The sequence below is a fragment of the Typha latifolia genome, chromosome 1, assembly GCF_019914945.1.
Source record: "Typha latifolia isolate L0001 chromosome 1, TyphaL0001v2, whole genome shotgun sequence".
Lineage (NCBI taxonomy): Eukaryota > Viridiplantae > Streptophyta > Magnoliopsida > Poales > Typhaceae > Typha > Typha latifolia.
The window spans coordinates 16522392-16662529 of NC_133086.1; the positions used below are offsets into that span (position 1 = coordinate 16522392).

The following is a 140138-nucleotide window of genomic DNA, read 5'->3' on the forward strand; positions in this document are numbered from 1 at the left end:
ATACTTTTTCTTCTTAGCTCTCAATGTTTGGTATAGGTCCGAGGTAGCTGCCTTGCTTACTAGTTTTTTGGTTTGCATAAGGACAGCGCCATTTTTCTGGCACCTTCGTACGCACACAATGTTCCCTAGGGGACTTCCTTCTATTGTGGGCATGCCACTAGCTAGTGGGAAGCCTTGCTCACTCAGCCGCACTATCTCTCTAGCTCCCTTTTTGAAAGCCAGACAACCTATTTTAGTGGCTTGCTAAGGTCAATCTCCACGCAAATACGTGCACACCAGTTGTGTGAGTGATCCGTGATCGCTTCATCTATCCTCAAGGGCCTTCCAAAGTATGTCGTCATCGAGATCAATGACGCCAACTCCCAGTACTCCTTAGGCAAGTTCGATAATTGAATCTACACCGGCACCAAGGTGAAGGCTAAAAATTATTCATCAACTTGATAAGGTTTAGTAACCTTCCACTTAGAGTCCACAAACCATTGGTAAGCACATATAACAAGTCGTCATTTTCAAATTAAAATATGTAAAAACCTTCCACCACATCCGACACTTAAAACCTATGATGTTATTCCAAAGTTAAGGTAATATGACTTTGAGGCGAGGTAATGGGATGTTGTACCCTCAAAATTAGATAAATAAGGTCAATTGCCATCTCTCTCGGCGTGTTAGGGTTTACAATAACGTAGTCATTTCTTTGCTCCTTAGGTTTGCTTAAAATCTCCTCTGGGATCCTTCCCTCAAACCGTTTGTGATTGTTCTTCCTAGTTGCAACAGAAGCTTAGGATTTGCTCATTCCCCCTGCTAACGTGGCCGCTTCTTTCTTGTTCTAATTACTCCCTCCCTACCTCTGGCTTTGCCACCTTTAATGAAGACGCTCTTTACTAGACATCCGTGCCCTCGGTTGAGGCCGGGAGAGTCTTGCTCTAGGCTATTTCTCACTTCATGAAAGCATTTTACTGAATCTAATCAGACATACTAGTCCAGGGATCAACTTTTCTTTTTATCATTTAAAAGTACGAAGACTAGATATGGGTTTAAACAATGAATCAACGCTCCCTAGATATAAAGGCACTAAGGTCTTATCAATTTTTAGCCAATATATAAAACCGCTCAGTTTAAACTTTAAATAATATGCCACGTCGAACTATTACTTCGAACTAAAATTCCGTGTCAACACATAAAGTTCCAATATGAGGTGATTTCTATTGCCCGAAGATCGCCTGCAGCTCTTGACTGCATGAATTTGCTGCATTGTGACATTGGCTGACCTTTTATCTCTGTATCTTGGAAAGCCAATTACGACAGAAAAATACTAGGCGTAGTGAATTGCTGCACCGAGATTGCATACGATCTTCTCTCTTCTAGTTTCGTTATTGAGCACAAGTAATACGGCTACCCGAGCGATCGTCGCATCTCTCCTCTAAACTTGGGATTTATTCTTCGTCTCGAAGGTAAGCAAAATCTTCCTCGCAGATCGTTCGATTTTATCGATAATTATTACAAATTTTCGTAGATTAACTCTCGTTATTCTCGTTTGATGTAGCAAATTGCCCATTCGAATCCATTTCCTACCCTTTTGGATCCACGCACCGCCGGAATCGGAAACCCTCATCCTTTCTTCGCGTTGCTGCGCCAGATCTTGGGTCTGAATTGCTTCACCTTCGATTTGACCCGAGCGAGTTCGTCCGGTTTCAGATCTAGAATCTGCTAGGGAACCCTAGCTCGAGACGATCGGAGGTGTTGCCGGCTGGTTTCTCACCCTTTGGAGGTGGATCTGAGGGAGACCAGGGTTTCGTTGGAAATGCATTCGAGAGCAACGCAGTCGTCGTTTCGGGATCGGACGCAGGAGTTCCGATCCGTCGTCGAGAGCACGAGGAAGCGGGTCTCGTCCGCATCGGATGTGCCAAGCAGTAGCGCCGGATCGAAACTAGACGGCTCGAGATCTGCGGTTTCGATTCAGTCGGAGTTCAACAAGAGAGCTTCGAAAATTGGGCTTGGGATCCATCAAACTTCGCAGAAGCTTGCGAGACTAGCGAAATGTGAGTCTTAGCAATGGCATGGATTTCTTTGCTCGTGCTAGATTCTGTTATGTTTTGAATTAGACCCAAGTATGAGGATTTTGCCCAGTAATTGCACGGCAAATGGGAAATTGTAATTTGTAGCTTTCCGGTTTTTTCATTGATAGTTTGGTTGATACTCTCCTGAATTTGCAAGCTTTAGATGTTAATTATTTATTAAAGAATGGAAGTTAAAGTGTTCATTTAAGATAGTTCTGCATTAGCTAGGTGAACATGAAACAACATTTTCTGCCGAGCCGACTATTTCCTAATTGGTAGAGACGCTCCCTTTGTTTCCCTGCCCTGGTAGGGATGCAAATGAGACAGAAAAAACTATTAGTCCACAGGGGACATAGAATGTAGAAATAACATACACTTACATGGAAAATTCGGGAATAGAAGTAATAAAGTTTAATGTTATCTTGATGTATAATTGCTATCATAGAGTTCACTGCCAAAATACTCAGTGCCCAAGCAACCTAAGCAGGTATTTGGAGATTCTATATTCTGTATTAGGGTTTAGTTGTCTACGGTATCTTAATTTGTGGATGACCTTTACTATGGTTGACTTAGAGAGCATTCCCATGCTTTCATTATCAAAGGGGTAGTATAACATGATTACAGTAGAAATAGACAATTTATTGAGCAGCTTATGCATATGTTCTTTTGGTTCAAACTATCAAATATGGTGTTATGTTTTTTGTCTCTTTGCTTGGATCTGTCTCAAATATGAAGTTCCTATATCATATTGTCCTTGAAATATGGAGTCACAAAATTATTATCTGGTTCTTCATATAGAGTTAGACTCTTTCCTTTACCTAAAGGAAACTTTTGATGGTTGCTTCTAAGTTGGATGAGCCTAACGCATGACAAATAAGGAATATATGTGTATGTTTCCAATACAATGGAAGGTTCGGGTGTGAATTTTTACTTGCTAGAATGCCTATATTATCACGCTTCAATGTTATGCTGCATCGCTAGCTTTGATTCTTTTCTTGTCAGAAGATAGTATTGGCCAAGTAGTTTAGATATATGGTCAGCGGGCATTCTTTTTTTGATAGGGAGGTTAGGTGCTATTAAGTTTTACTTGTGTTTGCAGTGGCGAAGAGGACATCAGTTTTTGATGATCCAACTGTAGAGATACAAGAGTTGACAGCAGTTATCAAGAAGGATATTACTGCTTTGAATTCTGCTGTTGTAGACCTTCAACTGCTATGCAATTCGCAAAATGAGAGTGGCAGTATTTCCAAAGATACTACTAATCATTCAACCACAGTGGTTGATAATTTGAAGAACCGTCTCATGAGCGCAACAAAGGAGTTCAAAGAAGTTTTAACCATGAGGACAGAGGTAAACCTACTTTCTCGTCTTAAATTGGCTCACTTTATGTTTCCCACTTCTTTTTGGTAGTTACGGTATCCCATTTTTGTATTGGGAATTAATTTCGTTTTTGTACATTTGAATATGTAGAATTTGAAGGTTCATGAGAATAGAAGGCAGTTGTTCTCTTCATCAGCTACAAAGGAGGCCACTAACCCTTTCATTCGACAGCGCCCTCTGGTTTCCAGGGGAACTGCAGACTCCTCTGCACCCCCTGCACCATGGGCAAATGACTCAACATCTTCATCTCCATTGTTCCCTAGGTGTGTAATCTAATCAAATGGGCAAATTTTATTATGGTGATACACAACCTGTTGAGAGATTTAACATTTCTGTTTATTGTAAGTGGTTTATTTATTCTTAAACAAAAAAAAAGCAAAGAGGGTGTTTAGTAGATTTCTCTTGCTGAAGCCTAAATGACTCCATAACTTGTCTTATTGATGGCCAATGTTAGAGAAAGCGCTCACTTGGCACATGGACTACTAAGCTTCTGACACTTAGTAGATGGCGAGTGTCATCTCTGGCTGCCTTGAGCCTAAGACAATTTACTTCGGTAAATTTAAGTACCACTTTAGCGCAAACCATATTTTGTGGAGGTTGAATATCTAAATATGCGTTATGCACATGATATATTCAAGCATATGATGACTAGACATTTTAACATGAAGCAACCAGTTTATCGGAGAGAAAATTGACATAACGGAGAGTTGTTAATGCTTAATAATTTGATAAAGAGTATCATGCATAGAAGCACCATCATCGAGAAAATTAAGGGAAAGGAATTACATATTAAATAAGGTCCACAAATCTACTAGCTGCTTAGTCTAGTGGTGGCACCAATCCGTCATAGTCTAAAATGGTAGAAATTACTTGATATGAGCTCGGGAATTATTTGATGTGGCTGAATCACATAGCATGGTGTAGAGGATCTAAGACTAATTTCTGTCATCGCAGTTGCCATCACTTTTTCTTCAGAACAATGTTGATGATTTATCATTAATCTTTTGTAGAATCTTATTAATTCTTGGTTCCCTGACGACCTGCCATTTCAGAAGTTTATTGTTTGTGCTATAATTCATATAGACTGTGGCCAATTTTTCTATGCTGATAGCAAATGTTACTAGTTGCACCCTAACATTTAAAATATTGTTTGTATTATCAGTGTTTAAGGAATTTTTAGTTCTGCTATTATCAGGAAAAAGATGAATGGGGACCCATCCTCATCAACTCAGCCATTGATTCCACAGCAGCAACAGCAACAATTAGCAGTACAGGACAGCTACATGCAGAGCAGGGCAGAGGCTCTTCAAAATGTTGAATCAACTATTCATGAGCTGAGCAACATCTTTACGCAACTGGCTACCATGGTTTCTCAGCAGGGGGAGCTTGCCATCAGGTTTGGCTTTCTTTCTTATCTGGGCTACTTTATTTAGTTCAGAACTTTTATCTTATTCTCAGAATTGTAATCTTCATCTCATCTATGGCTTTCGAAGTTACAGTTATAAGCTTCTTGACCTCAGATCCTGTCAAGAATGTCCTGTTTGCTTATATGTTACATAATTCGTAACATGCACTCAGCCACGCACAATGATTGAATGTAGAAAACTGATGAACATCATATATCTTTATGTATACTGTTAGTTTTGTGAACCTACCAGATTGTGTGGACTCAGACCAGTCATTTATTTGCTCATGTAACTTAGTTGAGTATAATAAAAGGAACACTGTTAGAATTGGTTGACCAAAGATTTAGATGTATATCATTAGTAAATTTTACTCTTCGCGGATTTTGGAACAATTATGTGTCTACAGTACACACTTGTTAGATTCCTTAGGCAACAATCTTTTTCGGTGCTAAACTGCTATGTTGATCTTTAGTTCTTCGCCATGCTATAAGAAGTCCTAGCGCTTAGATTGATAATCTATTCCAATGTTTGAAAAGCGGTATAGCGGATGCCTTACCGGGCGAAGCACCGGCTGCCTCACAAAAGGTATAGGCGGCCGAGATTTGGCAGTAGGTCCACCTTGCAGGGCGCTTGGCGGGCTGGGTGGCCCTATTTAGTGCGATGGCAGGTCGGCCCACCTTAGAGTTGGAGCGCGTCGGATAAGTTAAATGGGTTTTAGAACTGACCTTTTTAAAAGAGCCAAATCATTTTGTCTCCTCTCTCCTCCCAATCATCCTCCCCGATCTTCCACACTCTTGGATGATGCATGGCCAGTAGCGAGCGGCGCAAGGCGGGTATTGGTGTGCTCATCTTTCTCTTCAACTCAATTCGTCTCTCTTCCTCCTGAGCAACACGACCAACAACCCAATGACAGGGTTGTCAGGCGATAAGGATGACGGCACCGATGTTTCTCTCTGAGAGCTCTCATAATGCCCTTGGTTGCTTCATTTACCTACAAATATGGAGATGGATTGGATGGCAATATGGAGCCGCAAGTGTTTATGGCGATCTTGAGGTTACTTTCGGAATTTTAGGGACAGTGGTAATGGAGCCCCAAGTATATATTGTTTATGCCCTTAGGTACTTTTCTCTCTGTCTCTTTCTCTCTCCATCTCACTCTAACATAGTATTAATTTCCACTAGAAGTTATCTGAAATAACTATATATTATAACTAGAATTAAGAAATAATATGTTAATGCACTAACCATCTTAGTGTCTGCATATAGCCTAGGTGCTCTGCAGTGGGGTAACTGCCCTTGAACAGTGTCCACCTGTCAAAATATTGATCTTTCCTCTTTATTTGTTTTTCTTGCTGTTGAGTAATTTGGTTCCTATTACGAGATAGAAAATAGAATGCTGAACTACTATGTTTAGGTTGCTTTTAGATTCCATTGTAAAAGATGACCAAGGATGGGCATAGTTGAGCATTATATATGAAGCTTTAAGCTTACTATTAATTGCTTACTTTCTAGTGTTATTCATTTGAATTAATTAGGATAATTATCATTACAGGATTGATGAGAACATGGAGGACACATTGGCTAATGTTGAGGGAGCACAGGGCCAACTGCTAAAGTATCTAAATAGCATATCCTCCAACAGATGGCTGATGATCAAGATATTCTTCGTCTTGATGGTCTTCCTCTTGATTTTCCTATTTTTTGTTGCATAATTTCATGGTAATATTGACTTCAGTACTGCACAATCTTTTTGCCTATGTATAATGTCTTCTATTTTTTTTTCATATATGTGTACCAATTTCATCTAATGAAGCTGCTTTGCCATATATAATGACCTTATCTGTCTATACTCTATATTGGAGAGGGTTATTGATGTTAGACTTGTTATTACACAGGTTTACTTTATGGTTTTGTTTGATCTCATGTTTTGAATCATTAGAACAAGCTGGATACCTGTTTGCAGTTTCACGAAGTTTTGCGAAATTTTAATGCTACAAAGTCATTGTCGACTTGTGGCTAGGTTGCATATTTGTCCTTTGTATGATACATCTGTGAATGTATTTCAAATAAACCTGCATCAAGGATGAAAAGGGAGAGTAACCTGAGATGGTAATATACCCTCATCCAAGAATGTGAGTGTATAATTAGTTGTATATTTCTCTAATGAATCTAATTTCATGGCTCATGGATCACAATTTCTAGGTAAAATTTTCAAGTTTCTATTTTCCTTCAGAAATCATACTGTTCCCTACCTAAGTAGGCCCATGAGAATGGTATCTGGTGCTCTCCATATTCTAATCAATCGAACGGTACAATGTCTGTGAGTTACTAAACAGTCCATCAGGAATCATTTTTTATAGTATTTGGGCAATTCTTTTTTTTTTAATTTTGTTTTGTTGTTCTGAGAAAAATGGGCAAAGCGCAGCTATATTTATTCAGGGAGAGAAGAATTGGGTTTTGCTTAGTTATGCAAAAATGAAACGAAATGACAATTAGATTCAAAAGGAAACGAAAAGTAGATGATTTTTTCTAATATATTTCACAGGAATGACACCCAAATTACTAAGTTATCAAGTTTTATTTATTTATTCATTTTGCTGAAAGCGATAATTCTATTAATTTTAATCATCTTGCAAGTTTGATACATAAAAATTAGAAAGATATATATATATATATATATATATATATATATTGAAGTAAAATAATAAGCATCAAGCGGTGAAGCCCATATGGGTGTACGAAATCTAAGCGGAACAACACCCAAATTACTTAACAACAATATTTTCAGCTAACTGAAGCTTCATCATGACTGTTATGAATCTTGAAGTAGTATAACTACAAGTGTACCACATGTAAAAAACGAAACTAGAAAAACAGTCAACATGGTGGATAGCTAGAGGATTGAGACATATAAAGAGGAGAGAGGGATATGAGATCTGGAGAAACAATGAGTAGTAGATTTGGAAAATAGGGGGAGAGAGAATTACACCTCTTCTTAAGACCTTAAATCCTCGGAGAAAAATGCTTAGATTTTTTGTAATACCCTTGTAAAACTTATCAAATAAGGCGATGAATGTAACGTCTTTCGTGACAAATTTATAATTGACTAATTAGCTTGAATAATAATTGTTATTGTTTCGAGTAATATATTTTTATCTATATTAATATTCATCATTCTTTTATATATCACATCCCACTCAGGACAGGTTAATCAAAGACACAACAATAAAGGACCTATTGTACTACTCTTGGTAGAAATATAATCCTATAAGAATATCACCAATTTTATTTAGGAAGTAACATTTTACAATTATATTTGGGTAAATAACTTTGAGACTCAATTTGGTCAAAAATTTGAAATTTTCTACTAAATAGTACCTTTATTATGTAGAATATCATTTATACCCAATGGGGCCCCGTCTATGTATGTATCTTATGACCATTCCGCAGTATCGGTGATATATCTACCCTCCGATGTGCATCCAACGGTGGAAACGTATGGGATCTCTCCCATCCCCTTGCTCTTTCGTTACATCTAATCGTCTCTCTCGCTCGTTGCTTCGTATAATAAACAAATCGCCTCTCTCGCGGCTCGTCACTGACGTTATCTATCGCCCTAATCTCTCTTCTTTCCTTCTGCTCTCGAAACCCTAATCCATCTCCTTCGATTCCTCAAATTCCAATCCTATTTCCCCCAAAAGCCGAACTTTTTCTACGATTTGTCTGATCTCGAATCACGAATTCGTACGTTTATCGGGGTATTTGCTCTTGCTTTGGATTCGATTGCGGTGGCTTCTTTTGAATCTAGATAGAAATGGCCGGAGGTGGAAGCAGGAGGGACGAGGGGTCCCTCAAGATTGGTACCACGAACGTCTTCGCGGCGCTCGAAACTCTCAAGAAGAAGAAGAAGTCGGATAAGGAGTCCAGCAAGAGCAAGGGGTCGTCGAGGAGCCAAGCTAAGGAGCCGGAGCCGCAGGTTTTCTGGGCCCCGACGCCGATTACCGCGAAATCTTGGGCGGATGTTGATGATGACGACGACGACGACTACTACGCCACAACGGCTCCGCCGCAGCCTGTTTGGGGCTCGTCGGATCCCCAGGAGACCGAGCATATCTCTTCTGTTGTGGAGGTGTGTGCCCTTACTTCGTCTGGTTCATTGTTCTTCAATTCATGCAACTTTTTCATTTGAAATTACTATCGATAAAGAGAATGTTTGTATATATATTAGTGTAGCATATAGAGACAAATTTTTTTTTTAAGAAAATATAATAGATTGGTATTGTTTGGTCATGTACAAAGGGAAGGGGCAGCAAATAATGCACCATGCAAAATGGATGCTTTGATTAAGGTGCCTGGAGAGAGAGAAGGAAAATTGATGTCGGAGAAACTAATGAGAGAAGATATGGTTACACTACTTTAGCAAGCAATCTTATATTAAATATAAACAGTTGGGATTAGTATCTTGTTGCTGTATTCACTGTATTCCAGTCTCTTATATCATACTATTTTTGCCATGTATTTGTTTTGTTTTTCTATTATTGGTAGTGATGTAGTGAACAAGTTATTTTGTTGTATGCCCATTCTGAGTCTTGTTGCTCCATTTATCATTAGCTTAGGCATTTTGGCATATAAATTTATATGACATCTGAGAACTAAGTTAATTTGTGCCTTTTGATAACTTTAATCAACATTATGATGTGATAATTCTATAATTATGGTACTTTATATAATGTTAAAATTAATGGAGATTTATTAAAACTCAATTTTTATCTTTTATTATTATTTACACCCTACCTTATGTATATTTATCGTTCAACTCCTGCCTGTTGTTTTTAATGACTTAAAAGCACATTAAGTTAATTTTACATTAAAATAGATAACGGAATAGAGAATATTCTTTACTTTTGAAAATAAAAAATTTAAATACCCAAAATATCCCTTGTTTGACAATAAAATCTAGTCTCCATTTCTTTTTACCTTAGGGTATTAAGGACATTTGGCATCTATAATTACTATTCAACCCATGTATTTTGCTTAAAGAACCTTCTCATTATTTTTTTAATAGTCACTTACCATATAGATGATAGGGTGTGAATTATAATAAGCACAAAGATAGGGTGTTTTTTGATAAATTTCCCTAAAATAGTGTTATTTTATTTTTACCGATGTCTTGGTATGTGAGGCTATGGTTTGTAGTTTCATCTGAAATGGATTGGCTTTGACGGAGCAAATATGAAATTAACCACTATAGCAGAAAACCCATTGGAATTGGGTTGCAACAGTGGGTTTCAGTCGAGATGGGATCGTTTCGGCATTGTTTTGGTTGGTTTTGTCTGAAGCTGACTAAAACAACTATGTGATGGACGAGAGGTTCGACAACATGAAAAATGCGAAGAATAGAAATTGATAATGGTTACCAGGACAACGTCATTGAAGAGCTTCTCCGGCTGAGGAACTACAATGTCAAAGGTAAATATTTGCAGCACCGATGGAGAAGAGTAGCAATGGAGATAAGCAGTTGCAACTGAGATATTGACATCAGGATTTGCAACATTAGAAGATCAGTTAATTCAGAATGAATTTTAACTGCTTGATCAAAATCAGTTGGATCTTATAGAACTTAGGAGATAGACATCTTTTGGTGAGGCTAAACTCGCCCAATTCTGGTTTCTAATAAAGAAAACTACTTCAGATATCCCAAAATGTACTCCAAAATGCACTGTTAGGATGTAGTAATATGTAAAACAGCATTTAATTGTACAGATTACTGCTAGCAATGCAGTAATCAGATGCATTTAAGTTATCCGATAGTATGCCCATTCAAATTCCATATAAACAATTAATGGCAGCAGACTTTAAATCATATTTGCTAAACAACCACAGAAAATTACTTCTTATTAATGTCAATAAATTTGGTAACATCAACATTAATTTCTTCTCCTTCGTGGTTAATGGCAGCAAACTTATTTAGAACATATTTGTTACCATTACTCAGTTTATTTGGAATTATGGTAACAACAATATTAATTCCTCCTAATTATTGGAAGTACATTTTGTGACAATAACATTAGATTCTCCTCATTATTGGTCAATGGCAGCAAACTTATGTAAATCTGGTATTTTCCTGATTTTTCCTGTTTTATTTTAGAATTTTTATGCTATGTTTAAGGATTGAATAATAGTATGCCCACGAACACTTCAAACACTTTACAAACAAATGTGACATGACATCATCTTGTCCACTGGTAGTGAATCTCGTGATTGCTATGAGATAAAGAGAAAATCTATTAATAGACAAGATGATGCCACATCATCTTTGTCTGTAGAGTGTTTGTATGCATAGCATTACTCTTTAGGATTTTTTAGACATTTCTTTAATCTTTGTATTTTCTAAAAATGACCAAAACTAAAAGAACTGAAACTCCCATGTAACGCTGAAACAGATCAAAACTCCCACGAAATGCGGAAACAGATCAAAACACCAAAAATGTTTCCTTCTTTCTAGGTCCAAAACTGAAACTTCGAACCTTGGTTAAGGGCACTGCTTGTGGTTTTCAAATCCCTCAAGTAAATGAACATGTTTTCCTTGAACAGGCTTTGTTATACATTAAAAGCATATGCCCCCGAGTCATGTCTAAGATTATGGTTTGTCCTAGCAAAGATCTTAACATTTATTGGAGCAGATCATAACCACTAATGTGTATACAAGCGAGTCTCATATGTATGTTTAGTGTCTCAATGAACAAGCCCTTATGTCATGCCTACTGCCCTGCAATGACTTTCTTAGCAGATGTTAGACGACCACTTTCCTTTTGCATCCTTGTGTCTTTCTGCTATTACTACTTATGCTCCAATGTACCATAACATTAATTGAGTGCTCTCTCTCTCTCTCTCTCTCTCTCTCTCTCTCTCTCTCATATAGTTTATCATATGCTGAGCATGACATGGTGAGGAGACAAAATAATGTGCATTTAGATGTATCCTATTATTGTTATAGATAAGAGCTTCATTCGTTCTTATTTTCCAATATGTTAGGTCGATAGTTGGACAAATAAGCATGGGGAACTGGAATGACATTTTGAGCATATTAATGATTATGCATTAACAGTGATAACAGGTCTATTTGGATGACAAATCTGGATCATATATCAATCTTCTGATAACATTGTATCCTCCCTATCTCTCTCTCCTCTCTCTATCTCATGTTCAAAGTTTTGCATTTAGCTTAATGATTCTATTGGTTGTCATTTGTACAAATATGTGAATAACTTTGGATATCTTTAGCAATACAAGTGAACCACTACATCTTTTTGGTTAAAGGTGTCACTTACAGTCAAGGAAGTGGCATCTCCAGTATTAGGTTTTGGCTGCATATATCTTTCCTCTATACAATTGCATTGGCAGGAGACTTGTGTTATAACTCCTGAAGTAAGATTTTTTTTTTATCTGGTAGGAAGTTTCTATTATCTTATCATACTATGGAAGTTTTCTTGTGTAAAGATTTTTTCTAAGGTTACATTTCTTCTGCTCTGAAATATTATTTTGGTGCTCATTCTATATTCTGATGTTACTGGCTGGTACAACCAAGTATCCTTCATTTTCCTCATTATGTATGAAATTGAGCTGCTCATGGAAATGATATTTTTTATGTTGTCAATGAGAAAGCCCTTCCTGCCTTCTAGAAATGCCTAAATGTAAATGTAACCTACATGGAACAACACTAGAAACAAGAGGTAAGGAAGAGGTAATAAGAGCAGAGTGAGAGATTGTGCTAAGGTACAAATAAATGGTATTGTATCTTTGTTGATTTTGCTCTTTCAGCGTTGCATTGGATACTACTGCAGGAAAGTGAAAGCGAAGATGATATTCTTGGTATCGACGAGGGTGATGAGGAAGTGGAGGAACCTGAGAATGAACCTGAAGTTGCTATCCCAGTGGAACCTGTTGCAAAGAAGCCTCTCCCTTCTCCTGGACCAGCCAAAGATACAGAAAGACAGCTCTCTAAGAAGGAGCTTAAGAAAAAGGAGCTTGCAGAACTGGAAGCTGTTCTGGCTGAATTGGGTATTTCTGGCAAGGATAGTAATGCTACCCAAGATGATTCAAATGGTAATAGTACATCGGTTTGTGTAATTCTTTCTTTTTTTCTTTTGTGAGAAAGTTTTTTCACATAATTCTACTAGCAGCCACATAATGAACCAAACTATTAAGACTCATTCTTCCTGGCAAGTACCATAATGTTTATTGTTGATATGATGTATACCATTTGCCCGCCAAAAGCTTAGCATTTTTTGCCATTCTCTTTTGCAGTTGAGAGGAAAGCTGAGGAGCAAAATGGGGATGGAGAGAAAAAGGAGAATGCATCCGGAGCTTCAGAGAGCAAGAGTTCAAAGAAGAAGAAGGCAAAGAAGGAGAAATCTTCTAATGAGGGTAAAGAAGCCCAGGAGCAGCCTGATGTTATAGAAACCAATGGTGAACTGGAGGACACATCTGCAGTGGATGTAAAGGAGCGGATAAAGAAGATGGCCTCGTTGAAGAAGAAGAAATCAACAAAAGAGATGGATTCCGCTGCAAGAGTTGCTGCAAATGAGGCTGCCGCTAGGAGCGCGAGGCTTGCAGCTGCGAAGAAGAAAGAGAAGAACCATTACAACCAACAGCCGTTGCGGTAATCAGTTTGGACTTTTATCCAGATTGAGCTCCGCATCTTTTGTTCGTTTTGAAAAATCTGACAATAAACATTCAAGTTTCCTCTGCCCTTAGGGGTACCAGGCTTGGTTCACCTTAAAATTGATCGAGGCTTTTGCAAATCTTTGTCGGTGCTCGTAATGTCATGTGATGATGTGTTGTTGTACTAGGTATACGGAGAGAGACGTTTGCAACATCACTCAGTTAATGCGAACTATTAGCTTAGATTTATATTCACATTTTCTTTTATGTGCTTGCTGTTTTTGCGCCATGGTCTTGTTAATCTTCTGTTACTAAAGTGAGTGGCAAATGTTCTCGGTACCTGGGAATGCATTAGCTAATGCTGTTGACATGTAGCTACTAATTTTCCATGAATAAAAGCCTTGAAAAACTACTTTACAAGGATTAGACGATTGCTGTAGATGATTGTCTGGTGGAGAAAAACTATCAAGAATTAGATTTTTTTTTCTCTTTCTTTTTTTTGTTGAGAAAAGAGGTTATACCCAATTATATATGATGAAATAATGTTCAAAGGAAGGAAATTAGAGAAGAGTGGGGAATAGAAGAAGGATTCTGGTTGGCAAATAGAAGAAAAGACTTCGAAGAAGGGGCTCTTACTTGGGAAGTAAGATTCCCACTTTCTCCAAAGGTGAGATAGCTAGAGGAAGAAATCTGAGAATTTGAAGATTTGATTGTTTCTTTTCCTCCATGCCACCAGATCATCGCTAATATGCTCAGGCCTTCCCAGATATTGGAGTAAGCAAAGGTCCTTTGTACTGCCAAAAGCGTCTATGACAAAGCCCACCCGGAATGCTATGTGGGAATCATATCCCAGTGAGTCGGTTATGCTGTCGGAACTGTGAGCAATCTGGATGGGGCTCCGGTTAGTGAATAGGAGGGAGTCCAATCTAATCCTTGAGATGGACTCCTTTGAAGCGGTGGCATCATCAAAGGAGAGAGATCTTGCTCATGGAGAGAGAGAAATATCGTTACAAAGTGCATGGAATTGATTAAGGGTATTAGTAGGTTTCACGTGAAGCATGTGGCAAGAGGGGGCAACTAGGTAGCTGATTGGGTAGCTCACTGGGGTAAGAGGGGATCCGAACAATGTGTAATAGGGTCAGAAGGCCCAGTCCCTCCTGAGTTATGTACTCTGTTGTCTGTTGACTTCGACCATTGTTTATCAGGGACGGATGCAATTACCATAAGTGAATACAAGCTCTCCTTTATTAAAAAAAAAAAAAAACATAGGGCCTTTGTTTCATAGGGGTTCGCTTATGAAATAAGAATAATATTATTCTCGTATAGTAACTAAATAATATCTTAGCTTATTCTGGTATAGTAATTAAACAACATCTTAACTTATTTTGGTATAGTAATTTATCATTCTATTTCATCTTATTCTATACAACTTTTAAAAAATAATTTAACAATAACTCATAATTACTATATTGCCCACAGATTAGACATTACTTAATTATACATCACCTCATTTACAGTTGAGATTCTTTCTTTCTCTTCTCTCTCTTAAAGTCACATATGTACTCCAACGCATTATCACGCACTATCGCTACATAACCATTACATAATTATTGTTTGAGATTTTTACAAATCACACCTAAATTTTGCCTATTTTGTGATTTACAGTCTTTGGAAATTTTATAACGCAACTCCTCATTTTTTTTATAATGTTCATTTAACACTCCAATATTACTTTAACTAACTGGCATTAACCATGTTATATAGTTTATGTGACTTTAGTTCAAAGATTACTAAAATACCCTTAAAAAGTTCTGACCTAACCTAAATTTCCACAAAATTCTTCTTCCCCAAACTAAACCCTAATCCCACCAAATCTAAATCCTCTTATCTATAACTAAACCCTACCTCACAAAATTATAATATCAAAATCTACAACCCACAAGAATCCCTCAAAATTTCTACCACGTACAAGCCTTAGAAGCTTCCCCCAACTTTACATATTTTTCTTCATCTCTCTAGTTCAAACCCTTTTTTTCTCTATTTTTCCCCAAATTTTCTTCATCTCCCTCCTCATCTTTGAGGTCGCAAACAACAAAATCAGCTTAGTGTTTGGGGAGCTCTAAGATCTCTATGGCTTGGAGTTTGGAAGCTCTAAGATTAGCTTAGTATTTAGGTGATGTTCTCCATGGTTTGAAAAAAAATAACAAATATGGATGTTCATGTTATGAATAAAATTAGAGATAAGTATAAGGGTAATTTAGGAATGTTATAAATTACATAGTGAATTATAACAGAATATTCTCTTTCTGGTATCATTCAGTTTGATTATGGTTAGATTAAGTTAACTCAGGGTATTAAATAAATATTATAGGGAAAAGAAGGGGTTGTGTTAGTAAAATCTTCAAAGATAGGGTACGAATCATAAAATAGGCAAAATATAGGGTGTGATTTATAAAAATTCCTTATTGTTTGACATATTTCTATTACATAGCTATTGTATGGCCACACATTGCTATGCATTGTCATGCACTGTAATGCATTGTCAATGTATAACCATTGCATTACAATTGCATTACTACTAAATTTCTATGTATTGTCACACATTATATAATTATTGCATAGTCATACATTACCACATATTACCATGCACTGCATAATTACTACATTATTACGCACTACACACTACATAGCCTCGCATTACCACCGCACTATATTGTCATACATTGCCACACACTACTATACAATGTTATGCATTTGTAAGTTCTTAATGTGGATAAATGAAGTATTTTAAGCTCATATTTAAAAAATAATATTTTTATTATCTTATTCTGGTGTAGTAAATAAACAACAATTTAGTTTATTCTAATATACTATTTTATTATTCTATCTCATCTTATTTCATACAACTTAAAAAAAAATTTAATAATAACTTACAATTATTATTTTGCCTCTAAATTAGACATCACTTAATTACGCAACCCTTCAGCTATAATTAAGATTCCTTATTTCTCTTCTCTTGAAAAACAATCATGTTGCATAAATACACTATGATATCCATTCTATTAACATAATACAAATGATATAAGTCCGCACTACGTCGCAATACATAGCATTACATGGCTATTTATTTGCATTGCCATACACTATGATTATATGCCTACAATGTTACGCATTACATAACAATATATTCACTGTCACACTATGGCTATATATCCGCACCGCCACGTACTATATGATTATATATCCGCACTATCATACACTACATAACTATATGCCCGTACTATCACACTTTTATCATATTTTAAGTCCACATTTATAATAAAAAATATTATAATTTTTAAAAATATGTAACTTTAGAAATATATAATTTTAAGGGTATTTTTGTTATTTGATATAAAATATCACCAATTCATTATTCTCTAATATTTTTATATCAACTTTATATCACATCAAATATAATTATTTCTAAGTATTCAACTAAATAATATAATAATTCTTACTAATATTAGCTCTCTTTTCTAGTATTAAATATTAAAATACTTATTCTAGATTGGTCTTATTCCACGAGTAAACGTGATCTAATAGAATAGCTTATACTAGTATTAGTTTTTTCTAATATTAAAAATTAAAATATTTTTTCTAAAATGGCCTGATTCCGCAAGTTAACAGTGTCAAAGTAGAGCATTTGTGGGCAATCAGAAGCCTGTGGACAAGTGATACTGATCCAAGAATTGATGCGTAATGATCCTCCTCATACCTGACCCAGGAAGTAGGACCTAATAATAACTGATACTACATGCTCAAAAAGAGCTCAGATTCACCCAGTTGCATCTGTTGAGGTAGGCAGGATTCAACGCATCAAGGACGTCACACTGATTGCGAGAATTAACAAATGAGCCATCTTTGCTAATGCAAATGCGATTAAATCCTCACTATGCATCACGGGCTCAATGTGATAGAAAGCATCTGATGTTCTGTGGACCGGCCCGGATCATTTGCCACCATATCACATCAAGATAAACTTCCTCATCTTGGTTCCATCTTAGAATTTCTATGCTATTTATTAACTACAATAACTTTGGGAGAATCAGTCAAACAGAAGAAAAAACAAACCCAATGCTGCTATATACTACATTAAATATAAGCTCTTCCCGTCGAACAAATACAAAATCTTAATGAATAACTCAATGGAAATCAAAACCTCAGGAAACCGCTGTTTGTTAGATGGGAAAACAAGAAAGAATTGGATGTGGTACCAGATATCTGCAACTCTACATCTCTAGGAATGAAATGTTACAGAGGAACTTTTCATATTAGGACAATTACCAAGTAGCTGTTTGCACCAATCCTGAGATTCTGCAATCCTAGGGACCAACGTAAGACAACAAACAGGGAACTGCTATCACATGGTTTCTTCCCAGAAGCAACCTGCAACAAACACAAACATGGATGATATGAATTTACAGACCGAGTTAGAAAAGAAATTGTTTGTGCTAAAGATCGCCATTAAAATTGGCTTCAATATCTATTTCTGTCATACAAAATTGGGCCGGTGGTAGAGGATGGCTTAATATCTTACTGAGTGATGTTTAACCATCCACCACCAAAGAAACTGAAAGGTGAGTAACTTAATCTGCAAAAGAAATTTGGTTTGATATCCTCAAAGATATATACTATTTTTTACTATAACGCTCATTACAAGTCCATTTAGCAATTGAAGAATTGGCATGTGGCGGTATATGAGCATCTAAATGCAGTTGGGCAAAAGCAAATAGAAAGAGAACAAATCAAAAACAGAATATCAAGAGATGTGCCAATTAGAATGTAAAGAGCTAATCAACTCAGAGAAAGCAAATAATCAACTCCATTAAATCTTGATACGAGATAGATTTTCACCTTGAGAAGATGGCACAAGATGCAACTATTGGAGCTGGTTATTCTCTTGTTAGGTCCCTATTGATTAGGAGTTAGCACTGCAAGATTATAAAAGAAAAAACAGTCAGAAAGGAACAATAAATAAGAATATTCAATAACCATAAGTACATCCAAGAGGCCTATGTAAGACTTATTTCCACATTTAAACATCTCAGTGCACAGAAAAAGATGAAGAAAGAAAGGGGGAAATGTAAAAAACTAAGGGGAATAAAATGGAGAAATGTAAAAAAATAAGGTAGAATTGAAGTGTCAATTCGAATTAAAGCACTTGAACTAGCAACATTAAGTCTACATATTTCAACCTATGCAGTTCAGAAGATTTTATCATCATAACCTGTGACATGAGTTTGTCATCAATCAACTTAACTGAAAAAAAAATGAATCCTGCCTAGACCTTGACAATGAGAATTTGTGGAAAAGCAATAATAAGACATTGTCATATAATGATATTGACTTTTATTTCACCTGAACATAAGTGTTGCCCACTTTCGGACAAATCTAAGTTCCAATAAGAACATTTCCCTTAAATTCAGAGGAACTATCAAGGTGCTATAATAAAGTAAAGTGCAAATATAGATCAAGTGAAAATAGGTCACTGCGATGCCATTTCGAGGCATCAATTATGAACAAATATCAGAAAAAAAAAATTGAAGCATAAAATGGCGTTTACTTTTAACAGTCGGTGTCCAAAAATAGACCAGAGGAACGTATGTTCCCCAATATATAATTTGCACATAAAATTGTGATGGAAGCCTAATTCATATTTTCAGGTAGAAACACCTGCTTTTCTAACCAGGAGCACTTAAAGGGATAGCACTCTTTAGACATATGTTGGAATTTGGGGGAAAAACCAATTAATCACTAGATAAATCTGGATTTTTACACTTGCCCAACCAATTTCTTTTAGGCTGATGGAGTTCCTTCATTGTTCGTACCCCACTGTTCCTCACCCTCATGCCCATTGACAAGGATGGCACCATCAGTAGAATCATCAGCATCGACTTCAATGGCTTCCTCTTCTTCTTCTTCACCTTCTTGTGTTCCATTCTCTTCCATCATCTACAAATACTCTCTCATTAAATATATGAAGCAACAATAGAGGCACAGGTGAGAGGGAAAACATGATGGTCTATGATATGCCAGATTGTAGCTATATAAAGGAGGTGTTGGTCAGAAGTCATTTACAATGTCTAACATCTATTGCAAAACAAAACTAATACAGTGTCATAACTGCCATTTAATGTCAAAGTAATATCACTCACATATCAAGCTTGAACAAGCCTGCTGGTCTGTCAAATCATTCTTTCTCATATTATGAGTCATATGGATCATATTTTGTACTTTCTTCTCCGTGAATGATATAATTAACATTAAAGCCAGACAAACTGAACAATGTATTGTTTATTAGAGAGGAATACCAAAGACCATTTTGGGTTATTTTGGTATCTACAAAATCCAAGTGCATTATAGCAAATCGTAAAAACAGTTCTTTGCATGTTTCACAATGGCCCTGGACAGAAAAGGCAACCTAGAACAATGGAACTAAGTAATTAAGCAGTCATAACATAATACAAGGTTAATTGATACATTTTGACCAAAGAGCATCAGAATATCTTTGAGCTTTACTGTGCTTATGCACTCCCATGCAAAAACTATAAAGAACCAAAGAAGACAATTACCTCATCATCATACTCTCCATTTTCAACAGGTAAATCCTCTTCAGAAATTTGCATCACTTTGAAAGCTTCCACAAGAGTTACATTTGTCTTTTCAGCATAGCTTAAGTACTGTTCAGCAGGTAGATAATTACCCCTGCACAAGTGAGAAATTTCATTAAATTTGAACATCTTTGAATCATTTAAATTTTGAAAGAGATAAGCTTCCGAAAGTAGAACTTCAAAGCAGATCATCAAAGACAAAATCAGTCGATCAGAAATAATTGATGTCTAGTAGAAACAAAAACACTAGCACCACCATTGTAGGTTTCTGGTAGTAAAAATCAAAATTCTCTCATTGCTCCCCGCAGAACTCATTTGACCCAAATCCCATCTTTGTGAGGGAGACCTGTGAGCATTTACAGACCACCTTATGGCTAGGCTATCCCAGTGTGGGTTAGGAGGAATAAAGGCTCAAAATTCATAAACTTAGCCTTTTTCCAGCACTCTTCCAAGTGTTAACAAGGCACAATTTCCTCTTAACCTCAAACATTTATATAGTACATACAACCAATCTAATAGAAGAGTTCCCAATCAAGTGCGTGCTTATGAAGTACAGCAACTCATCTGGACTTTTGCCTACCTGTGGGTTCCCAAAAGCTGGAATATCGATCTTATCTCAAGTTATGGAAAGCATGTTATATTGATTTTCCTGGACAGTATTTTCATATTAAATGCAATAAACTTTCCCATTCTCTCAGTCGTTTTGACGGTTCTGTAGCTTTAATTTGCAAAGCTTGTGGTAGTTCTTATGTAATACGAGAATACTAGAATAGAAACTACATCATTAGAGCTACTTGTACTTTGAGTTGCTATCTGCATGCCAAAAAGTTGCATTTCAGGCCAATCAGGCAAAAGTTCTAACTTCTATCTACACCCAACATCTGCACTTAACACCCAAGAAAAGGAAAAAAAGATGAAAACCAAATTATTGATTTCTCTGTGACATCCACCAGGTTTGTGGTACAGCATAAGTGACTCTTTCTAGCAATTCTGCAAATGTGTCTTACCATATAGGGCATGAATCAACTTGTTTGAAAAGTTGACTAAAAGTACATTCATGTTATATATTGATTGAAGGTAATGTTTTCTGCTGCATTTTCCTTCCCATATATGGATTTTGATTCTGATTTTACTCAGATCCATTGAAACATTTAAGGTTTCCTTGCAGGTGCATAACCAAGTGTCGTAATTATACAGATGCCATGTTACCGGTCTGCCTGCTTTGAGATCACTCAGTTTCCAACGGAAGTTCAGGTTTTTTTTTCTTGTTATAAATAAATTTTTAAGCACCAAAATACAATGCTTTAATATCAAAACATTCAGAACAGGTCCTCTGCTACCTCTTTCCTGTTATTTTTCTTTCCTATTACTAAGTATTCCTAGTTAATTTCAATATTCAGAACAGGTCCTCTGCAGCAATTATTAACTTTTCAGAGGCACAAGCGTTGTGTCATAGGGGGCAACAAGGGATAGATGAATTGAAAGACCAAGTTTACAAACCCAAAGCCAACGCAACACCTTAGTAACTAAAAGTTAATATGTTTGCATGATCCAAACGAAACTCATCTGAAACCCTCTTGATAGGGTTTCAGATCGATTTAGACTGGGCCAGAACCCACTACTATTCTTGCTTCCTCCTCTCCTCTCCTCTCCCCTGATGAACCCAAACATAGCATCCATTTGCTATTGAAAACCACTTCTCCTGCCAACACTTTGCTGACATGAGATGTATCGGGGAGCAAAGAGAGTTTCACCTGGTAGAAATATCCTTGAATGGCAGGAAACTAAATAACATGGAGGACAAAAGAAAATTTTACAAACATAAGAAAGATAGAAAACTAATATTGCTCTGTGTATGGTATGCAAGCTAATAAGTTAGTGCTGATGTTCTTTTAAAAATAAAAAAACAATATTTATGATCAAGTAAGCTATGACACCAAAAATTGAAACAGAAATAGTTAACTAAATAGTTCATGTCCCACCATATTGAATCAGGTTTGATAAGCTATATGATAGCTACAATCTACCAAGAATCCAGGGAGAGCATGAAATTGTAACGACTGTCTAATTGTTACCGCTACCAACTTCAATTAACATGTTCTTATTTATTTTCTTCTTGGTCAATTATTAGCACTATATACAACATCATTCAAATTAATTGTCCTTAACAATATTCATAATCCTATTTGTTAATAGGAAGCCCCCAAATAACTTGGTAGAACAAACTAGAGTATCATTTTATTAGTTATTTACCAGTTAAATTAGACACTAATAGAACATCTAGAAATACTATTTACAAATTTGTAGGATCAAAAAAACATTAGCAACATCAAATTTTATAAAAATTATTATTAAATACTTAGGATTAAATTATAGATAATAAGAAGTAGATTATTGCAATGTAACAAATCATCAAAATATTTCTACATTAACATAAGACAATCAAACTAGAGCAACATGCAAATTAGAGTCATTGTTTATAATTGGAGGACTTTGGTAGTTTTTGCACATCTCTTTATTGATTGGCTATTCAAGCTACCCACCTAGGTTCCAGCATTACGTACTAGGGTTTGAAAAATAATTTGGCAGCCAACATAGTCCAGAGTCTGATTCAAACACTGTACCATTTTTTTACACCAACAAACCAGCGATCATGACATATGATAGAATAACACATAAAATATGAATTTACTTGGTACTACAGTAACATTATTTTAAGCAAAATATAACAGATACTATTGAAGTACAAAAATTGAATGCTAAAGTTGCATGCTAAAATATAACAGTCTAAAGAGGAGAAAGATCACATAGCAGGCACCTTTTGTGGGCAAGATTATTTTCAACAGCAAGAGCTATCTGCCAGTCCTCAAATAAATTAGGATACTCGCCAGGATCAGCCAAAGACTCTGCAGCTTTTGGATTGACCTTTGTAAAGAACAAATAAGAAGAACAAAACAGAAATACAATACTGTCAATTGTGGAATTGAAAATTGAAAGACCCAGAAAAATATCAGAATACAAATAGCAGCAATCAAGTCCTAAAAAGAAGTGAAAGAGTTTCTTGGCAGTCTACTACCATGAAATATGGTTAGAAGTCAAGGCATGCCAAGATAGTTAACACTAGGAAGAGAAAAAGAGAAGGGTCAAAGAGTACTTTATTGAGATCATTTTTCCAAATTTCTACAATCTCTGGAACTTTGCTTGGAAGATAAGATCGTGCCATCAATGCAGCTTCTGGAATGCGATTACTGTATGAAAAATGAATAGGGCAACACCATCATTATACTGTCAACTACCGAAAGAAGAAAAGGTATACTAATTAGTATAAATTGTGCATACAGAAGATTAGCCATATAAGTTACCTATCAACCAGCAACTGAAGGCAATCTTCCAATTTACCTAGCATAAAGAGACAAAGGAAAGCAACATTGTTCTTCCCTTGCTCTTTAGCAAGGGATGAAAGTTTTGTTATCCCTTCAGCATCTCCAAGAGCTGAGTACAAAAGTAATAAGCCACTCAAATCCATAGCATGTGATAAGCACTCCTCTGCCATCCCTAACTGCATAAAGATAATTGAAGGGCAAATAAAGACCTGTATATTAATATTCCTTATATTTTCTTAAAGAGTAGCAGCATTGCTGAGTGCTGGCTAAAGAAATAATTCGTTGATGAAAATCCCCTCCCAGACATGCTTTAACTGCCATTACATCTTAAAAGTACCTGATAGAAACACTTAAATAGAACACAAATATCTTCCTTTAAAGCCACTGTTAATTAAAACTGAAACTTAGTTACCTGGCCTGTTTCAGCATTATCTGTATACATCTAACTTTTCTTTTATCATTCATGTCATTCTTCTTTTTACTTACTGTTACAGGCAATTATCCTGTCTTGTAAAGAAATTTATACAGCTAGCATGCCACTGTGCTTGCAAAATTTTCCCTAATGCTTACTTTATCAGTGTATGATGCATCAGCATTCATTTGGTACTATTCCAAAAGAACAAAAGAATTTAATAACAAATCCAACCATACAAAGTTTTTTCGAATTTAAACTGACACCAACTGAGATTTTCTTGAAGATTACTAGTAATACCTTTCCAGTGGACATCGCCAATTCTCCCAACTGCTTCCACTTAGATTCACTTTGTACTTCAATAGCGATTGCCTGCAAATTTATGTTTCAATAGAAAGAGAGCTACTGTAAGAAACATCAGTTTGCAGGATGGAAATTAAGATGCACTTTAATACCATATATCCTCCATTAGCAACTAGAAACGTGAATCATACCTTGGCAACCTCTAATCTACCAAGCTGTACAGCTAGGTCAAATCTGTAATCAGGATCAGTAGCTATTTCAAGAGCATCCTCTAGCATACCTCGGGACTCCAAGAAATGAGCCACGCTGCCAAATAAAATTCCCAATGAGAGAAGGTGCATGATAGCTAAATAACGATGCTTATACTACCACTATACCACAAAGATGGAGAAAATTTTCAGTGAAGAAAAATGAGTTAGAATATTGTAATCAAAATAGTAAGGCAAGTAGCTGATATTTATAAAGAAAAGGGACAATAAACCATGTATCAAAAATATTTTTAGCAAATCTCATCTAAATCATACCATTACTGCAATGAGGATATCAGGAAAAAGAAGGTTCAAAAGATAGTATTCAAGTTTGAATATCAGCTAAATCTGAGAGTAAATCACCGACGATAAACATAATAAGACAAAGTTATATAGGTTTGATTTGATACTAGATCTATCCCCAAATAAACTACTAATTTTCTAGTAGTAGTGTACTATCAGTAAAATTCAGGTCTGATAAATCAGTTTAGTAAAAGCAGACATTGATCTAGCTGAATAGAGCATGAAGCCACCTATTATGATGCTCCTGTGGTATTGTCGGCAAAACATCATTTGCACGTTCCAGATCCCCACGCATTACAAGAGTTTTATACTCGATCAAACTGAGGAGTAATGTGTAACCGATAACACTGCAATGGGTAAAATTATTAGTCACAGAAATCAATGGTCAGATGACAGAATATGCACGCGGCAACTTTCAACTTCCAAGTTCACTCACTTAAACTCTTTGTCTATAAGATAAACTCGACTTTGGCTAGCAAGGTATCCTAATAAATACATAGGCCGATCCAAGTGAAACATTGTTGTGACCTACAAACACAGAATGAGTAGGTAATAACAGTTAATGTGAGAATCCATATAAATAAGTACCAATAAAAGCATCTAATGATGCACTAATAAACTACTACCTCTCCACCAACACAATAATTTAGTCTCCATGAAGAGTTATTATAAATGAAACAGTCCCCAACCCATATCCCAGTCCGAACTCGCTCATTGATCTCATGAAGCAGCTCAAAGGCATCCTCAACACCTTGCTCATCCACTGGCTTTCCCCCTTCAAGATGAGAAGAAACAACATCTCTCTGCACCAAAATTAATGTGATTCCACATATTAAGGAAACATCAAACTCATCAGAGCATGTCCCTCTGCAGAGATATAAGTCAAGCTGCATATGACATTATTGAGATGAAACATTTGCAGTCTAAAAAGTTATGTCCAAACTAACATTGTACTTTAGGATGTAGAATGATGTATCGCTTGCAATTGCCACTAAGTCACCACTATCAGCCCAATAAAGATTCTGCAAAACCAAAGTTGGAGATATTATTGGAACATAAACTTAGAGGAAATACATCATAATAATACAAACAGACAGTTTCATAGTGAAGAATAAACTCACTTTAACATTCACATCAATTCGACGTATTAATCTGCACTCAACCCAGTCATAAAAGCAAATGAAGTCATTGGAGCAGATTGCCAATAATATTCCACCAAAGATACGCTCTGCAGAAAAGGTTGGCCGGACACTTTTCTTCTCCTGAAAGCCATAACTCTTCAATCAACTTTAAAAGTTCAAAGTTTCATAAAACAATAATAACTGCAATTTGTTATAACACCATGGGAAAAACATCCATATTCTACAGATCACAGAGAAAAAATGGAGTCATTATATCGCTTCGTGCCCTTTTTCTAGTGTTTACATTTGAGACTCATTGCATGCAAACTATGACAAACATGATGCAAGTTAATAACTACTCTAACTCAACAATATTCAAAATCCAAAGAAAAGAAGCACCAAAATGTCAAGAAACAGTTGTTTAGCATATTACAAGCTGTTAATCTTAGTTAATAATGCATCTAAGCACATGTACTAAAATAAGAATTATGTGTTCTTATAATTATGAACGTGATTAACAAAAGAAAAGAAAAATACATTCAAATGCAACAGAGATGGAGATATCAGATATTTACAATTTCCACTAGGGCAAAGATATGAAGAAACAAAACCAAATATGACTTCCTTCCATGTGGGGCTTCTCAATAATTAAAAGAAAATGAATACAACTATGATATGAGATGACAGTTCAATCATCCATGTTACATATGTATTTATATTAAGCATATCAAAAGAAGGATGAAGCAGGAACATTAGAAGCCAGCCCACATAGGCACATACTATGAATACAGTATTATATATAAATAGATGACAAACCTGGAATGTTTTACTATAAATCTTTACTCTGGATGTACTTTCCCTGATTGCATACTCTCCATCGGATGACCAAACAAATTCCAATGCAGATCCAAAAGATCTATTTCGCCATGCCAAAGCAGTATATATGATGTATTCTCCATCTCCACAAACAACAACAAATCGCCCATTTGGGTTATGCTTTAAACTCTGGCCAAACGAAAGCACAGTAAGTCAGGTATTAACTGAAGCAAGACACATCTCAAGTATGGGAAACTGTTATACGAGAATATTGTTAGACCAGTAAACCATCAAAAGATCGAAATATTAATTACAACATTTATGGTGTACAAAATTTTCATAATTGCGCAAAAGAAACATTTATTGGTTATGGATGACTGATTGATACAAGCAAAGATCAGCTATTCTCTTGCTTCAACTGAGTTGGTCCAAAACCGATAATGAACTTACTTTCAGAAGAGCACTTAATTCATGAAGATGTCAACTTGTCAAGAGAAGCTGCAGTTTTGACATGTAAAACTAGTTCGAGTAGTCCACAAAATATTAAAATGATGGCCAAAACAAGACAAACCGACATTTTTAGAAGTCCAGAGGACTAGTCTCAGCCCAAACTAAGAAATCACTTAAAAGCAGTGGTTTTCTACCATCTATCATTCTTTGGAATAATAGGAGCTATCAGAACTTCAACATTCAAAACCACATGTAAGAAAACCAGAAAAAAAGAAAAGATGAAACAACACAGGACTAATTATTTGCTTACAAACATACTTGTGGGTAAAGATCACAGCTTCCCAACTCCTTCACAGCCAATGGCAATCTTTCTCCATCTGTGACCTGACAGTAAAAGTAAACTAAGAACCATCAAACAAACTCCTTTTTAACTTATGTAGTATAAAATAATTCACGAACCTCGACATCTGCACCAACTGCCTTGATATTCACAGTTTGAATCTCATTATGCTTTGCCCAAATAATTTTTCCACTGCTATCCATGCTAGCAACTGGTTCTTCACGGCCAATTTTTATCATGATGGTCCCTTCATCGTACCCGATTACCACCCTATGAAAATGAAGCCATTGGCATGATCATCAGTCTGGTATTAGCACAAATGAGGACTAGAGAAAAATTGGTTCAAAACGGCTTGGCAATTAAGAGAGCATTATATGCACCAATAAGACAGAGAGAGCCGGATCAAGTTGCAAACATCAACAGGAGGAAGACAAAGATCAAAGAGAGTTGGCTAGAAGTTATGAAGAAAGATATATTCTCACTCTAATTAGTAGAGGACAGGAGTGTGCATAGATTTGAAGGGTGAAAAGGAGAACAAAATTAGACAGATAAATATTGGTGGATTGTATAAATTAAAACAGATAAAAAAATATGATAACATCAGAATTCAGACAATCTAGATTTGGCACTAAATGCCTGCGTTGAAAACCAAAAATAGATTAGTAGAAGCAACAATCCTCAATTTACCTTCTTGAACCTTTAATGTATCCAACAGCCCAAACTCGTTCAAGGCCATAATTAAGTGTGTTCTCGAGCCTGCAAGCCAGTAAGATATTTGAAATCAAACCGAACTAATTCATTTACTTCCTCACAGAAGCTAATTAAACTAGGAAGAAGAAATGAATAGAAGTTGGAGCATCTATCCCAGCTAAATCTAGCTCTAATTTATTCATGAAAACTATTTACTCCCCACTCATCGCCTGAGCGGATATCTTCATTTGATTATCAGACCACCTATAGAAAAATAAGAATAAAAAGAAGATGATCTAAATTACAGGGAAATTGGTTGACTGTAGTTGTCTCAGCACTGGTCTACGCTTTACAATTTATGCTTTAGAGTACTAGAGTTCTAATAAAAGACACAGTAAAGATGCTCGAAGTTATGTTCAGTAACCCAAAGAAATATTACAATTTTGTATGACACCAGATGTGAAGATCTACCTATCCATAGATGCAAGGTGCAATCGACATATAAAAAAGGCAGCTAAATAGACTAGATAGTGCATGCCACACTCAAGTCACACGAGAAGTTCCATAATCTGAAACTGATTAAAGTGTCAACCACAATCTACAACAAAAGAGAGCAAGTAACTTGGTTTTTAATGGAATCTTTAAGAAAAAAAAGGCAATCCAGACTCTGCTGATTCTGGTGACAGACTGAGTGTGTCACGTCTTAGCACGTGCAAAAAAATAAAACCACCATCTAAGACAAGACTAGCATCACCACCTATCCACAATATACTTTAACACCACAATTAAGACATTAGCTAGCCTTCATCCCCTGATATAAATGTTTGCGTAAGTGGTTTAATCCATCTTTATAATCTTAACCAATTATCTCAACCACATATCTGGTACTATCTCACATATCATAATAGAAATCATGTGACTTTACAGTTGAAGTTCAATTTGGTTCATTCCAACAGTTACTGGAGTTGACCTCGAGCCTAAATCAATGTCAACGCAGTCATCCAAACCTTCACCAGAAAAGGTACAGTCATTCAAATCAAGCCCAACATCTTCCTAAAGATTAATCTAACACCATACATCAAGATCAATCTGACAGCTCCTATGGAAAAGGGAATAAGAAGGGAAATTTTTTTCCCAATGTATATATTTGTGATCATCAAGTTGTCCTTATTTCTCTCTCAAATCTGATTGTTACATCCTCTATTTGTACTTGACTAGGATGGGAAAAGTTCAACCATCATTGGACTCAACTTGATTAGTTCAGACAAAGTTAAACCCTGGGCACTTTAGTATTTTGTAGGCATGATTAACTTAACTTTAGTTCCAAGATTAAAACTTGTCACTTAGCTTAGAAGCAAAGAATTGTTTAAACATCTTTAGGGAAATGCTGGTTTTGATTCAAAAGTGTTAAAAAGTGTTAAAAATGAAATTTTCCCTTATGCATACATTTGATTATTCACATAGCATTATAGTATCAATCTATTAGGTAAGGGCTTCAACTTGATGAACAAATTTTATGTAGCCAAGTATAGATTTCTCCTCTGTGACAAATATAACTAATTCAAGAAAAATCAGTGCATTGCTCCTGAAACTTCAAGTGTTGAATCAAACAACAACAAAAAAAAAGTCCTGCAGTTGCGCCTGTTACACAAGATAAATCACCACATTGATTAATAGAAAAATCCAAAAGATAAATGACTTATCACTGTTTGAAAAAGCAGATGGAAATATGCAATAACTACAAAACTAAAGATATACTTAATTGTCTAGGCTGATGGGTTCATGCAGACCATAACAAGTTCATATTCACAAATCAAAACAATATATCAGGACCAACACCAATAATCTAGTGTAAGAGCTCAAATGACACAGGTAGAAAAGGTAAGTCTAGATCTCAAATGGATAAGACAACTATAAGCCACCAAAATGCAAACCTGTAAGTAGTTGCATGCCATATGCGAACTGTTCCATCTTCTGAACCTGTCATTATTATGGGAAGCTCAGGATGGAAACAGACAGCTGAAACATTATGTGAATGGCCTTCAAGTGTTTGGACACAGCTCTTAGTTTGGTAGTCCCAGACCTGATTCAGTGAAAATGCATTAGCGGAAAATTGTATGAGCAAATTATGTCTAGCCTAATAGGGAAAAAAGGAAACAGACCTTTGCAGTTTGATCATCAGAACCAGTAATCAAATATGGCCTATCACCACCAGTAAAATAATCAACACAATTCACTCCCTTCAAATGTGCATCTAGCGTAAAATTTGGATCCGGTGAACCAAGATTCCAGATCTGAAAAAATAAAAAGAGACAGAAATAAGATCAAAATCAGCTATAACCAGGATATAGAAAAAACAATACTAATAAAGCATATTACTACAAACCTTTATTGTGCGATCAAGTGAGGCGCTTGCAAAAGTATTGGTGTCTTTTGGATTAAAAGTAACTTGCATCACATAGTGAGAATGCCCCTCAAAAATTTGAGTACATATCCAACCCTTATCCCAGTCCCAAAGCTTTATCAACATGTCATCAGATGATGACAGAACATATGGAAGAGTTGGATGAACAGCCACACACCTGATGTAATCGGTATGGGCCTCAAAAACTTTAACTTTGTCCATTGTATTATAATTGTACACACGAATGAACATATCATCAGCACCAGCCACAACCCATTGTTTGCGTGCAATAAATTTTGCCGACCTCACTGTAAATTTAATGTACATCCATTAATTAACTTCTAACACCACGAGAAGGTTAGAGTATAAAATAACAAACCTGGTAATTCAGTGACTTCAAATGATTTCACCATAGTCTGTAGAAACATCAAGGATCTTTTTATTATAGAGGGAGAAATCAAAAGAAACTAAGATGCCAGTGCGGCACAGTTGTAAATGAAATGTTTAAGAAAAAGGTTGAAACAATGGACTTTTAGTGGTTGAAATCTTTGCCATGGTAAATTGTCTTCATATAGATATAGTTTATTTAAATAATCACATGAGTTGAGTTAGAATAAGTGAAGCTTACATTAAAGGGTAGTGTCAGTATAAGTGTCAAACAATTATGTCGATACGCATGAGGGTCAACAATGAGTATCCGAGTTTGTATTGTATACTATAGCATCATAATTTTTATGACATGCTTTGTAGATATTGTAGATCTCAACAAAAAGCAACCTTGAGAATGTGCTTGACTGCTTGCTATACAGTATTTATGATTCTAACTTTTGACAATGACCATGATAAATAAAAGTTTTGGCTATCCATTGATCTTTTAGGTGCTAATTATTTGATAGGTTCACTCTATGCAATGCTCATTTCTGAAACTTTAGAGGATGTCAGGTTTCAGCATAAGTTCGAACTTCGAAGGGAACACAGAAGATATCAAAATTTATGTCATATAGAGAAAAAGTTAAATCCTTCAATATTTGAATGCCAAAGGGAATATGAAGTTAGATCCTTCAAGATTTCACCATAGTTATGCAGTTTTAATTTTTATCACCCAACTGGTTAACTTGAAACCTAAAAGATTTCCAAGCACCAATCTACTTGCTTATACTTGAATTTGGGCATCGTAAAGTTAATAACAATCATTAATATAAATATTTTCTCTCTATAATTTTTTTCTTGTGCCATGATGTCTCAATTTGCTCATTAGAATCTAATTCCTAATTTCCTACACATTGGTATCACCCAAATAAAATAGTAGATAAAGAAAATTGGCAAAGTCCTCAATCAATCATCTGAGCTAATTCAAATGGGCAGGTTACACTGGTACAGAGAGGTTCAAGTTTTTTAAGACTGTTCCAAATTATTATTTTTTCCTTTTCTTCTCATTGGTTACATTTCTCAGTTTCTTTTCTTCGTCCAGGACACAAATAAATTAAGATGGTGAAAGATAAATATTTTGACTAACTATACAAGGAATGGACAATATGCATTTCTTTTGTGTTTCATTCAATAAGGATTAAGGAATGTGAGGGCAGTTATGCTCTTGAAAAGTAACACGAAAGGAGTTGGGGTGTATCTAACATCTATTACTCCTTCTCTTCCTCCTGTCAACTGGACCACATTTCCATCTTTTCTCCTTTCTAAAGCCCAAAACCTAGACTTAACTATCTAAACAACCAGCTCTCCTATAAATCAAACTTCTCTAGATTGGATGCGCACAATCCCTTCAAATCTCTTTCGTACTTCTTTCCACCTATAATATTCCAAAGTAAACCTTTTGCAGGGTCCCAAATGCCTTTGGATTATCCTACAATCTAGTAATTGACACCCTTTAAGACTTTCCTACATCAGAGTTGGTAGTCTTTTTGTAAGTTTACAACTCTCGTGTTCAATATTGTAGGGAAATCAGCTTTCCAAATGGATATATTTTTACAACATATAAACCAGCATGTTCACCTCCCTACCATTTATGCCCCACCTTTTGGGACACTGAAGCAATCAAAGATAGCACTACTCTGTAGTCTCTCATTTATAGAACAGTATGGTTACATTGGTTGCATTCACTCAACACCGAGTGGCATTTGTATTGTTTAGGAAGTCTCCTCCTACATGATGGCATCAGGGCTGATTCCTGGCACCCATTCCCCAGATGTTTGATGATTTACAAATTTGAACTGATTTTCAAATGGTATGTATTGTGTTTTCTATGTGACCTAATAATGCAAGGAACATAATCATCATTGAAAGATTATCGAGATTGCCCTTCCAAAAATTCTAAATAAGTTTTAAAAATCATCAATTGGTGAATGCAGCATTTATGTTTCAATCTCTAGCAACACTGTAATGTGTTACGCGGATCACATTATCTTTTTTATAATCCTATATAATCTTCACTTATTCACAACCAGATATATGCAAGGGTCATTAGCTCTGCAAAATCCTACTCTAGTTCATAGTGAATCTCTCATGCATAGGAGGCTCAAATAATATGTGCTGAATCAGTTTCATACCTGCGTTTGATAGTTCCAGATGCAGACACTTCCAGAATAAAGACTCGCCAGAATCCTGCAGCATCAGAGATGCAAGATTGAACATCATTACAAGATGAATTTCTGAAGATCTTGTATACGTAATTACTTAAAAAGAAAAGGAGATAATTTGCATAGGAAATTATTAAGGCAATAAATTCAAGTGCTCGATGAGAATCAATAGCATGCTGATTTAAGAGAGATTGAAAGAATATTGAGCATAGTATTCAATTACCATGGCTCGGTTGGATGCAGATCTACTGATTTTACTCTTTCTGATCTTTGGGCGAGTTTCCTCTGATCCAGTGATCATTGAAAGCAGATTAGATATATGAAATATGGAACATTTGAGCACAATGACCAACAAAGACATCAATAGATTAGAAGAATATATAGCATCAGCTTGAAGTACCTTGATTTCTAATCTGAGAGGCTGCAGCCACCACCGCGATTACAAAACCAACAAGAAAAGAAAAAACATTCGTCAGTCACTGCTCAAAACACCAGATCTCGAGAAAATTCAAGGCTCTACCGGATCAAAGGCTCGTGAATCAAACTAGAATCTACGAATGCAATATATTTCGAAAAGATCACCGGCTTTCCTTCGAGCGAAACCAATTCTAAGCCAGATCTGGCATCCAAACCGGTGACCGAGAGGGGATGGATCACGAAAACGTACCATTTTGCAGTCGGGAGACGATGCGGAGACGAGATCCGCAGATCGAGAAGAGCAAGACCTATAAATCTAGGGATTTGAAGAGCCGGGAAGGAGGAGGAGGAAGAGAGATCCACGGATCCGGTGAATCTTTTCTTTTCTCCTCAAAGGCGAATCGCGAGTGGCGACGATGGCAGGGATGGAAATATAGGCAGGAGAGAGAGAACGAGACTTTGGCTTGGCGGCATCGGAGTGGGTAAAGTAAAATAGAATTAGAAACGGTGGTAAGGTAATAACACCAAACAAGAGACATGGATTTTGCTTCTTTTCACGAAATTGCCCCCCGATTGGTATGACGTTGACTTATTGAGAGAGTTTCTTTTCTAAGCTTAATCATCTTTTGAAAATGCCGTGAGTTTCTTGAGCTAAAAGGTTTCGCCCCGTGGGACCTATCAGATGATGGATCAAGATCAACATCGATGGCTTCTGCAACCCTTTCTCTTCATCGGTTGATGTAGGTTTTGTCATTAGAAACCACAATGGCTCCCTATAGACTATACGAGTGACGATGCAGCAGCTTTGGCAGTTTCAACTATTCTTGATGGAGCTTAGGTTGTTTCGGATGATGCTCCAACAAACCCAGGGACGATACTGCTGCAAAATCCTAAAATTCAACCATATAATTAGTTTCAGCTATTCCTACTGAAACTTAGGTTGTTCGGATGATGCTCCAGCAAGTCTTAGGGAATATAATGCCGTAAAATTCTAAAATATGACCCTATTATCTTTTGTCACCCTCCTAAATAGAACGGTTCAAAAAGTCATTGGGCTCAGTTCAAGCTCTAAATGACCCAAGCCGTTTTTTTAGAGCTCAAATGTATTATTAAGCTTAGCCGAGCTGGAGCTAGCTCACTCGAGCTTAGCTTGCTATTGTGGCAATATACAAATCAAAGGCTCTCTCTCAAGTCTCAACCCTAGAAAATCGACACCGCTCTCGTCCAAATCATCATGACCCCTATCCATGGATTCCCTCACCAGAGCCATTCCCGTCTTACTAAGCGTCTCCTCCTCTCTCCTTCTAACCCTTTGTCAAATCTTAGCAATCGAGCCTAGCATGATACTGGGGGTATCGTTAGGGTTTTGGTAGGGACTTTTGTGGTGCTAGCAATCGAGGATGGAGGATCCTTCTCGACTCCTGACAATGTTGATGTTGGAGGCTTTGCGAAGACTCTGGCAAGATCTCCCCGCCACCGATGAGGGTCGAACTCTCTATTTCTTCACCGGCAATGGAGGAAAGGCTCAATTCTTTAGATGAGACTGAAATGAAGACGAACTCGCACGACTCTCCTCTATATTGTCTCCTCAACTCTAACCCTAAGAACACTAACGCCCTCCGGCTTTGGTCCCTCATGTACATGAAACTTGAGTTCAGGGATGACAGTGAGGTCCTCTCCCTCCTCCATTGTCTCATCGAGTTAGAGATAAGCTAAGTCAAGCTAAGCTTTTCCAGCTCGAATCAAGCTTGAGTTGGGAAAATAATCGAGCCGACCCGAGCTAGGCCCAATTCGCTCAAGCTTGGCTCATTTACACCCTTACTCCTTGTATGTCGTCTCGAGTCTCCTTAGTGCAACTATAACCTAGTACATGATAACATCCACCTACTACGTATAATGTTTTTGAGAAAAAGGTTATATAACATCTTTTTGTCGATAGTTGGTTCAAAAAATGTCACAAAATTCGAGCTAATAAAAGTAATAAAATTTATTAGAAGAACTTACTGAACACACAAAATTATACAAAGTTGAGTCTAATGCTTAACACTCTCATTAAGATCAATTTGTCACCTACCTTTTGCTTTTGAAAAAATGGGCATGTCTTACAAGATTATATTGAGTTTATATCTTAATAGACTATTTTAGCACAATTATTTTCTTTTTCAAGCATTTTGTTTAACTTATAAATAGTCTAATCAATATTGTATTCTAATAGTTGAGTCCTCTCAGTCAAATCATATTTTAGGTTCGTGACCAAGGCTTCCTCACAAATTTATTTATCCAAATAGTCTACCTCCCAAACTGATTATGTAATGAGGTTTATTTTAGATATGGCCATCGCATAGGCCAATAAAAAAATACTGAATTTATAAGTTTTTTACATAAGATACAAAACACTAATTTTTTTAGCTATTTATTCCAAATATAAAATATTAAGCTTATTAGCATTTTATATAATAATTACGTGTAAATATAAGAAATGAGAGGAGAGTGAGAAATTTTAATTTACATTTATGTTACTCAAACTTAAATGTAATATATTTTTCTAGTTTATCCGATAGTAATATAATTCTTGTTATAATACAAAATATAAAAATTATCGTTCTCTAATAGCTTAACTTAAGCTTGTAGAGTACGTCATGGTTTCAAATCTTATTGTGTTAATTTGTATCTGAAAATATAAAAACTCCACTCGTTGAAATTAGATTCACTTCTTCGTTCTCTAATAGTTTAAGCTTTTAGAGTAACGAGTGGGTTAACAATTATAACACGATAATTTCTCTAGTTATCTAATTACTGGATAAATACAAATCAATATATAATCTTTTTTTTTCTATACATGTATTTTTATAGGAATAAAATGTTATTTAAATCAGTGTCTTTTGTGGGATCACGACTTATAAGCTTTAACTTTGGGAGGATAAATAAGTTTGAGAAAGGCAAATCTTCTCTCAGTCCTAATGTTAGTTTATAAGAACAATTTGAGCTTTAAATCAAATTTCTTTTTCTTTTCTTTTTTTAAGCTAGAACGAATTAATAGGCAAAAATCTACTAATGATTGTTGATTGGCGAATAATTGAGATCCCCAAGCTAGTTTAGTTGGGGCAATAATAAGGCCCAAGTTGTTTCAAGCCCAGTACAGTCATAGTAGAAAATTTGGGCCAAATTAGTCTATAGCCTATAGGATGGTTGTCTTTTTTATCTTATACCGATCCAACACCATTTGAAAAGGAAGAGAGATTTAGTGCCAGCCTACCCGTCTTGGATCAATTGGAGCATGTTTTTAGATGTGCGTTAACATATTGATTACATATATCTAATATTCATAATCGCACCTAAAAATAAATATTTAGGAAATGTAAAAATAGAGCAAGTGTGATCGGATTTGTGAGATACATACTACTAATATACCGGTGCGCATCTAATGGTGTACTCAGATCGATCTACATGAGATTAGTCGTATTGAATATATTTCCCTTAGACTGAGTTCTATTACATCTAAACTAGTTTAGCTTTACTCATTTTTTTAAACTCTAAGAGAGGAGAGAGAGAGAGAGAGAGAAAATGATAGAAGTAAAAGTTAATTAAAGTGCTATTTTCTCAAAGGTATTAAATTTTATTGGTAAATATAAAATACAAGAGTAGAAGACATGGAAGTAGGTATTAATAAAACCTTAATCAAATGGACCAACAATCCAAGTCTTACATTAATAGTGATATTACTTATAAACTTAAAAGTAGTTGAACTCCATAGTATTTTAGTTGTGTAATAGTTGAAATTAATTCGGAACTCGGTTATATATTCTCCTCTTCAGGTTTCTTACTGTGTGGTTTTGCTTCATGTAGGCCCAAAAGTGTTCTATTTGAGTAATAGTAGAGTCATTTTTTGGCATATTTAAGCCATGGCCATGGTTGTGCCTCTCTAAATTGATTTGATTTAAAGACTCCTAAATTAATTTAGTAACCAATTATCTTCTTATCTTTTTTATATCCGATCAAATTTATTCTTAAAAAAATTAAGACTAAAAGATGAGACTACCTAATCAAGCTCAGGGCTTAGCCTCATTTCAAATAAAGCCGCCTAAATAATTTATGTTTAGCTTGATATAGTTTGAATTATATATACATTTATAGGTAATTGTATTTTAAACCATTAGATTGGGGGTGTACTTCCGTAAGTCTATTACCTCCAAACAAATTGAATGAGCTAGCAAAGAGAAGCTACAAAATAAGCTTTAGCTTAATTTATCAAGCCAAAAGAGCTGAACAGGAGTCGGTTCGAATTCCTTTTAATAAAAGCATTGTGGTTATCTCTTACAATTTAGCCTACTATTATATTGGCTAATCATGATCATGCCAGTCTTAATCGAATTCAAATAATGAAAGATATTTTGGAGACAACCCAGTAGTTACCTTTTAAAACCAAGGATTATCTCCAAACGATAAAGAAAAAAGAAAAAGATATGAGCAACAGAGTGGGTCAAAGCTGGTACCGGAAAGAGAGGCTTAGGATGGGGAGTTTTTTTTTTTTTTCTGACCAAATTATATTAGTTTTTTATTTTATTTATCGAAATAGTTAACACCTCAAACTTGATATTAAAATGAGTCTATTTCATTGTAGCCCTAAATAAAATATTAAAATTTTATTAAGTATTTTACCTAGATAAAAATAAAATACTAATCAGATCAGCAATTTTTTTAAGTAAAACGATAATACGATCAACGTTTTATTGAAATAAAAAATATTAAATAATTCAACGATTTACTAGAAAAAGAGAATATACAAAAAGCATGTGTTTTATTGTTAAATGTACAAAAAAAATGTCTGTTTCACTGTAGCCCTAAATAAAATATTAAATTATTAAGTATTTTATCTAGCTAAAAGTAAAATGTTAATTAAATCAGTATCTTTTTCAAGTAAAATAATGATATGATCAGCGTTTTTATTGGGAAAAAATGCGAGATAATTACTAGAAAAGGAGGATATAGATAAAATAAGTGTTTTATAATTAGAAGAACTAAATGAGAAAGATATATGTAAAAGTATACAGAAATTTTTTTTAACATTATAAAGTTTGAGTATCATTTTAGTCATAAAATACATAGTTGTGAAAATATATAAGAGTTATATAAATTGGAATAATATACCAAAAGAAAAAGACCACAATTCCTGTAAAAAAATCTATTTTTAAAAAAAAAAATTCTAAGAAAGAGCTCAACTCTTCGGTGTGTTTTAATATGAAATGATGATATAATTAATATTTTACTTTTAGCTTAATAAAAATGCTAACTTATTAGTATTTTATGTAGAGCTACAGCGCGGGAGACCTATTTTAATATTAAAGTTGAAATAGAGTCTATTTGGAAAATTAATTTTTCAAAAACGGTTAGTTTGATCAAAAATTCTATGATGGGAGAGAATATTTTTTTTGTTTTTAATATAAATTATAGTTTAATTAACTTTTTTAACGTTCTAGTTAATAATTAACTAATGGTTGTAATTTGATTTGAATAATAAGGTAGTTAAGCGATTAAATTTAAAATACAGAAAGTCAGTGGAAATCAAGCGAAGCTATAGGAATAAATTATAATTTCCTTATCTTTCTGATATGAATAAATTATAATATCCTTTTCTTTCTGACAACAAGGAATAAATTCCTATAAAAAAAAGGACGAATAATCTTATTTAACTTACAATATGGTTCAGGCCATGCCATTTATTCTGTTCAAACTCACATTTTTAACACATAGATGTCCAAAGAATTTCCTTGGCCTATTTGAATGGAAGAGTTGCCCAGTATTCTCAATATAACTGAAACACTAAATGAAATTTTCACTTCTCTATTAAAAAGAAAAGAAAAGAAAAGAAATTAAAGTTGCTTTCTCACAATTGAGGAAGTATATTGAGGAATATCCCTTTACCAATCAAACATACTTAGTGCACTTTGCTTAGTGGTGTTTATCCACTCATGAAAGAGAGTGCAATTAAGAGCTACATTAATGCTAGTAGATATCCTCTCTCTCTCTCTCTCTCTCTCTCTCTCTCTCTCTCTGCATGCAAAATTAGAAAAGCTTTGCTCCTTTGTCCATGAAGCTTCATCCAAAGACCAAAGCAGAAGAAAAGGCTTCTTCAACTAAAAGTAAAGTTGCAGAGCAGTCGATATCCCAGGAGGAGAAAGGAAACGAAGGGTTACGGGCAAAAGAGGAGTCCATTACCTTACTGATGATGGCAACGTTAGAAAAAATTTCGTCGTCAAAGTGCAGCAGGTCTTCCAATTTCTGCGGATATTCTACTGGAAGGATGGAATATCCCAGTAGCACTTTGGCTCAGCGTCATCATGCATGGAAACAATACATTAAAAAGAGGCTACTACTACGCGTAAGCCAATATGTGGGTCCGTCCGGGTCAACTCCACTAGTTTGGAGTCAATGGAAACTCGGCAATCCGATTTTGTTCTTAGTTATCAGACAAAAATCATTTTGGAGATCTCACAAGATTAGAACGAGCATGATCACCAATCAAAGTGGTCAACGCCATGGAGAAAGGGAGGAGAACGTAATCTCCTTCGGAAATGGATCGAAATTTCTATCGACAAAACTGACGTGGGGAAGCACCAAAGTTGCTTTCGTTTGGTGATAAAAGAGAATGTACGTAAAGTTTTTTATGGGCTTTCTTGGTTTGGTCTTAATTATTTATTGAGAATATATAATAATCTTTCAAAAATTTCTAACAGGGGAATAAGAAGTAAGGATGCAGGAATTTTAATTTGACTCCATGCAACTCCAAACAAGCTTGCCTTCTTCTTCTTCTTCTTCTTCTTCTTCTTCTTCTTCTTCTTCTTCTTCTTCTTCTTCTTCTTCTTCTTCTTCACATTTAATTTTAAAATCGAATAGTTAAAATACATAGAACATAGTTGAAATCACGCTAAATCACAGTAAATGAAATGGGTAAACTATAATTTGTCCAAATAGTTTCAAAAGAATGTAAACGACAACCATGCATTTGAAATATATTGTTTCATAAACTTGAATAGCTTTGCAATAAACTATTCGATCCAAGCCACGTCCTCTTGGGCGACAAAAATGACAACCTTCCAATGGATGGACGCCATGGGCCACATGATATGATTCCCTTGCATAATTTTAATTACGTACAGAAAACAACTGAAGCTTATACGATATATTCTTATTCCCTTTCCTGAAACCAAGAGAAGAGAGGGAGCCCAACTTAATTCCTTTCTCCTTGTAGTTTCTTGGTTACTTGTCTCCATCTCTTAGTTAGGGATCTACGGGTACGGGTGGCGATCGTTTCGTGTTATAGATGAACTTCATGCCCGTGTTAACGGTAATGCTAGCAGTAAAAACATGACCTAGTTAATAAATAGAGAAATTTGTATATAACTCTATGTCTTTTGATGAAATTATAATTTATACCATACATTTTTACTATTTATAAATTAAGCCCTATAATTTATCAAATATGTGTAGAAAATATTCTACTGTTAGATCTGTTAGTTAAACTTAAGCAAACCTCTGAGTTAAGTTAACTATACTAATAAAATTATGAAAATACTTTCAACTAAGTTATATTAAAGATATTTTAGTTATTTTAAAAATAAGAGTATTTTATTTATTTTAAAAATAAAATATTTCTATTTAATAGAATATTTTCATAGTGTTAGTTCAAATCTAACCCAGAGTATTTTCTGCACATATTTATTAAATCATACGACTTAACTCACAAATAGTGAGAACGTAGGATGTAAGCTATAATTTCGTTAATTCCGTTAGCAAAGTGCGACAATTTTTGTCTTAGAAAAATGAGTGTGATTATTGATTCTCCTACCTACCTGAAGATGCTCTAAGAATTTATACAAAAATATGTTATTTTATTAAATATATTAACAGAATGCCGGTAACAAGAATGGCTTTGCTAATAAATAAGTTCTACTTTTAACTACTTGGGTATATTTAGATGGTGATAGATGATGACACAAGGTATGAGTTTGGTTCTTTTGATTTTAATATTTAGTAAATTTTTTATTGAAATATCGTATGAGCGTGGTTATTAGAAAGGGCTAACTTTCTGTTTTGGAAAACAAAAGTCTCTTAAAGCAATTGCCAAACTATTTGCCCACTTGGCCTTACATTCCCACCTCCACCACCTCATCCATCTATAAATATAATCTCTCCACACTCCTCTCCCCAAGCTAGCCTTCACCTAACTTCAATCCCTTGAGCAACTTCCTTCATTAATTTGCTTCCCTTAGCTTCTGCTATTCTGACATGGGTGGCAGCTCTAATAGAGTAAAAAGTTTGCCAGAATACCTTGACCTTGAGTCACCTCCAACCATGCAACCTATGGAGATCCACAAGATCTCTTTGCCTCAAGAAAAGACCACTTTCCAATCCCTCAGACAAAGGCTAAGTGAGATCTTCTTCCCTGATGACCCCCTGCATCAGTTCAAAAACAAGTCATTCTTCAAGAAAGTGGTGTTAGCTTTACAATACTTCTTTCCCATCTTCCACTGGGGCTCTGAGTACAGTCTTCAGCTCCTCAAGTCTGATGCAGTCTCAGGCCTCACCATTGCAAGCTTGGCCATCCCTCAAGTGAGTAAAAGCTGCCAATCTTTTGTATAAACTGCTGAAATGATGATTAGCTTGTGGAAGTCTAATCTTTTCGCTTATGTTACACAGGGAATTAGCTATGCAAAGCTTGCAAATTTGCCTCCTATCATTGGCCTGTGTGAGTATATATTCTAAATCTTCCTGTAAACTTATTGTTTTGTTCAGTTCAACCAGTGTAGAATTTTTTTATTACTTAGATTGTATGTTTCATTAATCTTGTGTCTTTTTCTTTTTTGTTTAATTGGGGATTACAGATTCAAGCTTTGTGCCACCATTGATATATTCAGTTCTTGGGAGCTCAAGAGATCTTGCAGTTGGCCCTGTATCAATTGCATCATTGGTGATGGGAACTATGCTCAGAGAGATGGTCTCACCTGATCATGAGCCAATGCTATATCTTCAACTAGCCTTCACAGCCACCTTCTTTGCTGGTGTATTCCAAGCCTCATTGGGTTTTCTAAGGTAAGTGATCCTCTCACAAGTACTTCATTTGATTCCTGAGCCACCATCTCACCATTTAATATTTCATTTACATGCATAATTCACTTGTATTTTACTTAATTTTTATGCTTTTGGAATAACTTTGTCTAGTGATGTCAACTTTATATTCTTTTTTGACTAATATGTTCAGTTATTTTTTGGTGATATAGACTAGGTTTTATCGTCGATTTTTTATCAAAACCAACGCTAATTGGATTCACCGGTGGTGCGGCGATAATTGTATCCCTTCAACAACTAAAAGGATTGCTTGGAATAGTTCACTTCACTACTCAGATGGGCTTTATTCCTGTAATTCTATCAGTTTTTCAGCACAAATCAGAGGTAAGAAGAAACTTAGGGCAATAGCAAAAGAATTCTTTTGTCAACCAATTTGATAATTTTGTCTAATGTATATGTTAACCTTTTTATTTGTTCGTGCAGTTGGCCTGGCAAACAATCCTTATGGGTACCTTATTCCTGGTATTCCTACTAATAACAAGACATATAGTAAGTTTCTAAATATCTCTTTTTCACAATAATATCTACTTTCCTTAAGGATATTTCCTAAAAAGAAGGGTTGTGGTTTAAACCTCACATTATGGTGGGTCTTTGTTGCTTGCCACTAAAAGGAATTAAACTCCACTAAGATTTACTAGTTAGTATATCTCAATTTATAATTATAAATTTTCAAAGATAACCTAGACTTGTCTAATCCTGATTTTATTACTGTTACATTTGTATAAATAACTCATTTTTATTTCTTGTTGACCCAAATGCCTCTAGCCTTAGGATATATAACATAAAAGTATAACATTAAGATACATCAAATGAGAGGTTCACCTATATATTTTGTGTATTTGGTAGTTATGTTCTTGGACTATTCTTAGAGTGTAATGAATGAATTGCATGATGCAGAGCATGAAGAGACCCAAACTTTTCTGGATATCAGCTGCTGCTCCTCTGGCATCAGTCATTCTCTCCACCATCATTTCCATTGCCTTCAAAGCTCAGAGCCATGGCATCAGCGTAGTAAGTATTCTTCATATAGTCAATTAGTATATCCAGACCTCAAAGCTTTAATTTACAACTATATATATAACACTTCTTAATGTTTTTGTCTCAGATTGGGCATCTGCAGAAAGGGGTGAATCCTCCTTCAGTCAACATGCTTTATTTCCATGGCTCTTTCTTGGGTCTTGCCATTAAGACAGGAGTAGTCACTGGCATCTTGTCTCTCACTGTAAGCCATCTTCTCTGTAATATATAAGCTAATTTTGTAAGTTATGCAAACTAATACAGTATCAGACCCGAGGTTTCTGATGAACAAATTCCCATAATTCTTTCATTTCAGGAAGGAATTGCTGTTGGTAGAACATTTGCTTCTCTGAAAAACTATCAGATAGATGGAAACAAAGAAATGATGGCCATAGGAATCATGAACATGTCTGGCTCCTGTGCTTCATGCTATGTTACAACAGGTATCATTGACTACTTATCCAATGCTAAAATTGCTTCATATCAATAACAACATCTCTTCTGCTCGTCTCATACATTCTAATGCTGTGCTCTGAAACATGACGCAGGATCATTCTCGAGATCTGCTGTGAACTACAATGCCGGTTCGAAGACGGCAGTTTCAAACATCGTCATGGCGTCCACTGTCCTCATCACAATGCTATTTCTCATGCCACTGTTCTATCATACCCCTAATGTGATACTATCTGCGATAATAATCACGGCGGTTATCGGATTAATAGATTTCCGCACCGCTGTCAGGCTTTGGAAGGTGGACAAACTTGATTTCTTAGCTTGCATGAGTGCCTTCTTTGGTGTTCTATTCATCTCAGTGCAGATGGGTCTCTTAATATCTGTAAGCACTACTCATAATTCGTCTAACCATGTGTGTGTGTGTGTGTGTGTGTGTGTTACCTATTTACCTAGCAATGTTATGTTATGAATTTGTTAATGAGGAAGTACGCAATATAATCTTTTTCTTTATCTTTTTATGTGAATTTTGCAGGTCGGCATCTCCATACTTAAAATTTTGATACATGTGACAAGGCCTAACGCAGTTGTAAAGGGGATTATTCCAGGGACTCAGAGCTATAGAAATTTAGGACACTATAGAGAAGCCATGAGGGTGCCTAGTTTTCTCATTCTTGCCATCGAGTCCCCCATTTACTTTGCTAACTCCATTTACCTCCAAGAAAGGTGGGTCTCCCTAGTATTCTTTACTTATATATATAATATTGAGGTTTATTTTCCCCTCTCTTTTTTTTTAAAAAAAAAATTTCATCTTGCCTCTTTGGCAGAAGCTAAACGATTGTTTCCATTGATATATGCAGGATCTTGAGATGGATACGTGAGGAAGAAGAGAGGGTGATAAAAATGAGCCAGAGCTCTATCAAATGTATTGTTTTGGACATGGGTGGTAAGTACTAACCTCTGGATCAACTAAATCTACGACTGCATTATAAATTTGGCTAATGAAACATTACATGCGCACAGCCGTGACAGCCGTAGATACGAGCGGCATAGAGATACTCGTAGAGCTAAAAAAGACACTCGATAATAGATCTCTTGAGGTAATACTCGATTTATTCCTGCTTAAATGAAGAAGAAGAAGAAGAAGAAATAGAATAACATAACTCAATTCTCAATTTCTTTGATTGGTGTAGCTTGTACTGGCAAATCCAGTGGGAAATGTTGCTGAAAAGCTTTTCAAATCAGAGGCTTGGGAGCTATTTGGAGCAGAGTGTATGTACATGACTGTGGGAGAAGCCATTGCTGCAATGTCTTCTACGTACAAATGCCAGCCTTGAGTTCGAGACATTCTGATACATTAAAGCTAAAAGGACTAGAAGTTGTAGAAGAACCAAATGGTGATGAATAGTACGCCAGAGCTTTTGTGGTGAGCTCTTCGAATAAGAGTTTTTGGAGGAGTTAGGCAGCAGGACATGAGGCACTCTAGATGTGGTACAATCCTAAATCAGGGAACTGTTGAGTGATTTAGTTTTTCTCCTCTTCACTCTGTAGTTAGTGAGCAGCAATTTTGTACAAAGAAGGCAGCAATGTAATAAAAAGAGTATAAATAAGATTTATATTTCCTGTTCATTGGTATATATTTGACGCCAGATTCTCTATAAACCAAAATAAATATTATAACCAAATAGATGAATTACAAATTTATTTATTTATATAGGTGACTTTCAGAGATAATAACTAGAATTCAATAAAAATTGCTAACTTGATGAAGGATATTTACTAGCCTTAGCAAGTTATAGAATCATTACAGAAATCGCTTAATTCATTTAGCAATTTATATAATACTAATATTTTCCTATCTATGCGTATCAAAAATCCATCACTAATAAAGCAATTTATATAATGCTAATATTTTCCTATCTACTTATTTTCAAAATTATAAAATTTGTGGATAATTTTATTTTTACCCCACTAAACTATCTCCCTTTACCACAATGACTCCCTAAGTTTTTTTTTAACACATAATGACGCATAAACTATTAAAAATATCTTATTTAATCCCTTCCGGAAGAGTTTTGTTACCTACGATGAGAATACTCTTAGATAGTTCCAATGCTAGCAACTCTCCAATTGGTACTGCTGCTCCAATAAAAAGTATGGCTTCCCAACGATACGAAAGAAGGAATGTTAGTACAATGCACCAATTAGAATAGTGAGTCACTGCTGAGAGCTCATCAGATCAGAATGGAGTCGAGGATGATCTCCACATTGCTAAGGTGACCAGTGAGCACGACGAGGACCATCATGTACCGGATCTCAAGGCAAAGCATAATAACCGAAGCAAACGACAACTTAGCAAAAGGCCGAAGCTCATTGAACGCAGACCAGGATAGCCCTATCTACCCACCCTTGCACTTGCCCACGACATATACTATCTGAGACAAAACCACCAACCACGCCGAGAAGTTGAAGGCCACCGCCGTGCTAAGCAACTCCCAGTTGAAGACAAAGATGAAGAGGGCCGACGGTATGTCATGAATTATGAGCACCGCAAAGGCAATCCAAGTAATATCCATAACCTTGCTCTGTGCCCGTAGAAACTTCTGAGTAGAGAATTTGGTTACCGATGCAAATATCTAAAGAATGATGCTGATAGTGAATTTGCTGGCTTTGACGGCGATAGCTTCATCTTGGCCTAAAAGCCTCAAGAGAGGAATGGCACATACGAAGAGTGGACATAGAAGGAATCTAGAGACGATGAGGATGACCCATGAATGTTGCATGTACCTGACTGACTTCAAATACTTGCCCACATAGTAACTAGGAAAAAAGGAAGAAGACAGACAAAGAGATATAGATAGAGATAAATATGAGTCAGTGTGTATGATGAGGTGGCCGAGCTCCCTTCAATCCACCAATCCCAAACCTCCTCCACAACCGTTGCCCCCATACCAGAGTACGATAAGGTGGCCGAGCTAATGCGGGAGAACTGGCACATCTCCTTGCATAGCATGGGAGCGTCCCAGCGCTGCCTATGAGGGCACCTCGGAGGCGGTCGTGCACTAGGCCACGCCATCGCCGCTTAGGTATGGGGGACACCCTGTTTTGTGTAGGGTTGCCAAAGCATCGACCAATGGAAAGAAGAGGAGAAGGGAGGAGAAGCTGGTGTGCACGAGCTAGGGGAGTGCAGTGCCCAAGATGGGGGAGAGCTCGCTCGTCACCTTCGACATATTAGCGAGGAAGTGGGCTTCACCACTACTAGCACCAACAATTCGGCCTCCTCGTCTCCCTGGTATGACGAGGACGATGACGGAGAACATGAGTTTCAGTGTTGGCCAAGACACTATTTGCCACAATCTGCGACCCTATGAGAGAAAAGGATATGTCGAGGAGGCAGAGTGGAGTGGAACGAGAAAGGGGGATTGGGGGCACAAGGGCAACAAAAATATTTAAAAAAATAAAATATTTAATATTAGCTAAGCTACTTAACTATCCCACTATTATAAGTAGTGAAAAATTTTAGTTAATTCACCAATTACATCAATGGCGTCAAGGGGGTCAAATATTTTTGATAGTTTATGAGGGTTATAGTATACTAGGGTTGTAAACGAGCGAGCTGGGCCCAGCTCAACTTAACTCAAGAGATAGATTTTTCTACCTCAAGCTTGGCTCGACTCGCCTCCAACTCGATTAAGCTCGAACTCGACTCAACAGCTCGTAAGCAATCCACATGATGCAACTCGAGTCAAACACTGTCATCGACCCGCAGTGATCTGTATTGAAGACAATGATCAGGAATCGCTTGTAGCTATCGGAGCAGCTTCGCCGCTCCCCATCGATGGCCTCTACATCTTTACCAAGTCTGAGCTCAAGTAGGCAACTAACATCTATGATTAGCGCCTCACCTTAGGACAAGGCAGCGCCAACGAGGTCTATTTAGGGAAGCTCCCTAGCGGCCAGCATGTGGCAATCAAGCGCGTCTACTGTGAAAATAAGATCGTCGAGTTTTATAGCGAGGTGGAGATCCTTGCCAAGCTTCGACATTGGAGCCTCACAATCATTGTCGATTATTGAACCCTCACTAACGCGAATCCTCTCCACAGCGAGAAATCCTTCTAAGAAGCTTCTCACCCCGACTAGCTCCCGATTACACAACGATGACGAGAAATTCACCCTAGCTTCACATGTCACCTCCCCGATCCTAGTTATGCAGCGACAACGAGAATTTCGCCCTAAGCTTCACATGCCCATCATCACCTCCGCAGCACTATCAGGAGCAACTTAACTGCATCATCGATGAAGCTTGGAGATTCATAGCAAATGTCAGTTTTCAAGACCCAACGACGACGTCGTGCGACGCAAACTTGACATCCTAGATCGGGACAGAGTTCAGGCAAAGACAAATGGGAGCTTGAAGATAGAAATAAGTTTTGGTGGTGAAGATGGATTTTAGCTAAGAGTGTGTAGGAAGGAGTATTAAAGAGGCTAGAATTTTTATTTATATACACATCATAATATCCGTTGATCTAAGATCCAACGATTCTAAACCTATATATATATATATATATATATATATATATATATAATATGAGCCTAATCAAGAGGAACTTAAAGAAGCCGATGCTAGCTCAGCTCAGAGTGTACCTCAATACTGAAGCTCATTGTGGCTCATTGTGGCAAATGGTGTCGTTCCCAAGCTCATTTGGAGCTTAAAAAAATCAGTTTGGCTTGGCTCATTTAGAGCTCGAGCCAAGCTCTAAACGAGCTGAGCCCAAAAAATTAGGGGCTTTTCTGACAGCCCTATAGTATAAAAAAGTTTAAAGAGTCGTTACGAGAAAAAATAGATAATTCAGAAGGTGAGAAAAAGATTATTAAGACCAAAACTCAGATAAATAAATTCATAACTCAGTGGGTGTAGTTTGGTGTGCAGATTAAAACCTGTCAAAAACTTCCAAAATATATAGCAACGTGCAAATAGAAATCAAAATAATTCCGGACCAATTAACTCCTCAAGTAGTAACAATCAACCTGGAAGGCACCACATCAATCACAGTTCACTGTAATCCCCGTCCAAGCAAAAAAACCGAGGCTTTAAGAACTATGTATATTTCCTTCCCATAAAATCCCTTTCCAATCACATTCCAGAGGAACACAAGTACAAAGTAGGTATCCATAAATATTCTAAACATCCTACCATCTTTTGGAGAAAATCCTTCATAATTGATGAGGGAATTTACAACATGGTAACTATGAAACGTGAGGGTCTGCAATGTTATTACTGTGCTGTGCCTCTCCCGCTCCCTCTGACTTGTCTGTGTCCATTGGCTCACCTGCTGGTGTCTGATCACTCTGCTCGGTTGCTTGAGGTGATGGTGTTTGTGTGTCAGTCGGAGTTGGCTTCTGTGGAGGCCTTGGCTTGGTCATTATTGACCTGCAAAACCTGTTGAAGCAAATGTCGCAGCTATAATATATAGAATCCACTTCTAATTGCTTTTCTTTACACTTAGTACATTATGAATACAATTGAAAAGGCACTGTTAAGTAACAGACGTTATATATATCACTGGTGTGATTATGGCTAATTATAATCGATCATGTTGTTACCTGTCGAGTGTTTCAGCTTTCCTCTTCACATCTGCAGATGGAAGAATTGGAGTGGCACTCTTGGGCAGGGCATCTTGCTGCTGCTTTTTCTCTCCCAACCATGCTTCTGCTTCCATGCACTCACGAATGACCTGTTACATCAACAGTTCAGTAGATCAATAGGATAGGATACATTCATACAAATTTTGTTATCCAAAATCTGAACACTAGCAAATTTCATCTCAAGAAGCATATATACATAGAAACATGCATATTTCCACGCACATGTGGATGAATATCAAAGAAAAAGGTATTCTTGATTTATAGTGACAACTGGGTCCGTCTTTATCATCCAAGTATCTAACACGTTTACCTATCTGATTAAATGCACAAAGAAGGAAATCTGATGAACACAGAAAAAGGAAGAAGAGGTGCATGGTTGATATGCAGTTGAACGCAATACCTTCTGTTTTTCTGCTAGGTCTATGTGGTCAAATTTGGGATCTTTGGATGAGGCTGCATCCCTGAAACTATTAATGCAACATGAAAGACGGTCTATCAATGAACCTCTTTCCATCCAATCCGTATAGCGTTCTTCGATAGGGTCACCTTGCTGCATTCAAGCAGTCTTATCAGCCATCACCATTACATAGAGCAACACCATATGAAATAGAATATATACAAAATTCTACCTTTTTGAGCTCCTCAAGCTTGGAAACATAAACACCCTTCGTTTCATCCTCACCATCTTCATAAAGCCAATTCTCAACCTCCTGAAGCTTCCCTATGAGCTCTTCCTTCTCCGAAGGCGTTGCAAATTCCTTGTACTTGTCATAAAGCTAAATACAGGAATATGATAAATAAATCAGATAAATTTTATTACTCAAAGCTAATTACAAACATAAAGGACTAACCAAACAGCACCTTGTTTCGCATGTCATAAACATATGCCTCCACAGCATTCTTCTTGTCCTTTGTTTCTTCCATTACTCTATCTTGTAGAGCCATTTCAAACTCTTTCTCCACAGCTTTCTGCAGATCTCCAGCAACCATTCCACCATAGATCAATTCAGAAACAGGCACATTTGTTTTCTTTATCTTCCTTTTAGAAGCCTTAACCTGCAGGCAAATGTAAACTTATAAGTAGCCATGCTGATAACAAATTTACATGAGAAGACAATTGAGAAGAGAGATTAATGAAGACAAATAAATATATGCAGACATTATCCCAATAAAGCATTTGAATATATGAGTACCAAGTAGATAAAAGGTAAAAGTGCATGGATTAATACTTAAGTAGCCATTAAGTACTCCCCGGGATTCAGAAAAAAAATCACCCTCAGGAGTGGGTTATTTCTCTCCAATATGTATACATACATACATAAACACATACTATTATATATATATATATATATATATATATATATATATATATATATATGAAGCAGAATTTGGAAGGTCAAGTGGAAGCATGCAATTCAAGCCATTGCACTAACCGCAATCAGCAAGTAACAATAAAAATCTGATTCTTCTGAATTATAATAGCATTGATTAAAACCAATCCAGCTGGCAAACTCCCATTGACACAGTTTAGTTTCATAAAACCAGGAGACAGATATGCTTTAACAAGTACTGAGCATGGCACAAAGATGAAATTGAAGTGCACAAAAAACCATTCATTTGGAGATGTAAGTGAATGCTAACTGCAAACAGATGATTTGTTTAAAAGCGGCCTTTCATCACGGCAATAGTTATGTTTAGAATGGACTTAAGACTAGTGCAATTTCATGGTTCAAGACTTCAAGTGCATGCAAGTAGACAAACACCCACACAACTAGGAACAAACAAAAATAAAATTCCAATTGAGGACTCAAAATTTTCAAAATGTGCACAAAAACAGCATATGCCAGAATGATGAAACAAACCATTGACAATGGACACACCTTGGCATCAGTCTCCATCTGCACTGTCTTTTCTTCAGAATCTAGTGCACCCATTTCGCCCTCTACACCAGTATTTTCTGCTGCACCTTTAGCTTCCTGCATATTTATGTCAGTTTCAGTTGTAGATAAGCCATTTGATGCTTCATCAGTATCCATTTTTGCAGCCTCCTTTGGTAGCTCATTTGCAGCTGACACAGGAACTTCACCTTCTTCTTCCAACATCTGTAGAGCACCAAAAAGTTAAAATATCCAGAAGATAAGCATTATGGACTAATAATTTTCTCAGTAATCCTTCTTCGATGCTTACAGTTGCTGATTCAATAGAAACAATCCCATGGAGATTTAACCGGACTTTGAGTTTCAGTTTAGCCCTTTCTCTTTCGCTGGATTGAAATGGACCAATCTGTCAAATGGTATTTTGAGAAGATCATTAGCAGATCAGAGCGGCAAATTACCAACAATAGTTTAATGCCAACAATAATAAGAAATGGAATATTTTGGTTCCCTACCGTGTATGTGCTAATCTTTGCTGGAATTTGCGGGTCATCGACATCAGCATACACAATGTCGACAGTGAAAGTACTAGACCTATAGAATGTCAGAGCTTTCACACTGGGAATTGGATTTCTTTTGGGAAATACAACTGTGCTCTGCTGGTTTTCTATTGTTCCATTCTTGGAATCAGGAGCAGATCCTTTCCATGACAAGGCAATTGAAAAAGGGAAGCTCTCATGAACCTATAACATGGAGAAATATCACATTGACATGAGAAACAGGCAGCACTTTAGAGAACATGCTGTTTTTATTATCTTTAAAGTACACAAGAACAGAAAGAATATTTGTAGCTCTAAATGAAGATAGCAAGAAAAGTGTTGTATTATCTTTGTGTGGAACACACTTGAAAGACAAGTACCTATATATGTTCTTTAAATATTTAGGCCCATCTTACAAGCTTCAAATATAACATTGTTCAAGAAAAGAGCCGATCTAGAAAATGAAACAAGTACCAAAGTTGATATCTACACAGAGCAAGCCCAGCTCATATTACCTAAAACAACACACATATCCTCGCTTTATTCTTCCCACCTCTCCAACTGCACTTCCCTGTAGGGGTATTATGTCCTTTTGTGAATTTGCTAGAACTGCCAATTGAGACCTCATTAATGCTGATATCAGAAGGTCAAGTCCACCTAGATAACTGCATAACTGTCGTGTTCCTAATTTCCTAGCTAAGTCCAAATAGTAAGAGTACATTGTCGTGCTCCTAATTTCCTCATAAATCCAAATTTAAAACAAAGTGCAAAACAGATATGCCGGCCGGCAGGATACGGCACTTTGCATACCGAATTATGAATATAACAGAACATACAACCAATATTGCATTAGCATATTTATTATCGTACAACTATACAAGAAAAGCAGCTACTTGCCTACTTCATTCCCACAGCCTTGTTCGCTAATCAACTTATCCTCTTACATGCTAGAGTCATCAAAGATATCATCAGAGGCGCATTATTATTTCCAGACACTTAACAACCTCGAGCTATATCATTAAGCTGAAATGAGAACAAACAAATAGTACATAAAGGTAGAAGGTAAATGACAAAAATAGAACATTAGGTATCAGCAACCATTATATATGCATTCAACAGGGGAGACAAAAGAAAATTCACAGAATCAACTGAGATTAAAAATGCAATCGCAAGTACCTGAAACTCCCGCACTTTGAATGTTGGGCTAAGGATAGCGCACTGAAGGGCACAACCCCGGGCGACGCACTCGCTTGCATTCATTGTACGTCTGGGTTCTTTCTTGAAGAAACTTGCAAGTATCCTATTAATTGCTGGAACACGAGACCCTGATCCAACAACTTCGACAGCATGAATATTCTCCACACTCAACCCCGCATCTACAAGTGCGTTCTCCAATGGCCTCACAACACGCTTCAATATAGGTTCGCTGATCTTCTCAAACTCTTCCCTCTTAATAAACCCTTTCGCATCCTTCTCCTCCATTAAGCATTCTATATTCAACGGTGCCTCCGGATTCGCACTAAGAACCTTCTTTAGCTTCTCACATGCTGCCCGAAGTCTGAGGCAAGCCCGGGCGTTCTGATACACATCGATCTTATACTCGTCCTTGAACTTGGCTGAGAAATGCTTGAAGAGGACCTCATCGAAATCTCTCCCGCCGAGAGACCGGTCATAGGCATGGGAAAGAATTTTCAACTGACCCTTCTTGAACCCAGCAATGCTAACTTGCATGCTCGCATGGCCGACATCGACAAAAGCCACATTCAACTGACCATTCTCTGGAAGGTCAGTCTTGTAGATGCCATATGCCAGAGCTGTTGCTGTGGTCTCATGGAACAGTCTGAGAGGATGTAATCCTGCAATGGTTGCAGCATCCATGACTGCCCTCCTTTGGAGATCGGTGAAATATACCGGGACGCCAATGCAGCAATCGACGACCGCCACATTGAGATTCTTCTCGGCGATGCTTTTCAAATTCGCGAGGACCATGGCGAGGACTTGGGTGGGGGTAAAGGTCCTCTTCTCGCCAAGGTAATCCGCATGGAGCAAAGGGAATCCATCGGGCCCCTCGGTGACCTTGAACGGAAGAGATTGAAGGTCGCGCTGGAGCTCAGGATCGGAGAATTTCCGACCGAGCAATCGCTTAATCTGGGAGATGGCGTTCTTCGGGTTCATCATGGAGGACGCAGCGCCCGCGGCTCCGATGAATCGCTGCTTGTCGCCGAAGCACACCACGGCGGGTGTCTCGCGCTTGGATTCTTCGTTGAGTACCACATCGATACCCCGTTGCCGCGCCACGGCAACAATGCAATTCTCATTTCCAACATCAAATCCAACAACGCTCATCTCTCCGACTATAAATTACACGAGTCGACCTGAAACGAGAAACAAACACCCACAATCATGTCGAATTCTTGCAACAGAGAAGCAAACAAGAATCTACAACGTATCAAATAACATATATAGTTCAAATGGAAACCATAGAACATTGTCGACCTGTGGATCGATCGAAACAACTTCGTATTAGAGATGGAAAAAACAAAAAGCCGGGAATTCAACCTCGCATCACACAGGTGGGTGTGATTATATACTTACATATATATATATATATATATATATATATATATATACATATAAAATGTCTGACAGCCTTTTTCTAGAACCCTCTATAAATCCTAGAGCTTGGAAGAGTTCGCATAAAGATTGGCGAAACTTCTTTCCAGCGAATCAGAGCCGTCGATTCGATGCCGATCGCGGAAATCTTGGATTGTAGTTCACGGGCGGTGGGGATGTTGGAAAGGAAAAATATAATAAATATTATTCTTCGTGAGTAGTTGGTGGAGGAGTCTAGAGAGAACCGGGGAGTTCTCTCTCGACTCTGGAGTCTGGAGGCGGGGGCAAGGAATAATTCGAGAAGGATCTCTGGCTTTAGTATTTTATTTTTTATTTTAATAAATGGAAAGAGTTGTATTTAGTTAACGGCCTATGTATGCCTCTCTTATTATATTAGCCATTTCTCCGATTTATATTTAACCTTCAAACTCATAAACAATAATAATAATATAAAAATTTTATATTATTATATTTTTTAATATTTTTATCGAGTTATAATTATTAGATATTTCGGTCAAAAAGTCAATGGCGCTCGTGATTTTTGACTTTAGAAATTATTGCCGCTCTCGAAATTTTATTTTATATTACTAAGCCAATTTAAATATATATTTATTTAATAAAAGTAATGCTATTTAAGTTATTGTCATCTCGGCGATATAAAATAAAGGTTTAAAAATTAATTTTATTCAGAAATATAGAAAAATTAAATATATCTAACTTATAATAAAATTGCTTGGGAATGTCAAGGATTTTATAGAAATACAAAAGAATAAACTTAGAATTTAGAAAGAATAGTGACATAGCTCAAGAGGGATGACTCGTTGGGCTTTCTTTATAAGTAGGCTGTAGGCCTAGGCCTAGGCCTACTAATATAAAAATTGAATCCATATATATAGAAATATTAAATAAATATAATAGTAGTAAGGAGGTTATATTTGAAACTCGGGATTATTTATAGTATATAAAAATTAGAGTAATTAAAAGTTTCTAGTTAAACAATTTAAGTACCTGATTACATAACTATTGTCTTATATAAGATCCGAAACTAAGCAAATTGGATTCGATGGATTCATTATATGGATTGAAAAATTGAGACCTGACTTCGAATTAGTAACATTTGGAGCGGATTTAATTTCTAGATTTCGTTACACTCCTAGAAGAAGAGTTAATTATATTTTTTTATTTAATTTTTTTGTAAAAAAAAAAGAGTGAGAATTTAAAAAAAATCTAGCCGAGACAATGACTCCACCTGCTTCTATATCACTGCTTCGCTCCCAATGATACTAGGCTAATCCAATACCACAAACTCGATAGCTAAAGTAAAAGTGTTCTTAGTCTATTTCGTGCAGGTCGATTTGGGCATACCATTTGGATGCTTATATTTACTTTTTGGTCAAAATTAGAATTATATAATGCGTGCATAAAAAAAAAATGCTCGAATCTATTCAAATGGGTCAGCCACTCAGCCCGTGCAGAATCCCTGCCCCTCCTTGTTTAGAGGAGACAAGCCAAGGAGGTTGCATAAAAATTAATCATGTAGCGAGGCAAATTATTATGTATATAGAAAAAGTAGTGTTGCAAATATTCTACAGATTATATAGGCATAAATAAGATACGATTTGAACAGTCGCTAAACAAATTGGTGGTCTAAATCAGTACAAAGATGATAGGATTCGGTAAGAAAATTAGGAAAGATTAGGATGAATCAATTTCGGAATTCTAATGCCAAATGTCTATACTTACCTTATTTTATTTTATTTTATTTTTCATACAGAGATGAGACCAGAATCTATGTTGACATAATTGAGCTTGGATTTTTGAGGAGAAAAGAAAAGAAAAGAAAAGAAAAGAACTAAGTCTCGTTAGCTTTGGCGTTTTCTTGATCACATCCTACTGCCAATTGCTCTCCGTCCATCACTCACACTCCCACACGCGAAGAGACGGCGAACCGCGCCGAGAACCCTCGCGCCAAATTCTCGAGCTCGACGGACGCCGACCCGTCGTCAAAATTCTGCGCGTAGGTGTAGGGGTCGTACGGCCCGTGCTTCCTCGGCGCCGGCTTCATCATCCTCTTCTTCTCTCTTACAACCCTCTTCCAGATCCGTAACCACCGCGTCCTACTGGACGGCGCGGCCGCCGCCGACGACGACGACGTTCTCTCTAGTGGTTGGAATCCGGTGCCGTAATCTTGCACCAGCGTTCGCCTCAGCCCTGCAATGCTCCAGCGAGTACTGCACCAGATGCCGTCGCCGACTACTGCAGGCCTTGTCTGGAGACTGGAGCTGTGGTCCATGGGTTAACGCTTCTTTTGATTTCTTAGGAGGAGTTCCACTGTGTGGGAGAAGACTATATATATATATGTGTGTGTGGAGAGAGAGACATGTTCGATTCGGATTTGCAAAAAGAAAACGGGGATGTTTTTGCAAATGTTAGGTATATATGCAGGAAAGCCCATTATATTTGATTATTTGAACGAGCTCTATAAGGGCAAATGAGGTAAGTTATAGTAACAAGGGCAAAAAAAAAATATAGGTCGTTATATGGAAGGGAAAAGGGATCCAAGTTGGCGCCTAAGATTTAGCTGATTAGGGTGAGATGAGGTGGTCAACTTGGCATAAGCCCATTAATGGTGGATTTGATTGGGCCCATGGGCCAATAAGAGATGAGCTGTTAAGTGGGTCAGGCTCAGGATAATGACACCTGGAATGACGCCTCCTGTCCGACGTGGGTCAGTTGATTGGCTCGTCTTGAGATGTGGTCCTGACCAGGATCAGGCTAATTATTTTCCAGTCTTGGTTTGAAATTAGTTTGGAGCTCTTAAGCTCCAAAGCACTGTGAATAGATTTCGAGACAAGCCATTTATACACAGACTCAAAGACTAATTCAAACTGGAATCAAGCTTAGAAGTGTATCTTGAGTGGTCTACATTTTACAAAATCAAATTAAATATATAATTAAATTGAACATTATCGAGCTAAGAATAATTGAGCCTTATTGATCTGAGCTCGAGTCAGTTTGATTATTTTGACGGTCACAATAAACCTAAATCATACTCTATAGCAGTCTAGTAATGTGTGTGTGTATATATATGCAAAAGCTTGTCCCTCAAAGTGAAAAATCATTTCCTCTTATCTCCCTTTCACACATAAATTAGTTTCAAAGAAACATCTTTTAATAAAGAACTTTAGGTTTGGAAAAGAAAAAGAAATTGCTAATCAAATGGATTTCTCTCTTTGGTTTTCAAATTACAATCTTGCTCTCTTATTTCTTAATCATATCGTTAAAGATATGATATACATTATTAGTTTCTTACCTAACAGTTTTAGTTTTTAGGGTAACTAACTATCTATCGTAATACTAGAGCTAGTTTTTATTAAGGTTATGGGAGTTCATAAGACGCTTCGACTTGAACTTCATGACCTATCTTCGAAATGGTTACGGAGAAAATTACATGATATTTTGATGTTTGAGGGCTTAGCTTAATAATTTGGTTTGATAGCTTGTTGTTACGGTGACTTGAAAGAGCATCTCAATAACATTTAACTTAGAGTAATAGCTAAGCAATGGCTTAGTATGTTGACTAATATTTTTAATAAAGCATTTGGATCAAGAAAAGATTAGCCCTTTGTAAAGTTTATATTTAGCTATTTTGATAGAATTTGTTGAGTATAAAAAGAATCTCTGCTAAAAATAATTGTCATTTGCATAATATGAATGTGTGTAGTGTTATAGATACTATGACAAGAGCACCATTTTCTCATACTACAAAAATAAAACAAAAGAGTGGCTTACTGCATGAAAGATGATTCTAATCTGGCTGTCAATTCCAGCTGAAACACCCTCACCATCAGCGGCATGTCCTACCAGACAGAACGTATTACTTGCATTCACTCTTGTTTTGGAGGTTCAGATTTAGAAGAGTCCCGTTGAGAAAGTAACAGCTTTGTCCTCTCTAGTACACCGAAGAAGATGGAACCGCCGATGCCGATCCATAACACTCTTGGTCCAATACCCTACCAAGAAAACAAATAACAAGGAATTAACGGTCTCCATAACACAAGCAGAATGATATTACAGGTCAAATGTCCATTGGTTGGACAACAGACCAAGTAACACTCAGTTTATTATGTTATCTAGACTCAAGTGGACCTGGTCTCCAATTTATCGAGTATCCAATCGTTTTAGTTGCAGAAACTGAATAAGGACAATCAGAAGCCATAACAATGACACACACACACACACACACACAAAAAAAAACAAAGTGCCACAATAAGTTAATTGCTTCTACTATCTATAGCCGCAGAAATTTCATCCACCAAACTATGTTCACCATGTACATTACATTAGCTATGTATCATTCAGCAATTTATACATCAGGGACAAAAAAATTATCACAAATGAGGAAGCTACCAAGCAAGTAACCCTACTGATATTCATGGAAATGCAGAGGCCTATTTATAAGCCAGTTGAAAACATAACAATGTCTCCTTGGCAAATATATTGATTGGGGTATTTAGGGCAATGGCACTTGATAGACAACCATGCGCTTTTCATAAATCCTAATACACCCTAGTTTGCTCAAAAGCCGCAGAAAGAAGCAAGATAACATGCCCATACCTTCAAGAAAGCAGCTGGACCCTCTTCTCTAAGAATTGTCTGAGCACAATTAAGGAGCCCGGTGTATTGGTTTTGAGAGCCCTGCATTTGAAGTAAACAAATTAAAAAATCATCCAAAAGGTTCTTATCAAGGAAGAACTTGAAAAATAAGACCACTCGACCTGAACCATCAATCTCGTCTTCATTACATCGAGGGGAGTTGTTATAGCTCCAGTTACTGCACCTGAAATGGGTTTTCTTTTGTCATAAGAAGGCACATGCAAAAAGACAAAAAAAGAACATCTTATCCTTCCATGTACAAGTTACACTTTGTTGAGATGAAAACCATGTATCAGGGCAGTAGCTTCCTTAGTGATTTCAGGACAAGCAATAGCACAAGAAATAAGGACCATGACAAGTATAAGTTCTCACTTAACAGCAAAGATTAAAGAAAAATAACTTTGGCAAACGAAAACCTTTGGGTGTGAAACTTACTTTTTGAGTTATTGCAAGAAATCTGAATTGTCAAAAAAGGGGAGAAAAAGGAGAAGAAATTGATGTAGAGTTGTCTGTTAAAATACAGAAAAACGATAAAATCCAGGAACTGAGAAATTTCAATTTTTGCAGTGTATGCAAAACCAAAAGGTATAGAAACAGGAGTATGAAAAAGGATTTCCGCCTACCAGCAAAAGCACCGATGACAGCATTCTCTGGATCATTTAACTCCCTTTTCGCCTGCATGAATTATTAAAATAAAGGGACAAAAGAGGATTAATATGATCTTACAAATCCTTCCAACTGTCTATTTTCACTGTTTTTCTTAATTTTTCTGTCATTCTTATTACTGAGCAAAATTGATTGAAAAATTAATTCTTGCATAAATAACCAAGAACAAGACCAACTTTCTCTTTGTCAAAAAAAACATTCATCAGATTATCAATTCCTGCTACAAACTCTGAGACCATATGACATGATTTTCACTTTTCCATTAGAGCCTGACATTTCATGCTAGTTTTGCTAAATGACATGACCCATCAACACCCTTAAAAAATTCCTTTTTTTCTCTTCTCAACTTCAATGTCTCTTCACAAGGTACATTAATATAATTCTTTTAAACTGGAACCCTTCTACCCAACATTTCTACAGTATATCATTGCAAAAGAAGGCAATATAACAGACCTTCAAAAGTCAAAACCTAGAACACTCTACTTTTTCACCTGTGTTATGTTTGGAAAATACCCTTATCTAATCGTCTATTACCTCTACTCAATGGGCAACACACATTTTGCGTTTGAGAAGAATTTCTTCTGTCTATGCAAGATATCCCCTCTTTCAAGAAGGCAACTTACCAGGTAATCTTTCACCACAGAACATTTCACTATTTTAGAGAGACAACAAGAAGAGGAGAAAGATTTATCTGATCAGAAGAAAAACAAACTTAGCTCTTAATTCTTCACAACTTTAACTCTCTTCATCTTTTGTCAACTATTATCAAAAGAGTAGAGGACCTAATGCTAAATTGAGCACTGAACCACCAACTTGATGTTATAATTGCTACTACATTTCTGTTAGATACTAACCAGTTCTAGACCCAGCTCCCTAGGAGATTTAAATCCTAAAAGGCGAAAAACACCCAAAATAGTAAGGAATAACTTGTCTTTAACAGTGTATAGAAAATCAACCAAGCTCTCTTGGTTAATCAAGGATTTATTCATTTGGAAGGTACATGCTTCTCATCTAATTTGTGACGAGCAATATAGAAGCACAGGCAGGCTTTATACCACATATTGAGTTTCCACAAAAGGATCACAGGATGAGATCACAGAGTCCCAGTGAATTACAGTCAGGCAGACCATGCAAATCATCAGGGAATTGGATCTCTCTAAATGGTGACCTGGCTGCCCTCCACATCCTGATGTATGTCAAGTGGTCTTTCTACTAAATCAGCATCAATTGCATGAAGCTTCAAAATCATGTAAAAATTCCAGCAATGACATTAGAATATATGCTAAGATGATGGACAATCTCCATAAATTGAACACATGAGAATATACATCAATAAGAATTGGTTGAGTTACAGTAAATATACCGCAATTTTATATCCAATCCGAAGCTGCTCATATATGCAGAACTGGATGGCGTCAAATGGCAAATCACGCAACAGAAAGGAACTATATCCCTACAAACCAACATCACTAGGTTAAGAATACTCTTTAAGTATTAGGTACATGAAATGACATAAAATGCAAGACTGTCATTATTCTGATCATAATGAGCGTCGTTGTCGAAGAACCATTGATTTGTAGGAAAGCTTATGGACTTCTGTCAGATTAGATAGTACGTACAGCATAAAGACCTTTAAAGCCTTCTTTAGCAACAATTAGACGAACAGCATCAGGTGCAGATGCAAACTGCCCAGTTTGCAACCTTTGTTTGATCACCTGAAAGTGAATATATTCAAATAAAAGTAAAGGACCTGAAGATATGCCAGATATTGACTCGCTTACCTCTGTTGGAACACGAATAAGAGAAGCTGCAAGCCCTCCAACAGCCCCTGCAGTCTATAAAAGATGCATCAGACAGAAGATCATCAGTCAGACGAAAGTTTCGGAAAACTAAATAAAAAAATTAGTATACATGATCCAATATAAGGGCTTTACCTCGATGAATAATCTAGCATTAGTAGTAGCACCATAAATCCCATTAATATGAATATCTAAACTTAATAAAGAATTCCAAAATATGTGCAGTCTTTTCAAAGAAAACCCAGATATACAGGTTCCCAAATCTTTACAAGAGCATTTGGCATGCCTATAGTTTCAGTAGTCATTACTGCGGATGTCATTGATAAAACATCAGGTTCACAAATCTTTACAAGAGCATTTGGCATGCCTATAGTTTCAGTGGCCATTACTGCAGATGTCATTGACAAAACATTTAAGATCATGAAGTATATTTAAATGTGTTTTAACTTACCAAATGAGCAAATGCACTGAAATTCTCAGGAAACATCTTCAGTAACTTTTGTTTGGTGGGTTCATATACTCCCACAAATATGGCAGATGCCCTGGCAATATATAGATAATTTGAATCGTAACTCATATAAAGATAATAAAAGAGAAATAAAGCATGAACGTAATAGAGAGTGTCAAGTACAGGAAAAGAATCTATAGATAAAAATTAGAATCAAACTGAATAAAATAGGTAAAAGATAACCATCTAAAAATATCCATACAAGGACCAAAACAAGAAGCTACAATCTTCAGTAAAAATGCTGGCCAGGGTTCTAAAAAATGTCCAAACAGGATACTACTATTAGTGAGGAAGGACTGCAAATAGTGCATTAAGTACTCAACGGTAGAACTCCAGCAAGATTGCCAGCCAAACCAGAATACAAGCCTTTCCAATGAATTTTGCTTCCACCATGAGCAGCCTGGAGAAAGAGGAAATTTCCCTTATAGTGTATCAAACACATACTTTGACTGAAACATTATAATAACAAATGCAAGTGTTAAAACATGAAGAAACTCAACTACACATTTGTGCAAGTCAATTATGGAGTAAATATGCTGCAAATAAGTTTGAGCAACATCTAGTGCTTGAAGTGTAAATAAGTATAGGCCATTTGGTTTGATGTATTAAAGATGCTGTGTTTATAAATATAAATGTAAAATGAAAATCATTTTTGTTTATGGATTCCATAATGTAGTCTCTGCAAGTGCCAAACTAGATTGTATGCAGTATTTTGGTGTCCAATCAAATTGGGTGGATGTCAAAGGATATCTTAACCTTCACTGAGAAAGAAAGAGGGGTGGATCTCAAACAATTGCAGCTTTTCTGAGATATAGATACAACATCTTCAAATACATCGAACCAAACAATCGAAATGGATAAGTTGGTGATGCCAATAATCCAATAGAAAAGAAAGTAATCTGCTTTTGTTAGAAAAAGGAGTTGAATTTATCCCTTGGTTGAAGTCTAAAGATCGTCACATGCTTGCACCTGAAAGAAATTATCTGATGCTAACAGTTAATTTGCAGTTAAGGAAACATGTTTGCATATACAAACATCATGTAGATATATCAATAATTGACGCTTTTATATACCTGATTTCATCCTAAGTGATATATTCTCATAATTTTCAGTTATTCACTTAGAAAAGTTCAAAAACATACCATCTAGAAACACAAATTATCAATCAAAATTTACTGCACAAATTAAGATGGTTTATGAGAAGAAAAATGTACAGTCAAACAAGCATCACTCTATGCCCATACAAATTATTCATTTTGTCAACCAAGAGAAGGTTCTATGCCGATAAAAAAAAAAATCCAACTCCTGAGAAAGTCAGTGTTCTGCAGCATCCAAACAGGCACTATCTGGTCCTGAGACGATTCTCTGTTTTAAAAATATCTTGTCACTTAGACAGCATTGGATTTGTCTAATGTGCACAAATTAAAAATGCCCATTACTTCATCCGATTGTACCCTAGGATACAACCCAATCTTCAGTTTGAGAGTATAAAAACACAACAGTGTCCGATCTTATGATCAGATATAATTTTGAACCACAACAAAAAAATACCATAAATCTGATGATCCACTAGGTAAATAACTAGCAGAAGAAACTGCAAAGTGCAAAAGAACCACCAGGCACAGATGCTCAATGCAACCTACAAATGCAATACCTCAAGTAGCTCGACGACTCCAAATACAGTTATATATAATATGTATCATGTAGAAAAACATTGTACGAGTTAAAATATCTGCACTTAAACTAAAAAAAGTTAAATGACAAAAGGAAGCATACAAAAACAAGTGATACTTAGGTATGATCGACCCGCCTGAAGCCTTGTCTTTATTGTATCAATAGGATATAAAACAGTTTCAACGACAACACCAGCAGTACCTCCTGCTATAACGCCATCTACAGAAAGCAAAACAATTAAATCAAACACAAATAGTGACATCAAGTTGAGCAAAAGCTTAATCACGATCTGTAGGTCATTTATATACACACACAAATTAACAAAATAACTTTTCCTGTCTTCTCATGATTCCAGCTAAAGAATAACCCACAATGGATAACAACCAAAGACTTTTCTATATCTTCATCAAGAGAAAATACAGGATATGATTGAAACCGTATTACACAAAATACAATGTGCCCAAAATAATCGCACAATCTCGACCAATGCCATCAATTTATGTCACTAACAATTTCATTTCTTAAAATAGCTGCAGATGAAATTTCAATTAAAGATATTTTTTTTACCAAGAAAAAGTAAGAAAATTTCTTCATCGATCACAAACCTATTCATGCTTCCTTCTAAATTGGGAGGATTGTGGCAAGGGATGGGAAAAGAAAAAATAATCAACTTATTGATGGAGGTTCAGTGCTCAATATTATCTATTTAGTTGTAAATCTGAAAGCATCTCCTAATCTTAGATACGATCATACAAATGCATGCAAATTATTATTAAAAACCATCACCAAAGATTCTCATGCCAAAGCATTCAATTCAATGAGCTAATATTGCCTCTGAACACTTATGTTGGAACTTGAGAGCTTATTTGTGATAGTTGTTGTATGTCCAAAGAATGTCATAACAATTCCAATCCATCAAACATGACCAACTAATTGACTATGAAAGACAAACAATTTTACCACATAATACACGAAGAAAATTGAATGGCTTTTCCTCCCCCATGGAGACTGATGCAAATATCTTAGGCCGCTCCACAATCAAGTTATCCAATTTACTTGGATATGCATCTATAAAAGAAGAAATACTCCACTTAGCACAAGAATGGAGAAAGATTGCAGTAAGAATAATTGTATGTCTATGGCATAAGTTACAGTATAAAATTTACTAATTGATCCAACTCAATCATGTGCATATAATATCTGCGCAAGTCCTAAGTGCACCTTAAACTTTGCCACATGAAAAATTAATGGAAAATAAAGTATGCATGATAAGAACATTGTCCATAACGGACAGGCCATGCCAAAGGAAAATTACATATTTGGGATCATTTCCAGTTTTCCACCATTTGATGGTAATGCTGTCTTTCTTTCTTTTTGGGATATTAACAGAGCTCTTCATTTGCACATACTTTTTTGTGTTTTGGTGTGTGCAAGGTCCTCTTAGTAAGTAAGGCAGCTGGTGAAGGCATGACAAAATCTAATTTTAACAAGCTTTGTGATTCTTGAGGCAGATCACGATCATCAAAAGAGTGAAATCATAGTATAAACTATAAAGACCAAAATGCACACTAAAAGCAATCATGTCACGGAATTTAACTATGCGCCAAATATAAAGATAGGTGAAAGAATATACATCCAGGAGAAAAAAGAAGTTATATGGAAAGGTGATCAAAATAATCCATGAATGTGCCACAATACTATTACATTTCTATCCTAAGTGCAATGGACAGTAAAGAAAAAGTCTATATTCTCCCCAAAAATTGAACAATTTACCTGTTAAGGATGCAGGAGAACTTCTATTTTCGATTGCCAACAATGGAGGACCCATCAAAATGCAGTAATAACCAATACTCTGAAGGGGAGAAAAAGATAGTGGAATCATCAAAATTATAGTCAAATACCCAATTTATAATAAGAATACCAAAACTCCACATATGCATCCCTCAGTATACACTAACTCAATTTGAGATACTAACAAACTGAAACGATTATTAAACTGCATGCTTGGTGGTCGAAACTAAAAAAACGTACAACATAACTCAAAAAAAGGGAATTGATCTAAGTATTACAACATCTGCATTCAGAAGACAACAACGGAACCACTTTCGAGTTTTTCTTCCTTTTTCTTTGTGTTTTTACTCCAAAAACGATGCGTCAAGGTTTCGTTGCAGATATCACAGAAAATGAAATTTGCCCAAAAGGTTGAAGACATCGACATATCACATATGGAATCTACCTTTCCGCAAGAATCGGAAGATGAAACGAGAGAGAGGAGTGTGGATAGAAACAGTCGAGCAGGAGACAGAGCACGAAGGGGATTCGGTGGGGGTGGGGCGGGGGGGTTGCAAAAGAGGTAGAGTAAGTAAACGGGTCGGATCAGAATCCGAAAATACTGATACGGACCGCACTCGCTATAAGCCCATGTTTGAATTCCTCTTTCTTTTATTATAATATAGTCCAAAAATGTTGTTAATTAAAGGATCCAAAATTGGCTATCAAAGGCACCAGTGGTCTAGTGGTAGAATAGTACCCTGCCACGGTACAGACCCGGGTTCGATTCCCGGCTGGTGCATATAGACTTTTTGCTTTTGACTCTTTTCTTCTCCTGCGTTTCTTTCATTCTTTGTAAACTTTTTCTATTTTGGTGGATCCAAAATATTCAAGACCAAAAATATTTATTTAGTGAATTTTCCATCGTAGTCAACAAATTGCTAGATTTTTTGCAGTGAGAGACGTGTGTGTGTTGTTTTCGGACAAAAGGCAGATGCCCTAAAATCCTTTTACAGAGACAGAAGCAAACTAGTTATGAACTTTCCAAGTTCATAGCAACACCATCCTTTGAAAACACATCAATTTCTCCATTTGCTAATAGTCCTCAAAATTCTGATAAGTTCTCTGATTAGTCCAAGTCCTCCACCTCAATTGGGAGAGCCATTATCTTTGCCTTTTTTGCTGACTCATCTCCCTAACTCCCTGCCCAACAAAGGAAAAGAGATGCCACTTTATGCTAAATTTCCTTCCAGGTTTTAGTTTTATCGATAAAAAATATAGGACTCCAAATATAGGCCGTAGCTCAAATAGTCGTCCACCCATTCAGCTTTCTTTTTAGACCCGTAGAGTCAAACCAATCTTTAGGACTCCTCCTATGAACCAAAAACACATTTATTATCACCATTCTAACATCTTCTCGTAAGATTATTCCTTACTCGGATCCTAACAAGAAAGCTCTCACTTTGATAGAGATTTTTATATTGCAGATTTTTGGTAGAGAATGAAATATTATCCACAATGATTCAGAAAAATATATAACGATCTAACGGTGTATATATATATATATATATATATCATTGCTGGTGAGTCATGATTTAATTTTATCCTTCATCGGAGTAAACTACGTTCCACTAGATTGCACTTTATTCTTCATGTCTCTAATCTCTGTCTTCCTCTTATTGAAGAAGCTCAGTCAGCTGTCTACGATATTTTAAATTCCATTCCACTGACGTCCTCGCTGCACAACAAGTCTATTTTCGTACTTGAAATCAGTGTGTAGTTCACTGATTAGAGTGGACAATTAATTTACGTCAGAGATAAGATATGTAATGGTATATCTTGTTATATTAGTTAGAGATGGAATGAGTAAATTTGCCTTTCAATTTGTTTTCACTTGGTAAATGAGAGAGAGTAAGAACAGAGTATTTCTTAGTTTATACTATTTCATTTGTAAATCGTTAAGGTTTAGTTAACTTAAGATGTCATATAAAAATCTATAGGTTAGGATTAAGAGAGAAAACCAGCGGTTTTAATGTCTTAAATCATTGCCCCAAAGCAAATTTATGAAACGTACACAATGAATCCAGAGGAACTTAATTTCCGCAAGTAAACTTTGATATTGAAAAACCTACTAAAGAAATATTAAATTATGAACACAGATAGGAGCACGTAGATATGATTCGCAATGCCTCCAAAAAGAAAAAAAATTCGAAGTAGTTTAGTTGAGATACTAGCAATCGTATCATCTGTTTACTGGTGAACTATGACTGCGTTTTAAAGCATACGAAGTGACAAGCATCAAGCAGATCTCAACAAGCAAATCCTTGGTAAGATACCACATTTCCACCAACAGATCGATAAGACCAATTCAACCCGCAAGATTCACATTTCGTCTCAGGAATCGAAGGAATCTCGAGAGACATACCACAAGAACCAGTCGGATCGCTAAGGCGCCGCTGTCTTCTGGAAGATATGGTCGATCCTTCTTGTCCCTTTAGGCAGAGGCTTCTCCGCCTCCTTAGCGGCCGAACTCGGCGGCGGAGGAGGACGGGGAGCGGGATTGGGGAGGCAATCTAGGAGGAAGTCGGCGGTGGGACGGTGATCACGCGCGGCGGCGCGCACGTGCTCGAGCTTGACGGTCCGCCGCTTGCGGCGGAGGGCGGCGTCGCGTGCGCCGGAGGCGAGGGAGGAGAGGAAGAGGTCGGTGGAGAGGGAGATGAGGAGGAGCGCCTCCGAGCTCACCTTATTAATCTCCCGATCCAGCTTCACGATTCGCTTTACCTTCCCCATGGGGAGCGACGGCTTCGATCCTTCTCCATTGGTGGATTCCTCATCCTTGTTCTCCTCTTCCTCCTCTTGTAGATCTTGGTGGACTTCTTTGATGGATTCCATTGCTAGTGTTTTGTGGGAAGAGGCAAAAGAGGAGAAAGGGTTCGTGTTTTGACCGCATAAAATAAATATGCGGGCAGTTTATCTGCTGTTTGGTTTTGGAGGGAAAGATAGCTTGGTGAGGGTTTCCCGCCAAAAGATTGGAACAATAAGATTTAAAAGTTTTTTTATTTAAATAAAGAGCTTAATATATAAATCAACCAACATGAGTACAATCCCTTATTTAGAGTCTGAGATCAAAAGCTAGAACAAACTAGTAGAAAAATCTTCATCTTTTAAGTTAAATCATATCCTAAAGACATACCCAGATTTACGAGCCAATCAACAATATAATTTACTTTTTTAAACATATACGTAACTTTACAATTTTAATAATTATGAGTTAGATAAATAATATCAAGTGTGAGACTTTCTACCGACTAAGAAAAGACAGTGGTGCCATTCAAAATGTTAAGATTAGATCATTTGATTCAATTCAGATATTAACCAAATTCATGTTCTTTATACACAAGAAACACTGCCAAACTCTGACTGCCTCAGCATAAAAAGTAGAACTGAAATACTCACATCAAATACCTGCAATAATAGGAGCATAGTTAGGCTGTCAAACCACAAAATCTGCCCCCTTAAGCTTAGAATTGCTCACAAAGGAGTCATTCATGTTAACCTTAAATCATCCCGAAGGGAGTAGTTTCCATTAGCAGAGTTTAGGGGATGAACTAGGTTTTGTGTTTCCGACAGAATAAGCCTCAAAGTATGCAAATGTTAAATTCAAAGATCGAGCCCAAACTTTTTCCATAACTTCATGCTAAATATTATATAGGACATTGAGAGTAATTCTAAGTAAAGCCAACGGCCAAGCTTTATTTTTGTCAAGTAGCCCTTTGCCCTCATTGAGCCAGAGCCTATCCACCCAACAATCCAACATGGTGGTAGCCACTCTGCAGTGAAAAAATAGATGGGGGATGGATTCATCCTCAAGGGAGCACATAGAGCACTGCTTATTCTGCGCTAAACTGATATTAGCTAAGTAATCCTTGGTAGATAGTTTGCCACGACTAAGTTTCCAAAAAAAAAAAAAAAAATTGACTTTAGAAGGGACATCCAAGTCTCAAATCTGCTTCCAGCCATCCCATTGGTGATGGTAGCTCGAGGGGTTCTTTTTTAAAAAGTTGTAAACAGTTTTGGTAGTTATCAAATCAGTAGGATGAAATTTTCAGATCAAACGGTCACTCTGCAACAAAGGGATATTGAAATGAAGAATACAGTTCTTTAGAGCTTGCCCAACATATTGTCCAAAGAGTTCAAAATCCCAATTATTATCCACAATTAAATCAGATACTTTAGGTAAGATTTAAAAGTTAGAATCTGGATGCGGTTTTCTCATTACACATATACAATGAGTAATTAAGAATTTGCAAGCTTAATCCTAGGTTTTTTATGAATTCTTTTCTCATATAATATTAGAAATATTTAATTTATCATAACAAACAAAAGAATAATCCATAAAAATATTACAGTTAAATGTACAAAAATTTATTTTTTATAAAAGAAAAATTATGATTAATTGATTGGCATGGATTCCTTTATAAAACTCCTCTAAATTTTAGCCATGGAAAGTTACCAATTAACTTTCCCACAAGGTTTGGTGAGAGTTAGAAGTTACATCAGATGATGTCGATGTGCAACGCCACTCCCATGCAACCTTCATCTGGCTTCCTATAATTATCATGAAGTTTACGTGAGATATAGCAGTCCATTAATTGAGAACTCTAGAGAGAGAGAGAGAGAGATGGGTAGTATTGGCTGTTCATGGCTGCTCTCTCTTCAAACTCTCTTCTACTCCTACCCCGAGACCCTCCTCGCCCTCCTAAGCTTCCTTACCTTTTCCCTCCTCCGGCGCCGCCACACCATCCTCCCGACCAACTGGCCCGTAGTCGGCATGCTCCCCACCCTCGTGTCCGAGTTTCCCCGCCTCCACGACTATGTCACCGACGTCCTCCGCCTCTCCGGCTGCACCCTCCTCTTCCGCGGTCCCTGGCTCCTCCGCATGGACTTTCTCCTCACCTGCGATCCCTCCAACGTCAACCACGTCTTCAACCTCCACCCGGACAACTACCCCAAAGGCCACGAGTTCGCCGACATCTTTGACGTCCTCGGTGACAGCATCCTTATTGCCGACTCCGACTCGTGGCGATTCCAGCGCCGCCTCGCCCACTCTGTCCTCGGCGACCGGCTCTTCCGGTCTTTCGTGGCCAACACCGGGCTCGCCAAGGTCAGGAACGGGCTCATACCGTTCCTTGACCACATGGCCGCAAATGGACATGTGGTGGATTTGGAGGACGTGTTCTCGAGGTACTCCTTCGACACGGCTTGCACCACCGTGCTGGGCGTGGATTTCCTAGCCTTGTCGGTGGAATTTCCAACTATACCGTTTGCCGAGGCGATCCACGAGGCCGAGGCAGCGTTGCATCTCCGCCACACCATGCCGTCGGTGTGCTGGAAGCTGCTGAGGTGGCTTAACATAGGGAGAGAGAGGAAGTTAGCCATGGCAAGGGTGGTTATAGACAAGTTCATATTCCAAGAGGTGTACAAGAGAAAGAAGCAGAGACAAGATCTCAGCGCCGCCGATATGCTCACAGTGTACATGAACTGGCGTTCGGATAGCGACGACATGCGTAAGTGTAATTACGATCAGTTTCTCCGAGACACGACGCTGTCCTTCATGATCGCCGGCAAGGAAACCGTCGCTACGTCGCTCGTCTGGTTCTTCTACATGGTCTGCGTGAACCCTAACGTCGAGGCGAAGATCGTCGAGGAGTTGAGAGCTTTGCCGTCGGAGAAAGCCGGTCCGTATGTCGTGTTCGACGCCGATGTGCTTAGACGCTCCGTTTACCTGCACGCAGCATTTCTGGAGACTCTCAGGCTGTTTCCGCCGGTGCCATTCGAGGAGAAGGAAGCGGCGAATGCCGACGTCCTACCTTGCGGCGCAAAGGTTAGTAAGGGGATGAGGATCATCTTCTCTTTGTATGCGATGGGGAGAATGGAAGGAGTGTGGGGCAAGGATTGCATGCAGTTTAGGCCAGAGAGGTGGATATCAAAGGGTGGAAGGGTAAGGCACGAACCATCTTATAAGTTCCTGACCTTCAATTCTGGGCCTAGGAGTTGTCTGGGGAAGGACTTGGCTCTTACCCAGCTCAAGATGGTGGCGGCTGCTATGATCTATAACTTTCATGTGGAATTGGCGGAAGGCCATGCTGTGGTACCTGCCAACTCGATCGTACTCCAGTTGCAGAATGGGTTGATGGGTGCGGTTAAGAGGAGATCAACCATTTGATCAAACTGTTTTGGGCTTAAATGTGTGTGATGTTTGATTATTATTCTATGTTACCCCTTGTCAGAAATCTGCTGCCTACTAGTGTTTGTTTCTACTTTGACTTGGTTTATGTCTATGTGATAATCAAACATATATATTTTTTTAAAATTCACTGCATAAAGCCTATTAATTTTAAAAAAAAATTGGAGATATGTATAGTTTTTCTTCTTAATTCAATACATAAATATATATAAATATATATATATATATATATATATATATATATATGTATCTTTTTTTTGTTCACGAGATGGGAGTATTAAAAAATTTAAAGAATATAGATGAAATTATCTCTATATTTATTCTGTCATAGAACAATGTGTGTGCATTACGGAATTCATATTTCTGGATTAGTCAAAATTGAAGATATTTACCAACATTCTGCATACACATGATAAATGTTACAAATATTAAGCTTCCTTAAGAATCGAATGAAAAGATGCTTGTATTTATTAAATAACAACAACATTTCAAAAACTCGGCCACTGTACATTTAAGAGACCTTCAACAGCTCATGGAATGCTTCTTGTGGAATGTCGACAGACCCTACGCGCTTCATTCGCTTCTTTCCTTCCTTCTGCTTCTCCAAAAGTTTCTTCTTGCGGGTGACATCACCACCGTAGCATTTCGCGAGCACATTCTTTCTCATTGCAGAAAGTCTGAAAACACGAAAATTTAAAGATTAATTATTTTTGGAAACAGGAAATTTTCCTCACAAATAGGATTTCTAGCAGATCAAGGAAGACTTCAAGATGAGGAATATTTTTTGTGCCAACTAAACATGGCCAAGTTTGAACAGCATGGACGGCTCATGGAACAGTTTCAAAATCCATTTCCAGAAGATGCATAAATTCACAAAAGTAGCCAAGTAGCAATATTCACATATGAATCACAATAAGCTGATAAAATATGTGGAAATTCATGAGTATCATTTGTCCTATCCAAATCGTACAACTTTTTCATCCTTGAAACCTGTAAATTTTCTTAGCCTAGACAAACATTTCTCGTGACAACAGTTAAATCTTTTTAGATTAGTAGAAGTTGGAAAGGCATTTCAACAAGTAGAAAAGACTTTAAGACAGACATCAAGTAAATTTTCATAAATTTGTTCCACAGAAAGAGGTAAATAAGATTTCTCTATTCTTCCTTAAAGAAATTATGCACTAGTACTCCACACATTTATGAGTAAATGCATATATTTGTCACGGCAAACAAGCATCAGAAATTCCATAATTGGTCTCTGGACGCAACTCTGACAGTAATAAGTAATAAACAGGGAGCTGGAAGAAAATGACAATTATTATATAGCTGCATATAAAAATGAAAGGTGCTTGAATATCTTACGTCTCCCTGGCAATAACCTTAGAACCAATGGCTGCTTGTATGGTTATCTCAAACATTTGCCTGCATAACGACAGAAATCTAAGCATGACAAACATACCATAATTTATTGTTTATGCATTCTCTAGGAATTGAGTTTAGTAGTTTTAAACCTGTCTATGAACTTCTTTAGTTTTTCCACTAATTCGCGTCCAATCCTCTGTGCCTTCAGGTTATGAACTATAGCCGCCATAGCATCAACAGGCTGACCATTAAGGAGGATATCTAGTTTAACTAGATCAGATTTTTTATACCTGCCAAGTACATTAAGACAAAATGTTTCAGGAGCATTGACAACAGAGGTGAATAATAATCGGCAATCATAATATAGTTTTCATGATACACAGTTGCTTTTGTGGGCAGTTAAGATATGCAGACTTATATATTCTATCACAATAAATGTTAAAAGTGTTTTAAAATTTAAAAGGTCGTATGCTCACTATCATCCATTAGGGTTGCATAACTATGGGCTGACACAATATTGGTTTATATTGAAGGTAGCACTAGCTCTCAGTATAATTTGTTAAATTATTTCTAGCATCTTAGTGCTCTCAGTATAATTTGTTATTTCTAGCATCTTTATCATTCAGAACTTCCTCCTTGGACACTTCTCACATATTGTCCTTTGATACCAGATCAGGTGCTTGTGACACATCATTCTCAGTGCAAACAGATAAAGGTTTTATTGCCAAATATGGACGCCTATCTGTTAGTGTCACGTATTCATACTCATTTGCAGAAGGCTGATTATGAGCAACAAAATCTTATGCATGAAAAAATGAATCATAAGTGACGAATTCCCATGATGCATGGCTTGTAAGTTGAAAAAAAAACAGAAAGTCCTATCTATGTATTGTGTCAAGTAGGATTACTTCTTCGGTGCTATTTTATCAAAGTTTGCATATATGTCAATAATGAGTCTAAATCTTGCTTAGACCTAAATCAATCTACGTCCAATCCATCAGAATGAGATTTAAAACAATCTATTGATCCCTGCACTAATTACTGAAAAGGACAGTGTTCTAGTCTGTTAGCATGGCAGCTTAGATTGATAAGTAATGATCGTTAAAATAGTGAGACCAACTTCTGCAATAACAGTTCGTCTAAACTCTAAGGTGCAGGTATAGTTTCACTATTGCCAGCAACAAAAACATATACCGAAGGATCTCTATTTCACAAGCAGTACTGAAGCTACAGCCTTATTATCAATATAGCAGAAATGGACTTCTGACAAGGCTTTCCCATAGATAAACTCAGACAAAAGGGGAAACTAGTATGATAAATTATAAGAACTAGCTGAAGTAGATGATGATATTAATGATATTTTATCTATAAGCAGGTTGATCTAGAGTGAAAGAAATACTTACTCAGAATCTTCGTAATCAAAAGTGGCATATCCAGACGTTATACTTTTCAACTCATTATAGAAATCCACAATAATCTCCCTCAATGGTAACCGATATTTCATAAGAGCCCGCTGACTGCATAGTAATATAATCACCACTTGTAAAAAAATAGCAGAAACCCTTTGACGATATATTTATATATAAAATAAAAAATAAAATCACCTATCGATGAATGAATATTCTAGCTGCTCTCCTCTCCTTTCTGAACAAAGTGTAATAATTGGCCCAACATACCTGAGTAAATATAGAACAATAAAGCACAATGAGAAACTCACTCTCTTTTAATAACTAACAAGTAGCATGCGTGAGAAATGAGAAGGTCTCTAACAACAGAAGAACAAGGAAATGGAGCTTACTCACTAGGAATGATGATAGTCGCAATAACAGATGGCTCCCAACAAGCAACTATATGTTTCCCAGGATTTGAAGAGAGTGCAGCAGGATTCTGAACTTGTATCTTACTGAACATAGCAAAGAAGATCCATACTTCAAATGAAACAAACTAACAATACCACAATATCATACTAATACAACTTTTCATAATAAAAGCACACCTTCCATCTGCATATTCAAAAATATATGGCACAGTTGGTATTGTAGATATGATTCGAGCTCCGTATTCCTATGTAACACACTGTATGCATCAGAAAAGGCTTCATAAACCGTTCTTATATGAGATGAACAGTAAAAGGCATATCTTTTCCTCAATTCTAAAGTGTAAGGACGTCTAGATGGCGGAAGGGAAGTGCAAATGAATGTGTTCCTTTGTGTGTGTGTGTGTGTGTGTGTGTGTGTGTGTGTGTGTGAGAGAGAGAGAGAGAGAGAGAGAGAGAGAGAGAGAGAGAGAGAGAGAGAGAGAGAGAGAGAGAGAGAGAGAGAGAGAGAGAGAGAGAGAGAGAGAGAGAGAGTATAAGAAACAAAATAGAAGGTAGGCCTAGGATTAATCTTCATTTGCCTCTATAGCCTAACCTTATCCTAGAGATGAAGATAAGCCTCTAAACAGAAAGTTGTCATATTTTCCATCATCAAGAGTCAAGACTATTCTCATATATAAAGGTCTTAAGACTTTTGAAAGGAGGGTTCTCCTGTGTTGCATAAGCCAAAACTGCATTCAAGATGCTAACTAGATTTATAGCTTTATCTAGAGGGATGATGTCATGCTGACAACCGATTGCAAAATTCTGCCAATACTTTTGGAGCTTTCTCATCTTCCAATTGTGCTCAAGTTTACTGATATTGTTGGGAAAAGAGTCAAATACTTGGATGATGATGATGATGTTAGTGAAAAAACTAAAAAAGAGAAGTTAGAACAAATATGAATATTTGGAACATCAAATTGTTACACAAAGGAGACAGACAGGTTGCTAGCTTACGGCCATAATATAGTAAGTTAATAACAAGATGTGGGAAACATCGATGGATAGAAGGAAAGATAACCCTAGATCTATGCAGAATAGAAGTTGGTCCAGAAGTAATGACCTTTGCCCTTATCAATAACAAAAAAATCCTATGAAAACCATAACAGCCATGACGAAATAAATATATTAATGCATTTAAAATGAAAGGCCCAATAATTAAGTCCATACTATATAAGGCAACAGCATTCTCATCCTTGGTATCATAAGCAATAGGTATATAGCAAGTTGCACAATGACAACATATGCACCTTTTTGAATTGCAAACTGTTGGAAGCATGCTACTCAATGAAATCTAGGGATAAATATAACTTGAAGATGTCTAACCAAGAACAACATAAAGACAACCAGGAGAAGAAGATTTTACTTGCTCGAGTCGTTGATTAAATACATCCATGTGAAGCAAACCTAGGAACCCACACCTGTCCACGAGATAGAAATTCATACACAAATAGTGATAAGGAATGCATAAAGAATAACTTTTTCTGGAGAGTAATAAGAAATACTATTTTCTGTTCTATGCAATACACAGGTACCTAAATCCCATGCCCAGTGCGGTGCTAGTTTCTTTCGTGACAGATACACTAGCATCATTGCAAGTTAGTCTCTCTATTGCATGGCTAAGAGCATCAAAGTCAGAACCATCAGCTGGATAGAGACCAGAGAATACCATATGCTTTGCGGGCTTGAAACCTGAAAGACTGCTAAATAAGGACAACTATATCACAGAATCTAAAAATAATAGATAAAATGACTCAATCATTAATTGCTAGCATAGTCTCCTAAGAAATTACTAATATTTCATTTGTTACAAAATCGAATCAATATGCATGAGAAATAAATGGGGAGAGGTATTGCACCAGGAAGTGGGTTTACTATGCTCTTGGCACGGTGGAGAGTGTCGCCAACACGTGCTTCTCTTGTTGAACGCATTCCACTAACAACATATCCAACTTGTCCAGTGAAAAGCACTCCTGTTGAGGTAAGCTCAGGATGCAATATACCGACATCTAGAACTTCATAACTTTGGCCTGTCGCCGCAGACGCAATCTTATCACCTTTCCGAAGAGATCCATCAACAACAGCAACATGGCAGATTACTCCTTTATATTCATCATAATAAGAATCTAACAAAAGCATACGCAAAGGTGAATCACAGTTTCCAGGTGGGGAAGGAATGCGCTCTATAACAGCAGGCAGGACTTGGTCAAGTCCTTGGCCAGTCTTGGCAGAGGTCAACAGAGAATCTTTTGGATCAAGATCAAACAAAGACTTCAACTGAGCTTTCACACGATCAGGATCAGCAGTAGGCTGATCAATCTTGTTAATGACAGGTATAATGCTCAGGTTAGATTCAAATGCAAGATAGAAGTTAGCAACAGTCTGTGCTTGGACACCTTGGGCAGCATCAACTACTAAAAGTGCACCCTGGCAAGCTGCTAGTGATCTTGAAACCTCATAGCTGAAATCCACATGACCTGGAGTGTCGATCAGATTCAGTAGAAAACTTGGGGAATCTTGTGCATTAGAAGCATCAGTGCAACCACTGTTATACCTATGGAACATTGTTGCAGTTTGGGCTTTGACCGTAATCCCTCTCTCTCTTTCTACCTGCAAATACGAGTTAAATACCACATTACAATAATGACGAGAGAAAGTTGAGACCTTGCAGGATGCAAACTAGTATATCTGACTACTCTCTTATTCTCATTCAGTTATGTTCACTTCCATTTTCTTGACAGTTGCATAAAAATACTAGACAAAGAAATTAAGAGTTGAAAGTGAAAATGACTAGAAACCAAGTTCTCTAAAATGCTTCTTTGTTTCTAAAAGCTTAAGCTGATAGAGAACGGCAGATTTAATCTTCGACGCATAAGCTTCCCCTCATGCAGAGTTGAATATAATGCTTCAAAAGTTTAAATATTAATTGTAAATTGACATGTAGGTCTGCTGGGCTGCAAACTGGACCTCCCATTCCAATACTATAATCTTTTCTGAGAGAAGTGGAAACTGAATGGTGTCCCAGTTAAATGAGCCCCTTTAACCGAGTAGAGCATGCCCCGTTGGCTACTCTGGTGCCATATTAATGGGCTATTTTCTTTAACAACTTAGTCTGATCCAGAACGGTGGATTTAATTCTTTCTATTCTAGCAGAATTCAAACGTGTCCCGACCTGAAACATATCATGTCAATTTGGAATTACATTTGCTAATACTCGAAGCATTGCCAACAACGACTATAAATCAGATCAGATCAAATCAAAACAATAACCAAAAGATATCTCATACAGCTCAGACATAAACAGATAATAGGAAAAAGAAGAAGAAGAAGCAATCTTTCTTTCTTCCATTTTGTCCCACACCTGTAGCTTGTCGAGATACTGCGGCTGCCCGAGGCCCTTCTTGATGGTTCCCGTGAGCTCAAGAAGCCTGTCTGCAAGCGTCGACTTCCCATGATCGACGTGTGCGATGATGGAGAAATTCCGAATCCTCTCGGGCGGATACTGGCTCAAATCTACCCCGCCTTCTCTGAGATCCTGACGCGAATGGGAACATAGAGATCGGCCATGGTCACGTATGAGAGAATCGAGCTCGTACCAAGTCGAGATTGCTCGAGATACTGAGGAGAGAGGGAGGAGCTTTGACCTCGCCGCCTTCGAGGCTCGAGTCAAAGCGCCCATGAGAATCGAGAATCCTTTGCTTCCGATTACCTCGTTACCGGGAGGATGGAAGGAGGGAGAACGCTAGGGTTTAAGAGGAGCCTTCCATTTGGAGAAGGTCGGGAATTAGATCAGTTGGGTTAACTTCTACTGCAAAACGAGCTCAGTCTTAGCTTCAGCTTTGATTAGTTTTAACGAGTCAAAGTAGGAGCTGATTCGAGAGGAAATGGATACTGAGGGTTAGGTGTTAGAATATAAAACATTAAAAAAATATCGTAATCTAAATAATTTCATCCATTTAAATCAAATCTACGTCTCAGATGAGAGGTAGAATTTTAAAAATCAATGTTGGACTAAGTCGCAAATTTAAATTTTCCATCCAAAATTAATAATATCTAATATATTTTTAATTTAAGAGTTGATAATTACATTTCAACTTTCTAAACCATTATCTCTCTTTTTAAATATTTTCTCTAAATTTTTTTTGTAATATATAGATACCCTAAACTATTAAATATCTTTAACCCCGTAACATGGTACGCAAAAATTTAGAAAAACTAAAGTACCCTAGGTACTCTGGTATGGTAAATTAAAATTTATTTCTTATTTTCTTCAAAATATGAAAGTATACGTGTCATACGACGACTTTCATCATTTGCATATGACGATTTTATGGATGAAAAAAGTAATATTTTTAATAGTTTAATGAGTCTGTGTATCAAAATAATTAAGAGGATATGTGAAAAAAGATAATAGTTGGAGTAGGGAGGGTCTAATTGCACTTAATCCGAAAAAATTTATTAGCTAAAAGATTTTAAGTAAATTTCATAGCTTTACCATTATCATTTTAGCCGATTAACATATTCATTAGCAATGAATGCCTCACCATTACCTTTTACTTCATATTTTTGGAATTTGTACACTTTATTTTTTTCTCAAAAGATTTGAGTTTAGTTTGACTACCACCAGCAATTTTTATATTCTTGAAAAATCCATGTCATGATCAAACTCAGGTATTCTTTCACTTAAGATTGAAGCTAGAGTTATTCATTTCTTCAAAGTGCCGTTCATTTGTTCGAATGCACTACTCATCTTTTTTAGACAATTTTTTCCGTCCAATTTTTACTGAATATTATTCCTCAAATCATACATAATTTATTAGGAAAAGCACATTGTGAATTTGTCTGGTCTTAATGGAGACGGAGAGAGCTTATGTCGTATGGAGTGTCCTCTAATGCTAAATAGATTACTGAAGCCAAAACAATGCTTTGGTTTCCATAAACTTACAAATAGAGATTCTACTTGGAAAGGATGTCAAGATGACAATTGAGAACCCTCTGTTGAACATATAGAATATTATGAGAAAATAGTAGTATATTTTGTGTCCTTATCTGCCAGTGATCATCATCAAAGTAAGACAATTACAGGTGCCAAAATTGTTTGCAAGTTAAAACAAAACCTTGTTTCATACTAGTAAAAACCAACTGCAATAATTATTGAGGTATGAAGCAAAAGAACAAATACATATGCATATTTATCTCTCTTTCTTTCTCTCTCTCTCTCTCCCATAATTAACCTATACGTTAGATCTCCTCCCTCCCCTGTTCCTCCCTCTCCTGCAGTCATAACCACACAAACAAACATGTCTCTTTCCCGCCGTTGTTTATATCCCCTTCCAGATTCTCAGACATCATCAGCATGGCATACCCGGCCGGCAGTTGAGCGCCCCAGAGAAGCGCGTGAGCCTGGTGACAAACGTCCCCGGCTTCGCCTTGAGGAAATCGCTCTTCGAGAAGGATCTTTTGTATGGAGATCCGGATTGGACGAAGAACGCTCCGTTTTGCATCAGATCGCCCTCCGATCGCCATGTCCATGACTTCCACACATCTTGCGGCGCATAGTCCCTCTTCGTCACCTAGAATAGCATACAAAGTATTGATAAAGAGTAAGTTATATATACTACATTAATTATCGACGATCGACTAGGTATTTGTACCTCTTTGGCGGCGAGATTTGGCGGCGCGATGTATCGGTTGCCTTGGCTGATGATGGTAGGATGTTGGCTACCGCCGACGGCGTACATCAACCAATGGGTGTAGTCATTGTTGACGACATGAACAAATCCCCACCGGCACCTGCGGGGATCGAGAAGAGGATTAGAATTATATCTCTCTTGGGAAATGGCATGCGATGTGATAAAACTTTTACGTAGTGCGATCTACCTTGGCATCCTCTGAACAAGGCCTCTTCCGAAGTGGTTGAAGGCAACCGTTATCTGCATGATGGCATCGGCCGAGTTGGAATCACTTGCCCCAAATAACATCACCTGCAGTTTGTGAGCAGGATAAAAGTCATGAGAAAAAGCAAGCAAAAGGTGCGTCTTGCTATCTTTCTGTTTATTCTTAGGGTTGTTACGTCGTTATGCCGGGTGAAGTGGGAGTTGGAGATGGTAATGGCTGTCGACCCCTCTATGATGTCGATGAGTCCATCCTCGCAGTTGGACATGGAGACATGGTCGATCCAGATGTTGCTGGATCCGTAGATGGAGATGCCGTCGCCGTCGCTCCTGGTCCGGATGCCGTAGTGCGTCGGGGAGTCCCTGATCATGCCGCCGCCCCCGGACTTCTGATCATGGATGTGGAGGTTGTGGATGATGATGTTGCTCACGAACTGGATGGTGAGCTGCCCGCCGTAGGCGATGTGGACGTTGGCGCCACGGCCGTCGAGGGTCTTGTTGCTGCTGATGATGAGCTCCTCGGCGAGGGTGATGATCATGTCGTGGGCGAAGATGATCCAGAGCGGCTCGTCCTGGATCACGCCGTAGCGGAGCGTGCCGGGCTTGGGGTTGACGAGGTCGTTGTCGGAGGGGTCGGTGACGACGTAGTACTTCCCGGCCTTGCCGCCGGTGGTCTTGTGGCCGAAGCCCTTGGCGCAGCTGGCCAGCCGCTTGCGGTGGCGGATCCAGTTCTTGCGGCATCTCCAGCAGCGGTCGATCGGGTTCGTCGCCTGGCACGGACCGTCATGGCGACGGAGGCCCCTCCTCGTGCTGTTCGTCTCCAATGCTCTGGTCATGCGAACGCCAACGGAGTCATAATTAATTCTCTTCACATGGGACTTTCCGTAATAAGGATGTTCATGGGAGCCAAAGATGAATCACGTGAAGGAATTATAGTTTACATGCATAGGAGGAGCGTGGCTTACTTGTGGACCTCGTGGTTGAAGTGGTCTGTGACGGACTCGGGGTTGGGGTTGTAGGCGGCTTCGGCCTGGGCACGAGCCACCTCTGCCCTCCTCTGCCAGTGGTCGTCAAAGTCCGCGATGCCGGCGTTGGACAAGGCGATCGAGCACACGAAGAGGATGACGGAGAAGAAGAATGAGCTCGGATTCTTGAACTGGAAGCCTTCCAATTCCATGGCTCCTATCCTTCTTCTTCTTCTTCTTCTTCTTGTTTCTGAATTTCTTTTCCTTTTTTTTTTCTAATTTTTTGTTGGTCTAAAGTTGATTTGTTAAGGTTGTTGGTGTAGGGAGATGGCCCGAATAATGTTGAAGACCCGGGGGAGACCACCAAACCCAACCAGACCAACCGACCGAGCCCAGGAGATCTAGGAAGAAAGGATCATGGTCCGCTCGGCCTGCTATGGTTTTGGGAGCGGTGGTGAGGATTATATAAGCAGAGGAAGGGTGGTTTAGTATAGTGGGAAGAGGTAAGAGGAGAGGCGAGGAGAGAGGAGAACCACTGGTGCATCTCCTACCAGAGGGAAAAAATAGTGCAAGTGGTTACACTTTGGTGGTGTTCTTTCTCTGTTCTATTGTTAGCTCTGAAGTTAGTTATTTATGGAGAAGAGAATTCGATGGTACCTAATCACGAATTGCCAGTGCATGAAGTGGATATGAGGATAGACGTGAAGAATTTTCACAACAGAAACTGCTTGTTAATTAATATATCGTGGTGTGACTGACACATATTCCCTGCATGAATTAATAAAAATTCTCGCTACTCGGGTACGTTTCTGCTGTTGGACTAATAATGAAATTAAAATAAAATCTATCTAATTTTGTCATTTGAAACAATATGATTTCTTTTTCTTTTTTCTATGTTATCTATAAGCTTTAATAAGAAAATAATAAATAAACTAGTTTTGAGATTTAAAAAACTTGTTTAAGGAGCAAATAAATTCCTTCCAAATTCGACCTCCTCATCAAATTTCATTATATATATAGAAATCCATCTAGGGGAATAAAATCTTACTACTAGATAGTTTCAAACCGCAAATTTGATAAAACTAAAGTTCTAAATTATTTAATTCGGCCACCGATTTTCACAGATTTAGTGATCCAAAACCGGGTGTCAAACAGGTCACAGCAGTGATCGAAATGGACTATGAAACGACTAATGATTTTACATCAGCGAATAACTCAAAACACGATGATCAAAGATAGAGAGCACATAATTCTCATATGTTAGTCCACCTTAAAGTTCCAGAAAGAGGAAGACAACATCCCAGTGAAACTAAACCAAACAGACTATCACCCCAGGGAATCTGAACACTTGCATTGGATGCTACTGTCCCAATCTAGGGAATTTTTTTATTCAAACTACGTTGCCTTTTACGGCCTGAGCACCAAGGAGAGGCCAACCTTGGAGCTCTTCTCGATGGCTTTTGTGTCGATCTCACTGGACAGGGTGATGAACGATTTCGGCCTCCATTCATGTTGGATTGCAAAGCTTGCTTTACCGTAATTATTGAGGCGAGCCTTGACCAAGGTCAGCGGGTCGAGCAAGTGCTGCGTGCCGAAGGTGAGCGTGTTCTCATTGCTTGAGAAGCTGTGAGTGAGCTCTGCCCCAACCGCGGTGCTCGTCAATGGGCTGACCAGGTGGTAGTATGAAGCACTCAGGCTATCTCCCTTGTCATTCCTACAAGCATATTTTAATTTCGTACCGATGAATTTGCATCACATTGTTCTACATTTACCATGCCCTAAGTTACTGATAGACAAATAGTTGTGAAGAAACTTACAGAATAAGGGAGGCAATGAGATCATAGTTGATAACACTAAGTCCAGCATTGTACTTGGTAAAATTGCCTGTTGCAGTATCAAATGATAAATCAGCACCAACAGCAAGAGCACTAGTTCCGACTACACCCGCCAGGTTAACAATGGGATTGGCAGTCAACCCAACACTAGCATTAACCCCTGCGTAATCATGCAGGTATTGCAATTCAACCTGCGACAAAGTGTACTAAGCCAAATTTCCTTGCACACATAAATAAATAACCAAGAACATGGAAAAAGAAGATCTGACATATATACAAATATGCAAACACACAAGCCCTGAGTGCAACATATATGGGGAAGTGATATTACCTTCCCAGACCTCTGATCCGGCACAATGAAACTGAAAATTGTCTTCAATCCAGGAGTACCAAGCTCATCAACAGTTACTGTAGTAAAAAACTATGAAAGGATTGCAACAAATATAAACATTAGCATCCAAACCTTTCTTAAGTTTCATAGCACAAAAGAATATTTATTAACTAAAAATTTAGATGTTCCTTGCAAAAATTTATCTAGAGCCGTGAATGGTTGCAAGTTGAAGGCAATCCAGATACAACAATGCACAATCTTTTCTAATTAGAAACAAAAGAGGGAGACAGAGACATAGACGGGGAAAAGAAAAGAGCTAACAAACAAATTAAAAGGATGACCCACATTAGACTCGGAATTCGCTTTTACATCAAAACCTATATTCTTGTTCTTCATCTGATACTGAACTTCGCCAAATATTAGCTCATCTTTTCTTGTACCCGACGCTGTTATGGCCTGCAATTTGAAAACGTAGGAAGTTGGAAAAGACAGAGAAATACTGACATGCTGGAAACACAGAATAATACACGAATTATCCTAAATATTATTCAATCAAAGAAATACTGTACGCTATGAAGCAAATGACTTCTAGCACTCAGAGAATTCCATGAAATGAGCATAATTCATAAAAGCCAGCAACTAAATGCTAATTAATAATTATATCATTATACTACGTATGTTGGTTTCTGGAACACCCAATTCAGCAGAAAACAAAAATTATAAGTTCTGTGTTAATTTACAAGTTCTTACAGCAATTTCCCTCTTATAATTTTTTTTTTTTTAAAAAGGACAAAATCTGAATTCCTTCCCAGCTCTCATGAAACTAATATCAAAAGCATTAGTTCGTAACCTATGGCGACTAACCAGCAACTATAGGCAAAAATTAAAACAAAAAGGATAAAAAACTTTCCAAATAATGAAATAGTAGGGGAGAGAGAGAGAGAGAGGAAACTGACGACTCCATCGGCGGTGTAAGTAGTGACGACAAATTTCTGGTCCGTCTGGTAGTCCCTATAGAGAAGATCTGCAACCGCCCCCCCGCCCCCCCAAAGAAAAACATTAATAAACACATAAATCGAGCTAAAAAATCGATCAATGATGCGGAAGAGAACGAGAGATGAAAGAATACCTCGAGCTTTCTTGCCGATATCGGAGTAGAGACCGGGACCCATCCTTCCCTTCGTTACTTGGAGCTCTCAGCCTCTCACTACTGCAGTGGAGGGAGTGGAGTGGAGCGGAGCAGAGCAGAGAGAGGAGGATTTGAGTTTCTAGAATCCGCGAATTGGACGGCGGTGATCGTTTGGCCGAGTTTTCTAGCGGCCGAAGGAGAGGGGTTTCTCTGTCGAAGACCGTTGGATCGCATTCGGGCGGCCGCGATGCTTCGGGACATTATTGACAGGAGAAAGCGGTTGCGCACGCGTGGCACGCAATGCGGAGGCTTCGAGATAGTTCGTCCACGTTTCGTCTGTTTGGGAGGGAGGAACGGTCATCACTTGCCTCCGAATTACTTTATATATTTTTAGGGCGTTTCTTTCGCGTGGTAGAGTTAATTATTTATTAATCAGTTAAATAAAAATTTAAAATTATAATTGTTAAATTAAAATTATAATTTTTTTAATTGTATTAAAGTATTTGCCATATATTTTTAACATCAATTGGATTAAAAGTTTATTAGTTAACTTTCATAAGCATCCATATAAAAATAAAAATTTTATGAGATATTTACATACAAACTAAGTATTTTAAGATGTAAATATATAAATATTAATTTTAGAGGGACATACACATGAATATAGGATTTATAAGGGCATACCTACCAAAAGAAACCCAAATAGTATATATGTTTGTACGTGCTATAATGCTAATCTGAGTAGTTAGAAATTTTGACCAATGTGGTTGTGCCGTAAAAAATTATTAACGATCTATTCGTATTTTTAAACAGTTTATCAAAGCATTTCAATTGCCAAGTAAGCACTCTTATAGAACGTGGTTTCCCTCTCCTTTAACTTAATATTAATTTAGGATTTAGTCTCAATCGTTCATTAGTTTGTCCTTCACGAATAAATTGTATAATTTACGGCAGTAAAATGCTTTCATCAAAATCAATTGTTTTTAAAGCTATATTATTATATAAACTATTGATTCGTGTAGGCATTTACACAATAGTAATTATAATACTTTGATAGATAATTTTAAAATTATAACCTACCTATGAGGAAAAGGTAGCCCATTATATATATATGAAAGAAGAACACTTTGCTATTCAATAACTCACCATGTACGAACTAGTCATTGCTATGAATTGGTTGTTATGAGCCTGGCGATCTTGAGATCTCCTTCTTCTCTTCCTAATTCCCAGTCAATTTGACAAGGAGATGTTTGCTTCTTAAACCTTTTCACGGGTCAGACTTTAATGAATTATCTCCATCATTGCCTTGCCATTTTTCTTTTTTAAGCCGGCATTTTGTCTAATAGACACAAAAGCAAGCAATCCAAGCCGGCAAGGTCAATAGATTCTTAGATCAAAATAATGAGCTGACTTTCTCTGTCATCCTATATAGCCCAATAATTATTTCAGACGAAACCCAAATAATTGAGGGTCAAAATTAATAGATCTTCTCACTATCTCCAGATTTCATCTAAGGAATTCCAGCCTTCCAGGGTGCAAATACGCAGGAGAGTCTAGTTCTAAAGTACAAATCCTTGTTTTTATCAAGAAAGCCAGGTTAAGGCTATGTCAAAAGTGCGGCCAAGCTCTTTCACATAGAAATTTTTTTCTAATATATTTTCAAATTTGGGAAGATTTTTTTTTCCATACTTATGCCCAAAGCTATTCACAGAGAGACGTTTGTTTGTTTTAATTTCTTCCGTTGGTCAAACCGAGGGAAGATCGATACTTGCTAATAACTCACACTACCAACCAATCAAGACGGCATGCAATTCTCTATTTCTTGACTGAACTCTCTCGCTCTCTCATCAAACTCCCATGGAGCTTCTTCAAATGCCTCTTGAAAGACTATTTCCACTTCTCCTCCATGCCATCCTTCTCCCTTGTATACTAAGTTCGTCACCTTCACAACAACCAGGCAATACCACTCATCGCCATGCTCTCCTCTCCTTCAAGACTTCCATCACCGGCGATCCCCGCGGCGCATTGAGCTCATGGAGCAACCATTCTCTCCAATTCTGCCAATGGCGAGGCGTGACTTGCGGCGATCCCCGCCGGCGTTCGTCGAGAGTAACATCCTTGGACCTTGATCACTCAACTTGGTTGGCTCTATATCTCCCTCCTTGGCCAACCTCACCTTCTTGCAAGACCTCCACCTTTCCAACAACCAACTCCAAGGACACATCCCACAAGAGCTCACCAGACTTGTTCACCTCCAATATTTCAATCTAAGCCACAATTCTCTTGACGGTGAAATCCCTGCCAATCTCAGTGGTTGCAAGCACCTTCAAGTGATCAGTCTGAGTAATAATATGCTCGTCGGAGAGATCCCCGTCGACCTCGGCTCACTTTCAGATCTTGTTCATCTGAGTCTTAGTGTTAACAATCTAACAGGAAATATACCAACCTCCTTAGGCAATCTCTCCTTTCTCACCCTGCTTAGTTTAGCAGGTAATAACTTGGACGGGAGCATCCCTAAGAGCTTAGGCTCGATTCACAGCTTGAGATATTTCCAAGTGGGTCTTAATGAGTTATCTGGTAAAATTCCTACCTCTCTCTATAACATTTCCAATCTTTATGAGTTCAGTGTGGGTGGCAACCAGCTCTTTGGAACAATTCCACCAGATATAGGAATAACCCTTCCCAACCTCAATGTTTAGCAACCAGTTTGATGGCTCCATCCCCATGTCTCTCTCTAATGCTTCTGGCCTTGAAAAAATTGGTCTAGATGATAACATGTTCATTGGTACTATACCCACCAATCTTGGAAAGTTAGAGAATATATCATGGGTTATTCTTAGTAGAAACAAGCTTGAATCTGGTGATTGGAGCTTCCTTACTTCCTTAACCAACTGCAGCAAACTAGTGTGTCTCGAACTTTACCGCAACGAGTTGCGCGGTGTTCTTCCGAGGTCGATAACCAACTTCTCAACAAATCTTAATTGGTTCACCATAGGAGATAACCACATATCGGGAAGTGTTCCGACGGAGATCGACAACCTTGTCGACCTAAATGCCCTTTTCATGGAAGAAAATCTTCTCACTGGAGTCATTCCTTCCAGCATTGGCAAGCTCAAGGGGTTACAGAGCTTATGGTTGTTTGATAATAGACTATCATGGGAGATACCTACCTCTCTTGGAAATCTGACTAAATTGAATGAGCTATATTTAGAAGTAAATCAGTTGCATGGAAGCATACCCAAGAGCTTTGGAGGCTTGAGTGTTTTGATCACATTGAACATTTCCTACAATAATCTTAGTGGTGAAATACCCAGAGAACTTGTTAGCCTCTCCTCCATCTCAAGATACCTTGACTTAGCTTACAATTCTCTTACTGGTTCCTTGCCTGCAGAAGTTGGTAGCCTCAGAAACCTCCTGGAATTTAATGTCTCAAACAACAACTTGTCAGGTGAAATCCCTACAACTCTTGGGGAGTGTGAAGTCTTAGAGTATCTATACATGGATAGCAATCAATTTGAAGGCAGCATTCCTCTATCATTGAGCAACTTAAAAGGTATTCAGAAAATGAACTTTTCGCATAACAACTTATCAGGGAGAATTCCAGAATATTTTGAGACATTTCAGTTGTTGCAATATCTGAATTTATCCTTCAACAACTTTGAGGGACAAGTTCCAATGACAGGAATTTTTGCAAATCTGAGTGCTACTTCTATCATGGGAAACAATGAGCTCTGTGGGGGCATTCAAGAATTACACCTACCTGTGTGTTCTCAGACATATTCAAGAGGAAAAGGTGCATCTGTAGTAAAAATTGTGCTGCCTATAGTTGGTGGAATTCTATTTGCCAATATTGTGATATGTCTACTGTTCTTCAGACTACGACGAAGAAAAATGTCTAGAAAGATAATATCACCATCCACCGGCGTTATTGATGATAAGTTCATGAGAGTCTCTTATTCAGAGTTGCTCAAAGCAACTGATGGATTCTCTTCTTCAAATTTGATCGCACGGGAAGTTTTGGGAGCGTCTATAAAGGGATATTAGATGAAAGTGGAGAAGAGGTTGCTGTAAAAGTTATCAACCTTCAGCAAGAAGGTGGCTCAAAGAGCTTCATGGCTGAATGTGAAGCCTTGAAAAATATTCGACATCGAAATCTCCTAAAGGTCATAACTTCTTGCTCAACTATTGACTCTAAAGGCGACGACTTCAAAGCAATAGTATATGAGTTCATGCCGAAAGGGAGTGTAGATGAATGGCTGCACCAAGAAATGAATTTAAGCTTTGTTGAAAGGTTGAACATAGCAACTGATGTGGCTTTTGCATTTAGACTATCTTCACCACCATAGTCAAACACCAGTTCTCCATTGTGATCTCAAGCCAAGCAATGTTCTCATTGACAAAGACATGGTAGCCCATGTAGGTGACTTTGGGTTAGCAAGATTTCTTCTAGCAGACACTGAAAACTCATTTCAGATGCCATCCATTAGCACCCTTGGATTGAAAGGATTAATCGGATATGTCGCGCCAGGTAGCAAACTTATTACTCTTTTCATTCTTCCAGATTTAAAGACAAGAACTAATTCATCTCAGATTAGTTTTACTTGTGTTCAAGTTTGTCTTGTTGATTACAACCATAACAGTCTGATATGTGTGCATGCATTTCAGAGTATGGAACTGGAAGTCCAGTCTCGACACAGGGTGATATCTATAGTTATGGAATATTTCTCCTAGAAATGTTTACTGGAATAAGACCAACCAATGCTATGTTCAAGGATGATCTAAACCTGCATAAGTATGCTAAGATGTTCTTTCCTGAACGGATCAAGGATGTTGTCGATCGAAGATTGCTCATCGAAGATGACATCGAAAAAGGAACTGATGACAGAGAAATCAAAGAGGATACAATTGATGGATCAAGGCAATGTTTGGTTTCGATTTTCAAAATTGGTCTCAGATGTTCTGAAGAAGAATCGAGGAATAGAATGCAGATGGAGTTGTTGCTGAAACTTTACAAGCATTTAGAGAATCTTTCTTGAGTTAGGGATCTCTATGTAAAACAGAGGAAGCTATATATAAATTGAAAGAACCTAATAACTTTTGCTACATGCAGTTTAGATTAGATCAATTGTGTAAACTGCAATCCTACAAGTATAGATTCCTTATAATATATCTAATCTCCTATGATATCCATAGACAAATGAATTAAAAAATTATGCATATTTAAATGTCTGCTTATGGTTAGGCCCACAGTGTTATATACCTGAGTCTATTTTTCCTAAATAAAATGAGCACAAACCCTATTTTATTGCTAATTTATAATTATGCTGGATAAAGAAAGAAAAGCTACTTTTTTTTCCCCCAAATTCTAAAATTGAAACAAATTATTAAGAGCTACTTAGAATTTAGGGCTTATCATCACTAATGTTCAAATTGGATTTTTAAGCACAAAATGGACGGTTGGATGTGTCCAGTGCAAATCATCTGACGGTTGATCACTCACTTCGCATAATATTCTATATGCAGTTTTTTTTTTCACACATTAGTCTCGCGCTCCCGCCGCAAAATCCAATCTTTCGTCTTACGGAGCTACAGCAGAAGACTTATAATAAATTCTCTATTCTCTTGCCAAGATCCGATTCCTCCTCCTCCGTCTCACCCTCTCCTCTCTTTCTCTCGAACTCGCTCTCTCCCACCAAATCTTTCTAGGGTTTCGCCTCGGAGAAGGGAAAGGAATAGGAGAACGAACTGAAGAGAAAGATTAGGGTTTCGTAGGGGAGCAGATCGATGGCGATGCAGGTGGGGATGGGCCTGTCCAGAGTCGTTCTCTTGGTCGGAGCAGGTGATAGACCAATTCGTCACAATCTTCGTATCCTCCTTTGATTCGATTCGAGTTGTTTGTTCGGTGATCTGATGGCCTTCTGCTCGTTTTGTAGGCGTTACTGGCTCGATCATGGTGCGGAATGGGCGGTTGTCTGATATCTTGGGAGAGCTGCAGGTTGGAATCCTGTAATCTTGCCCAATTAAGTTACGCATGAGTTTTTCTGCGGAGATGTAGGATTTAGGAGTTGGGATTTAGTTGTGCTCAATTGCGTGCAGGATATGGTAAAAGGATTGGAGAAATCTGGACAGAAGGGAGATGGTTCTGATGGTGAAATAAACGAAGTTCTTGCTTCTCAGGTTGTTACTGTAGTTTGATAGTATGTTGTTTCCTTTTTTTAAGGTTGTAGGTGTCATTGCTTAATGATGATTGACGACCTGATTTTTATAATTTCGTACTTAACTGAATTGTATGAAATTATAGATATGCATGTGGCTGCACCAAGTAACTACTTTTGATCACCACATACAGTTCATAAAATTGTTGCGACCAGATAATTTATGCATTTTGGTGATTAAGTTTAATGTATTTTAGCAAAATGGGATGTAAAAGGAGTTATCCTTTTCTATCCACACTCTATGTTGATCTTTTCATAGGTTACTGATCGTCAAATTGATGGTCTTGAACATCCATTAGGTTTCTGAACTTTCTGCCAATGATGTGTCATTGTGATGCTCTATGAAAATGTTCTGCTGAATGTCTGAACCTCCATGAGGTGTTTATAGATTTGAGGATTTTTGGAATGAGAATATGGTTTGCCATTTCTTTGTTTTATAGGTCCGACGGTTGGCCATGGAGGTTCGACAATTAGCTTCTGCACGTCCCATAACAATTCTCAATGGAGGTTCAGCCCAAACAGGTATCAAATTGTTAAAATTGAAATTCAGTTGCAATCAACACTTGATGACTCAGTTTAATATATGTAGATGATCAATTTTGCTTTCTATATAAAATCTCCTATAGATCAAGACCTGGAAAAATGAAAATAACTATTTGGTCAATTTGTATTGTGATAGAGATTTATCTTTCTATGAGAAACAGGGTGTCACTAGTTGACACTGTAGTCAATCAGTTTAAGATATCTTTACCCACAGGCATATCCAGAATGCGCATAAACCAAAAAGTTGAGAGCACTTAATGTTCAAATTGTTTTCTTGCTTTCTTGGCTTTCAATGGATATGATTGATAAAATTATAACTGGATAAGATTGACGAATGGAGATGTCTTTCTACCAGGAATAACTGCACTTATAATACCAGCTGCAACCTTGGGGGCATTAGGTTATGGATACATGTGGTGGAAAGTAAGTTCTGCCTTTGAATTCTTATGCGCTCGCTTAATTTTCTTTTCTCTTTTCTGTTTTCATTATTCCATTTGGGCATATGATCAAAGGTATTCAATCATGACATTTTTGATGATTTTAATGTAGTTACTTCTCTACAATAAACACACACACACACACACACATATATATATATAATATTTTTTTTCTGTATGATAAACATACTTTTGTTCTTTTCTCTTTTTGTTTGCATTCTTCCATTTGCGCATATGATGGGAGATCTTTATTCATGACATGCTTGATAATTTTAATATAGTTGTTTCTGGACGGACAATAAACTTACTTTTGTTCTGTATCATCATCTGAACAATATATAGGAGGGCACAAGGCTTTTCATCTTGTGATTTGTTTCCCATTAAGGAGGTACTAATTTTCTGAGCATGTCTTGGTATACTTTCTTCGACTGACTTTCTTGTAATACTGGTTAGGGCTTCTCCTTCTCTGATCTTATGTATGTCACCAAGCGCAATATGGCTAGTGCTGTTTCAAGTATGACGAAGCATCTGGAGCAAGTGTCTTCTGCTCTTGCTGTAAGTATTAGATTCTTTATTTTCATTTTCGTATTTTTCTTCTTCTCTCTGAACTGGTGTAGTTCAGTGTTTCCTGATAGCTTGTTAGTGGCTGCCACGATATAACCATTGTGATGGTCATGAACTCATGATAGCCTTGGGGTACTGCCTATGGAGTGTCCAATGAAGCAGTGTTATTTGATTTTTAAAATTGGTCCCAACACACCCAACCAATGCCACATTTCTTGGGAAGAAGGATAGCTTTTGACAGAAGGTTCAAATTTAGGCTCCTTCTACAGTGACCTTGCATGGAAGCTTGTGCTTGGACTAGAATTGAGTACATAATAAGAAAACTAGGTTAGTGCTTAGCTTATCCCTGCAGCTTATCTCAATTTACATCTCTCCTTGTGATGTTAATTTCAAGCATTTCTAGATTCAGATTGCTAGGAAAAAGAGAAGGCCCAAATAGATGGGAGGGGTATAATGTCTACAAAAGGCTGAACTGGTATGCTTGATATCAATGTGCTACAAGGGAAAGGGCTGTTTCAGCTCTCAAAGCATACATGTTTTTGTATGCTCATGATTGACCAATTTATTGGATGACTTTCTCTACATGTCTGCTAACAAATAAATATTTCATTATAAGGTTAGCTTAAGTATCTGCTAAAAAGAGATAGTTACTGAGAGCAGTAAAATTTGGATTCCATCAGGAATATAATGAATATAATAGTAACATAAGTAATTCTTTCTTTTTCTCAAAATTTCTAACTAGGCAGCTATGGTTGGCCAGTGACTACAGTCGAAAAGTAAGAGGGGAAAAAGCTGGAAAATAAGATCCAGAGTGAGGGTGAGATAATTGAATAAGGTAGTCCTTTTTGTCAAATAAGATCCTCCAGCTGGAAAATAAGATCCCATAATAAGATCCTTCACTACTTATAGCACACTTTTTTTGTCAAATATCAGTAAGGTAGTCATGGCTAGTGTGGCTGACTCATAAGTCAACAGACAAAACAATGAAATATCAAAATCAAAATAAAATAGAGGTATCGACCTCATGCATAAACATTTTAATCAATTAAAGGAAATCTAGAAGACTTTAGGACCATTCAATTAAAACTTGTCTGCATTTCACATTTTGTACAAAAAAACATGGACTTCAGCCTTTTTATAAGAAACATATTCTTGCTTTTTAAAGGTATAGCAGCTAATAAGGCCGGCTCTGACATGTCCAAACAGTTGGAAAGCAAAAGTTACAAAACATCAAAGAACTATAATTTGCTCCATTTGAGATATTTCTGAAATTGGTTTGATATTCAAGAAATTGGGGTCAACACAAAATTAGCTACTTCAGAAACTTGGTAGAAACACTTAGCGCACGGACTACACTCTTAATCTAACCTTTAAAATGTGTATCATGAAAACACCTAGCAAGACCTTGCATCATTTGAGTCTTGTAATATTATGCTTATAGCTTATGAAGCTTTTGGTTCTTTCTTTCAGGCAGCTAAGAGGCATCTGTCTCAGCGCATCGAGAACTTGGATGGCAAACTCGATGAGCACAAGGAGATGTCCACAATAATAAAAAAGGAGGTAGCACTTCAATCCCTGTAGATCTAGCTGCTTTCAAGTTTAAAATTTAAATACAATCGCTAAATGGAAGGTAGCTGAAATAATATTCTGTGAAAACAAGCTGTTCTTTTTAGTGGTTAAAAGTTTTATTTTTATAGTTCTTTCAACTGGTAACCCTGTTTGTGGCAGTAATAATGTAAACTGTGACAGGCATTTGTGTTCAGTTTGACTATCTTCTCAAGCCTTTTCTTTCTCCCTTGTATGATACAGGTTACTGATGCTCGTAAGCAACTTGAGAATATGGGTTCAGATCTAAGCACCATCCAGCAATTGGTTTGGAATATGGTCAGCACATATATTCAGTTATGCAGCATTCAACATTTGCCCCAATTTTGTGCAATTTAATTAATATTTTTCTCATATCTGTAGGATGGGAAGGTGAACACGATTGTAGACAAGCAGGTTGATCACCATCTTGAAATAATGTTTCACATTGCGTTTTGTTTTGATTTTTTCCCCTCCTTATAAGCTAGGTAGATGGTGAAATGAGTTTTTCTTTTCCAGCTTGTGCTATGACCTATTGATACATGATTTCCATAAAGCATTGTGGAGCTTCTACTACAAGTTAACTTTGTTGCATCATTATCTTTCAAGCTTTTTTTTGGGTAATTGTGGGGATTGGCTATAACTGAGAGATATCCAAAAGAATTAATGGACATCTAACAATTAGCTATTATACTACCATGAATTGGGGTCGCAATGACGAGGGCTAAATAGTTTTGTATTACCTTGACTAGATTATAGATGACAAACTAACATAAACACAAACACAATTAATAACGGTTTAGTTTATGTATGCAACATATCCATTCCTGAAATCCTGATTATAACCCTCATTATGTGGGTAACTTGTTATTACCTGCATTAAGTTGCATAACATGTTAGTTTGGATGGGGTTAAGTGGTTAATAAATTGAATATCCGACCCATGTAATCATTTTACACTTGTCAAGCTAAACACCATCTGAACAAGAATTGTTTTACAGGATGAACTGTTTGACAATAGAAACTTGAGCACTCTTCCTCTAATATTCATTTTAGCTGTCTTAACCTTTTTTTTCACGAAAGTATGTTTATCCAAATATGAACCCCTTTAAAGTCTTGGTTCTTATCTAGCCTTGAGAAGATGTTGATTCATGAGGAAAGCGGAATCAGATAGGAGAGGAACTCACCGTAAAAGCTGTAGAACTAATTGGTGGGTAGAGTGATCTATATTATTGATTACAATATAGTTTCAAATTAAGAAGAAAGAAGATGCCTTTTAAGTTAAGGTTTATCTCTTATCTTTGGGTCATAATTAAGCCAAAAGGCCAAATGAAGCTCAATATCCCACAATATGATTTCTGCGAAATCATCCTCTATAGTACAGATTAAGTTTTGGAGACTCTTGTATCAGTGAGTTGCCTGGTGTAGTTCACATTTTCGATTTTATTCTGCTTGTTTTTTTTTTAAATCTCAAAATTTAGAAATCTGCTTCTATGAACCAAGAATATGATTGACCTCTTTGATGAAATTGTTGCAAGTAGGAACTGAGTACGCTCTTTTCTGTTTATATCTTCATTGTGCACTGATGATGAGATTGTGATTGCAGAATTTTTCTTTGGCTGGTGTAATGTACCTTTGCCGGTTTGTTGAGGGAAAGGGCGGAAAAATACCTGATTTTCTGCAGGTATTATGTATAAGCTTGCATCTCTATTATTAATTCTTATGTCATATGAATTTTCCAGTAGTAGCATACAGATTGAAGATAATCATTTTATTTTATGGTTAAGAAGTTATTATATATTTTTATTTGATCACTGTTGAAGGGACGACAGATGTTTTTCCTGAGAAGAACATCAAACCCTTGAATACCCGAGCAGTATCCAGTTGATTTCTAAATATTCACAAGTTGTTTTGGTGCTAAATTATTATTTGTGAGGCATCGGCATTGATTTTACTGGACAGTGATCACGACTGTCGAATATTTGTCAGTACTTCTAGTTCATTGTATGCTCGGTAATTATCTTGTCACTGTAATTATGCTTTGCAGTTTATTGTGGTGAACATGTTATAGGTGGTTAATTTGCAGCTTCTGAAACTCAAGTTCATATCTCCTGAATTTGTAAATTTAGTTTCCCAGTATGCCAATATCTTTTTTTCATCATTAGTTGGCTCTGTTAGTTTCATCATCAAACGATGGCCCTCCACACCGAAAATGGCAGTGACTGAAAGAAAAAAGAATGCAGTGTAGTTTTTTTCTGACATGCATATCTCTTTTATTTTATGGGAAGCGATATCATTTCCTAAGCTCCCTTCTGTAATATCTTATTAGATATCATATTTTCTTTTTTAGAATTTCCACATCATCATCTGAAATTATGAAAAATTTGTTGGCCTTGGAGAAGATTAATGCTGGTGCTGTGCATGCTTGTAAGAATTACGATATTTAGAATAAGTTTAAATGCTGATCTCTTAGGCAATAGCAGGACTGCAGCTATTGATTGAAGCCTTTATTAAGAAATGTAAATGGCCTTATTGTCCCTTAAAATGGAATGAGACAATTTATTGGAGCCTGATTAGGTAGTTCTGTACTTCTGTCATTTTCATGTTATCTGAATTTAGTACTTCCATTAAAGCCATCAACCATATCCTTGACTCATGGATTCAATTAGCAAATAATTTGCATTACCTTCCTTGTTGGTGTTAGAACTTAAAATTAAGATACTTTATGCTCTGTGAGGATCATTCATTTCTACATATCTTGGTTTAGTGTTGGCTGAACCCATTATATTACTTGCCTCAATAGTGTATTCTAGGTAGGCTCTTGACTTCCCATTTCCAGAAAGCAATCTATATGAATACTTACTCTACAACAATAGTTAATGGAGATGAAATTTAATCTCTATGCCATTGTGGGCTAATTATTCCCTGGTTATATGGACAAACTTGCATAGCTGTCACTCAACCAACTCCAGTATTAAGGGGCTGAAGTTCATCACTTTTGCATCATTGGTTAATCTAACAAATTAACAATAGTTTGTGCCTTTGTGGTGGATATAAACAAGCATACTTTGACCTCCTGTTGCCAGTGTTCTCCCAATGAGGCTATAGAAACTCAAATTTGAGAAGGCTTAGTTGAAGAATTGAGAGATTACTTGAATTCAGTTCCCTTGAAATTTATGCAAATTAATCACAATCAGACAGGAGCAGACTTTCTGTGAGACCTTTTAAATTTCAAAGCGAATTCATGAGTAGTCTAACCTACCTTGGCAGCAGCAGGTTAAGCTCATCCCTCCAAAATTAACTCCAGACATGGATTCCATCTACATGAAATGGAATGATGATACATTTTAACTTGAGAATTCTTCATCTCTGTGTCACAATAAGTGAGAGCCAAACAATCAAGTAGGAGCTTGTGATTTCCACTATCTGATGTTAATCACATTATAGTTAGAGACTTAAGAGTTATTTAATTTCATTTTGTCTGTTTTGATTCCTTCCTTTGTTTCTTACTAAAAATTTCATACCGTAGTCTCCTTGCTTATCTCTTCCTCATTCACTGCAGGATGGCCCTAAGCCTGCTGGCAAGCGTTTTATTGGATGTGCAGATGCTAGCTCTTTAAAGGTTCTATCTCTCTGCTTGCTGTTAATTGCAACTTCTTTCCTGGAATGCTATCTTTGCTGCTGAAGTATTTTCATTTCATCTGCTCTTATTGCAAATTTTCTAGCAAGTCATGAAATTCTCGAGGATTGTTGTATTACCACTAAGAGGCATTATACATTCTATAAGTGGTGGATGTATATGACTTGTATGAAACTTGACATATTAATTAACATGGCTATCTTTAGTTTATTTTATGAGAAGTTCTTCATACTTAAATTTTGATTGTATACACCATGGATACAGAGAATATCTAACTTTGTTGTTTAATTGAACATTTGTTCTTTTTTCACTCTTCAGGGGCTGCAGCACATACAAGAAGTCATAGACTCAGGAAAATTTGACAAGGCCAACACTGATCTTATATTGCAGAATGACATTGATTCCTTAGAAAACTTTAAAGCAAACTTGTCCAGGTATTGAACTAAGCCAAATTGTTGTTATATTATAGAGTTTAACACTTTGAAAGATTTTAATAGCTTAATGAAGCTCTATGATATGGGGAATGCATCATCATTTGGAACTAAAACTCGAATTTTTGCTTCAGTGTTGCTTTGTTGGGATGCTTCGGTAGCAAACTCTTATTGTTGCTTTTTGTAATTTGCTTTTGCAGGACTGCGTCAGTCAAGTGCTGAAGTAAATGTTTTTTTAATAAAGAAGCAGGAGACAATCTCTCTTTCACTTATCATTCTGGATCGAGATAGGACTTAGTAAACTTCACTTGTAAAAAATGAGAACACAAGATTGCTTGGGTGTTTATTTCCTGTACATTACATATTAACTGATCTTGTTTAAAGACAGACGATCTTCTTTTGTGATTTAACAACTCTGGTTGATGGAACGGGAAGCCATTTTCAGCATTCCCTCTAGAAGCATTACTGTGGTTCGATATAATGGAATATTGTTGTACATTTTCGTGATATCCAATGGTTTGATGAGGTGTATTTCTGTCGTAATATTCTAATTTTATCATCGGTATGAGAATATTGTCCCCTTTGAGCTGCTACTGTTTTTCTCATTCACTCATTTTAAAGAGACTGAATTCAAAGTGTGTATTAATGGACTTGTAATTCAAAGTCCGGCATTCGTCAACCACCGAGGGTTTATTAGTATACGGAGGCCTCATTCTTGCAAGGACAAATTGTGCTGAGTTTATCCAGTTAGCTAGCTTAATTATTGGGAGGTTGATTTCATCGTTCAGTCTATAGCCTACTCTTGAATAATCAAAAGAAAAAAAAAAGAATCACAAATATATTTGAGAAAGGAATATTACTATCACCGTATACCAGTTGATGAGTAAGAGGGTTTTAGGAAACTGCTGATTGCCTTTAGAATTAAGACCTTTTTATGAAAGCTCACTTGGGCTGTCTCCCTACTAAGGTAAGATTTTTCAGGTTGGGTATGCTTAATGTTTATAGACTCCTCTGTAATAGTTTGGCTTTTGATTTTGAAAATGTGAATCATATTTTTTTTAGATTATATCAATGTTAAATAGATTTGGGATTTGAACATGATTATTTTTGGTATTAATAGATCTTTCAACGGTAACTGGTTGGAGTGAAACTCATTAATGAAAGGGGGAAACTTACCAAAAGAAAAACAAGAATTTGTTCAGGCTTTGATTGCAAACTTTTTATGGCAATTTTGAAAGTCTAGAAACTCTATCAATATCAAGGCTCAGCAATTCTCCTCTTATAATTGTTGGCGAACTATTATTACTATAACTATGGACTATTTTAACCCCAATAGAAGTTCTAAATCTTCGGAAAAACAACCTCCTTCATCTCTAATCAGGTGGTCTCAGCTTTCACATCCTTAGGTAAAGCTCAACTGCGATAGCTCTTTTGACCTAACAAATGGTAAGGGACGAGGAGGCTGGCTTTTTTCGAGATGCTGATGCTGATGCTGACATTCTTTTGGCAGGTGGTGCTCCTGTCAACTGTGAAAGTGCATTGACTAATGAAGCTTAGGCCGTGCGCGAGGCTCTGGAGCAAGCCGAAAATCTCAGTATCCACTCTACTTGATCATCAAAATAGACTCCAAATAGCTTACTCAGTTTTTGGAGCGTAAGCAACCTAGATTACAAAAAACCTTATTAAGAATATACTATACTTCTTTCCTTCTTTCATGAAAGTTAAAATTAAGCACACCCTTACAGAGGGAAAATTGACTGCTAACACCGTCTAGCAAAGCATGCTTGGTTAATCTCTTCCGCTATTTTGTGGACTAGTTCAGGAATGCGTGAGCCTTCCTCTATCTTTTATACCTTGATGCTGCTGGTACTCTTTAAAGGAGGGCAGCAGATTGTAACATTTTGGGTGAGCCTTGCCCTTTCTTATTGAAGTTCTTAATTACCAAAAATAAAAAAATAAAAAAAGAAATTGCAAGAGCGACCGCACGCATTTAAGCGGCCACGCCCGAGCCCTTGCAAGTTACAACAATTATCTGCGGGCTTGGGTGTTAAACCGCCGAAACAAAGGATAAAACGCCTTCACCAACAAAACCCTCGCTCTTTCCCAACTGTTCGACGAAATGCCGCTCTCATCCTCACTCTCTATCCCTCTCCAAAGCTCTCGCCTTCCTCTTCCCTTCCTCCCCTCCAACCCTCTTAGGAATGGCTTCTCGGGCCTCAAAACCCAAATCCCTAACAACAAGAAGAGGCCCTCTTCCTTCACCTGTCGCCACTCCGACTACTTCGCGCCGCAGCGTCTCGCTTCGAGGTCGTCGGAAGACTCCTCCTCCTCTCCCCAGCCTTCCGGAGGTTTCCTAGCCCTTATATTTCGCTTCTCTTAGAAAAATCCACCGGTGAACTCTTTATTGATTCATTTCTCTGTTTTTTCTTCCTCCAGCTCAATCGTCGAGAGTTTTCGTAGGACACTCGATCTACAAGGGGAAGGCGGCACTTACCGTGGAGCCGAGAGCTCCCGAGTTTACTCCGTTAGACGTGAGTAGTACACTTGAGCTTTTCCTTTGTTTTGTTTCTCGCTCTCTTGTTGGGTTTGATGGTGTCTTTTGGATTTGTGGTGTGTAGTCTGGAGCTTTTAAAGTTTCGAAGGAGGGATTTGTTCTCCTCCAGTTTGCTCCTGCGGTAGGAAGTCGCCAGTATGATTGGAACAGAAAGCAGGTCTTTTTTTACTCCCTTCTGTTTCGGTTAAAGTTTATTTACTATGAAAAAGTCGCGACCTTTGATATTTCTTGCTCCTTGTAGAAGTCCCTGTTAGAGTATATTGGTTTTTGAATATTGTTTTTATGCAGGTTTTCTCTCTGTCTGTGACGGAGATAGGAACTCTAATAAGTCTTGGTGTGAAGGATTCATGCGAGTTTTTCCATGACCCCTTCAAGGGAAGAAGGTAATATATCTGCCACATGTGATTTTCTTTTGGTGCATGGCCTTACTAGCTAGGGCATACATATTTTATTCCTACGTAGGTTGTGATGCTGAGCCATACATTACTTTTGATTGTCGCTACGTCGGGGTAGTTACTTGAAGTACCTTCTTCATTTCTTCTTTCTTTTTTCTGTTTCTTTTGAAGCAAAGATGAGAGCCATCTTGTTTCATTACAAACAAATAGAATTTCCTTACAACACCATTCAGAGAATGAAAAGGTTACGAAATGAAACTGTATTATAATACTAAAGTGAGAACAACCTGTATCTGTGGGGTAGTGTATACTCATTTATAGCAGATTATACTGCACCCCCTCAGAAATATGCTTTTGTAATGATTCCACAGAATCATACATAAAAGTACAAAACTTGCTTTTGTGAGAAAATTAAATTTGACTCAACCTGTTTTACTTTCTTTTTTTGTGTTTTCAGTTTTTAGTCAACTGTCTATTGTGAAACCACTTTGAATTGAAACTCCTCATACTTGTACCTGTTACCACCATATCAGCTTGATCCTTCATGCTATCATCATTTTCATTCAAGTAGATTCCATTTTTAGTGTCATCCCTGCGGAGCATCTTAGTCCTTTAAACTTGAATAGATGGTTGTCTTTTACAGTGAAGAAGGCAAGGTACGCAAGGTTTTAAAGATAGAACCTCTGCCAGATGGCACTGGCCACTTTTTCAATCTTAGTAAGTCTTTCTTAACTTATTGTCTGGATGACATGTGAACACATGTAAATGCTAAATTTTACATCAAAAGTACAACAAATGTAACATAAATTGTTTTCTGAGTTGTTCCTATAAGCATGCTTACTATCTGGAAGGTAGGCTGATAACATTTGATACTTTACTGTCTGGAAGGTAGGCTGATAGTGTGTTTTCTATAAGAAGGATCCCATTGCTGACAATTTGTTGGAATAAAAATAAGCATATATTAATGGAATTACAAGGTAGAAAGAGCAACTTTGTATATTATTATTTCATTATATGGATGTGTTATATATGTATGTGTGACATGTCAGAGTTTCCTTATTCAAATAAGCGTGCACATTTATTTACTGGATTATGTAAGTACGTAGGTATGGGTGCAGTATATGCAAACTCAAACTATGTTTCTTTTTTCCTTTTCCCTGTTAGCCACTATTGCCTCGTATGATGCTTTCAATAAGCATGAATGGGAATCTTGTTTAAGGGCCTCTCATCTTTCTTTATGTAGGTGTTCAGAACCGCCTTCTGAATGTGGATGAGAGCATTTATATACCCATTACAAAAGCTGAATTTGCTATTCTCAACTCGGCTTTCAATGTAAGCCATATTTTTGCTTAATTCTGCCTTGTTTTCTTCTTGCCATTCTTTAGTAAAGAAAGCTTAATGAAAAGTTCTTCTCGCTGTTTTTTGTTTTGTTTAATTACTTATTGCCATGGCTTTGTTTCCATAGCTCATAGTAATATAACATATCATTTATTGCTTTATTCTTGTTTCATGATATAGACTGAATTTTCTCATGAAATGCCAAGGAAATAATAGGGAACTGTAAGAAAATTTTAATTGTTATGGAGCTCACCTTGGCGGTAATTAATGCAACTGACAACTTGATGTTGTTGGTAAGTGACTAAGTGCTAATGTTGTCCGACAAAATCCTGTTGCAGCTCAAGTGGTTTTTTCATGTCCTGTTAGCTTCTTTTACTTTTTTTTTCTATTTAATTCAGTGTCAAAAGGAGTGGTTTTCGTGCCATTTTCATTTTATTTATCTGCATTGTGCAAGTTCGTAATTTTACAACCAAAGCCATCTTATGACTTTTCTGTAGAAGATTCCTTTGTTGTGCTGATGATGGGTCATATAGCAGAAGAAAGTCTTACTGGCTCACAGTGAGCCCTATATATATTCCATCACACGGTCTGTGCATAATTCAGATTTTTCTTCTGTAAAATTTTGATATGTTTCTTGTTGCTGGAAATGAGTGCATAGTTAGAGATTTTGCACTTCATATTTTCAGGAAGTGACTTGTCTCTGTTAGTCAGAATGCTATTTTGTATGATAGAAGTGGATGGGAAAGAAAGTCAGAATGTTGGTTGATAGGTTCAGAATGTTACCTCTATGTTTCTAACATGTGACACCTCTATATGTACAGATCTTCATTTTGGCATTATCATCTAACTCCTTTGTTTTGTTTATTTTGTAAATTCTGTTTAAACACATTAGATGATCTTTAAACAAATAAATTTGCTGAGGCTTTAAGTGGCATGCAGACCTTATAGATATAATTGTTTCTGTTTTGATTCAATATTAAAATGACTCACGTGGTCTTGCTATATTTTTATCTCATGTTCCTTTTTTCTTCCATGTGCATCTTAGAAACTTTTTCACCTTTTAACAAGAAATTGGTTTCTGATGCTTCTACAGTTCATTTTGCCATACTTGATTGGTTGGCATGCATTTGCAAATGCAATCAAACCAGCGGATTCTACTCGTTTAAATAACACGCGTTCTGGGCCTGACTTTGAGTGGGGTAGATGAAGGATATTGTACTGAAAGAGCTGAAACAAGCAGCATCAATGAGGTATTCTCAAATTTTGCAAAAGTGAATCCACTTCAAGTATTTCTAACAATCACATCAGAGTGTCCGAATCCAGTATCATCTTAGTCTCTAATCCAACATAAATAACAGGCTTTAAATGAGTTAATGATTTTGTTTTCTTATAGGATTTTGATGTTTTCCTATTAGGCTTATTAGCAGTGTCGATGAGGCTGTTCTGTTGGTGGGTCTCGTATAGTTAATATGTAGCCTGTGTGATGGTTTGGTTTGTTTCAAGCATTTGATGGCTTCAAATCTCAGCAGGCACTTTTAAAGCCTATTTACCATTGTCATTGCTAGATATGTTGGTGTGATGCATTTTCTTTTTCTATCCTCAAATAGTCTTTGGAGCAAAGAGTTGGAAACACAGTAATTGCGAGAAAAATGAGACTCTAGGCAATTCCACAAGATCATAATAAGCCAATTTGGAAAGAAAGGGATAATTGATATGAGTCAACTGGGGACATATCTGTAGAATGATGAATAAAAAATGATATAGGTCTGGCAAAGGTTGGTTAATGGTACTATAAGAGACAAAATTACTGTCATAGGATTCAAATGAAAGATAATTGATGAAATTGTCAGTGAAACATTTTATGCCCGTATGTCGTGCTTTGCATATACTCAGATATTGTCATTGTTTTTTCTATTATTTTGCAGCTGGTTAGAGAAATACACTTCTGAGCTAGTCTTACCAGTGTAGCAGCTCAATCTTCTCATTAACTGAGTAGACAACAAGAACCCTCCTCTTCTTGGGAGCAGCCTAAAATCGACGGCTTATTTTTTGGAAACATCATATTATGCTTTTCTCTAGTAAATATTTTGACGGCAAATTACTTGGGTAATTATACTCTTTCTGCAGTGGAATTCGTGTCTCCTGTCCTATATTTTGTAACCCTATGAAATTTTGCAAAGAAGAAAGCGTTAACATATTCACTATCATCAGCAGTGATGCACTATTGGAGATTCAAACTTTTTCATTCCATGAGGCTCCTTAGTGGCTATATATAACATTACAACAGATATTTGGTTTCTATATGCAACTTTTAGGGTCAACTATGCTTAGATAGTTTTATATAACATTACAACAGATATTTGGCTTATATATGCAACTTTTAGAAGATGTATTCTAGAGGTAAATTGGCACACCATAAATAAAGTTCTCATTCTTGTTGCTTTCTTTTGTGCATGAGAGGAAATTCCCAAGCTGACCTACCAATGGCATCACAAACTCACTTGTCTTACACTAAGGTCAAAATTCATGAGAGAGAGAGAGAGAGAGAGAGAGAGAGTTAAATAAGTTCAATTAGACCTCGACTAGCATGTCCATCTAAACAATTTCAACGTACGGCATTCAAAGTTTTCGGCATGATGCCAATACATTAAAAGAAGTTTAAGCACCGTATGATATCAGGAGAGCAGGAAGTCTAATCTCAGATCCACAATGCCACTACTTACAATAAGACGTAGATTTCTCTACTTCTGTGTTGAAAACTACACATTGACTAAATCCTCCTGAGTTTCTCTCTCTCTCTCTCTCTCTCTCTTCGCTTTTTATAATGTGACCTAACGCTACACCACTGACATTTGGATTATGCTCTGCAGCTAATGACAGCTAACCTTCTAAATTGTGAACTTATTAGTCAAAAATATTCTTAGAATTAGGTTATATCCAGGTTTATTAATAAATTTGACCCACTTAGCTAATTTTTTTTAAAAATTCTTCTTCTGCAGCATACTGGTTATTTCATTGGTTAAAAGGAAGTAAATTGTTAAAATAATTTGTCTATCTTCCCCTCATCACCAATTGAGACTAATTCAAATCAAATCCTACAATTCGTTTAGAACTATGTTGTTAATTCTTCTCTTTAGCAAGATTAACTGAAGGGGAGATTAGTGCCATGTAGGTGATTAGATTAAGCGTGTGGATGCCCTGAGAGAACTTGAATGTTATATCCTGATAAGATTAACTGAGTACTAGAGAAGTTGGTCGAAGTGGGTGGGTTTAATGAATAATTTGATGTTTTTAGGCCATGATGGTGATGCTAACAACTACATCATATCACTCTAACATCAGATGGATCAATGTCTCTGAAAGATTGCAGAAAAAGTCAGGCCACTCTCACTAGGTAGGGACCAACCTATTTTGATCCTCTCTATTTTCATACTTGATACGGGAATCAAATCTTACTTGCATTGATGTACAGAGCTAAAGATGCCAGAGTTGCAGCCTCATCCTAAATTTCTTACTTTAAAGCTTGATGACAGCATTAACTTAGTGCAATATTATAACTGCAATTTGGATGTGAACTAATGTGTCATCACAAGGTTCTCAAGGCTTCAAGTATATTGAATGACTTCTCGTGGGCTATCGTGTCATGCCATCGATTGAGTCCTTCCATATGAAATAAAACGACAAATGAGTACAGATTATTAAACTTATCCATTGAAGAAGTTGTTCCAAAGATTAAATAGTTTAAGCCTAAGAAACATAATAATGTTGTCATAGCTGATGTTTGGAAAAGTTGTAACAGGATAGCTTAAAGTACTCTTCATTGACCTAAATACCTAATTAACATATGAAGGTACTGCTTGCTTCATTACATTGAAACATTGCAAATTAACCAGAAGATGAAGAAGACAAAGAAGAAGAAAGTCAGTTTTCTCAGCTACCAACCTTGTAGTTAGTTCATATTGTAAAGGAGGAAACCATCATTATTCCCAACTTAATTAACACTTACTCTCTCTAATATTAAAGTAAATTAAAATAAAGATCACAAAGTTAAAGGAGCTAGATTTTTTTTTTAATTTTTTAACCCACTGCATGAACTTGATAAATCACACCGTGCATGATGCCAGTGATAGCACTGTCAAGAATGCTGATCTACCCTTCTATAGTGCATGTATGGTTAAAAACTCGACAATTCTCCTAATCAACTTCTTATTTACTAGTTAATACGGTCCACGTTTGAAGCCATTGGAGTTACGCAAACATGGCAAGCATATACTAACTGCATTTTTCTAAGAGATCATTAATTATAATCAACATGAAACCGTACCAAGTAAATTTGTTGGAGATATAAAAACAATGAGACAGGTGGGGTGTTCAGATTTTGTTGTTGATCTACTTACATTGGCACCATTCTAATAGTTGGAAAGTCGATCTCTTGTGCATCATGTTGTTTGATTAATTACAGTAAGTGAGCTATCTGGCTATGTAAATTTGTCTCTTACCTATATGCCAATTAATCAATTCATCACTTATTCTACGAAGAGAGACAGGTGTATTGTTTTTAGTGCCCCAAGAAAGAAGAAGTCAAATCGTAGGATTACAAAATCAACTCGAATGCAGCAGTATTTATAACTCGAATCCAGTTAAAGAATTCGAGTTATGTATCGATCTAATCTAACATTTCCCTCCTTAATTAGTACAGTCCACATCACTTACATCTTTTTCCAACAGAACCAATTTGAAACAAAGGCAGATTAAACCATCATTATCTAAATATAAGTTAACTTGGTCTACAGTTTATTTTAGTTTGTGTTACTGGGATAGAAAATTCGCAGATCGTTTCGCTTGGTTTAAGTAGGTGAAACTGACCCATTTGGTCATATTGAATACATATTTTTGTTAAACAGATTAGAAGTTGACAGTGTATGTGACATGCCCATCTTTTAGGATGGAGCTTGATCTTGAAGTAGACATGAACATGATACAGCTACTCCACCATTAATATACTTTTGTATTTTGATATCCTGATCTTTACTTTGTGTACTTACTAGCTTCAGTGATACGATGGCTTTGAAAGGATTAGGATTCGACCATATCTGAAGAATAAGACTAGGTTCCCATAACTTCACAAAAGGTCTGAAGACAAGAAAGGAAAACAAAAGAGCTCCAATTAATGGCAGTTGCGTTGATATTTCTTCTGTGAAAGTTGGTGGTGAAGTTATGTAGTACATCAATCAAAGATAGAAATGATGTTATATGGCTTTTGCTAAGCTGCTCATGTTGTCCATGAATATATAGGTCTAGCTAAGACATGAATTAAACCCTGACCATTTTCTAATTTCTTTTCTGCAAATCTCTATGAAACATAAGCAGACGAGCCAAACTCTCAGATAGTCTTGAATACTTTAAAGATTCCATTTGAAATTATTCTTTTTGCTAAAATATCTTCTCTTATATCCACTGATAGAATTTTCTTAAATGCAACAACCAACTAAACCTCTAAAATTAATATTTCTACACACTTAAAATATGACCTTCGCATACTTTTTGGTCTTTCTTCTTAAGGCGTTTCAATCGCTCATTTAAGATTGAAAGAGAGAAATGTTAAAGAAGTATATATAGTAACAAACAAATCCTTCCAATTAGAACACTATCTCACGTAAGACTAAGTACAAACACTTGTACTATGATAGCCTCATAAAGGAATGCCGTCCAAGCATCAGATACCCACATTCTTTAATCAATTGGTCTTCTTCCAAGGGTCAATAAACCAGAGAGGGAAGTCTACGAGGACCCACTGATTACTCTTCCCCTAGAATTATTTGCAAGGCTTTTATTTTCTCCCTTTATTTTATTTATAAGAAATGGATAGGAAGGACCCCTTCTAATTCATCCGTTGACTAACCTCTTAGCTTACTAAACTCAAATTAAATTATCATGACTACCTCACCAAGTTCTATAATAAAAGGGTTCTAGGAATATAAAATTCGTTCTGTAGGAAATTCTTATGAGTAGGGTAGTTGTGGAAGTACTCCGTAGCTGATATAACTTAAAATAGAAAGTAGGTTAAGTGCTGATGGTCTCTCAAACTTTGTTATGTGATAAATTCCCAGAATTGTGTTCATATGCATCTGGGACCATGTATCCCTCCCTCTGCAAGTCTCCATAGTCATGATCACATATGCTGATAAAACCATCGGTTATGTGATCATTTAGAAGAAAAAAAAAATCTACTTTTAGCTAATCCTATGTGTGGATAATCACAATGCCAGTTTAGATATTTAGTAGGCCCCTTTGATATTTATTCATCTTACCACTTGATAACTCATAGCCTTATCTTCTCAAATAAATATTTGCTACTTGACAAGATTTCTCTTCCTCCTAAACTAATGCTTCAATCTCTCTCTCTCTCTCTCTCTCTCTCTCTCTCTCTCTCTCTCTCTCTCTCTCTCTATCTGTCTGTGTCTGTCTGTCTGTCTGTCTGTCTGTCTTATAAAACATAAGCTGACAAACTTCTTTGTTGTTTGATCTCCCAATTTACTAAAAGTTTAGAATCAAAATCAATACCAAATGAATCAGCTAAATTTGAGGGCTGCTAAGTACACCATCTCCTAGGGCACAATGCACTGTGTGGGTTGTGCTAGAAACATGAAAGCATGCTTACACCCTTTAAATACTTTACATATATTACTAAGGAATCTTAAGGAACCTGTATTTTTTTTTTCTAATAGTAACCTTCGTCTAGGAGATGAATATATAAATAAAATGGTGACAGTGGATAAAGGAGAAACAAAGTACGCGTCGGTAATCCATTCTAGGAAACTAATTTTCTATCCTCTGGAAATCCACTTCTAATGCCAACAAACTATGCCATACATATAATGATGTATTCCTCAATTCTACTTACAACTCCCTTACAAAGAAAAAGGAATTAACTTAAGAGTTAAGCACATTTCCAATACCCCTTTGCCTCCATTAAAGTAGCAAAAGAGAATTTACTGAAGTTAGTTCTAACCCTTTAGTGTCTGTTATATTATGATGAATTTCCTGCTAGTAGATCTATGAAGGCTAGATTAAAGTGAGGGCCAAATTAAGAGTTGCTAATGAAAAATCTAACATGATCAAACACATGCAAGCAAGAGTTTGTATACAGTGAAATCTCCACATGAGTTTGCTAACCGAAACTTTCAACGTTTGGGGATCTAAAATAATAGCAATAACGAATGCATTGTACCTCTTCAGCACCATTTGGTTCCGGAATTTATTGGTCGGAATCTCGAAGACCTCAGCATCGCCATTTTAAATACTATTCTAAGTAAATGGTACAGATAACTCAGATCAAAGGATTACTATATAATCAACTGACCAAGTTGGATTTTTTTCTGATAAACTTAATCAACTGAGTCTATCTTAATGGTTCACTTTAATGCGGAAGAGACCTTGGATCTTGGATCATAGTCGAAGTCTCATATTGGAATTAGCTTATAGGCTGTGACAAAAGGAAAAACAAATTCACAAAGGAAGGAAGATAATGATTGAAATGCTTGAGATTAATCAAATAAATGTGAATCTTTCCTCAAAGAAAGCTAAACTATTCCACTAAAAGCAAATGCTTATACTATAAAGAGAACATAATTTAGATAATCAACTTATGAACATTATTTAGTAGATTTTGTTAATAATATATAGGCCAAATTGTGAAAATATGAATACTCTACTATGTTCTGATCTTTGATCTTTGACAATGTATCAACATATCTTTTGACCAATGAAGCAAGACAATTTCTTTTCTTTTAACAATTTGGCGACATATTGACTATATTATCACTAACTCTCTGGATCCCGGAAACCTATAAGTCAATGAGATAATAGCATGAAGTCTATGAAGATGGTTGGAGCAGAAGGCATTGGGCTTACTACGATATATGGGGAAGATAGTTTGAATTCTACTAACGGGACCACCACCGGAAGGCACGGGACCTACCGGAGGGTGCGGCTGCAAGGGCTCTCAAGTCCTAATGAAGCAGTCAGACATCATGTTTCACACGTTGAAACCTCCAATATTTTATATATTTTGCTTCTCTCAATCACCCATGAGGTTGTTGACGGCCTAATACAGATAAGCACAGAACAGGAGGCTGATTCCATTTATAAGGAGAAGGGTGCAAGGACAAAAGATAAGGGAAACTAAGTACTAGAGATCTAAGAGAAGGAAAGGAGTAATTGGTTTGTTTCCTTTGGTGTGGTGCTGATGGAAGGAGCTGTTGTTCAAGTGGAGAGGAAGGCTGAGCAATTCACTGAGAACGCGCAGGTTTGGAACGCATTTTTCTTGTAGATATCCGAGTTTTTACTAATTCATGCAAAATCTATGGATCAGGATGCTGTTTTCTTGAACTTTAAAGGAATGAATGTACTGAATTCTTGATGGGGGGTAACATCATTAAGCGTTCTAGAAATTAATAATACTGATTGTGGTGTCCAAAGTTATGTTTAATTTGCTGGACTATATGATTGTAGACAACAAGCTGTCCTTTTGTTGTTCAATTAAGGCATCCCCAGTAGATCTTTCGAAGAGCACAGACGCCTTTTCTACTATATATTCTTCTGTTCTGAGGAAAAAGATCTTCTGTTGTAGTTAAGAAATAAAAATTCAACTGTAGATTTTCTGGACTAAGCCTAGAGAAGATAGGGAATAATCTAGATTGATTAAGATCTGCAATTGGCTTTAATTACAACTTGTGTGGATTTACCAAAAATAAATCTTTGTTTCCTCATATTTAAATAGCCTATTCAAAAGTTTATATGGACTTAAATCTAATGGGATGATCATCTCAGGGCAGTGGTTAAGTTGTTCCAGCATATATGATCATCTTATAGTAACTAATATCAGATTATTGAGCTTAGTAGCGTTTGCTATTAATTTCTAATCCCTCCTATCTTGTTTGATATCATAGGAGAATAAACTTGAATCCTCAAAGGCAGAAATGACTGAAGTGAGAGAAGAGAATGAAAGATTGAAGACGATGTTAGAACGCATCGTTGAGGACTACCGCTCTCTCCAAATGCACTACTACAACGTCAAGCAGCAGCAGGAGCAAGCTAAAAAACATATCCACTCTCCTACTTCTACAGACAATTTGGAGGAATCTGAACTTGTTTCCTTGAGCCTTGGCACAACTACAAGTAGCCACAAGAAGGATCAAACAAATATCACCACAAGCAAATGCAAAGAGAAGATTAATGAACAAATTGACAAAGGCTTGACTCTTGGACTAGATTGCAAATTTGAAGGGTACACTAGTAGTACTGGTACAGATGAGCCTGCTGTGGTGAATCTAACCCCAGACAATAGCCCTGAGGAGAGAAAGGAAGAAGAGGCAAGGGAGCTGTCATGGCCGCCCAGCAAAATACCCAAGAGTTTGAGAAATTGCGACGACGATGAGATTTTGCGACAAACACAAGCTAATAAGAAGGCTAGAGTTTCAGTGAGAGCCAGATGCGATGCCCCAACAGTAAGTACATTCTTTACCTGCAAGTGTGAAGTCTAGTTTATATGCATTCGATCATATCATTGGAAAATATATTTTCAGGTATTCATTTGACATGTACCTGCCTAAGCTAGCTGAAGAATATTTATGTTTGATTAGATATGAACCTCTAAGACTCGTCTTAATATTGGTTAAATGAGATCCTTTGTTGAATTATGCTTGCAGATGAACGATGGATGCCAATGGAGGAAATATGGGCAAAAGATTTCGAAAGGAAATCCATGCCCACGTGCTTACTATCGCTGCACCATTGCACCAGCATGCCCAGTGAGGAAGCAGGTATATATATATATATATATATCATTTGTCTTCTAGATTTACTTTCCAGTAGTAGTTAAATAATAAGGTAATTCATCATGTCAATGTTAGATATAACAATTAAGATGACATTTAGTTAGCTAATTCATTATTACGGCAATAGTCTCCTTGTAAAGTTGTTAATTGCAATAGAGAAAAAGGTATTGTGTTTTTAATTAGCTTCATGCAAGATAATTAATCACATGAAAAGAATGAACGGGAATAGATTTATTTGATCGTTGTTATCTCTCAAAAGTTTTATATAATACTATATGTTATAAACTTTTTCTGTCATATTTGCAGGTGCAAAGATGTGCAGAAGATACATCCATATTGATCACCACCTATGAGGGCACCCATAACCATCCACTTCCAGTGTCAGCTACTGCCATGGCCTCAACCACCTCCGCCGCAGCTCGCATGCTCACGTCCGGATCGTCGTCCTCGAGCATCGGATCCTCCACGATCGCCACCACGGCCAACGCCGGCCTCCATGGCCTCAACTCAATCTCTTTAGCCCCTTCCTTAAACCCCATAATAACACTAGACCTCACTGCTCCACCATCATCATTCAATAATTTCTTTTCAACCTTCAAAAGTTACTCCCCAAAAAACTTTAACTTCTCTTCTGGATACCTAAGCTATGCAAACCAGCTACATGATAACAGTAGAACTAGTATTAGTTCATTGAGCAATATCAGTGGGCTAGCTCAAGAACCAACTGGCGCAACTCAAAGCCAGCAGAACCAGTGTCTGACCGACACGATTGCGAAAGCAATCACGTCGGATCCGAGCTTCCGGTCGGCGTTGGAAGCTGCGATAACCTCGTATGTAGGAGTGAACGGAGCAGGCCGAGGTGGCGAAGACCAAGGCCATGGTTTCAAGTGGGGAGAACACTTGAGCTCAGGCTTGCCTTACACAGCCAGCAACTTGAATACAAGGACTTGATCTTTCTACTGTGTTCATTAGCCTATGCAACCAAGTAAAAAGTATGATATTTTTGTCACTCAGTTGTAATTCTCGCGTATCTGTTTCTTGGAATATTTGTACATTATCCAAGTTGTGATATTCATTGATCAAAATATCAAGGAAGATGCAGTTTGGGTAGTGTTTGATGATGTATATAGTTCAAGAAAATTAGCCAGATTATTATGAGCAAATTGAGCTCAATAGAAAAGAGGGTTGCAAGATGTAATTTGGTCTTTTGGGGGCTTCTAAGCAAAGCTCATATATTGCAAAACTGGAAGCAATTCAATCCAATTGTTGCATGTATGTATGCCTTAATTTGAAATAAAAAAATAAATTCTGCGCTTACTGATTAATGAGTAAATTAGAGCCAAGGAAGAAAAAAAAAAATGCCACGTGGAACAGCCTCTCTGGTAATTAGGGTAAAAATGGCGTATATCTTGCTCATGCCATACCTACCATGCACTGAGACAATGGGAGGCCAAAATTAATTGGATACATTTAATATGATTTTAATTACATTGATCAACAAAAAATCATGCTAATAGCTTTAAGATAAGATTACAACACCAGTTGCAATGAAAAGCTATTGCAATGGCTTGATTGACGAAGAGGATAACTTGAGGTTAATTTTCACTTGGAGATGGCTCTCATAAACCGGTTTACGGAACTAAACATGCTCATGGCTTTGACCAACAATGAAGGTGTCTTCTCCGATTCCTCTGCTACTTTTCCCAATATCAGCTGCATATGATGATGGTAAAGCGTATTAATGTCAAAAGAGCACATAAAAGTGCCAGAGATTGGATAAAAATCTCCAAACAAAATTAAAATAAGCTATTTAGTTAGAATATTACAAGGTAAAAGAAAAGAAGTCAGGAAAAGAGGTACAATGTTCAGGAATGTCAAACAGTGGTCAAAGTATTTCATATAAAGAACCTAGTTGTGATTGACAATTGATCGGCAGGATTTAAGCCAAGGGAAAAGAGTTAATGCTTCCAGGAACAAACCTCGATATCGGTTGCATCAGGTCGGCTAGGTTGCTCTTTAGCGAGCAAATATCTATTTGGCCTATCTGCGTCATCATAGAACACTTTCCAGAGTCTGTAAAAGAAACCAGAAAACAGGAACCAAGCTTCAAGATATGCTTTTGATATCTAAGTGGGTGTTTCACAGCATAATGACATCCATTTGGCTCACCCAGGATAGCATCTAAAGATTGCACCAGAAGGCAACGGTCTCATCGAGTAAACAGTGGTAAAGGTACTGCACATAAAACAAATTATATTTAGTTGTGTAACAAGACAAATGCTTGCGCTGCAAGTCCCACCTACAAGACCCATGCCTTACAGAATCATCATTCACAACCAAAGGCTGCACCATGATCCTGCGTTTCTAATATCTCAGTATGCATCACTTCTTGTCATAAATCATAATATAGTATAATTTGACGAGCATAGCTAGGATATTCACCATGAAGATCTGCTAGTCATATAGGAACCATCCAGAATTATTCAGTCTCATAAATTTATGTTTTGAACAAGAAAACATAAAAGGTGATTCGTATTCTAAGAATTTACAAAGATCTGGCAGTTTATGATAAGCTTCCAAATACCGAAAATGTCATATCTTATGTATTTTCAGTAAACAAGCAAGAAAATCAAGATAAAATAGAAGCATGTTTCTGGAAGTATGAGATCACTCCAGTCCTGTACTCTGAATTGTGTAGCTAAATACCTAAAGATCACAGAACGATGACAGTAAATAGATTAAGTACTGAAATCACTCAAAAGCCATACCTTAAGAAGTATCTACGTAACTTCCGGACATTGAAGCCAACACCAACATCTTCACTCACAAGGCGTGGGTTCCACATGACTAGTGGTCTTGGCTAACAAAAGGAGAGAGAAATTCTCTGTAAGCAAGAGATCCTACTTAGCCTACATAATTGCATCATTACATTCTACACTTTGACTACTACAGAAGTCCTATTTCCATCATTAGGCCCCTTGTATTGATTGAAGAGATGATGAAACATGGAGGGTAGCTTTAGGTTCACACTGAATTACTCACTAGAGATCAAACAACAATAATGAGGACAATGCTTGTCGATTATGGCTACAGTGAAAGTAACATGACTACAAACAGCAAACTACAATTTCACATGCATTAACATGGATTGATAATTTTTTTAAAGAAAGAAATTGACAATGGTGCCTTTGGATGTTATAGAGCAAAGTCTATGCACAATGAATGATTCAGTTCTACGCAGCATGAAAATGATCAAATGATGCAGACAGAATATGGTAAGCATATGTCGATATTTTTCTTTTGAAAAAGCATATATAGAAAGTTTTCTAAAAAAGAAGAAGCATATCTACATAGAGCAAATTTTGAAAACAGGACGACAGAATAGGGATATGAGCCATATGACTGTATGCTTGTCATATAATATGATTAAGGAGAAACCATTGTGGTATTTGTGATAGTAAACCTGCTAACAAGAATCTCCAAATTTTTCATCAACAGAAGGTATGCATCTACAAAATGCCCAAAAAAATTATGTAAAACATGAATTATCAAGGTGCAGGAGAATAAGGAAAAATGTCTACAAATAATACCAGTTATCAATTGCCATTATGAAATGTGAGCATCCTTCAAATCAATAGACTATCTCTCATCAAATAACGTGTAAGTTTATCATTTATCACAAAGGGATCTGCTCGACCAACTGAAAATAGATAGCAGTCTTTGATTAATTTGCCATATCTTTGTAAGAGTGACCATCATTACCAAAAATGAAAACCATAACCGCTTACCGAAGAATTCAAAATTTCAAACACACTAGATGTATCCAAGTCATATTCTTATTTTATCTTATGTATTGGATGTGCAAAAGAAAGATATACATGTTATTATCCAATGAGTCTCATATTCTAATTGGTATCCAACATGAATCTTACCTCCATATGGACAAAGTGTATGAAGAACCAGGATTTTTAAGGCCAAATGTGGTCATTACTGTCTTCTGATCAGGGATACAATGAAGATCAATTTATAATTATTTTTTGTATAATATTCTATCTCATGATCATGTTCATGTCGATAGGATACAGATTATTTTAGTTTTCACCATGTAGAATGTCACACGCAAAGCAGGCAATCTGATTATTTTCTTTGAGAAAAGATGTTACATACTGGATCATCAGAAAGCTGACTTGCAATTCGTTCCACATATTCCAACATCTGGTAATCAGGAATTATCATAACAACAATTTCATCCTCATCATCTACGGGTTTCCGGTCACTTAAGCTGCATGACAAATTGGAAAAGAATTAAGAATTGTACTTCATTGAAAGAAGAATGATTTAGCTAACAAATCAGATACAGATCATTTTCCTTCAAGCAAAAAAAAAAACCAGCAATTCAATGAAATACTGAAAGGTATGCAGCAATTATGATAAGGAAGGTCAAATGCCATGAAAGAGAAAAAATGGTATATGAATGATACAGTAGAGAGACTGAGACAATAAATACATCAATTTGTTGTTAAAACACTATGAGAGATCTCTAGATGGTTTATATATGCATAGAAGAAGCTAGAAATACTTTAGAGACCAAGTAACAACAGAATAGTAGAAATTATCTTCTTATCCTTAATAATTTTGGAGACAGACACCTACCCTAAATTAGAACCTTCCATTTTGTCTCGTTGAAAAGCTTCTGGACATAAACAAACATAAGAGGTCACAACTCATATAGCAATAAGGAACATAACCAAAAGTTTATTCTTCTTGTTTCATCTAAAGCCATTGCTCGTCTAGAGATATCCTGTCAGGAATTTAATATCGATTCAAGGAGTTGGTATCAAGTATTAACTAAACCATGAAACTCTTACTTTATTTACATAACAATATAGACCTAAGAGGCTGACCCACTTATACCAGACATGATGGTTAACTCGTCTTAAAAGTTAAACCATGCTGCAGGTACAAATTAAAGAAGAAATAGAAAGACTTAACCGGGTAGAGTTATTCTCTTAGTAAAAACTGACTAAAATGACAGCAGGTGAAAAGGCTGTTGAAGGAGATTACTTACGCTTCTAGCTCAAATCTATGTTTGATTTTGCTTCTATTCAGCCATAAGTAAGAGAATTCATGATAAACCAAAAGAATTTCTGAGAATTGCAAGTCCATAGACTATATGAACAAGTTTTAAATTAACAAGACAAAAAGAATTTGTCTAAGAAATTACTTCCCCTACCACTAGGGAATACAACAAACAACAGATACCTGGAACACCCAAATTTTGCATCTTTCCACTGATACTTCAGAAGAGCAGCTGCCCCAGCATCAGGAAAAATGGCTTTTACTCTCTACGTAGAAACCAACCAGCAGAATTTAGTGAGTGAACTAGACAGTGAGCACAAGCACAATTCTTAAAACTCAAAAGAGAGAGACTAAAATAAAAGAGTAAACTGAGTTACCTACTGACATATTCCTACATTTTGGGATGGCTTTTAAAAGATTTTAAAAAAAATGCAATTTCAAATTTCCGTGCTAAATTTAAATCAGAAAAAAAAAACATGGATGTTGCGCTAAGATTCTGTGGTCTCTCAGCAAGTCTTTATCAATGGTTTATTAACGGAAAGCAGACTGAATATTTTCCATATGTTACAACTTCTCTTTGTTCTTTAACACATTAAGGAACGAAAGATCTATGAATTTCCATAAGATTCCTATAAAGGCATAAAGCTAATTTAATCCATGCAATCTGAATCTGATGATATATTGGTAGTAAGGTAAGAAAAATGAAAATAACTCAATCATCTAAACAACCACAACATGAATGAGTGAAACAAATTCTGAAATTCTCTTAACATGGGAATACTTATTTATGGAACTACAGATTAGTGTACTCTCTTTAGTATTCAGATCATATAAAGAGACAGTTATGGTTGATAATATTTCTGGAACATTATCTCAAGAACTTGCTAGGGAATGTTCGAAAAAGAAACAAAATGTACTTCCTAAACAACCTTTTGTCCAGACCTGGAATCCTGTCTCTTCTATGAGTGAATCCAAAAATATCCTTGATAATCCCCACAACTCAGCTTGAGCACCTTCATCATTAAGAAATTGAACCTGAGGGATCAAAAGTTCTACCTGCAAGTTATGAAAAAAAATTTTTAATATCATTTACCGAATTGTTATAGGACTGTAAGGTCACAAAATCCCAATCTTATAAATGATGAAATCTGTTTTCAGCAATCAAGGAACTAAGATCAAATTAACGGCCTTCTCGCACTTTTGCTAGATGTACAGTTGGACTACAAAACTGGGGGACTAAATAAATGTGAAGCTTCAAGAAGAAAATGACTATGACTCCCTTGACTATAAGAATACGTTAGAAACAGGACAAAGATGCTTCTTGAATATTCTGTAGTGAATGAATAATTGCTCTTCTAGATCAATAACAATATACACAGTAAGACCATATTGGTTCTCTTATTACTAGAGAATAATTGTAGCATACAAAAGACTGGTCACTTAACTTTCTTCATACCATACCATGAACAATACATTGCTCGGAACTTTCAGAAAATCCTACGAACCTCAGTAGACGCTTTCGAATTTGACAATAGAAGCAGTTCTCAATCTATAGCAGATACTAAAAACTTAACTTTCACACATTGGAACACAGAGAACTTTATCGAGAAAAAAAAACCAGTTATCGAGAAAAAGAAAAGTTGTTTATATTTCAGAAATAGACAAAAAGCAATCATCCCATACTATGGTTCTCATCCCTCCTGAAGCTATAAACAATGCACTCGCTTGACTGGATTGCCGGATCGCACCCTCCAAATCCGAAGGTAAGCAACTGCACAAACACTCGATAAGGGTCAATCTTTTATTTTCTTTTTCTCTCTTTTTTCCAACAATCAAGATAACCCGATTGGAAAAAATCGGTATCGATTCCAAGTTTGGGATTTTATAGCGCACCTGTCATCTTCCAGCACTTCGGTGGGTTCAGAAGGCGAAAAGGTGGGCTCGGGTGCGGAGGACGCATCTTGGCTGTCGAATTTTCCGAACTTAGCACGCGCGAGTACTCTGGAGCGGGCGGAGCTGGAAGGAGGGGTGTGGAGATGGAGGAACGGGGTTCGAGTGGGAGAAGGATGGGTGTGGTGGTAGTGAGATTGGTAGAGGGAGGAGGAGGTGGAAGAGAAGAGAATGGAAGCAGCCATCTTAGGGAGCTCACCAAGTGTTTGCTAAATGGACGAGGAGAGGAATTCGTTTTGAGGTTGTCGTCCGTTGTAGGAACGGCAGCGCTGAAGATGAGACGCCTATGGGGCAGAGTATCATCCTCTACAAGCTAGAGTATAGGAACACAATACAACTCCGTACGCGGCAAAGTAAAAGAGCATAATCCTAGAAACTGCGACTTTTACCAGAACGGAATTCTCTACAACCTGGCTTGCAGAGAACCAGAATTAAGCCAGTAGATAATGTGACGAGTTTCTTAGGAGTTTTTAACCGAACTATATTTGAATAACTATAGTTCGGTTAAAAATATATTTGAATAACTAAGAGCGCAGACTTTCCCAAAATAACTATATTTTAATAACTATATTTGAATAATTCTCGATTCAACTTCCATCGGATATAGGACGGGGGACGAGGGGAAGACGTTTTGAAGCGCTGGGCTTTCTCGTCCAAGTCCGGCCGAGCCAGGACAGAGGCTCCCGGAAATGCCAAATCCAATGCTCAAGGCCGATCATGGGCGTCAGTTGCAGCAGGTCAGCAGTCCACGCCTAGCTCGACGGTGAGACCCATCCCTGCAGAGGTGTTGGCGAAAATACGTTCATAACTTGAGGATTCAGTGGTGATCGACCCGGAGACACTGGAGCGTTGCAGAGCACGATGGAAACTCACACTCTTCGAGAGGTTCTTGGGGAGGGGTATACCCCTAATGCGGCTGAAGGCCCTCTGCCATGAGCTAAGCCAAGAGGGCCCCGAGGCAATGGAGTTAGAGCTTGAAGATTTGCACCTGGCGATAGTGGAGGTTGGAGCTAGGGGCATGGGCAGGCCACCAGTGGTCACAGGGGAGAGCTCGGGGGAAGGTCAGCCCGGGGCAACCAAACGGGGGAGACAGGCCTAGCCGGAACCCCCTCCTCATCAACCATCAACCCAATGTTTAAAGCCATAACGTGGAACTGCAGAGGTGCTCTTAAAAAAGACGCACTTGACAGATGTATAGATATGAACAGAGAGCATAACCTTGATATGCTGGTTTTGTTAGAAACCCACATAAGCTGGGGTGGAGCCAAAATGGTGGCAAGAGCCTTAGGGCGCTGCTGAAACTGGTTCGCAATACCGGCGCTAGGAGTGTCTAGAGTCATTATGGTGATGTGGAAAACAGAGGTAGGCTGGGTGAACGCAGTGGCGGTGTCCCGCTATGCGGTCCATCTGATGATCACCAGTAGGAAGGCTTGGACGTGGATGTGGACAGTGGTGTACGCAAGCAACAATCCTCAAGCCCAAGGTGAACTTTGGGAGGAACTGTCAACCTTGAGGGGCATTGATGTGCCGTGGATCATCGGAGGGGACTTTAACGCATATACTTCGGTTCATGCGAAGAAAAGCGAAGGTGGAGTGGGGCTGGGCCCGAAGTGTAAGACATTCAAAGCCTTTGTTGAGAACATCGGTTTATGCGACCTTGGCTACGTGGGGGTTCCGTTCACCTAGTGCAATAACTAGGCTGGGGCCAACCGTATCTGGGTCCGGCTAGACCGGATGCTAGCAAACTCTCAATGGATGGGGGACCACCCTCACTGCAAGGTGTTCCACCTGGACAGATCTGCTTCTGATCACGCACCCTTGCTCATCATGGTGCAGATTAACCCTGAAAGAGTACCGCGTCCCTTTCGGTTTGAGATGATTTGGTTAGAATATGAAAGCTGTGGGAGCATCGTCAAACAGATCTGGAGACAGGAGGGTAGAGCCAATCCCATGCACGACTTCATGCACAAGGTCAGTAAACTTCAAAGAGAGCTTAGAAGATGGGCTAAACATGAAGTGGGTAACCTGGAACTACTTCTTAAGTGCACCTATGAGAAAATCATGGAGATAGAGGGTCGAGATGTTAAAAGTCAATTAGGTGAGGAGGACCTCCCCGTGCTGAGAAGTCTCTACAACCAGAAAGCTCCTCTGAGCAGGTAGCTAAACCTAAAATGGCTGCAGAGGTCGCGACTGCACTGGGTAAATGATGGAGATAGAAACACAAAGTATTTTCAGCTATCGGCAACTATCAGGAGACAACGCAACCGGATCCCTGGCGTGTTTGACTCCAATGGTATATGGGTGCAAGAGCCGGAGGGAGTCGGCAGGTTGTTCTCGGACTTCTATCAGACCCTATGGAGATCGGAGGCCAATACCTCTCCCCCTGAAGATGATTGGCTAGAGCTACCGCAGCTGTCCCTGGAAGATGCCCAGCAGTTGGAGGCTCCTGTGTCCCAAGAGGAGATAAAGGCCGCACTGTGGAGTCTTCCTCGCGAGAAAGCACTGGGGCCAAATGGCTTACAAGCCGAGGTGTACATCCAGTTTTGGGAAGACATGGGTGAAAGCCTGCTGAAGGCTGTGAATCACTTCTTCAAGTACTCATCTCTCCCCAACAGTTGGGGGCAGACCTTCATCACTCTCATCCCTAAAAAAGAGCATCTACCCGAGTTCAAGAGTACAGACCGATATCTCTCTGCAATGTTGCCTACAAGGTTATAGCTAGAATCCTCATCGGTCGCCTAAAGCCGATGTTACCGTCTCTGGTAGGGCCGGAGCAGGCAGCGTTCGTGGCAGGGCAGAGCATTGTTGATAATACTCTTGCGGCACAAGAAGTGGCGCACTCGATGTGCTCGGACAGGCGATCCCCACTAGTGATGATGGCTAAGCTAGATATGGAAAAAGCCTACGACAGGGTGAGTTGGGAGGCGGTCATAGGCACCCTCACGCGTATGGGCTTCTCGGAATCATGGCGAAAGTGGATATGGGCCTGTATCTCATCGCCCAAGTATGCCATAATGATCAACGGCAAGCCGTTAGAATGGATCCGCCCGCATAGGGGGCTCCGACAAGGGGATCCCTTATCTCCATACCTATTCATCTTGGTGTCTCAGATACTGTCCGGATTAATCAATCGGAAGGTGAGTAATGGAGAGCTGCTAGCGTTTAAGGCCGGTGAGGTGCAGATCTCCCACCTTCTATATGTTGATGACCTCCTGATAACAGCTCAGGCTTCGCGGGCCAACATGAACTGCATCCTGGAATGCCTTAGCCGCTACGAGGTCCTGTCCAACCAGCGAGTGAACTTCCAAAAGTCCGCTATATACCTACTGACCTGGATGCCAACAATGCAGCAAGCTGAACTAAGTGGCAGCCTAGGCCTTCAGATTGCGACGCTACCTTTCGTCTACCTTGGGGTGATCATCTCGGGCAAACGTGTGAATGTCAGGGAGCACCAATCTTTAGTAGATCGAGTGAACAGGAAGCTGGTGAGATGGAAGAGAGGTGTGCTGGTCGAAGTACTCTCATCAATGCCACTCTCTTAGCAATTCCGGCGTACTGGCTCGGGAGCACCTGGATACCAGATTCGGTCTTGGAGACTATAACCAAGAAAGCCAGATCATTTCTTTGGGACAAATCAAATGGTCGAGGAATGCACCTAGTAAGCTGGGCGACGGTTAGCAGACCAGAAGCTGAGGATGGCTTGGCAATCAGAGATCTCCGACGAGCTCGAACTGCGCACATAGAAAAGTTGGTGCTAAAGGTGTTGAACCAGGAGGAGGTACCATGGGTCAACTTGCTTATAGCTAAGTACGGACCTCTGAACCCATGGACCCGCTTTGAAGGGCAGAACGTCTCCTGGTTATGGAGGTCGATCAATGGCGTGGCGAGAATTCTGAAGCTTGGTCTCAGGAAGTTGATTGGCAACGGCTGCACGACCAGCGCGACGGCAGAGCCTTGGCTCTCACCAGTTCCATGGAGTAGACAACCTAGGATATTGAATGTAAGCCTACTGGATGAGACTGTCAAGGTAAAGGAGCTGCTTGACCGGCAGAGGTGGAACGACTGCTGGATTATTAGCGAGGCAAGAGAAGAACTGGCCTTCGACATCTTGACGTTCCAAGCCGAGAGCCCTACCTCAACTAATCTATGGATATGGTGGCCTCACCCGCAAGGAAAGCCAACAGTGAAATCTATTTACTCCTTCCTCAGCCCGGCTGCAGAGAACAACTGGCCGGGTTGGAAGCTGTTGTGGAAACTCCAGGTTGCGCCTAGAGTGCATACCTTTGTGTGGAAGCTCTTGTGGAGACGGCTCCCCACCAATGCTCTACTCTGAGGGTTTGGCTTGAGGCAAGGGGTGCTGTGTGCGCTTTGTGAGCTGCATGAAGAGTCTATCACTCATCTGTTCTTCACGTGTAGATTTTGTCTCGAGTGCTGGGCCAAGCTACAAGAATGCATGGGGAGGTTGGAGCATCAAGTGGAGGAGAATTGGCTGACCTCTACTTGGCATGCATACTCTAAGGAAGACGCGAAAGTTAAGGCCATTATCGCCTCGACGCTGTGGCTGATCTAGAAACAAAGAAACACAGTGACCTTCGGTGGAGGAAGAGTAAGGCCGAGGATAATCACAAGGAAGGCGCTGGCTATGGCCAAAGAATATGCCAAGGGCAAGAAGGCACCTAAGGAGGCTATGACAATGGGGTAGGGCGCTACCAAGGGGGTGTTGGTATGGTGTTGCGGGACGAAAATGGCAAGGTACTGCAGCTTGCGTGGGAGCCATGTCCTAATAAGTCAGCCTTATACGTAGAAGCATGGGCGGCGAGGCTTGGTCTCCGGATGGTGGGCAAAGAGAGTCAGCTGTCCCTCGAGACTGACTCCGAGGAGCTTACCGATATCCTGCGAAGTGAGATGAGTCCTCCGTGGTGCATTAAGAATATGGTAGATGAATGCAAAAGCTTGCTGAGAGAATGTAGTGAGTGGAAGGTATTAAATGTATTTAGAGAGACGAATAGAGTGGCGGACTGGGCAGCCAACCGTGGGAAGGTGGTTGGGTCCACTGTAATTTTGGGTTCGGCGGACCTGGTTCCCTCAGACCTATGTACCATTTTGGGTGAGGAAAACTTGGGTTAGCTAGCTAACTTGGGTCAGGCCAGCTGAATGAAGCTCCTTAATTTCAACAAAAAAAAAGAACTATATTTGAATAACTTAAAATAGCCAAAAGTTTAAGTTTTCACTACAAACTATTTATAATTGGTCAACATCGTACCCTACGAAAAACCAACCTATTAGTAGCTTATGATATACGGATATGCATTTAGTGGAGGAGATCAATGAAGCTCGTAAAATTTAATTGGATCTTAATGATCCGTTGTTGTAACAGTATAAAACAATGTGAAACTTTTATATATAATTTACAACATCCAGACCATAAACACTTAAACAGAAGATTGCACTTGAACTGGCGAGTCTTCTTCATCTTCATGATGAATCACTTTGCTGGGTTTCAATTTGGGAGCTTCCTCGTCGTGTACTCGAGCATCAATTGGATCACGATGCAGAAATATAAAGTAGAAGCCAACTAGAATGGTTGTTCCTGACATTGACCACATAACAACTGCAACAGGCCACGGCATGAGAGCAGCCAACCTGGCTGTGAACATGAGAGTGAGCAACGTAGCTAGAAGCCACACAGGCAGCCTTAAGCTCTCCCTGGCAGCGGAGTTGTGCTCGGCCTTCTCGAATAAGCGAAGGTTCCAGAAGAGGAGCAGAAGGGTTAATAAGGAGAGGACTGCAAAGGTTGTGGGGTCGAGGACTCCAGATGACAAGAAGGCAAGGATGAGGTAGGAAACTGCGAGGGCGGCGCCTCCTATTAAGGAGAGGAGAGAGGAGTAAAATGTCGTAATAGCAGAGGAAGCGTCAGGAATGTTTGGCTTCTGGGAGTTTTGGGTTGGGACGTCAGAGGCCATAGCAAGGGAATTGAAATTGAAGGAATTAGCCGAAAGAAGTTGTAATGTGTCGACACTGTGTCGGAGATTGGCAAAGGATCATGGAAGGTCATGTTAATAAGTAGGGAGGTAACGACGCGAACTTAAGAAATTTCCGAGCACTTTGAGGAAGATGAAGGAGATTTCTAGGGAGATGCAAAAAGAATTGATATAATGTGGCAGAGTGATTATCAAAATTAATGTTAGTCAATAGAATATCTGTAAATGATTCAATAAAAATTATTAAATTTTTTCTCCCAATCGGATGATTAAGATTAAATAATACTAAATAAAATTAATCGAAATTATTGGTCACTTTTCTAAATTGTAAGGATAAATTAGTCATATTTTATTTATCTCTCTTAACTATCTATTTTTTTAATATTAATAAATTGGTAGTAGTTAGTACTCCTATTATTAAAAAATTAATTATAAGAATAAGCAATAAAAAAATACTCAAATTTTAATTTTTTTATAAGTCAATCAATTCATATATGTAAAATGTCTTATATATCCTTTAATTTGTAAATAGATAAAAATTATTACTTATCAAACTAATAGTTTTTTTAATAAAATTATTAACTAATAGTAGTTTTTAAAAAGTATTTACGTCACTCTATTTGTTTTCCGTATCATATAGCGGGTAACTTAGTCGTATCATTGTCTTCCTTCTCTCATCTCTCTCCCACCAACCAATCCAACAAACTCAACAGATTATTCTCCCCTCAACCCACCCTCCGCCCCTGCCTCGGAAGTCGTGTGCCATCGCCACGTCGTACGCCCTCCTCTCCCCTCCTCAGTACGTTCTCCGACCCGGCATCGCTCGGACCTCCGGCAAGATGGATTGGCGCCGGTGGCGTCACAGGCGACGAGTTCGCTTTGTAGGGAAGAGAGGAAAAAAGGGTTAGTTGGGTGGATGAAAATGGCTGAGCAACTGCGATGGCGTGACGTGAGGACGAAGATGATGTGGCGTAGTTAAATAATAAGTTATTTAAATAACAATAAATTAAATTAAAATTTTGAAAAAAAATTAAGATTATTATTTTAATAATAAGAATAGCTTGTCCAGCTCAACTATAGAAAACTTGGATGACCATCTACTAAAGTCTAGTCAAAAGCTATAAATAAGCCTATTTATAGTCAATCAAATACAAATATTATCTATACTCCTCCCATTTTTCTGATTTGGAATTGTTTATTTGTACTCTGCAATTAAAAATTTTATTTCAAACATAAATTTATTTATATTATTAGTCTATATTTTATGTATGAATTTTAGCAAAGTTATGAACGTTAATTCAAAATTTATATTTATTATCACTAATTTTTATTTGATTCGAGATAATTGAAATAAAAATCTAGCAATAATAGATGATTAAACTATTTAGATAAAAAAATGAATAATTAATTATAAAATTAACAACCTAATATGCTGGAAACCGAAAAGAAAAAAAAAACTTACCAAATGGCAAGCTAATTAAAAAACTAATATATAATGTTAGAAGATAATTAATATTTTAAGCCTTATAATTACGTTTTCAATAATGGCGTAGTTTTCTTCTCTGACTTCTCTACGCGTCTAGAATAATTTGAAGGTTTTATTCGTTTTTTTCTTGAGAGAAAACGAAGTTCCACCCTCCTTCCTTCTCTTTCTAAACTGACCTTTCGCTTACTTCATTGATTTAAATGCAAGTTAATTTTTTTTTATCATTTTCAAGGATAGCGAGTCTGAGTCTTCTTCCAACGACTACTCTGTACGACGACTTCAAAGTCTCCTTAATTGGAGGTAAAAGAAAAAGAAAAAGAGAACTCACGCGTTTTAGACTATTGACTCGAGCAAAGATACGAAAGATCTCATATAATTTAAAATTGCTTATCAAATTATTATAGTTTATGTCATACGAACGTGGCAACAGTTCATTAGAATCAATGTAAATCATTGACATAAAAAGCATTAGTTTTAGTGTGATCAATTAGATTACTTTTTCAAACAACAATTTGCATAGGCAAATGACTTACCATCCGAAGGTCGGCTAGAGCTTCTCTATTTTCCCTTTTATCTTTTGAGTAAGCATTTCTTTTTCTTCGTTGGCCTCCTCTCTCTCTCTCTCCCCCGCTCCCGGGAGCCTTATTCCTTCCCCTCCTTTTATCATTTACTATCTTCTTTCCTCCCATCTCTTCTTATCTTTCTCTTTCCCTCTTCTCTCTTCCTTGTTGTTTTTCTCTCCTCTGAAACTTTGATGCCATCGTCGTAAAAATTTATTATCGCGGCAGCTGTCTTCGCTATTGCTACTACTTGTTATTATCATTATTGACTTTTGGCAATGTTGTCTCCTCTCCCGTCGTCACCTTTTCTTATCTCACACCTCAATTGCTGACGACTACGGTAGAGTTGGGTGGTGACAAAGGAGGAGTTAGCATGTGTATGTATGCAATTTTGTGGGTTGGGGTAAGTTTTTGCCTCCATCACCGTGCAAAGCTATCGTGCTGAATCTCTTTCTTGTCCTACAATGTATGTGCTCCTCCTTCTCCTCACTTGATTCTCTAGCATGAGGTATCTTTGCACTAAATAAGCCTTTGTGTTTTTTTTTCTTAATGTTATACTGGCATTTGTGGGTAAGAGACTCTTTTATCAATATTGTCAGTGTTTTTTTATTTTCTGCCCTAGGGTCTAGGGTGGCGAATGTCTTTAATGAATGATTATATTTTATCTTCAAATAGAGACAGAAAATATGTTCCAAAAAATATAATATGCATACATAACTATTTCTCAATAACTTTCTAATCATTAAATCTATAATTAGAGGGATACTCGGTACTGGATATAAAAAGAAAGAGACCGATTATGTTGTCCATAAGATTACCATTAGAAATGACAGTAGAGTATCAAATTATTTATCACTATTATATAGATCATGAGTCTATAAGCTAGCTAATAGTTAACTAGACATAAGTGCTAGCCCTTTTTAATATATAAATTAAATATCTGGACCAATTCACATACTTAGAAGACATGCTTGACCATCCAAAAGTGAAAAAAGTTAAAGATATATTGAAAAGGTGGAAATTCTTATCCAAACTTACTTTCGAGGAGGATTTGAAGAATTCAGACCTCTATTCAATAAGATGGCAATTGGCAGACTAGAAAACCCCACAAAACCAAAGACTTCCTGGCTTTCAATATTTGCAGAGGTAGCAACAAAGATATGGACTGATAAGAAGGTAACAAGCTACATATAAATTCATATTTGTTTTGAGAATAGAAACAAGTGGATGGCAAATATTTATAGTATGAATGAGGAGATGGACTCTTTAATATCAAATTAGATATGAAATATAATACATCTACCTGTGCAAAAAAAAAAGTTCTCCAAAACAAATGGATCTACAGACTGAAAGTGAATGATGATTCCAAGAAGTATAAGGCCAGATTGAGAGTAAAATAATTTCAGTAGAGGGCAGGTAATAAAATGTTTTTATTTATTATTAAGTTGACCACAATTCCAGCTTTAGAGGATATACATTGTACATATCTAGATGTAAAAATATCATTCCTCCACAGTGACCTAGAGGAAGAAATCTACATTTATCATCTTTCTATAATTGATTAATTGATCTTAATGAGTCTCAAGATCGGGCTTCCTGTCCCAGTGACCCCTCTCTCCCTCTCCCCCGAAATATTACTGTTTTTGAAACACCCAAACCTCCAAATACATGTGTAAACCGCGTGGATAATTTCCCCCACGCGGTACATCACATGACCTGTCAGTACAAGGATTTCACAAGGCACACAACAGCACAATTTCACCATAAATAAACTCAATTATAAGAGTCCGGATACAAGTCCACAGGCCACAACAAGCCTTCCAAATATACATTCAAAATACTATGTTAAAGTCCAAAAAGATACAACGTCATCATCATACCCTCGCAGGGGTTTAATACAACTAAAATACGTACTAAAAGAAAGAAAGCGGCTACTCCTCGCTACCCGCACCTGCGTCCCCTAGCTCTGAAATAATACGCCACGAGGGGTGAGCTTACAGCCCAGCGAGTAGGATCCATACAATTTAAAATAATGACATCACAGGTGTATATCCAATGTATGCCTATATTTGCTAACGATAACGACATGCTTATTAAAATGACTTACCATAATTTACTAAGTCAATGCAGTTGATAAAGATTACCAATCACTATCTTGGAACATGCTAGTTCCTAAACATATTATGATAAGTTCACACAGATATAAAGTTTGAGACAATCTCTTATTCGTACACATCTCAATCATAGGTTTACATATTATGCATAGCAATAAAATAGCAGTTTAGTCACCTCATGTCTACCAAAGCAATAATCATACTCATCATCGCTCACCGAGCTATTCACCACACAGGGTAAATACTCTTAAGAAACAATCATCCATCATCTAATCATCCATCACATAATCATCCATCATCTCATACATCGAGGGGGGATATATACACATCTAGCGGTAATGTCACCTACACGTGTATGGCGACACTACATGTGACCGGTTGTCTGTGGCCATCAGACTCAGGACCCCGGTCGTAAACCCATATCTCACTCTCTCTAAATCATCACCGCCCTCGGCTGGAGAATCGGGAGCCCTCGGCATCATCAACGACGCCCTAACCCCGCGTCGTCGGGTACCGCTAGAGTTATATCCCCGCCTCACAATCATGTTCTTCTATCATCATAATCTAGTCCTAACTATGCAGTATAACTACCTGAATGCCACACAGGCTTCCCGACCTCAGGTGTAGGCCGCTAATAGTATAGACATATATGATACACTCTGCCCTTAACCCTGGGCTGAGTGAGTAGGGGTACTGCCTAGTCAGAATTCGACTACTAATGATAGGTGGAAGTGGTGCAGTGTTTATGCGTGTATAAAGCATGTTATAGTCATCATGATCATTACAGTCCATAATCACAGCAATCATACATCTATGCAACGGTATACCATACAGGACACATGTAAAGCATTATCATACACATTAACATTCTCATGATACTATGATGAACAGGTTATAAATAACTACATATGCAAAAGATATAACAGGGAGTACCAACTGCATGCATTAATACTGACATTTCCTACTGTATCATGTTATTCTAGATTTGTATAACTCTACTCGCCTGGGGGGTCTCCACGGTATGGTAAAACTCGTCAGTTAGTCCGGGATCCCAAAATCTTCCTCACGCGGTGCCAATCCTATTAATTCACGCAAGTAAAGTCATTAGCGAACTAATAAAATTAATTATCTTATTAGCACATTTATGTTTGGTACGAGTCAAGGGTATCCTAGGAATCTTGTATCATCCCAAAATTAAGGATCAGGCTAATCAAATTAGGTGAAAATGGTAAACATGGTTATAGGGTCCAAATAGCCCCAAATGGGCTAGGCTAGAGGCAAAAGGGGGTAGGCCCAAACCCAAACCACAAGCAATAAGGCCTTGGTGGGGGGGCCCGACCCACGCCCACCAAGGTTGGAATAGTGGGTGCGCATCGCTGCCCCACTCCACATGGGCTAATGGGGCTGGCACTGCAGCCCACCCGGATAGTCTTGGTGGGTCATGCCCGCAGCCCCCACCCAAACCGGGCTGGTGGGCTGCGGTGCAGCCCACCCAAGTCTTGGTGGGGCTGCGGCCGCCCCACCTGTTCAGGCCGGGGGGCTGCGGCCTGCAGCCCACCCCAAAGGATTAGTGGGGCTGCGGTGGTGCGGCCCACTAAGGGAAAAATGGGTGGGGTTTAACCCCCACCCCTCCACCTCATCTCCTTCCACCACCGATGGAAGGAAGGGAGGCGGAGGGAAGCGCCCACGAGGCTGCGGGGACGCGGGGCTGCGGCGGCGCGGCACGAGGTCGGCGGCGCAGCGCAGGGGCGGCGGCGGCAAGAGTCCCAAGCAAAGCACGAGGCCGAGGAGGGGAAGGAGAAAGGGAAGAAAGGAAGGAGGTTTAGGAGGGGGGGGGTCGGCGAGCTCGGTGGCTTCGGCGGCACTGCTCGGCAACCACGAGGGAGAGAGAGGAGAAAAGAGGGGCTGCGGTGAGGGGAAGAGATGAGGGAGATGGGGAAGGTGGCGTGCACGGCAAGGAAGGGAAGAGAAGAAGAGAAGAAAAGAGGGAGGGTGGCAGGGTGGCAGGCCGACGCACGTGCTCGGCACGTGCGTCGGTCAGGAATTTTTTTTTTTTTTTTTTTTTTTTTTTTTTTTTTTTAAAATTTGGGGTGTTACAGTTTTCCTTATACATCTCCTAAACTTTCTTTTACCACATAGGTTCTTTGAACTAATTTTTGTTTGACACATAGACCCTTGAATTAAGAGATTTATATGGATATTTTTTTAGTTCAAGGTATTTATGTTGGTATAAAAAAGTTCAAGATATATATGGTGATAATCTAAGTGCTAAGTGTAATTATCCCTTTATTTTTATACTACTCAAAACATCATAAAACTGTTTGAACACTTCTATAATGGCATTCATACAGCCTCAAACATCATGAAACCACTTGAATGCCCTTCCAATGATCCAGAATGCATCCTTAACTCGTTACAGTACTTGTAAATTATGTGATACATAAAAAAATCAATTTTTTATAGTCATACTCTTATAAAATGTTCTAAATACATCCAAATATTTTGTATGCTAATTGCCAATATAAAATTCTAACATTTGTGTATTTATTTATATAGATTGTTTCGATTTGGATGCATGGTTCTTTGATCTTTTTTTTTTTATCTCTTGATGGATTGAGAGGTTTCCAATATTAACAAATTGTGGTCATGTGTTTACTATTTATATTTCCAATTATTTTTTGAAATTTGTTATCTTATTTTTATTTAGTTTTTACTTTCTCACTTGAGTTCAGTTTTTCATAGTTTGAGTAATATTTGGCTTTCCTAGTCGTAGATGGAGGCAGATAATTTGATAGAAACTCATGTGGAAGGAAGAGAGGGGGACGAGACGAAAGTAAGGGGATTTGGTTGTTACATTTATTTTTTCTCCTTTAAGAGTTAACTATGATATTAATTAGGACATAGTTTGATAAGTATAAGTATAACTAAATCTTATTTATTTTCACAATACAAGATGATGACACAATTGTTTATACAATTTACAAACAGTGCTATCCGATTAGACACAGCTTTATTTTCCTTTTTATCACCAAAGGAATATTGCAGTTGAAATTGCAATACTCATACTTGTTCAATTGTGATGCTTAACTATTAAACTGGTGAGTCTTCGTCAACCTCTTATTTTATGGGTTGTAATTTGGAAGCTTGTACTCGATCGAGCATCAATTTAATCACGATGGTTGCTGACATTAACCACATGACAACTGCAACAGCCATCCAAACTTTACCTTCGTGATCAGCTATCCGAAACCATCCCAATACCAACCTTCGATCTACTTTAATTCATATCACCAATTAATGCCATAGTTTGTAAGAAAAAAGAAGTGATTTTTAAACTCTACAGCATAGCCACAGTCCAATAAAAACTTCCATTGAAGAACGATGTAGTACTCAATGGACAGATACCAGATGATACAAACTCCTAACTTTTTTTTCCTTTGAATAAACTGACAATTAACTCAGTAGTTGGCAAAAGCAAAACAAGATAACTGGCATCAACATCTAGAGTTTCTTATTTGGGTAAAAACTAGTAGTTGGAGAAAGAAAAACTCATCATAGGCGTTAATAACAACGGTTTATTTAATTTAAACACAATTGTCTATCCAATCTTTACTTTGAAATATCAGCACCATCATCATCATCATCGTTCGAGTATATATTTTGGTATTCATTTCCTGATGCAAGAAGAAGAAATAGAATCCAATTAATGACAATGGCTGCTGTTCCTGACATCACCCATATAACTATTTTGATAGGCCAAGGCATGACGGTCGCCACTCTAGAAGTGAACATGACGATTAACAACGTAGATAGAAGCCACACAACCATCTTTATCCTGTCCCTCGCAGCTGAGTTGGTCTGATCATCTGCAGCCTTCTCGAATAAACAAAGGTTCCAAAGAAGTAGAAGGGTTGGCAGATATAGAAGTACTATAAAGGCTGTGGGAATTGAGAAGCCCACCTGACAAGAAAGCAATTGCAAGAATTAAAAAAAAAAAACCCCCTCAGGGAGAGAGAGAGAGCAGACAGCAGAAGACAACTAATAAAAGGATTAATTGTTCAAAAGAAAGTAAAGAAGCTCTTGATGGCAAACCAACACCAGTTCAAGATCCTTACTTGTTCTTCTGTCGTTCGTAAATCTCCGATGATTAGTTGATTTATTACGGTATAACTTTTGGGGTACTAATTATACCATCCACCACGGCGGCCACCACCATATACATGAACACGACCACCATCGCCGCGAGCAGCCACCACAACGCCACCTGCAGCCATTTTCTCATAGAGAAGCTTACCCTTTTCGTCATCTGGAGAACTACGATAGACCAGAAGAGAAACAGAAATACTCCGTGCGACACGACGCCGACGGCAACCGAGAGGAGATCGCCTCCTCTTTTCTCCAAGTAGGCCACCGTTGCGTAGTTACAAACCGGTAAAGAGAGAAGGAACAGCTCCCACAGGAGCTGAGCCTTCCCGGATAAATATAAATGAAGGTTCCACAAGGGAAGAAGAGGGATTAATAGGGAGAGCACCCCATAGGTCGTGGCGTTGAGATGTCCACTTGGAAAGAAGAAGTGAACGAGCATGAGGAACGCAACTGCGACGGTGAAGATGCCAAAGGTGGGATAAGAACTGGGTAGAATTTCTTGGTGCTCGGCGTTGTGGGCGGAGGGAGAGGACTCCATACTGAGTTCGCTCAGCCTTCTCGAGTGCATAAGAGAAGTATTGACTTCCGACCGCCACTAAAATAGAGAGCAAATAGAAGAGATGAGTCGAGCGAGCAACTCGATTTGGGTGAATACGTGGGCAGGTCAGATTGGTTGCTGACGTGGTTACAATAGATCATCCATGAAGTAAGCAATAAAGCAAGAGAACCACATGGGATGACGTTACGGGTGAAAACGGGTCGGATTAACTCCGACCCGACCCGCTATCCGACCCGATTTGGATCGGATTCAGATAAAAATTTCTATCCGATTCGAATACGGATAGAATTTTTAAAAAAAATTCGGATACGGATTCGGATACGGGTCGGATATATTTTTCGGATTCGGATATCCGTTTATCCGCATATTTTTTTTTAATGATTTACAATTTTTAATTTGCTTATTTAAATAGTAAATATTAATATTATTACTAATAATACGTTATATATTATTTATAGAGATTAATTTCTCTAATTTTATAAATTTGACATACAAAAAAATTATTTATCGTAAAACTCTTACTAATTTTGTGTTAATTATATATAAATACAATATTATAATTATTTTAAATTCAATCAATATTCGTTTAAGATCTGATCCTCTATCTGGAAATTATCCGTATATATTTAGTTAGGATATGGTTTTAAATTTTGCTATCCGTCCAATATCCGTATCTGAATTCGTATCCGGACTAAAAATATAGATCTGGATATGGGTTGAGCACTATCCAATCCGTATCCGATCTGTTTTCACCCCTAGATGACGGGAAAGCTATAACAGCAGACTTTCACAAAGGAATGTAACAAGGTCCAGGTGACAATGGGGTTCTCCGAGAGTTTTTCGTCACAACCGATCACCACTAGATCTTCGACAAATATATCCGTCAAAATAATCAAGCCTAGCCAGCCAGTTCGGCTCAATAAGGTTAAATAAGACTAGAAATAATTATAATCGAGTTTGGGTCTAGTATAATCGGGTTTGGGTCATAAACGAATCAACCCACCTAATATGTTTAATAAGCATGTTGTGTTCAAGTTTATATAACTGACCCATTTGACCCGTTTAATTATACGGGTCGAATCGAGTTGGGTCGGGTCAACCCGCCAACCTGTTATATATATATATATATATATATATATATATATATATAATATAAAGTATCCTAACCCTCTCCACTCTCCAGTCCTCCAACTGCTTCTCCCTTAACATTACGAATTTTTTTGCCCCAATCTCTCTCTCCAACGACGACCGTCTACCGCCGCGTCTCCACCTACCGCCTGCCATCACCATTCTCCGTCTCCCGCGTCTTTGCTAGCTGTCTCCACTCTCCTTCTCTGCCTACCACCGAGTCTCCACTCCCCGTATACACTACTGCATTGTTGCAATCTCTGCCTGCCACAGCCCTCTGCCGCGATGCCTCCGTTCTTATCTCCATGTGCCGCGATGCCTCCATCCATGTCCCCGTCTCCGCTTGCCCTCCCCTCCTCTCTTTGCTATGTTCACTCTCCTCCAACTGCCTTTCCGTTTCTAACTGCACCGACCGCCTCATCTTCCTCGGCAGATCCAGAACTCGCCACCATGGGAGCCAGCTCTTGGAGCCTTGCCTTCGCCGCTACCGTTTCGCCAACTCCGACGATGAAGCTGAGCTAATTTGAATTTATTTTTACTAAATTTTCCTGTAGTATTATAAATTATGCTGGATTTGTGTAAATGTGTGATATTTTGTCTTTGTGGGTGTTGTATTACGCTAGTTAAGTATAAACGGGTTAAATGGATGTAAAGTTAAATGGGTTGTATTGACGAGTTAAATGGGTCGTGTCGGGTTAAACGGGTTATATAAAATATATAATTTATTTATTAAATGGGTTAAACGCGTTGTGTCGTGTTACCCGTTTAAATGGGTCATGTTCGTGTTTAGAAAAATTGACCCGTTTATTAAACGGGTTGTGTTCGTTTTAGTACTATCTTGACTCGACTCGAATCCGACCCGACCCGAAGTCAGCTAACCCGACCCGATTGCCGCCCCTATATATATATAATATAAGTAATATTTTTTATATTATATTATAACTTTATTATATTTTAAGATTACTTAAGTGGATTGTTATATATTCTAATCTTATAGAGCCTAATTTTAAATTTTAATTCTATTAATTTAAAATTTTGAATTAGATCTTATTTTATGCTTGATCAAGTTTAAATTTTGGCTTGAATTTATTGAAGTTTGAAATTGTTTATTAATCTGCTTAGCTCGAGCTCGAAATTAACTCAAAATTGGCTCAAATCAAAATAATTATAATTTAAGCTTGATTACAAATATAAGCTTAAATTTTTCTTTATTTTTCTTTTCACTTTTCTTACTTTGCAACTTCTCTACAATTGCATAGCAGACTGACCCTTTTCAATTTAATTTTTTACTTTTATCTAAATTTCAAACTTTTGAATTTTAATTTTTAATAAAACTCATTAGTAATATCTATTTAGTTTTTGTAAGCGTTTCCACATAACATGTAGATACATTATTTGACAGCATGTCAGACAAAATTATTCCTAGTATTGTTGTTCCGAGCATCTAGAAATCAAAATTCCACCATAGAAGAGTAGCATCTGGGGATCTATCTTCCCCCCCTTTTTTTTTATCTAGAAGATTTGATCAGATTGTTGTTCAAGAGCTGTCAGACATCAAAAGCCTAATCCTTGGAGTCACTATTCTTAATTTTCTGGATAGGATTTGGTGAAAATTCACCGTCAACAATTCACCTCTTTCCAATGCACTTTGTGTCGATGAGCTTCTTTCATTTCATTGCCGCTATACTCTCACAGTGGTTAATAGCTTCGGCTCAAAATTAAAATTCACTTTGACAACTAATTTAGGACTTCTATCTCTCCTTCCCTCCTTGAGCCCCAAGAGTCTTTTATCTTTGTCATATAGTAACAAATTTATAGAAAACGCAACAAAAGAGTCTTCAAATTCAAAGCTCACCCCAATTAGCTATCTTCTTGAGCTGATTGGTCGTCGGTCAAAATAGAAACCATTCCAAGGACAATGGTATATGAGAATGGGATAATGCCATTCCACTTAAACTTCTTAGATTTGGTGTTTGGTCCAAAATTTTCTAATGTGAAAATAACGCATCACATAGATAATTACTTAGCCTCGAAGGTTCCAATCTGCATCCATCCCACAATTATCTTCACATAGCTTACTTAGCCTCTAAGCTGCAGTCAACCCACCTTATCTTTTCCTTTCTCAAAGTTAAAACAAACACTGAATTGTGACTTAATCTCTTGATTTGATGGGTTGCTCTCTAGAAGCTTCTTTACCTATTCGATTGGGACGCAGAAACATAAAATAGAACACAATTAGAAGGGTTGTTTCTGACATTAAAAACATAACAATTGCAACATCCTAAGTCGTGAGAGCCTTCGTGAATAAACGATAGTTCCAAAAGAGAAGTAGGAAGGCTCGAAGAGATACAACTTTAAAGGTTTTTTTTATTTTAGAGGTTTTTTATAAATTATATCTTATATTTTATCTATTTTGTAATTTATATTTTATCTTTAAAAATTTTGTAATTTGACCTTTCATTTTTTTCATATAATTTTTATTTAATACTCTGGATTAACTTAAATGGTACTAGAAAAAAAATATTTCGTTATAATATATAAAATATCTAAATTATTTATGTTTTTTTCATTTTCATTTTCTCTTCTCAAAAAAGAAGAAGAAGAAAATGAGGAGAGAAAAAGGGAAGATTAGAAAATGCGGCGGTGACGACAATAGTGGAGGAGATAGGTGAAAATTTTGGTAGAAGAATATAAAAAATAAAAGGGAATTGTGAAAGTATTTTAGTAACTTAGTCGACCTTAGTCAGTCAAAATAACATCCGAGTGTTAAATAAAATTATAGAGAAAAATAGGGGGTCGAGTTAGAGAGGGTGTGAATCACAAAATATGTAAAATATAAGGCGTCGCCTATAAAAATCTTTTATTTTTTATTCAAAGGACATCTACCCATTTTCATTAGAAAAATAAAGAATGCTTCAGCTCACTGTTAACACCCCCACCATCAATTCCAACTCCTTATACAGCTCCAAAGGTTGTGGAATTGAGTAGTTCATTAGATATGAGGAAAGGCAATTGAAAGGGTTAAAAAATCCCAGAAGAGAGCAAAATAGAGACCAAAATTAGTATCAGAGGTTGTAGTTTCTTGCCCGAACCCCAAAGATTGTGCAGTTGAGAAACCAATAGGATGAGAAAAGAAAATTCAAGGCTGAAGAAACCCAAACCCCAGGAGAGAGAGCTGGTACCAGAAGAGGACTAGTAAAAGTATTGTCCGAAAGAAAGCAAGATCCATATTTGTGCCCCGTCGTTGGTATATTTAATTCGATGCTTAAACCGGTGAGCCATCAGGAATCTCCTTGAAATTTTGCAACTTGAATGCATCATCACCACCATCAAGGAACTTTGGCGTCTACATTCTGATGCAAGAAGAAGAAATAGAATCCGACAATACTGGTGGTTCATGACGTCGCCTGCAAAAACTATTGTGATACTTGCGACCATTAAAGTGAACATGGAAATTAACAAGGTGTTGTTACTCATTAGGTGTTAAATTGTGAATACAACAGGACATAACCTTGAGCTCGATCCCTAAAAACACCACACACACACAGTCTTGAACCCTAACAGATGAACACACTAGACGAGGAATTAAGAAAGTAAAGAAAAAGAAACTATGACATGGTGGTGAACAACACTTGCAGGCGGCCCTAGAAAAGAAAGAGTTGCCATATAACAAGACGACGTTCTTGCATGACTTCCAGCTCCCTGATCCAAGTCAGTTGTTCAAGACTACCTCTGTGGATATCAAACCAGAATGGAGAACATACGAGACCAAAAGGATTAATAACAGGCGAAACCAAAAGGGTAATTAACATAACGACCTGCAGTGTGATCAATGACCAGGTTGCCACTTTGAGCCATTTTTTCGCAGCTAAGCTTGGGAAATAGGGACAAAGGAGACACCAGAGAAGGAGCACAAAACCCATATGGGACACCATCGAAAAGGGATCTGGTTTTGCCCCATAGACGGCTGCGAGGACGGCAAATCCCAGGAGAGATATC

At 37.5% G+C, this 140138-nt stretch overlaps 16 protein-coding genes, 1 long non-coding RNA gene and 1 other non-coding gene across 20 annotated transcripts; 9 read left to right on the plus strand and 9 right to left on the minus strand.

Annotated features, from left to right (window-relative positions):
- Positions 1-1298: 1298 nt before the first annotated feature.
- Positions 1299-6669, plus strand: LOC140780359 (syntaxin-32-like). The gene is made up of 6 exons (XM_073125853.1): positions 1299-1451; positions 1544-2039; positions 3157-3407; positions 3528-3700; positions 4633-4833; positions 6396-6669. The coding sequence occupies exons 2-6, from the start codon at positions 1802-1804 to the stop codon at positions 6553-6555; spliced, it is 1023 nt and encodes a 340-aa protein (XP_072981954.1). The 5' UTR covers positions 1299-1451; positions 1544-1801; the 3' UTR covers positions 6556-6669.
- Positions 6670-8333: 1664 nt separating this feature from the next.
- Positions 8334-13846, plus strand: LOC140791340 (uncharacterized). The gene is made up of 3 exons (XM_073141876.1): positions 8334-8972; positions 12688-12949; positions 13151-13846. Exons 1-3 carry the CDS (start codon positions 8658-8660, stop codon positions 13507-13509), a joined length of 936 nt encoding a protein of 311 aa, XP_072997977.1. The 5' UTR covers positions 8334-8657; the 3' UTR covers positions 13510-13846.
- Positions 13847-17605: 3759 nt separating this feature from the next.
- LOC140787911 (coatomer subunit beta'-1-like) lies at positions 17606-34107 on the minus strand. Of its 3 annotated transcripts, none has more exons than XM_073136958.1 (26): positions 33889-34107; positions 33622-33642; positions 33445-33506; positions 33192-33246; positions 31010-31046; positions 30613-30938; positions 30389-30520; positions 30161-30309; positions 28224-28292; positions 27656-27806; positions 27515-27580; positions 26747-26935; positions 25931-26071; positions 25757-25831; positions 25436-25612; positions 25246-25337; positions 25040-25156; positions 24450-24564; positions 24256-24327; positions 23523-23719; positions 23315-23408; positions 22979-23085; positions 20122-20254; positions 19378-19501; positions 18404-18480; positions 17606-17935 (listed from the first exon to the last, which is right to left on the minus strand). In XM_073136958.1, exons 1-25 carry the CDS (start codon positions 33889-33891, stop codon positions 18461-18463), a joined length of 2724 nt encoding a protein of 907 aa, XP_072993059.1. In that variant the 5' UTR covers positions 33892-34107; the 3' UTR covers positions 17606-17935; positions 18404-18460. The 3 variants fall into 3 exon arrangements, with proteins under 3 accessions (XP_072993059.1, XP_072993042.1, XP_072993051.1); XM_073136941.1 differs by having other exon boundaries at positions 19332-19501; XM_073136950.1 differs by having other exon boundaries at positions 19326-19501.
- A 7727-nt stretch (positions 34108-41834) lies between these two features.
- On the plus strand, positions 41835-45866 carry LOC140780753 (probable sulfate transporter 3.4). Its single transcript, XM_073126499.1, has 13 exons — positions 41835-42248; positions 42336-42384; positions 42521-42728; positions 42917-43088; positions 43188-43253; positions 43662-43775; positions 43870-43986; positions 44098-44224; positions 44330-44616; positions 44767-44957; positions 45092-45177; positions 45255-45331; positions 45425-45866. The coding sequence occupies exons 1-13, from the start codon at positions 41925-41927 to the stop codon at positions 45566-45568; spliced, it is 1962 nt and encodes a 653-aa protein (XP_072982600.1). The 5' UTR covers positions 41835-41924; the 3' UTR covers positions 45569-45866.
- Positions 45867-49321: 3455 nt separating this feature from the next.
- LOC140797546 (heat shock 70 kDa protein 15-like) lies at positions 49322-54922 on the minus strand. Its single transcript, XM_073151098.1, has 10 exons — positions 54787-54922; positions 53467-54665; positions 52267-52494; positions 52065-52160; positions 51758-51979; positions 50739-50933; positions 50507-50653; positions 50278-50427; positions 49836-49966; positions 49322-49671 (listed from the first exon to the last, which is right to left on the minus strand). Exons 2-10 carry the CDS (start codon positions 54634-54636, stop codon positions 49479-49481), a joined length of 2532 nt encoding a protein of 843 aa, XP_073007199.1. The 5' UTR covers positions 54637-54665; positions 54787-54922; the 3' UTR covers positions 49322-49478.
- Positions 54923-58583: 3661 nt separating this feature from the next.
- LOC140802296 (S-adenosylmethionine carrier 1, chloroplastic/mitochondrial-like) lies at positions 58584-66527 on the minus strand. The gene is made up of 13 exons (XM_073158135.1): positions 66443-66527; positions 65980-66058; positions 65167-65274; positions 64343-64425; positions 62856-62932; positions 62476-62566; positions 62007-62060; positions 61845-61940; positions 61589-61678; positions 60183-60234; positions 59682-59743; positions 59521-59601; positions 58584-58916 (listed from the first exon to the last, which is right to left on the minus strand). The coding sequence occupies exons 2-13, from the start codon at positions 66032-66034 to the stop codon at positions 58791-58793; spliced, it is 975 nt and encodes a 324-aa protein (XP_073014236.1). The 5' UTR covers positions 66035-66058; positions 66443-66527; the 3' UTR covers positions 58584-58790.
- A 180-nt stretch (positions 66528-66707) lies between these two features.
- Positions 66708-66778, plus strand: TRNAG-GCC (transfer RNA glycine (anticodon GCC)). The gene has a single exon. It is a non-coding gene; the product is annotated as a tRNA-Gly (tRNA).
- Positions 66779-68073: 1295 nt separating this feature from the next.
- LOC140799441 (DNA polymerase II subunit B3-1) lies at positions 68074-68904 on the minus strand. The gene has a single exon (XM_073153789.1). The coding sequence runs from the start codon at positions 68866-68868 to the stop codon at positions 68422-68424; it is 447 nt and encodes a 148-aa protein (XP_073009890.1). The 5' UTR covers positions 68869-68904; the 3' UTR covers positions 68074-68421.
- A 1753-nt stretch (positions 68905-70657) lies between these two features.
- LOC140793516 (noroxomaritidine synthase 3-like) lies at positions 70658-72202 on the plus strand. The gene has a single exon (XM_073145069.1). The coding sequence runs from the start codon at positions 70658-70660 to the stop codon at positions 72200-72202; it is 1545 nt and encodes a 514-aa protein (XP_073001170.1).
- A 363-nt stretch (positions 72203-72565) lies between these two features.
- On the minus strand, positions 72566-79278 carry LOC140802392 (translation factor GUF1 homolog, mitochondrial). The gene is made up of 11 exons (XM_073157908.1): positions 78805-79278; positions 77303-78053; positions 76979-77135; positions 76810-76864; positions 75582-75649; positions 75384-75488; positions 75190-75261; positions 74989-75102; positions 73735-73875; positions 73586-73645; positions 72566-72900 (listed from the first exon to the last, which is right to left on the minus strand). Exons 1-11 carry the CDS (start codon positions 79120-79122, stop codon positions 72735-72737), a joined length of 2007 nt encoding a protein of 668 aa, XP_073014009.1. The 5' UTR covers positions 79123-79278; the 3' UTR covers positions 72566-72734.
- Positions 79279-80575: 1297 nt separating this feature from the next.
- Positions 80576-82747, minus strand: LOC140794577 (pectate lyase-like). The gene is made up of 5 exons (XM_073146661.1): positions 82303-82747; positions 81517-82165; positions 81324-81427; positions 81098-81236; positions 80576-81016 (listed from the first exon to the last, which is right to left on the minus strand). Exons 1-5 carry the CDS (start codon positions 82512-82514, stop codon positions 80795-80797), a joined length of 1326 nt encoding a protein of 441 aa, XP_073002762.1. The 5' UTR covers positions 82515-82747; the 3' UTR covers positions 80576-80794.
- Positions 82748-83528: 781 nt separating this feature from the next.
- LOC140785477 (mitochondrial outer membrane protein porin 1-like) lies at positions 83529-85952 on the minus strand. The gene is made up of 6 exons (XM_073133313.1): positions 85598-85952; positions 85425-85492; positions 84814-84924; positions 84469-84558; positions 84120-84328; positions 83529-84016 (listed from the first exon to the last, which is right to left on the minus strand). Exons 1-6 carry the CDS (start codon positions 85638-85640, stop codon positions 83710-83712), a joined length of 828 nt encoding a protein of 275 aa, XP_072989414.1. The 5' UTR covers positions 85641-85952; the 3' UTR covers positions 83529-83709.
- A 1502-nt stretch (positions 85953-87454) lies between these two features.
- On the plus strand, positions 87455-90633 carry LOC140793592 (uncharacterized). Its single transcript, XM_073145192.1, is given in 6 exon segments — positions 87455-87722; positions 87725-88087; positions 88365-89600; positions 89603-89919; positions 89921-90125; positions 90263-90633. Coding segments are annotated over 6 exon segments (2760 nt in total).
- A 505-nt stretch (positions 90634-91138) lies between these two features.
- On the plus strand, positions 91139-99553 carry LOC140793719 (uncharacterized). Its single transcript, XM_073145381.1, has 13 exons — positions 91139-91436; positions 91531-91592; positions 91694-91774; positions 92253-92334; positions 92711-92778; positions 93246-93347; positions 94827-94916; positions 95166-95240; positions 95325-95357; positions 96546-96623; positions 98502-98561; positions 98898-99013; positions 99211-99553. The coding sequence occupies exons 1-13, from the start codon at positions 91382-91384 to the stop codon at positions 99230-99232; spliced, it is 924 nt and encodes a 307-aa protein (XP_073001482.1). The 5' UTR covers positions 91139-91381; the 3' UTR covers positions 99233-99553.
- A 1478-nt stretch (positions 99554-101031) lies between these two features.
- LOC140780710 (single-stranded DNA-binding protein WHY1, chloroplastic-like) lies at positions 101032-105534 on the plus strand. Its single transcript, XM_073126431.1, has 8 exons — positions 101032-101358; positions 101447-101541; positions 101629-101721; positions 101853-101947; positions 102603-102676; positions 103203-103291; positions 104391-104547; positions 105223-105534. The coding sequence occupies exons 1-7, from the start codon at positions 101130-101132 to the stop codon at positions 104502-104504; spliced, it is 789 nt and encodes a 262-aa protein (XP_072982532.1). The 5' UTR covers positions 101032-101129; the 3' UTR covers positions 104505-104547; positions 105223-105534.
- Positions 105535-111326: 5792 nt separating this feature from the next.
- LOC140800639 (WRKY transcription factor 72A-like) lies at positions 111327-114329 on the plus strand. Its single transcript, XM_073155405.1, has 4 exons — positions 111327-111605; positions 112249-112806; positions 113008-113121; positions 113443-114329. Exons 1-4 carry the CDS (start codon positions 111546-111548, stop codon positions 114085-114087), a joined length of 1377 nt encoding a protein of 458 aa, XP_073011506.1. The 5' UTR covers positions 111327-111545; the 3' UTR covers positions 114088-114329.
- A 255-nt stretch (positions 114330-114584) lies between these two features.
- LOC140780534 (uncharacterized) lies at positions 114585-120466 on the minus strand. The gene is made up of 9 exons (XM_073126161.1): positions 120109-120466; positions 119899-119986; positions 119158-119271; positions 118399-118481; positions 117304-117418; positions 115905-115996; positions 115306-115371; positions 115116-115209; positions 114585-114849 (listed from the first exon to the last, which is right to left on the minus strand). Exons 1-9 carry the CDS (start codon positions 120348-120350, stop codon positions 114739-114741), a joined length of 1005 nt encoding a protein of 334 aa, XP_072982262.1. The 5' UTR covers positions 120351-120466; the 3' UTR covers positions 114585-114738.
- Positions 120467-133715: 13249 nt separating this feature from the next.
- LOC140794853 (uncharacterized) lies at positions 133716-135046 on the minus strand. The gene is made up of 2 exons (XR_012110220.1): positions 134422-135046; positions 133716-134266 (listed from the first exon to the last, which is right to left on the minus strand). It is a non-coding gene; the product is annotated as an uncharacterized lncRNA (long non-coding RNA).
- Between the last annotated feature and the right edge of the window lie 5092 nt (positions 135047-140138).

Coding starts and splice junctions, on each gene's coding strand:
- LOC140780359 (XM_073125853.1), top strand. CDS start 1,802: ATGCATTCGAGAGCAACGCAGTCGTCGTTTCGGGATCGGACGCAGGAG. Junction 3,408..3,527: donor TTTTAACCATGAGGACAGAG/GTAAACCTACTT, acceptor TTGAATATGTAG/AATTTGAAGGTTCATGAGAA. Junction 4,834..6,395: donor CAGGGGGAGCTTGCCATCAG/GTTTGGCTTTCT, acceptor TTATCATTACAG/GATTGATGAGAACATGGAGG.
- LOC140780534 (XM_073126161.1), bottom strand. CDS start 120,350: ATGGCTGCTTCCATTCTCTTCTCTTCCACCTCCTCCTCCCTCTACCAA. Junction 118,482..119,157: donor TAGAAGAGACAGGATTCCAG/GTCTGGACAAAA, acceptor GTTTCTACGTAG/AGAGTAAAAGCCATTTTTCC. Junction 115,372..115,904: donor TTACGTAGATACTTCTTAAG/GTATGGCTTTTG, acceptor TTTTATGTGCAG/TACCTTTACCACTGTTTACT.
- LOC140780753 (XM_073126499.1), top strand. CDS start 41,925: ATGGGTGGCAGCTCTAATAGAGTAAAAAGTTTGCCAGAATACCTTGAC. Junction 44,225..44,329: donor TTCATGCTATGTTACAACAG/GTATCATTGACT, acceptor AACATGACGCAG/GATCATTCTCGAGATCTGCT. Junction 44,958..45,091: donor TCCATTTACCTCCAAGAAAG/GTGGGTCTCCCT, acceptor TGATATATGCAG/GATCTTGAGATGGATACGTG.
- LOC140793719 (XM_073145381.1), top strand. CDS start 91,382: ATGGCGATGCAGGTGGGGATGGGCCTGTCCAGAGTCGTTCTCTTGGTC. Junction 94,917..95,165: donor CCACAATAATAAAAAAGGAG/GTAGCACTTCAA, acceptor TGTATGATACAG/GTTACTGATGCTCGTAAGCA. Junction 98,562..98,897: donor CAGATGCTAGCTCTTTAAAG/GTTCTATCTCTC, acceptor TTCACTCTTCAG/GGGCTGCAGCACATACAAGA.
- LOC140802296 (XM_073158135.1), bottom strand. CDS start 66,034: ATGGGTCCTCCATTGTTGGCAATCGAAAATAGAAGTTCTCCTGCATCC. Junction 61,941..62,006: donor TTATTCGTGTTCCAACAGAG/GTAAGCGAGTCA, acceptor ATTCACTTTCAG/GTGATCAAACAAAGGTTGCA. Junction 60,235..61,588: donor GGATTGGATATAAAATTGCG/GTATATTTACTG, acceptor TAATTCATGCAG/GCGAAAAGGGAGTTAAATGA.
- LOC140791340 (XM_073141876.1), top strand. CDS start 8,658: ATGGCCGGAGGTGGAAGCAGGAGGGACGAGGGGTCCCTCAAGATTGGT. Junction 8,973..12,687: donor ATATCTCTTCTGTTGTGGAG/GTGTGTGCCCTT, acceptor ATACTACTGCAG/GAAAGTGAAAGCGAAGATGA. Junction 12,950..13,150: donor TACCCAAGATGATTCAAATG/GTAATAGTACAT, acceptor TCTCTTTTGCAG/TTGAGAGGAAAGCTGAGGAG.
- LOC140794577 (XM_073146661.1), bottom strand. CDS start 82,514: ATGGAATTGGAAGGCTTCCAGTTCAAGAATCCGAGCTCATTCTTCTTC. Junction 81,428..81,516: donor ACTTCACCCGGCATAACGAC/GTAACAACCCTA, acceptor CACAAACTGCAG/GTGATGTTATTTGGGGCAAG. Junction 81,237..81,323: donor CTTGTTCAGAGGATGCCAAG/GTAGATCGCACT, acceptor CGATCCCCGCAG/GTGCCGGTGGGGATTTGTTC.
- LOC140780710 (XM_073126431.1), top strand. CDS start 101,130: ATGCCGCTCTCATCCTCACTCTCTATCCCTCTCCAAAGCTCTCGCCTT. Junction 101,948..102,602: donor GACCCCTTCAAGGGAAGAAG/GTAATATATCTG, acceptor TGTCTTTTACAG/TGAAGAAGGCAAGGTACGCA. Junction 102,677..103,202: donor TGGCCACTTTTTCAATCTTA/GTAAGTCTTTCT, acceptor TTCTTTATGTAG/GTGTTCAGAACCGCCTTCTG.
- LOC140799441 (XM_073153789.1), bottom strand. CDS start 68,868: ATGGAATCCATCAAAGAAGTCCACCAAGATCTACAAGAGGAGGAAGAG.
- LOC140787911 (XM_073136941.1), bottom strand. Junction 30,521..30,612: donor CACTTGATCGCACAATAAAG/GTTTGTAGTAAT, acceptor TTATTTTTTCAG/ATCTGGAATCTTGGTTCACC. Junction 23,720..24,255: donor TGGCGATGTCCACTGGAAAG/GTATTACTAGTA, acceptor ATCTTTATGCAG/TTAGGGATGGCAGAGGAGTG.
- LOC140802392 (XM_073157908.1), bottom strand. CDS start 79,122: ATGGGCGCTTTGACTCGAGCCTCGAAGGCGGCGAGGTCAAAGCTCCTC. Junction 77,136..77,302: donor CATAGTAAACCCACTTCCTG/GTGCAATACCTC, acceptor GCAGTCTTTCAG/GTTTCAAGCCCGCAAAGCAT. Junction 73,876..74,988: donor TTTGATTACGAAGATTCTGA/GTAAGTATTTCT, acceptor TGTACTTGGCAG/GTATAAAAAATCTGATCTAG.
- LOC140793516 (XM_073145069.1), top strand. CDS start 70,658: ATGGGTAGTATTGGCTGTTCATGGCTGCTCTCTCTTCAAACTCTCTTC.
- LOC140785477 (XM_073133313.1), bottom strand. CDS start 85,640: ATGGGTCCCGGTCTCTACTCCGATATCGGCAAGAAAGCTCGAG. Junction 84,559..84,813: donor AAGCGAATTCCGAGTCTAAT/GTGGGTCATCCT, acceptor ATCCTTTCATAG/TTTTTTACTACAGTAACTGT. Junction 84,017..84,119: donor CTCATTGCCTCCCTTATTCT/GTAAGTTTCTTC, acceptor ATATGCTTGTAG/GAATGACAAGGGAGATAGCC.
- LOC140800639 (XM_073155405.1), top strand. CDS start 111,546: ATGGAAGGAGCTGTTGTTCAAGTGGAGAGGAAGGCTGAGCAATTCACT. Junction 112,807..113,007: donor CCAGATGCGATGCCCCAACA/GTAAGTACATTC, acceptor TTATGCTTGCAG/ATGAACGATGGATGCCAATG. Junction 113,122..113,442: donor CATGCCCAGTGAGGAAGCAG/GTATATATATAT, acceptor TCATATTTGCAG/GTGCAAAGATGTGCAGAAGA.
- LOC140797546 (XM_073151098.1), bottom strand. CDS start 54,636: ATGAGCGTTGTTGGATTTGATGTTGGAAATGAGAATTGCATTGTTGCC. Junction 51,980..52,064: donor TTTCTATTGAATCAGCAACT/GTAAGCATCGAA, acceptor GGTGCTCTACAG/ATGTTGGAAGAAGAAGGTGA. Junction 49,967..50,277: donor ACCTAGCAGAAAAACAGAAG/GTATTGCGTTCA, acceptor TTGATGTAACAG/GTCATTCGTGAGTGCATGGA.